We start from the raw sequence: 144179 nt of genomic DNA, 5'->3' as shown, positions 1-144179 counted from the left end.
GACTTAACTGTGCCCTAGAACTTACAACTACTTAAACCTAACTAACCTAAGGACATCACAAACATTCATGCCCGAGACAGGATTCGAACCTGCGACCGTAGCGATCGCGCGGTTCCAGACTGTAGCGCCTAGAACCGCTCGGCCATTACGGTGGGCCCAGAGACGAACAGAAATGACTTATTCAAAGAAAATAATTTCCCTGATGGCACCCAGATGTATGACAGTCTTCTCGACATTAAAAAAGTAGAACATGGTTTTTAGCGAGGTGTGTGATCATCAGGGCTGGCAGTGTATGTTCCGCAACGTGCCGTCGCGTTGGCCACAGGGCAGGTAATGTCTTCTTGTGGCAGGGTGGTCACTTCCTCGAAGAGCGCTGTTGCGCTGTTGGCAGATGCTGGAAGGTCTTTAGTGTTCCTAGACGTGCTTTAGTACGTCTCCTCAACGTATCCCACACGAGTACCATTGGATTTATGTCGAAGGAACGAGCAGGCCGAATATACTCTCGTGCCCAGTTCTATGCGGTCGTGCCTCGTGATTTATAAAAACGAAGTCAGGGGCGAATACACGCCGGAAAAGCCGCATATAGGGATCCATTACAGCGTCACAATAACACTGAGAAGTGAATGTACTGTGTTCAAAGATTGGGAGGTCAGTAAGAACATGCAACAATCCACACCATAAAACCTGGACCACCATAACGAAAGTTTTCCAAGAAAGGCTCCCATACCCTCATGCGCCGAGAGGTGGGAACAAGTAATGCACCAGGGTACATTGTCGAATATGATCGTTTTAGTTCTATGGCGTGAAGAGGCATATTTGCGTGGGTGTACTGACATCCAAATCTTCGACCACGGTACACTCAGCGGTCAGTGTCAATGTGATGCTGTACTCTGTCCCCATATGCATCGTTTCAGAAGTGCATTAGGCCTGCCTTCATTCTTATGGAATGCACGACCACATCGAATCGCGTAGGTGGAGGACTTCTTCGAACGAGTGGATATTCGGCGAGTGGACTGTCCTGCCACGTCCCCCTCACTTAAATCCCACAGAGCATGTGTGGGACGCATTGAGGGGACGAACTGCAGCCCGTACACATGCACCAAGGACCATCCAGCAGTTGTCAACTGCCCTGGTAGAGAAATGGAAGGCTCTAACACAAGAAGCCCTTACCAACCTTGTGGCCATCATGGGTCTACGTTGCAGAGTATAGGATGCTGGGAAGTACAATTTTATGCAGAACACTTGCGAGCTATCAAGTTAGTAAACAATACCGAATTGCGCTATAAAAACTGTCCTAGCAATAGCGGAAGGACTGATATAGCATATAGAAAACAAGAAGCAACCTTCGGTGAAATTAAAAGCAAGGGTGGTAACATTCAGAGTGCAACGGGAATTCCTCTGTTAATGCAGAGGAGAAGGCGGATAGGTGGAAAAAGTACATTGAAGGCCTCTAGGAAGGGGAAGTTTTGTCTGATGTCATAGAGGAAGGAACAGGAGTCGATTTAGAAGAGACTTGGGACCCAGTAATAGAATCGGAGTTTAAGAGAGCTTTGGAGGACTTTACATCAAATAAGGCAGAAGAGGTAGGTAACATTCCATCAGAATTGCTAAAATCAATGGCGGAAGTGGCGTTGTTGGGCAGATTGCATGAGTCTGACAATATACCGTCTCCTTTTGGAAAAATGTCATCCACACTATTCCGAAGACTCCAAGAGCTGACATGTGGAAGAAGTATCGCACAATCAGCTTAACAGCTCATGCATCCAAGTTACTTACAAGCATAATATACAGAATAATGGAAAAGAAAATTGAGGATGTGTTACATCATGATCAGTATGGCTTTAGGAGAGGTAAAGGCACCAGAGAGATAATTCTGACATTGCTGTTGGTAACGGAAGCAAGATTAAAGAAAAATCAAGACACTTTCGTAGGTATTGTCGACCTGGAAATAGTTTTCGACAATGGCGCAAGAAAAATATGAGAAAAATATGGGTAAGCTATATGGAGAGACGGATAATATAGAATAGTAACGAGAGAAAAGAAGGAATAATAAGAGTAGAAGACCAAGAACGAAGTGCTCCTATTAAAAAGTGTGTAAGATAGGCATGTAGTCTTTCGCCCCTACTGTTCAATCTGTACATCGAAGAAGCAATGATGGAAAAGATTCAGAAGTGGAATAAAAATTCAGGTTAAAAGGATATGAATGACACGATTCACTGACGACACTGATATCCTGTGTGAAAACGAAGTAAAATTTCATGATTTTCTGAATTTAATGAACAGTCTAATGACTACAGAGTATGGTTTGAGAGAAAATCTAAGAAAGATAAAAGTAATGAGAAGTAGCCGAAATGAGAACGGCGAGAAAATTAAAATCAGGATTGATGGTCATGAAGTGGATAAAGTTAAGGAATTCTGCTACCTAGGCAGCAGAGTAACCACTGACGGGCGTATTAAGGAGGACATCAAAAACAGACTTTCACTGTCAAAAAGCACATTCTTGGTCAAGAGAAGTCTACTAGTATCATACATAGGCTTTGATTTGGGGAAGAAATTTCAGGAAATATACGTGTGGATCACATCATTGCGTGGTAGTGAAACATGGACTAAGGGAAATCCGCAACAGAAGAGAATCGAAGCTTTTGAAATGTTGTGCTACAGACGAATGTTGAAAATTAGTTGGACTGAGGAATGAGAGGATTCTGCGCAGAATCAGAGAGGAAAGTGCGACCGAACCGCCGAATCTTTCCATCAGTAAATGGGGTATGTCCTCAACTGACTCGGTTGTTTTAACCCCCTCCACTGACGGAATGACCCGCTTCCTAATTCCGTATGTATAAAACCAATACGGACTTGTAGCTGTCACGCCTTTGCGCTTACTGCTACGTATTTTAACTGTAAGTAGCTCAGTCCTAATGGTAAGAGGTAGTAGTGAATTCATGTTGTTAATATTTGAATACAGCACAGCTGCCACAAGCTCAGCTCACTTTTACTCCACTCCTACCCTCGCCATTGCACCACATTAACTAGGTGCTACGTGGACCTTGCTAAATTCACTTGCGTATACATTTTTGACCGTTACTCGCCAGTATTTACCTAATGATTAGTACACTCCTAACCGGACTATTTCCCTAAGAGCTGTGATGATTGAACGGGTTCGATTCACGGCCTACAGTGCCCTACAGTTCATACGGTAACACTGCCTACCTGACCCACTTAACTTGGTAGTGAGCTTATGTATCCAATCACCACTGCTAGCAGCAGTGGATAATCCTATCAGCACGACGAGAGCAGCAGACTTACCGTCGAATCCTCCTGAAAATACTTATAACTACGGTCGCCAGCTCTGAAGGAGCAAAAGAATAAATCAATTTTTGGCTCGTTTCAAAGTGAAATGGCTTGAGTTGAATTTAAACTTAATTCTGAATATTACTATTTCTGATCATTCTAGGTGATTCTACAAAGCAAATACTCTCTCAATTTCTGTGAGTTGGCTTGGTAATTACTACCAAGACAATTTATGCAACTTGGGTTAACAAAATTCTATCCTTCAACTTATTTAATTATTTTGGATATTACTCTTTGGACAATTGATACAGAATTAGTTAAGTGACTTTACTTGAAAGGTTACTCAGAAAAATTTAAGTAACTATAAATAGGCGACACATTCTGGTGTGACCATTGCTCTTTTCAACATTCTTATACGCTAAAGTATTCTACAACCAAAAGAATGGTAAATGAAAGAGGCGATAGTGGCCTCAGTCTGATTTCACTATACTATGTTTGAGGTTACTACACTTTACAATGAACAACATGCGTCGTAATTTTACTCATTACTATATTCTGTCCTCTGCACTTGCATAAAAGAAAACTGGTATTCTCCTTTTACACGTATACAAAGTTCGACTTAACAATTGCAAGCAGTCTTGCCTTGGGTAGACGTGTCGGTGCTGGTAGTGAGATGCATGTGGCTAACGCAGCTCTTCACGCCTCATGCCCTTAATGGCGGCTGGAACTACGAGCTGTAGCACTCGTATAAGCTACTGCACGTCCGCCATAAAATCTGGGCGCAGGAACTCTTACAATCAGCCCCAGTGGCATAGAGACGGCTTCAACAACCATTCGTGGCGTTTCACTCCAAAAATGGCGCTGATATTCGCCTCTTCTCCGTTGCACAATCACTTTTGTGTGAGCACAGTTACGCACGTCCGATCACGTCAACACTCCCCAGGCCATTCCATTGTTCAGTCCCTGTGTCTCCAGCTACCCCTAGCTACACTCGTATCACCAAGAGTGGGGGCGTTCCCCTACCACCTTTTTACCGAAATCATTTAGTATTTAAGAATATTTATATTTATTACTCTGGAGTTCATACCAGTCATAATGATTTACTACTAGCGCTTTACAACATTAAATTATACGGTAATAACTTATAATTACCAAGAAAAAGAATACATTTGACTCCGAGAGCTTAGTGCATTGTCTGACAGGTAGCCCTAATTCCCAGTTTCGGCAATAGATGGCATCAGAGTGCACTCCCTGGCAGTCTCACACAAGCGCGCCCGTTTCCGACGCGCGGGCTCCAAATTACTGTCAGCCCACCATCATATGGAAAACGCTGACAGTGATATGACGTCAGGAAATGACATCTATGGTAATAGAGGCTGCTGTAGAGGGAAAAACAGTGGTGGAAGACAGAGACGGAATACATCCTAAAAGTAATTTTGGACGTAAGTAGCAAGTGCTACTCTGAAATTAAGATGGCGCAGGAGAGAAATTAGTAGCGGACCGCATTAAAACAGAAGACTGATGATTCCAAAAAACATAAAGCAAACACAAAGAAAGCAACAGCGCATACGCGTCTAGCGAGATTTTCAATATTCTCACGCACTCTTCGCGTACATCTCCATCTAAATTTATAAGCTTACTCAGCAAGACAATTAAGTGTCTGGCAGAACGTTCATGAAACCACCTTCAAGCTACTTCACCATTTTACTCGTGAACAACGCACCGGGAAAACGTCCACTCAAATCTTTGGGTGAGAGCTGTCTCTTATTTTATTATGATGGTCATTTATCATTATATTGGTGTGCGCCAAGGAACTATTTTCACACTCTAAGGAGAAAGTTCGTATATGAAATTTCATGAGAAGTTCCTGCTTGAGCGAAAAACGCTTTGGTTTAATGACTGCTATCCCAACTCGTTCACCATGTTCGTGGCAGTCTCTCCCCTGTTTCGCGATAACACAAACAAGTTGCCCTTCTTCGAACATCTTCGATGTCATCCTCAGTCCTGTGTGATGTGGATCCCACACCGCATAGCAATACTCCAAAATACCGCAGACAAGCGTAAACTTAGACTTGCTGAAATTTCTAAGTGCTCTACTAATAAATAGCAGTTTTTGGTTTGCTTTCCTCACAACATTATCTATATGGTCATTCCAATTAACGTTATTAGTATATTAGTTTAGTTTAAAATATCTAGTACAAATGGTTCCGATGGCTCTAAGGACTATGGGACTTAACATCTGAAGTCATCAGTCCCCTAGACTTAGAAGTACTTAGACCTAAATGACCTAAGGACATCACACACATCCATTCCCGATGCAGGATTCGAACCTGCGACCGTAGCAGCAGCGCGGTTCCGGACTGAAGCCCTGAGAACCGCTCGGCCACAGCGGAAGGCCAACATCTACGATCTTGTGATTTATCGTGTTACGTTAATTTAGTGGTATCTTTTAAGGGCTGATGTGTATGGCTTCACACTTTTCATGATTTACAATTAATATTGCTCTTTTTGTATAATACATATATCTTGTCTAAGTCTTTCTGCATTTCGCTTAGATTATTTGATGAATCATATGACGGTAAATGACAGCATCATCGGCAGACAATCTACGAGGATGTTGAGATTTTGTCCTAAAACTTTAATGTGAATCAGGAACGACAGAGTTCTCTATAACACTTCTTTGGGGAACGTCAAATATTAGTTCCGTTTCATTCAGTGACTACGTGTCATTTATTACGAAATGTGACATTTCTGACATGAAATCATGAATCAGATCTCACAACTGAGACGATATTCCATAGGCACGCTACTTAACTAGACGTCGCTTGTGACGAACGGTGTCAAAAGTCTTCTGGAAATAAAAAAATATGAAATTGATTTGACACCTCTTGTCGATAGCACTGGCTACTTCGTGAGAATAACGAGCTAGTTGTTTTTCGCAAGACTGATAGTTTCTGAATCCATGTTAACTTGTCAATAAATAGTTTTCTTCGAAGTGATTCATAATGTTCCATCACAGTATAAGTTCCTGACTAAGCACATCCACCTCTACTGTAAATCGAATTTAGTGGAACTGTAATTCATCGGATTACTACTATTTTCTTCCTTGGTTACTGATGTGACTTGTACAACTTCCCAGACTTTGGGTACGGATCTTTCTACGAGCTTAAACTAATAGTCTTAGACAAATATGATTGGGACAAATGGTTCAAATGGCTCTGAGCACTATGGGACTTGACATCTGAGGTCATCAGTCCCCTAGACTTAGAACTAATTAAACCTAACTAACCTAAGGACATCACACACATCTATGCCCGGGCAGGATTCAAACCTGCGACCCCAGCAACAGCGCGGTTCCGGAGTGAAGCGCCTAGAACCGCTTGGCCACAGCGGCCGGCAATTTTTTTCTTTTTTTGTTCTCAAAGGAAAACCAAAAACTTAAGTAAATTTTTGTAGGTTACAAGATAACAGTTCATAAATTAACCTATAATGTACTGTTGCGTACCTTGCATGCCCTATAAAACCAAAGAAAGACAAATGCAGTGTCGTTGTATAGAGTGTGCCGATTTTTGCGGTACTATATACGGTACCTATTGTAAAATTTACGTTACAAATCAATATAAATACTATTCGCATTCACTCCAAGTGTCGCGTTCTGTCTGCTCTGAGCGCTGCTGTCGCATTATATAACAAAAGTGAGGAGGAGTGTCGTATCCGCGTATGTTAGACTACGCTTTAACCCTGTCTGACGAGCTGAGTGACTCAGATGTGCCGCCATCTACTAGCGAACACCGGGACTTTAGCGCGACGCCCTCTGCGTGTAGGTTTGCACGGCCAGCATGCTCCATTCTGCTGTCAGACACGTCACGCGCATTGTGTGGTCTCTCTCTGAAACTTCTCGCTTGCAGCCGTATATGGCTGCTATCTCGCACACCGAGTGTCACCTCAAACTGTTCTTCTATGCTGAATGTCCAATGCAATGACTGACGAGAATGTAGGGGCAAGTGAAAATTCGTGCAAGAATGGGACTCAATCAGGATTTTCTGGTCATCATGTGCGGGCAACTTAATGATATGGATATCTGAAACCGTCTCGAGGCCTGTCACAAGCCCTCATTGCCTTTAATGTTTTCGCTTGTGATTTAGGAACAGTGGTGCGTATAAAAAATGTATTTATAACTACTTATTTCACCTCGTAGTCACATACTTCTTTTTTAAAGCGGAAGCAACTTACCAGAATACTGATGCGGACGGTGATCGTGTATTAAGCAACTGCTCCTTGTAAAAGAAAAAAACGTCTTACGTACGTACAGTAACGTAATAATCTTCGCTGTTTCATACTGTGAGAGATAAGTACTTACATGACACTAGTGTTACATATACTGAGATAACAAAAGATATGGGATACCTCGTAATATCGTGTCGGGCCTCAGTTTGTCCGAAATAGTACAGCACCTTGACGAGACATGAACTCAACAAGCCCTTTCAGACATACTGAACCATGCTGCCTCTACAACCGTCCATAAGTGCCTAAGTGTTGCCAGTGATGAATTTCGTCCCCGAACTGACCTGTCGATTACGTCTCATAAATACTCGATAGCGTACACGTCGAGCGATCTGGCTGGTCAAATCATTCACTCGAACTGTCCAAGATGTTCTTGAACCCAGTCTCGAAAAGCTGTGGCCCGGTGAAACGACACGGTTGTTTGGGAACATGAAATTCGTGAATGGCTGCAAATGGTCTACAACTAGCGCCGAACTTAAACATTTCCAGTCAATGATTGTATCCGTTGGAACAGAGGACCTAGTCTATTCCACGCAAACACAGCCCACACCATTGTGGAACCACCACCAATTTGCACAGTGCCTTGTTAACCACTTGGGTCTGTGGAGTAAGCGCCACACTCGAACTCTACCACTAGCTCTAACCAACTAAAATCGGGACGCATCAGACCCAAGTTCTCGTCTAGCTCCCAACCGATATGGTCACGAGTCCAGGAGGCGCGCTTCTGTTGGCACTGCTGCCGTAACCCATTAATGCTAAATTTCGCTGCACTGTCCTAGCGGATAGGTCCGTCGTACGCCCCACATTGACCTCTTCGGTTATTTAGCGTAGTGTTGCTTGGCTGTTAGCACTGATAGCTCTACCCAAACGTCACTGCGCTCGGTCGTTAAGTGAAGGCCGTCGGCCACTGTGTTCTCCGTGATGAGGGGTAACCCCTGAAATTTGCTATTCTCGGCACACTCTTGACACTGTGGATTTCTGAAAATTAAATTTCACAACGACTTCCGGAATGACATCTCCCATGCGTCTAGCTCCAACGACCATGCCGCGTTGAAAGTCTGTTGATTGGCGTCGTCTGGTCATAATCACATCGGAAATCTTTTCGCATGAATCACTTAAGTACACACGGGTGCTCTACCAATGCATAGCCCTTCTGTATCTTGTATACGCGGTACTATCGTCATTTGAATATGTGCATATACAGGGTGTTTCAAAACTGACCGGTATATTTGAAACGGCAATAAAAACTAAACGAGCAGCGATAGAAATACACCGTTTGTTGCAATATGCTTGGGACAACAGTACATTTTCAGGCGGACAAACTTTCGAAATTACAGTAGTTACAATTTTCAACAACAGATGGCGCTGCAAGTGATGCGAAAGATATAGGAGACAACGCAGTCTGTGGGTGCGCCATTCTGTACGTCGTCTTTCTGCTGTAAGCGTGTGCTGTTCACAACGTGCAAGTGTGCTGTAGACAACATGGTTTCTTCCTTAGAGCAGAGGATTTTTCTGGTGTTGGAATTCCACCGCCTAGAACACAGTGTTGTTGCAACAAGACGAAGTTTTCAACGGAGGTTTAATGTAACCAAAGGACCGAAAAGCGATACAATAAAGGATCTGTTTGAAAAATTTCAACGGACTGGGAACGTGACGGATGAACGTGCTGGAAAGGTAGGGCGACCGCGTACGGCAACCACAGAGGGCAACGCGCAGCTAGTGCAGCAGGTGATCTAACAGCAGCTTCGGGTTTCCGTTCGACGTGTTGCAGCTGCGGTCCAAATGACGCCAACGTCCACGTATCGTCTCATGCGCCAGATTTTACACCTCTATCCATACAAAATTCAAACGCGGCAACCCCTCAGCGCCGCTACCATTGCTGCACGAGAGACATTCGCTAACGATATAGTGTACAGGATTGATGACGGCGATATGCATGTGGGCAGCATTTGGTTTACTGACGAAGCTTATTTTTACCTGGACGGCTTCGTCAATAAACAGAACTGGCGCATATGGGGAACCGAAAAGCCCCATGTTGCAGTCCCATCGTCCCTGCATCCTCAAAAAGTACTGGTCTGGGCCGCCATTTCATCCAAAGGAATCATTGGCCCATTTTTCAGATCCGAAACGATTACTGCATCACGCTATCTGGACATTCTTCGTGAATTTGTGGCGGTACAAACTGCCTTAGACGACACTGCGAACACCTCGTGGCTTATGCAAGATGGTGCCCGGCCACATCGCACGGCCGACGTCTTTAATTTCCTGAATGAATATTTCGATGATCGTGTGATTGCTTTGGGCTATCCGAAACATACAGGAGGCGGCGTGGATTGGCCTCCCTATTCGCCAGACATGAACCCCTGTGACTTCTTTCTGTGGAGACACTTGAAAGACCAGGTGTACCGCCAGAATCCAGAAACAATTGAACAGCTGAAGCAGTACATCTCATCTGCATGTGAAGCCATTCCGCCAGACACGTTGTCAATGGTTTCGGGTAATTTCATTCAGAGACTACGCCATATTATTGCTACGCATGGTGGATATGTGGAAAATATCGTACTATAGAGTTTCCCAGACCGCAGCGCCATCTGTTGTTGAAAATTGTAGCTACTGTAATTTCGAAAGTTTGTCTGCCTGAAAATGTACTGTTGTCCCAAGCATATTACAACGAACGGTGTATTTCTATCGCTGCTCGTTTAGGTTTTATTGCCGTTTCAAATATACCGGTCATTTTTGAAACACCCTGTAGCTATCCCACGACTTTTTGTCACCTCATTACAAGTATATATTTTCCTGTCGACATGTATATGGGTGTTGGTAGTTTTTCGACACCTAATAAAGAGACACCGAATTTGTGTGCTGCCCAAAGCGTGGATGCAATGGCATGTCTGTGATAAATTCAGCTAAGATGCGGAAAAGCAGTAATATAAACAATAAAGGGAAGTGAGTGCATAATATTTTGAATCTGAACCCAAGCCCGGAAACGTACCCTTTGCGTTCTACGCCCGTTTCATTTCATACGTGAAACGCGTCCACATCTGCTGTAGGAAAGAGCAATGTGTCAGATTTGCTTGTCCTGGTATGCAATAGGGAGATACAGGGTGACCCTTTGCGTTCTACGCCCGTTTCATTTCATACGTGAAACACGTCCACGTCTGCTGTAGGAAAGAGCTATGTGTCAGATTTGCTTGTCCTGGTATGCAATAGGGAGATACAGGGTGACGTGTACTGTGTCGTATGCAAAGTTTAACTTACGAGACACCTGTAGACAGAGGAAGATGTACGGGAATGGGTTCTGTCAGCTACACCAGGCGGGATAGAGAGTATGTACCAGGACATGCTTCTAAGGTACGATGTCTGTAACAAAAATGGTGATCGGCACTGTTGAGATGCATCAGTTCTCTTCTGTACTTACATCATGCTGAGTCCTTTTTCGTTTTGGAATAATGTAAACAAGTAATATTTGAGTGTTAAAACTAACAAATGCACTTAAGTGGTAAATGGATGTTTCGTTCGTTTCTTTCAAAGTGTTACCTATTAATTGTACTGCCTCATGCCTAATTCAACTCCTGAAGCAGAAGTGGGTGTGTTAAATACATGAACTGAAACGTTCGCAGAACGGAAACGGTGAGGTTTAGGGTGTGGGTGCCTATTCAAACTACTGTGTAGTCACTCCAAGTCCTTCAAATGCGTAATGGGCATTTCCGAACATCCTGTATGTCAGTGAGGAAACGACTTCCATACATCAATTTGACTGAAAAGTTATTAGTTATTTAAAATGGGACCATCAATTATACCTATCTTCTTCTGAAGACAAAGCGCTGGCGTCTTATTCAGTTTATTTTCCCATAGGATTTTCGGACAGTCCCTGAATTTATTTCCTCGTATTGTCTTACGCAGTTACTTTTCGTTGGATGTACAGGGTGAAGCGAAATTCGCGCACTCGGGCTTCGCAGCGTGACTCCTCACATGCCAGCAATATATATATATATATATATATATATATATATATATATATATATATATATATATATCCCAAAATTTCGTCTGAGGAGCACATCGTGCAGAAAAAGGAGGTTAAAGAGTGGCAATCTGGCAACGCTGTAACCGCATGTACGGGGACTGCTTATGTCTGCAGATGTTCGTAATACTGTGCAGTTGGTGCAGTGTATAAAGTTTTCTTAGCATGCAGGAGGTCGAGGTTTGGATCCTCGGTCGGGGAGCATTTTTTTTTTTTTTGCTGATTTCGTTCTGACATTTTATTCTGTAGTATACACTATTTCTTAGGTCCCACGTATCCTAAATTTACAACATTTTGTAACGCTGATCATAACAAATACGTGGTTAGACGAATAGACAATAGACGGCTGAAACAAATGACCTGTCATAGGACAGAATAACTACAAAAGCAATATCGATTTCGGAATGCTAAAGATGACAGCACAGTACAATAACACAACATCTACTTGTCTTTTGTACTACATGTAATACGAGCGCTCAGACGTCGCACATTAGCGACCAGTGACAATATCAATGTCCATATTAATGACAGCATGCCCTTCACAATAGATTACGTTGTCCTCAGAACAACAGATGCTGAAAGTGACCTCCCTGCACGTCTAACATTACGCAACTGGCCGGACCATACAGCTCTGATCCCTTCCCACGAAAGGTGCATCCACAGTAACAAGAGCAGCATGACCACGCGCTACCAATTCTTCGCCATTCGCCTGTGGAGTAGAGAACATGCGCTCTTTCAGGTGTCCCCACAGGGAGAAATCCAGGTGATCTAGGTCAGGTGAAAGCGGTGGCCATACAGCTGGACCTCCACGTCCGAGCCATTTCCCTGGAAATGTTCTGTCCAAATACTGTCCCACATTAATTCCATACTGTGGAGGTGCACCACCACGTTGGAACCATATCCGCTGCCGAACATGTAGTGGAAAATCTTCCAGCGCATCAGGCAGATAGTTCGAGAGGAATGCATGACACCTTCGTGTGGTCAACCGGTCAGGCAACATGCAAGGCCTGTCACCCAGTATTTCGGCCCAGACGTTGATACCAAAGTGAATTCGGTATCCACGGTCGTGGGTGATGTGTGGGTTAACCTCACGCCAATGGTGGGCGTTGTGCGTACTGAAGACACCCTCTCGAGTTAATACTGGTTCATCTAACCATACTACGGTGTTCACAAAGTCATCGTTGGCTTCCTGTTGTTGTTGGAACCATTCACAGAATCGCATTCTCTGATGGCGATGTGCAGGATGCAGGTGTTGCGTGAAAGCAGCCCAAGCTCGTGCAGCATGTTAACGACCGTGCTTTGCAAGACACGCAGCTGCCTTGCTGCGCTAAGTGTACTTCGCTGAGGTTCCTGGTGTACGACCTCCAGAATAGCTTCCTCAGTACCTGGGGTACAGCGAGTCCGTGGGCGACCTCTGTCACGCGATGGTGGAAGGAGACCATCTGACTCCCAAAGGTGCAGCTGCAGATGAAAAAACACATTTTTTTCTGGGTGGCGTCTACAAGAATATCGAGCAGCATATTCACGAGTGCCAACACGAGACCAGTTATCAGATGCACCAAGGACCAGAAGCATATCCACATATACGTCGTTTGTCTACGCCCTATGCCTGCCACACTGATTTAGAGATTTACAATGAGAAAATTCGATACGTTTATGCATGTACATTGGAGTCTGTCACGGGTGCGTTACTCCGCTCGCCACTTGACCCTGCCTGGTGGACAACACATGCAGTATAAACACGCTGTCAGTCCTGTGTGCTGTTCCACCTAATGCACATTACCCTTCTGACAGATATTGTTTTGCATGATTCATTCCGACACCGCTAACTGAGAGATGTTCGGTTTCGAATTACACAGTTTCCCTAACGGTAACATACGTGATGTTTCCACACTCTAGCGACAGAGTGATAATAATAATAATAGTAATAATAATAATAGTGCATTGAGGTACGTACCAAACAGCATGCGGTTACCAGAAGGGGGTAATTAATGGGACCATGGTGACAACACCAATGAATAGTAACCGAGTTTGGACATTATTCACAAAGCACGTTGCTATCCTACTGGTAATGTAAGGACCTAACGAAATGTAATGGACCTGAATGAGTCAAGAATAATTTTTGGTAGTAATTTTTGGAGGAAGGTACGAAGAAAACAGGTTTCGCATCTACTAGATGAAGTGATGCGAATAAATTCACACCCACGATTTGGAAAGGGCTGCTTCCAAGGCTGACCAGTGTTCCATTTCCTCGATTGTAGTATGTAAGTGCAAATGTTTTCTAGAGGGCCCACTGCAATCGCTGTTGACGATTAAGATGCCAGATACCGTACCACCTGGACTATTTTCACCTAGTACAAAACGTATGTCTCAACCCAGGATCGAACACTCGACCTCCTGCATGCTAAACCAAAACTTGATACACTGCACCGACTGCACAGTACAAGCATTGTGTGCTGACCGAGGTAGTCACTATACATGTGGTTACAGTGTTGCCATATTGCCACTCTTTAACGTTCTTTTTCTGCCGAATGTACTCGTCAGACGAAATTTTGGGACAGACACTTCTTTATCGCTGGCATGTGAGATGTCGCGCTGCGAAGCCCGAGTGCGCGTATTTCGCTTCACCCTGTATATCACGAAGGAACAGAGTCAAGAAAAGAACGAAAACAGATCTGCAAAGAGAGCTTCCTAAATTCTGGTGATAAAAAACCTTACACAATGGCTACGACCAAGCATTTCAATTAGTGGGGCGTACTCGCTTAATGCGGAATGTCGCTGGCGATCGTCGTCTGTTAAGCTGTGTAAAACTGACAAAGTCTGCGCTTTTCCCCAGTGGAACAATAACTAAAATAAAATAAAAATAAATCTGTCTACAACAAATGTAGTAGAAATTTATCTCTTTAATCAGTTGTTCTCTGAAAAATTAAAGCTTCCTTTCACAGAAATTATAATTGAGCTTGGCAATGTAATCTCAGCCACTTGCAAAATAAGGTAGATGGAGACAGCCAATTGAATTAAAGGATCGAGAAACGGGGATCAGGGATTAAATAACAATGGATGTGCCGAATGAGTTCGGTTTAATGAACGGAATTAATTAACCACGTAATATCCCCAGCTAATTTAAAACGAATACTTAACGTATTATCTCAACCGAGCACTACTCCGAGAATATCTCTGCGATATTATTCTACCTCGGTTAATAATAAGGGAAAAGGATGAATGAGCTGATGAGTACAGGAAGTAAAGCAGTTTACAACTTTATTTTCTCCAATAAGGACAGCTTTGTGTATACTTGGTCATTAAGTATCTGCTTCACTTGTTTCGTTAATTACACTTCGATCCAGTGAAAGCAACCCGAAAATAAACTTGTTGTAGCTGGGACTCACAGTCATAAAAAATGTTGAAGGACGTCATCCTCATTCCAGTGAATGTAATAAGTTTTTATTTAACTATTGCAATTTCGGCACTTGATAATGGCTTAGCCGACTGCTGTGGCCGAGCTGTTCTAAGCGCTCCAGTCCGGAACCGCGCAGCTGCTACGGTCGCAGGTTCGAATCCTGCCTCGGGCATGGATGTGTGTCATGTTCTTAAGTTAGTTAGGTTTAAGCAGTTCTAAGTCTAGGGGACTAATGACCTCAGATGTTAAGTCCCATAGTGCTTAGAGCCATTTGAACCATTTTTTGATAATGGCCTAAGGCCGAAATTGTAATTGTGGAATAAAAACTTTTAACAGTGACTGGCGTGAAGATGATGTCCTTCAAAGCAACCCGTATTTACCTCGTATGTTCGGCGCAAACACACCTTGGCCGTTCATGATCTGAGTGCACTGTTTGAAAATACATATGTTATTAATTCTCCAAAAATCTATAATGAAGAATCGGTTTGTTTATAGTTTTTTTCCCCGTTATTTGAATAAATGTCAAACCTGGGTTGGAAATCGATATTTTATATGTCGTTGTCTAAAGATAGTGATATTTATATTGAAGACACCTTAATGTTGTCAGTCAGTTTCATAAACATGGGCATCGAATGCTTTGCCCTAATGTAATTTTTTATTGCATGTGCAGCATGCAGCTAAGGAAGTGATTACTGAGCGGAAGAAGCGAGCTAAAGACATGTCTGTGAACAGCGAACTTTAATCCGCGAACTGTTAGCGAATACGGTTAGAGGCGTCCCATTATTAACCTCAGAGATCGGTGTTGCCAAACCACGGAGTTGCGCTCCTTACCTTCAAGATTTTGTCTAGAAAAAGAACCTCACCTACCAAGGGTTAGCACGCTTTATATGACATATAAACTGACTGAACCTATCTCTGTTCCAGTTAAGACCATTTTGGTGTACAACGGTGGCTATTGGTGATAAAGTGATGTAGATCACCCCTTACCAATATCCGTTACTTCTCATTGTGTATGATTCAGGGCTGCAATCATAAAATGGGACCGCGAGTCAAATCGTTGCAAATTATAGCTCTTTGGAGTAGTAATTGGTACATAATGTTGACAATGGTGTTTCCAGGCAAGTCTTCGCTGGCCATTGCGACTCAGTTCGAAGCGGACCTCATCACTGGAGACAACTATATTCCAGTCAATTGGATTCCAGACCGAAGACAAATCTTGTCACGCCCCAGACAGTGGTGGGACACCAAACTCTTACCCACCATACAGCCGGATAAGCTGGAGTGATGATTTGGTGTCCTATTTCATTTCATAGCTGGTCCCCTCTGGTAGTCATTTGCGGCATCGTTCCAGCAAAAGTGGTATGTCAACGATATTCTAGGCCTTGTTCGGTAGCCCTTCATCGCAAGCCATCCTGGGCTTAAATTTCAGCAATACAATGCCCGGCTGCTCGTGACAAGACTCTCTACAGCTTGTCTTCGTGTTTGTCAAATTCTACCTCTGCTAGTGAAGTCGCCGGATCTCTCTCCAACTGAGATCATTTCGAGCTTTATGTGCAGGTCCCTCCGATCAGCTCGTGAGTTTGGCGATCTAACGCGCCAGTTGGACAAAATTTGGCACGATATACCTCAGGGTGTCTATCATTCGATGCCAAGCCGAATAACTGGTTTTATAAAGACCAGATGTGGACCAGCGCGCTAATGACTTGATCATTTTATGAAGCTCATTGTGTTGAATAAATCATCCAGTTCTTCTGAAATTGTAATCGTTTATTCGCCTACACTTATACATCACGTCTATCGATTTCTGTCATATTCTTTCAATTCCTTCATGGTGCGTCGTTTTTCTCGCCGTAGAATGTAATCTCTTGTGGTCGCGTTTAACATTTGACAGCCAAAAACTTTTTAAGGCTTAATTTGTCACAATTTTTTAATGTTAATCTTTCTTTCCTTCAACATTCACTAGTAAACTACAAGACTTCAAAGCTCGGAGTTCCACACAGGCGTCATAGTGACTGGAATAGGCTGGAAGTGATGCAGCTCGTGTTGTCTAGAATTTTTGGTGCCATCAGATGATTTGCAGTTGCTGCGGAGCCCAGATGGAGATCTGTTTTCTGAGGGACTTGATAATGGTATAGGCAAAAACAACTGATTATTCACAAGTGAACGGTAAAATAAAGAACATTGATTCTAAGACTTTTGTAACCCTCAAAGAGTTTACAAAGAAAGTGAATGACTCCAGCCTATGCTCGCCAGACGCAATAAAGTAGAAAATAAATTAAAGACTAAAGCACTATGTAGTCGTGAAAATACATAACAATAGCGTGCCATACTTGTATGAGTTCTCGTATTACATAGTTTTCAGGACTGTATATAAAACGTCGTGGATTGTATTACTGAAAGGGCTAGGCAGTCATTATAGGAAGAACCATCCGCAACCTCCTTCTAACCCATGATTCACAACCGTCCTGTCTAGTTAGTTAACACACTGGAATATCTTGAACTATCTGTCAACCTACAACTGACGCGAAAAACTCACCTACTAACCATCCAATAGAAGGACCACAATGGACTAAAACTACTATCCTGCCGACCTTTTGGATTACAGGTTTTCACTATCTTCCACACAAACAAGACTTTCATCCTTTCCTATGTAGCATGGATATCCGCTCAGGCAAAGTTCTGTCTGTCTCTGCAACTGCTTGGCGTCACGTCTCTGCATTGTTTTTCTCATCTGTTTATTTTCCCGTCGTGGATGCACTGCCGTCTGACCAAGTTACCACTTCTCCTCAGTCACAACGAACACCCCTGCATATCCAGTGGTGTGCGTAAACTTGAGTCCAATATCCCCACTGTTGTTCCTCAGATCACCAATCCAGGTATGCTGCCAAGGCTTTAAAAACACATCCCAACATTCCTACATCTGCATGCACCCCGTATCCTCCCTGACCCAACTTCAACCGACTCCCTTTCCCATTCAACGCGGTCCGCTTCGATGCTTATCGTTCCTACCAGCTGTAACTCTTTCAATTTATACCACTTCACTGCAGAGCTACAATGTCGTTCTTGCCTCCTTGTCTATACCCATGCCTTCTCCTCTTGATATCACGGCCCTGCCACCTATCAAATTCATCCTCGTTTCCCGTCTTTCCGCTTTCCACCCTGACACTTGCATTCATTTCCATAGATAACATTCAATATGGTTTATATTTACACCCGCGACCTATCACCTCCTTTTTCCTCTAAACAAAATCCTTTTCTCGAAGTGCAGGTCTTTCAGCTTATTAGTCAAAGTGTAGCTCCCTTTTTAATTATCATTTCCGTCCTTTAACATGCATTGGATATCTGGTTTACAATTTTGTCATTACCGGTTAATTTCTACAATTACAATTTACAACAGTCCGCAGCTCATGGTCGTGCGGTAGCGTTCTCGCTTCCCGCGCCCGGGTTCCCGGCTTCGATTCCCGGCGGGGTCAGGGATTTTCTCTGCCTCGTGATGACTGGGTGTTGTCTGATGTCCTTAGGTTAGTTAGGTTTAAGTAGTTCTAAGTTCTAGGGGACTGATGACCATAGATGTTAAGTCCCATAGTGCCCAGAGCCATTTCAACCATTTAGCCAATTTACAACAAAAAATGAAGAAATGAAGACTGTATGTCTTGTAAATAGCTTCGTACTATGATCTTCTCATAGACTTTAAACTTCTACATTTACTCTCAAAAATTTTCTTTGTAATATCTTCTTTTATACTGCAAAAGCTTTTGGCTGCAGAGCGGAATGTTATACTACCGGCAGCCCATCCATCGCATGTCACCGAATGAAGTAGCGCAGTGTTTGGCACACACTCATTCGGGTTGACGACGGTTCAAACCCGCGTCAAGCCATTCAGATTTAGGTTTTTCGTGCTTTCCCTAAATGACTTAAGACAAAAGCCGGGATGGTTGCTTTTAAAGGGCACGGCCGATTGCCTTATCTTGTGCTTCTCAAATCCGAGCTTCTGCGTCAACTCTAATGATCCCGTGGTCGACGGGACTTTAAACAACAATCTGCTCCTCCTCCGTCGCATGTTGTTGATGCCACTGTTGAAAATGGTTCAAACGGCTCTGAGCACTATGGGACTTAACTTCTGTGGTCATCAGTCCCCTAGAACATAGTACTACTTAAAACTAACTAACATAAGGACATCACACACATCCATGCCCGAGGCAGGATTCGAACCTGCGACCGTAGCAGTCGCGCGGTTCCGGACTGAGCGCCTGAACCACTAGACCACCGCGCCCGGTGATGCCACTGTCATAGGATGGATTGTTCAGTGACATGGATATTTCATCTATGGGTTATTCAGCAAATTTGGGGCATTCTGGAAATAAATAATTTATTTACGTGTGTGGTGTCACCGCCAGATACCACACTTGCTAGGTGGTAGCCTTTAAATCGGCCGCGGTCCGTAAGTATACGTCGGACCCGCGTGTCGCCACTATCAGTGATAGCAGACCGAGTGCCGCCACACGGCAGGTCTAGAGACACTTCCTAGCACTCGCCCCAGTTGTACAGCCGACTTTGCTAGCAATAATTCACTGACAAAATACGCTCTCATTTGTCGAGACGATACTTAGCATAGCCTTCAGCTACGTCATTTGCTACGACCTAGTAAGGCGCCATTACCAGTTGCTATTGATGCTGTAAAACATGTACCGTCAAGAGCGATGTTCACCATTTATGGATTAAAGTTAAGTATTCCACAGCAACGTCCTTTTTTGCTAGTCTAATTTCATTGACCTGTTCCAGACCTCACGCCAGCCTGCGTGAGCTAAAACGCTTGCCTTTCGGCTTCCTCTCAAAACCGGTGTTGGCTCTCCTGCCAACCCAAAACAACGTGTTATATTGTAAGCTGTTACCTCTATTCATTCGTCTTAGTTTATTATTATCAACAGTCAGTTATGTTTTTTCCTATTCCTTGGCGTCTAATGATATAAAATGCGATAATACAAAACCTAACGCAGTACTACTCCTGCTAATAATGAAGATTACATCTATATACCGAGCGAGGTGACGCAGTGGCTAGACAATGGACTCGCATTCGGGAGGACGACGGTTCAATCCCGCGTCCGGCCATCCTGATTTAGGTTTTCCGTGATTTCCCTAAATCGCTCCAGGAAAATGCCGGGATGGTTCCTTTCAAAGGGCACGGCCGACTTCCTTCCCCGTCCTTCCCTAATCCGATGAGACCGATGACCTCGCTGTCTGGTCTCCTTCCCCGAAACAACCAACCAACCAACTATATTACATCTACACTGACGAAAAAAAATCGCAACCCCAAGAAGGAGTTACGCAGTATACACGAATTTTGGTAGGCGCATTTCTACATTTGAAAGGTGATGTCTATCATAACTTCACGCACGTTGCATGAGAGCGGCGCTCGTAGTGACTATAATACGATGAAAATCAGGTTATTTTCAAATACACACTGTAACGGTTATGAGCATTAGTTACCATTGAGATTACCTTTGAGGTTGCAATTCATGTTAGTCAAAATAGCTTTAACGCGACAAAGACGCCATTACTAACACCTCACTGAGTTAGGGCGATGATCGTGCAATAGGGTTACAAGAAGTTGGATGTTGCTTCTGCGATACTGCAGGAAAACGTGGCAGGAATGTATCCAGTGTACAGGACTGCTGACACTGGTGGTCACGTGAATGTACCGTCGCAGGAACGCCGGGCTCCAGACGGCAATACCCAGAAGGAAGATCATGGTGTTTGTTGTATAGCTCTGGTGCATCATATAGCATCTGTAACAGCAACGAACTGTTACAAATCTGAGGCTGGCATCCACGGGGCCCCGAGCTGAGTCCTGGCATTGCTTCCACTTACTTATGTCAGGCTCCTCACGATTTTTTTCCTATCTGGCCACCCTCGGCCAGCTCTTGTTCTTTTCCGACCCTGACGCTATTAGGTTTCGAGGGCTAGGGGTCTTTCATTTTCCAACTTATACTTCTCATGCAGCGTCTGACCCGGAGCGGGCGGCTGCAAAAGTCGTCTCTATCCCATGTTAGGGGCGGCCTCCAGAACTGCGGAAGGCAACGGAATACCACGTAGATTATCTTCCCTGCATAATGCAGTCGCCATTTTATGCACAAAAATCGCTTACTCTCACGTTAAATCAGTATCCGGTGGTAAAATAGTCCCCCATTCGGATCTCCGGGGGGGCGGGGGGGGGGGGGGTGGAGGCACAACTTGAAAGGAGGCAAACGATCAAAACGAGAATTTGTACTTGGAATGTTAGAACTCTGCTAGAAGCAGGAAAACTATAAAACCATAAAAGAGAGATGGAAAAAAGTCATATAGACCGCGTAGGAGTTGCTGTGGTAAGATGGAATGGACGTGGAGAGTTGCAGTCAGATGAATATGTATTGTACTACTCAGGAGGAGAAGTAAAAGGAATGAATGGAGTAGGAATGATTATGACAAAGGAATTGGCTAAATGTGTGGAATATGTAGACTATGCAAATGAATGGGTTATTTGTGTAAGGCTGAAAGAAGCACAAAAAGATTTACTGATTGTCCAGGTGTATATGCCAACTTCAAAACATGATGACCAAATTGTAGAGGAAAAGTACAATGTAATGGTGATAATAATGGACGAAAATAAAAAATGTTACAAAATAGTAATGAGAGACTGAAGCGCCATTGTGGGAAAAGGGAAGGCAGGAAACATAGTAGGCAGTCATGGTCTTGGAAAGAGAAATAATAGAGGTGAATGGCCAGTTGACTTCTGCAGGGAAAGGCAGCTGTTAGCGGCAAACACATGGTTCAAGAACCACAAGAGGAGGCTCTACACTTCTAAATCACCAGGGGATAAATACAGAAACCAAATCGATTTTATACTGGTAGAAGAAAGATATAGGAATGGAATCAAAAAGGTGCACACATTACCAGGTGCAGATATTAATAGCGGCCACAACTTACTTACGGCAGAAATAAAAATAAGAATGAAAAAACTGAAGGAGGCGACCATGTTGAAGAAGTGGGATCTAGAGAAGATAAGATCCAACAAAGAACAAATTACGGAAATGATGTCACGGGAGTTTCTAAACACATTACATGACAAAGAACCATCTGATAATGCCAGAGAGTACTGGAATATGTTGAAGTAAGGAATCATTAAAGGAGGACAGCAAAATATAGGATATGTAAAAGGGATAAGGTCAAAAAAACCATGGGAATAAGAGAAGTATTGAGGTTATGTAATAAAATATATGACAGTGGTGAATCACCTGAGGACTTTCTGACAACAGTAATGATTCCATTAACGAAAAAAAACATGGAACCAAGAAATGCAGCGAGCACAGGACAATCAGCCATATTTCACATGCAGCCAAGGTGACGTTAGGAATAATTAATAAAAGACTTGAAAAGGTAATGGAGGAGAATCTTGGCGAGGAGCAGTTTGGCTTTAGACGGAATACGAGCATCAGAGATGCAATAGGGCTCCTACGAATCTTGGGAGAAAGATTTATTGAAAAAGGAAGAGAGCTATGTATGTGCTTCATCGATATAGAAAAGGCAGTTGACAATGTGGCTTGGGACAAGCTCGCGACTATAATGAGGGAAAAGAGAGTGGACTGGAAAACCAGAAGGTTGTAAACTCGTTATATCTTAATCAAAGAGCCTCATATAAAGTGAGAGGAGAAAGTACAAACTGGATCGGACTAGGAAAAGAAGTAAGAGAAGAATGCTGTCTATCACCTACTGTTTTCAACTTGAAAATATGATTGACCAATGCTCGTTAGATGACAAAGGAGTTGAAATTGGAGGAAGAAGAGTAGGGTGTTTGAGGTTTGCTGATGACATGGTCCTTCTAAACACAAGGGAAAAAGAATTACAGTATTTGGTGGACACCATTGAAACTAACGGAAAAAAATATGGAATGAAAGTTAACAGAAATAAAACAAAAGTATTGGCACTAGGAGGAAATAAGGAAATAAAAATTATGCTGAATGGAGAAATACTAGGACAGGTGTAAAATTTTAAATATCTTGGAAGTAGGATAGATACCGACTGGAAGTGCAGCACAGAAATTATAACAAGGATAGCAATGGCAAAAGAAGCGTTTTATAAGAAAAGGAAAATTTTCTGCAGCGGTCTGGACAGAGAAGTCAGGAAGAGGCTCATAAAATGTATGGAGTGTTCTGCTATATGGCGATGAAACATGGACTTTGAGGAAGAAAGATAGAGAAAGGCTGGAGGTTTTTGAGATCTGAACATGGCGGAGGATGGAAAGAATAAGTTGGATGGACAGAGTAAGAAATTAAGAGGTACTGAGAAGAGTGGGAGAGAAAATACAGTTACTACATGTAATAAAGAGAAGAATAAGAAACTGGATTGGGTATATATTAAGAAAGAATGACGGGCTGATAAAAACAGTTTTAGAAGGTTATGTAGAAGGGAAAAGGAAGCGAGGAAGGAAGAGATTCCCGATACTGGATGACATGATGGACGGTACAACATACAGCAGCCTTAAGGAGGAAGCAATGGATCGCAGAAAATGAAGAGGCAAAGGACCTGCTAATATAGCTGATAACTGATGAAGACTTCGAGGACAGCTTCGAGCCACACGCCCTGTAGCGTGAATTCCACTGACTGAAAAACACCGCCACTTCAGGGGCGTCAAGCGAGAGCTCGTTGGAGAGCAGGGCGGAGGTCTGATGTGTTTTCTGATGAAAGCTGGTTCTGCCTCGGTACCAATTATTACCGTGTGTAGGAGACCAGACGAGGGCCTGAAATCATTACTCTGACACCTGGAGTTATGTTCTGGAGTGCGATTTCGTGTAACGCAAAGTGATTGCAAATCTGTACATTAGTGTGTTGAGTCGACCTGTTGTGCCACCATTCGTGAATAGAATTATATGGCTCGTTTTCCAGCTGAAAAGCGATCGTCCACAACCCATTGTTTCAAACCAACGTGCTCTACAGAGTGTCGACATGTTTCCTTGGCCTGCTCGGTCTCCAGACCCATCTCCGATCGTGAACATAGGCGATATCATCGGAAGACAACTCCAGTGACATTCACAACCGCATTAACCGTCCCTATCCTGACGAACCAAGAGCAATAGGGACAGAACCCCATCCCACAAACTGACCTCTGTCACCTGTACAACAAAATGCTGTCACGGTTTCTTGCTTGGATTCAACATTCTGGCGTTGACACCAGATGTTAACGTACCAGCATTCCACACTTTCAATAGCTTATCTCGCGCTTACATTAACATGTGACCTTGCAATGCTAATCAATTAAATATATTATCTACACAAATGTATTCCTGAAATCTCATTACGCTTCATTAATCATGTTTTGGTGTTGCAATTTTTTCCGTTAGCGTATTACCATTCTTCAAAACCGTTCCACTGAAACTCTACGCACATCATCACTGGCACTTCTGTATAGTGTAGCGGAATATTGCGCACCCGTCTGGGCCCGCAGTAGGCATGTCAGATATATTGATGTGCAACTTAACGAGACAATGAGGCTCATAACAGGAACAGTAAGACCCACCCCGAAACCTTGGCTGCCCGTCCTTGCCAATATCGAACCACCCTCGATTAGACGTGAAAGAGCAATCCAGAGGTACAAAGAAAAGTTCAGGGACCTACCTCCTCCCCCTGACAGATTGATGTCAAGAAATCCCTTCTGGAAAGAACTCAAACAACAGATTGATATCGATAACCTGTGGAAACAGCAATGGCAGGAAAGCAAAGTGAATAACAGTTTCCTCATTGAGGACCCATCTCAACGAGTTCCAGGCTTCCAACTCCAACGTAGAGTGTGGGTAACTCTAAATCGTCTGCGGACAGGTGTTGGTCGGTGCGGATATTTGTTGAAAAAGTGGGGTTTCTCCCAGGACCCCAATTGTGAGTGCGGAGAGAGTCAAACCATGCAGCATATAGTTGAGTGCGACGTACACGGACTTAAGGGAGGAAATCTGATGGACATACATGTGATAAGTGACCAAGCACTTTTGTGGCTGGAAACCCTGAAAATTTTATTGTAAATCATTGTTAATGTTAATTTAAATTTTTATGTTGATGTTTGTAAGTGTATCACGCTTTGCCTGTAGCTGAACGAGAAATAAATAAATAAAACCGTTGTCCTACAACCTGTTTTCCTGATGTCTATAAGTAGTGAACACCGTAATTTAAATAGATTATGAGAAATTTTTGCTGTCTGCCGCATTCTACAAGGCACTTCATCGCTCTCCTGTCCATAGTCACACCTTGCGAGTTTCTTGGGCGCTGCGAAGGGTTTTGTGGTTGGGTCTACCTCTTCCGTTCACAGTCGGCTCCCTGGTTGCAGAGGACCACTTTCCTGTTCCAAGGGAGCATCGTTGCTACCTGTGAGGAGCGCAGTGACACTTCGGCCCAGAACACCACGATTCCAATATTGACAATGGAGCATGGTCCAGGTACCGCCTATGCGCTTGCCTGATTTCAACTTTGGATCATCTTCAACACTTATGTTAAGCTTCCAGCTTCATTTTACAATGTAATACGTCGCTGGTAGATCTGGAAGGGAATACGTCTTACTTCTGCCCACATGTATCAGCGATGTGTTACAGTCTAAAATGTAGCTGGAAGCTTAAGATACGTGCTTGAAAACGAACCAAGGTTGAAAATGGCCGGTCACACATACAATGAAAAGAATGGAGCCTATGAGGACCATGTTTTCGCTCTCAGAATCTCATAATAGGTTGAGGCAGTCACTAAATCTGTCTCCAAATCTGTTTCCAATCTATGACACAGGGGCCCCCCCACCACGACCAAAAAAAGAAAAAAGGCTGTGTTTCAATTGTGGCCCCGTCGTTATGGTCGGGTTGCATTCGCTGTTGGCTATTCTGTGTAGTAACAGGGAATTTTCTTTAATCGTTGAAAGCTACAGAAAAGACACCAATCAGCATACGCTGTTAGTGTTTCATTGAGTATTTGCCAGAAAGATTCCCCTCAATCCTTAGAGATTTTCCACTGCTTTAACGTTAAATAACACAATCTTAGGAGGGAAAGAAAGCCATATTTTCCTTAACCATATACAAAAAAAATTTCACTCACTGTATAGATTAACACAGATTAGACAATTGATCTGCATATTTTAATTTGTTACGATCTACCATTTTAGGTCAATAAATTTTTCCGAACCTGAAACAAAAATTTTGGTGTTGATATCATCTATATCAAAACAAAAGAAAAATTCGGAGTAACAATTAAAATCCATGCATAAGACATTAAAACTTGGAGGTTTGCCGATGACATTGTAATTATGTCAGAGACAGCAAAGGACCCGGAAGAGCAGTTGAACGGAATTGACAGTGTCTTGAAAGGAGAAGATAAGATGAACATCAACAAAAGCAAAACGAAGATAATGGAATGTAGTCGAATTAAAGCGGGCGATGCTGAGTGAATTAGGAAACGCGACACTTAAAGTAGTAGATGAGTTTTGCTATTTGGCGAGCAAAATATCTGATGTTGGTCGAAGTAGAGAGGCTATAAAACGTAGTCTGGCAATGGCAAGGAAAGCTTTTGTAAAGAAGGGAGATTTGTTAACATCGAGTACAGATTTAAGTGTCAGGATTTCGTTTCTGAAAGTATCTGTAGGGAATGTAGCCATGTATGCAAGTGAGGTATGAACAATAAATAGTTCAGACAAAAAGAGAACAGAAACTTTCGAAATGTGGTGCTACAGATGAGTGCTGAAGATTAGATGGGTAAATCACATAACTAATGAAGAGGTACTGAATAGAATTGAGAAGAAGAGAAATTTGTGGCACAACTTGACTAGAAGAAGGGATAGGTTGGTAGGACAGGTTCTGAGGCATCAGGCATTAAGGACTCACCAATGTAGTATTGGAGGGCAGCGTGGAGGGTAAAAATCATAGAGGGAGAGCAAGAGATGAATACACTAAGTAGATACAGAAGGATGTGGCTAGCAGTAGGTACTGGGAGATGAAGAAGCTTGCAGTCTCTGGGCTCAAGACCACAACAAAATCATCTGTATCTTGAGGTCTGCCACGATAAAAAAAATTACTGAAGAATTACGATACAAAGCTGTCGCTCGAAAAAAAAAACTTTCGCTGGAAAAAAACAATTTTCCAACACTTCCTGTTTTCCCCTCCAGACGGACTTCAGATTCCGGCGACTGTTCCTTCCTTTCACCACTCAAGAGTCCGACGCCAGGGAGTGCGCTGGACGCGCGGCGGGACGATGGCTTCCATTATACACCGAGCGAGCACCAGAACTCTGTGAGATCTGCCTTCGCCAGTTGACATGCTGGCGACTGTGTACTGGCGAACATGTGCAGGAACACCGCAAACTGGTTACAAAGCGCCTCCAAGCGTCTGGAGAACACACCCTCGCGAATATTTTTCCAGCAGTTGAATCGAGATGGGTATGATTAAAATCATATTTACCGGACACAGTGTCGTTTCGTTTTAGGCGAGAGTGTTGTACCTTGGAACACGTTTCAGATTCCCGGCCTTGGTCATCTCTTTAATAGAAGTTTCATATATTTTACTATTCCATTTTGGATCGACAGCATTCACTTTATGTGTGATTCAGTATTCTTCCGCAATTACAACAATTACTCCTAAATAATAAGGTTTTTCGAAATGTCTTGAATAGAAACACAGCTGCAGTTGTATGGTTACTCTGCGTCAGTCACGGCGCCTTCCTGTACTCAGTGCGCTGGGCTCACTAGAACATGATTCCGGCTATCTACGTCAGTTTATCGTCTGATGATACATGTTTCTGAAAATGGAGTAAAATTCTAGGAACGGGGGAAAAGTTTATTATAAAATATTCTCGAACATCGTATTCTAATTTACTTCCCCTGATGATTTGTTTGAAATAATGTAACTATACAGCTGCAGTGGCGTTCATTCCACATAAAGTTTTCTAGCTTTGGATGTGCATTGCATAAACTTCTGCGCTTACGAATCGTGTGAAACTGTTCCAAGTTACAACGTGATCTGGTATCCAGGAGCAAATGTTCATTTCTAATTCAGTACAGCATTTTTATATTCTGTGTGTTTCATTGTCACTCCACTAAGTACCAGGAATTAGTAAGTGGAGTCAAATTAAGAACAAGTATCATCAAAATATTTCCATACTGAAACCATTTTGAAACAGCAGTTATTGGCAACTAACAAATATTTCGATTTTCGATACAGGAGAAATTTCAAGACATTAAACAAACCCAGTTCATCAGGACAGAGTTCGAAGTTAAAGGGACCCTCCGCTTAAAGGTGAAAGACGATGTATGACCCAAAAAGAATGGCTTAAACACCGACACGTAAAGTAAAAATTTTAACGATATACGGATTTTTAACCACTTGTATGAACATCAAGAGCTCAGATGGAAACCCAGTTCTAAGCAAAGAAGGGAAAGCAGAAAGGTGGAAGGAGTATATAGAGGGTCTATACAAGGGCGATGCACTTGAGGACTATTTTATGGAAATGGAAGAGGATGTAGATGAAGATGAAATGGGAGATACGATACTGCGTGAAGAGTTTGACAGAGCACTGAAAGACCTGAGTCGAAACAAGGCCCCCGGAGTAGACAACATTCCATTGGAACTACTGACGGCCTTGGGAGAGCCAGTCCTGACAAAACTCTACCATCTGGTGAGCAAGATGTATGAAACAGGCGAAATACCCTCAGACTTCAAGAAGAATATAATAATTCCAATCCCAAAGAAAGCAGGTGTTGACAGATGTGAAAATTACCGAACTATCAGTTTAATAAGTCACAGCTGCAAAATACTAACACGAATTCTTTACAGACGAGTGGAAAAACTAGTAGAAGCCGACCTCGGGGAAGATCAGTTTGGATTCCGTAGAAATATCGGAACACGTGAGGCAATACTGACCTTACGACTTATCTTAGAATAAAGATTAGGAAAAGGCAAACCTACGTTTCTAGCATTTGTAGACTTAGTGAAAGCTTTTGACAATGTTGACTGGAATACTCTCAAGTTCTAAACGTGGCAGGGGTAAAATGCAGGGAGCGAAAGGCTATTTACAATTTGTACAGAAACCAGATGGCAGTTATAAGAATCGAAGGACATGAAAGAGAAGCAGTGGTTGGGAAGGGAGTGAGACAGGGTTGTAGCCTATCCCCGATGCTATTCAATCTGTATATTGAGCAAGCAGTGAAGGAAACAAAAGAAAAATTTGGAGTAGGAATTAAAATCCATGGAGAAGAAATAAAAACTTTGAGGTTCGCCGATGACATTGTAATTCTGTCAGAGACAGCAAAGGACTTGGAAGAGCAGTTGAACGGAATGGATGGTGTCTTGAAGGGCGGATATAAGATGAACATCAACAAAAGCAAAACGAGGATAGTGGAATGTAGTCGAAATAAGTCGGGTGATGTTGAGGGTATTAGATTAGGAAATGAGACACTTAAAGTAGTAAAGGAGTTTTGCTATTTGGGGAGCAAAATAACTGATGATGGTAGAAGTAGAGAGGATATAAAATGTAGACTGGCAATGGCACGGAAAGCGTTTCTGAGGAAGAGAAATTTGTTAACATCGAGTATAGATTTAAGTGTCAGGAAGTCATTTCTGAAAGTATTTGTATGGAGTGTAGCCATGTATGGAAGTGGAACATGGACGGTAAATAGTTTGGACAAGAAGAGAATAGAAGCTTTTGAAATGTGGTGCTACAGAAGAATGCTGAAGATTAGATGGGTAGATCACGTAACTAATGAGGAGGTATTGAATAGGATTGGGGAGAAGAGAAGTTTGTGGCACAACTTGACCAGAAGAAGGGATCGGTTGGTAGGATATGTTCTGAGGCATCAAGGGATCACCAATTTAGTATTGGAGGGCAGCGTGGAGGATAAAAATCGTAGGGGGAGACCAAGAGATGAATACACTAAGCAGATTCAGAAGGATGTAGGTTGCAGTAGGTACTGGGAGATGAAGAAGCTTGCACAGTATAGAGTAGCATGGAGAGCTGCATCAAACCAGTCTCAGGACTGAAGACCACAACAGCAACAGCTGAATTTTACTCACCATAACACTTTGTAGAAGACTTAACAATATATTTAAAATAGCTTTAATCTATTATCCAGCACTTAAACACGTACAACTCCTAATAGTAACAAACGCTGCACATAACGCAACCTCATGTCTCACAGCAACGAAAACAGTAGAAACTGCCAAAAACTGCTGATCGCGGTCTCTGCTGCTCCTTACTTCAATTGATCCTAAAATCGCGCTCTACATTGAAACACTAACTAGGTATATTACCTTGCAAAGTTCTATACTGTCCCCAACTGACTTAGCACGTCCCATCTACATCTGCATCTACATGGATACTCTGCAAATCACATTTAAGTGCCTGGCAGAGGGTTCATCGAACCACTTTCACAATTCACTATTATTCCAATCTCGTACAGCGTGCGGAAAGGATCAACACATTTGTCTTTCCGTACGAGCTCTGATTTCCCTTATTTTATAGTGGTGATTGTCGCTCCCTGTGTAGGTCGGTGTCTTCAAAATTGATTGGAATTTCGTAAGAAGGTTTCGTCGCAACGAAAAAAGCCTTTCTTTTAATGATGTCCAGCCCAGATCCTGTATCATTTCAGTGACACTATCTCCTACATTTCGCAATAATACAAAACGTGCTTCCGTTCTTTCAATTTTTTCGATGTACTCCATCTGTCCAATATGGTATTCTAAAATAAGACAGACAGGCGTAGTGTAGGCAGTCTCTTTAGTAGATCTGTTTCATTTTCCAAGTGTCCTGCCAATAAAACGCAGTCCTTGGTTAGCCTTCCCCACAACCTTTTTCTGTGTGTTCCTTCCAATTTAAGTTGTTCGCAATTGTAATACCTAGGTATTTAGATGAATTTACGGCTATTAGATTGGACTGATTTATCGTGTAACTGAAGTTTAACGAATTCATTTTAGCGCTCATGTGGATGACCTCACACTTTTCCTTTTTTAGGGTCAACTGTCAATTTTCGGACCATTCAGATATCTCTTCTAAATCGTTTTGAAATTTGTTTTGATCTTCTGATGACTTCATTAGTCGTTAAACGACAGCGTCATCTGCAAACAACCTAAGACGGGTGCCTAGATTGTCTCGCAAATCGTTTATATAGGCAAGGAACAGCGACGGGCCTATAACACTACCTTGGGGAACACCAGAAACCCCTTCTGTTTTACTCGATGACTTTCCGTTAGTCACTATGAACTGTGACCTCACTGACAGAATATCACAAATCCAGTCACATAACTGAGATGGTATTCCATAAGCACGCAATTTCACTACGAGCCCCTTGTGTGGTACACTGTCAAAGGCCTTCTGGAAATTCACAAGTATGGAATCAATCTGAAATCCCTTGTTAATAGCACTCAGCACTTCATGTGAATAAAGAGCAAGTTGTGTTTCACAAGAACGATGTTTTCTAAACCCATGGTGACTGTGTGTCAATAGACAGTTTTCTTCGAGTTAATTGGTAATGTTTGAACACAATATATGTTCCAGAATCCTGCTGCATGTCGACGTAACCATATGGGCCTGTAATGTAGTGGATTACTCCTACTACCTTTCCAGAATATTTGTGTGACCTCTGCAACTTTCCAGTCATTGGATACGGATCTTTCGTCGAGCGGACGGTTGTTATGATCATTATGTATGGAGCTAATGCATCAGCATACTCCGAAAGGAACCTAACTGGTATACAGTCTGGACCAGAAGAGTTGCTTTTATTAAGTGATTTAAGTTGCTTCACTATTCCAAGGATATTTACTTCTACGTTACTTATGCTGGCAGCTGATCTCGATGAGAATTGTGCAATATTTACTTCTCCTTTTGTGAAGGCATGTCGGAAGGCTGTGTTTTGTGACTGCTTTGGCAGCACTGTCTTCGATAGTATCTCCATTGCTATTGCGCAGAGAATGCATTGATTGTTTCTTGCCGCTAATCATACGACCAGAATATCTTTGGATTTTCTGTCAGGTTTCGAGACAAAATTTCGTTGTGGAAATTGTTATATGCATCTCGCATTGAAACCCGCAATAAATTTCGAGCTTCTGTAAAAGATCGCCAATCTTGGGGATTTTGAGTCTGTTTATATTTGGCATGTTTGTTCCATTGTTCCAGTGTTCTAACCCGTTTTGTGTTCCAAGGAGGATCAGCTCCGTCGTTTGTTAATTTATTCGGTATAAATCTTTCAAATGCTGCCGATACTAATTCTTTGAATTCAAACCACATCTGGTCTATCATTATTTTAGAATGAGTGGAGATTGTCTCTCAGGAAGGCGTCAAGTGAATTTTTATCCGTTTTTTTTAATAGGAATATTTTGAGAGTTCTTTTGCCTACCCTTGCAAATTATCGCAGTATCTAAGAGGTTGCTGCTGTTTTATATAGCTAGGTGAACACTCACGTTCCTTTATTTTTTTGTTCCCACTTCCTTCTTGTTCATGTCAGAGAACACAAATGGTTGAGTTACATTTCGTGGATATTACCTAACAGGAAACAGTATTAATATGACAACTAGTATTAAAATTATTTGAGTGTCCGAAGAGATGCAGCTGTTACTGGCAGTACTTGTACTACTGCAGCTGCTGCCAATAAGAGTGATAATAATAATAGTAATAATAATAATGATAATATATCAATAATAATGACAATATCGATAATAGCAGGTGTAAGAATAGTTTATATGTGTAAAAATAGTAGATGTTTTCTGATATAGTGAGTTGTGGCGAACGAAAATTTAAGAAGACTACTTCAGCTAAGAATATTTGGTATTGAGGAAGATCAGGTTGAAATCGTAGTCCTTATTGTTACTTTAGTAGATATGTCATTAACTGTCTTCTGAAGCTAGATATGTTATTCAATTCTCAAATGTTCCTGCTGCTGAGAATGTGGCTGAACGATGGAGTGGGACACAAAGGGTTTTGCTGTGATGGGGACGCGTGTTTGGTCCATGTCGTTCAGACAAGAGCGTTAACGTCGAGAAGTGATATCTATATCTACACTTACATCTACATGGACACTCTGCAAATCACATTTACATGCCTCGCAGAGGGTTCGTCGAACCACCAGTGTTGATTGGTAAGACAGTAGTGAAGACAGAGGGTACAGGAATCTCTGCCCTTGTCTGCACGCAGCCAGGATAGTTGTGCATTTGATGGTGAAATGTGAGCAAAGAGCCAAACATCTCATATATAGCGAACACAGGCATTTATAATCAGTTCCGAGCGCAGTGAGCTATCCCGAGAAAAGCAATGCATCGATAATAGTGCTCTAATCAATAATTCCAAGTAAAAGTGTTTGTACAAGTTCGTTTTCCATGTCAAGAGAGAAGAGCTTTTTCTATTTTTGTTGAGCAATGAGAGATTCTGATGCTTTTTTGCACTGCAGTTACTTAACCAGTCCAATTTAGATTTTCCTCTATTATTACTCCTAGATTCTTTGCTGAAGGAGTGAAGTTGATATTTGTCACATTTAGTGTTAAAGATTGCAGGGATTCCCGATACTTTGGGCTAATAGCCTCGAATGACCAACCAGTACCACTTGGGTTTTGGGTGGACCGATGATTATCCCAGTATCGTGTGCTAATTTTGGTAGTGCTCACAGGTACATATTGAGATACGACTGGAGATCATAGGCGTGCATGTGGTATTTGCAGCAGGAAAATGTAAAAATCAAGTACCGAACCATGGGGGATTCCAGACACTGCCTGCCTTCACTGCGACTTTATGATGGAACTTACGCACTGCTTGCATGACGTCACACATTGTACTGTACCGGGCTGTTAATTTAGGCTGCTAAGTTTGTGAAGTCTTGCGGGAAAATGGAATCAATGTGCTCTGCTTCGAAACGCTCTAAGAAGAAGTTTGCCACCACTGGACTAAGAGGATTACCCCTGGCGACGCCTTCCAGCTGTTCGTAGGAATTGCCATTCCACGTGAAATAGCTCATGATGAGACATGCAAGGAAGAGCAAGACATCACAAAGTTCTTACATGCACGTCTCACCACGAGCTATTTCACGTGGAATGGCAATATCTACGAACAGCTGGAAGGCATCGCCATGCGTAGTCCTCTTAGTCCAGTGGTGGCCGCCTTCTTCATGGAACATTTCGAAGCTCAGGCACTGGACTTGGCGAGTTGCAAACCTAAAGTGTGGTACAGATACGTCGATGATACTTTCGTTGTGTGGAGCCATGGTGAGGAACGGCTCGGTGACATCCTAAGACACTTGAACTGCCTCCATGCCAACATAAAATTTACCATGGAAGTAGAAAAGGACAAAAAGCTGCAATTTCTAGATGTTCTGGTCACAAGGGGTTGCGAAAACCTGGGACACAGCGTGTATCGAAAACCGTCACACACAGACCGCTACCTGCACAAACTATCAAACCACCATCCGAGCCAGAAAAGAGGAATACGTAATACGCTCGTAATGCGAGCAGGACGAATATGTGATACGCAGCCCGTCAAAGGCGAAATGCAATACCTGGAAAGTGTTCTGAGGAGCAATGGGTACTCCATAAATTACAGGGTGTTACAAAATGGTACGGCCAAACTTTCAGGAAACATTCCTCACACACAAAGAAAGAAAATATGTTTTGTCGACATGTGTCCTGAAACGCTTACTTTCCACGTTAGAACTCATTTTATTACTTCTCTTCAAACCACATTAGTCATGGAATGGAAACACACAGCAACAGAACGTGCCAGCGTGACTTCAAACACTTTGTTACAGGAAATGTTCAAAATGTCCTCCGCTAGCGAGGATACATGCATCCACCCTCCGTCGCATGGAATCCCTGATGCGCTGATGCAGCTCTGGAGAATGTCGTATTGTATCACAGCCGTCCACAATACGAGCACGAAGAGTCTCTACATTTGGTACCGGGATTGCGTAGACAGGAGTTTTCAAATGCCCCCATAAATGAAAGTCAAGAGGGTTGAGGTCAGGAGAGCGTGGAAGCCATAGAATTGGTCCGCCTCTACCAATACATCGGCCACCGAATCTATTGTTGAGAAGCGTACGAACACTTCGACTGAAATGTGCAGGAGCTCCATCGTGCATGAAGCACATGTTGTGTCGTACTTGTGAAGGCACATGTTCTAGCAGCACAGGTAGAATATCCCGTATGAAATCATGATAACAAGCTCCATTGAGCGTAGATGGAAGAACATGGGGCCCAATGAAGACATCACCAACAATGCCTGCCAAAACGAACACAGAAAATCTGTGTTGATGACGTGATTGCACAATTTCAACGTTACCTTCCTTCAATTGGGCCAGCTGGCGGTGAATCGAGGAAGTAGAGTACATACTAACATGGAAATTAAGCGTTTCCGGACACATGTCCACATAACACCTTTTCTTTATTTGTGTGTGACGAATGTTTCCTGAAAGTTTGGCCATACCTTTTTGTAACACCCTGTATATTAGAGGTGTAACAGAGCCAAACACAAGGCGAAGTAAGGAATCAGGAAAAGAAATGTCGGGTACGGCCTTTCTGTCATACATTCCCAGCGTGACGGACAGAATCGGTCATATATTGCGCAAACACGGCGTAAAGACGATTTTCAAGACGAGGAAGGTCAAAGAGTGTCTTAGATCGGCAAAGGAGAAAAGGGACCCACTTGCAGTGTCAGGAATACCGTATAATATGCTCATCTGGAAAAGTTTATGTCGGAATGACTGGACGATCAATCAGCACCAGAATCAAAGAACATAAGCGACATTGTAGGTTGGGGCAAGTGGAGAAATCGGCCGTGGCAGAGCACGCGCTGAGTGAGACCGACCACATAATAAACTTCGCCGATATGGAAGCTCAGGATGTAGAGAAGCAGTATCACACCCGCTTGTTCACAGAAGCTGTAGAAATACAAAAACACGCGAACAGTTTCAACTAGAAAGAGGAAAGCCTTAAGGTAAACGGATCCTGGCTTCCCATACTGCAGCGAACGACCGTCGCAGGTAGCAAGAAGAGAACCGCACCGGAAATGACTGCGGGTTAGCCCTCGGACGTTGGCGGGCAGGTACATATAGTCTGCGACCGCTAGCTCGGCTCCAGTTGACCACCGGCAATGGAGTGTGAAGCTTTCACAATGCCAGCCACTCGTGCTGGCGAAACGTCAGTAAAATCATCAGATGAACGTCGGCCGAAGAACCCGAGACAGAAGCCAATAGGCAGTTTGTCAGCACCCTTAATGTTGCCATCCTAGGTCTTAATTTCACCGATGGTTGTTTTGACTTTTTCTGCTGAGTTATTCCTTCCGACAATCATTCCTTTCTCAATTTCTTCGCATTTTTCTTGCAGCCAATTCGCATTAGCTTCCCTGCACTTCATGTGTACTTCATTCCTAAGTTACTTTTTATTTGTGTGTTCCTCTTTCCTCTGAACGTTTTCTGTATTTCATTCTTTTTCCCCGACCAGTCAAGTATTTCTTCTGTTAGACATTGTTTCTTCGCAGTTACCTTCTTTGTACCTACATTTTTCTTTCCAGCTTCTGTGCCGGCCTAAGCGGCCTAGCGGTTCTAGGCGCTACAGTCTGGAACCGCGCGACCGCTACGGTCGCAGGTTCGAATCCTGCCACGGGCATGAATGTGTGTGATGTCCTTAGGTTAGTTGGGTTTAAGTAGTTCTAAGTTCTAGGGGACTGATGGCCTGAGCAGTTAAGTCCCATAGTGCTCAGAGCCATTTTTGAACCAGCTACTGTGACAGCCGTTTTCAGATATGTCCACTTTAACTGAACTGCGTACTGAGCTATTCCTTATCACAGTACATATAGCCTCAGCGAATTACAATCTTATCTCCTCATTCCTTAGTACTTCCGCGTCATACTTCTTTGCGCATTGATTACTCCTGACAGGTCTCTTGAGTTTCAGTCTACTTTTCACTTTTCATCACTATCAGATTGTGAACTGAGGCTATATCTGTTCCTGGGTACGCCTTACAATTAAGTAACTCATTTCAGGATCTCTCCTTACCATGACGTTATCTAATTGAAATCCTCCCATATCTTCCACCTTTCCCAACTATACCTCGTACTCTTATGGTTCTTTGCCAGACTATTCGCTATTACTAGCTGAAATTTATTTCAGAACTCAATTAGCCTTTCTTCCCTCTCATTTCTAGTACCAAGTCTACATACTCCTGCAACGCTTTCTTCTAGTTATTCTCCTGCAACCGTATTCCCATAGTCCAAGATTGTTTAATTTTCAGTTACTGAATTATCCGTATGGTATCATAATACACTTTCTCTCTCTCTTCATCTTCGATATGTGACATCGGCATATATACGTGAACTATCGCCAACGGCATCTGTTTGCTGTTGATTGTGATGAGAACAACACTATCACTGAACTGTTCACAGTAACCCACTCCCTGTGCTACCTTCCTATTCATAATGACTCCTAATCCCGTTATACCATTTTCAGTTGCTGTTGACATTGCCCTATACTCATCTCATCAGAAATCCTAGTCTGCTTTCATTTCACTTCTATGACGCCACTATTTACAGATTGAGCATCAGCATGCCCATTTTTTCTGATTCCTCTACCACGTTCAGACTTCAGACATTCCACCCCACGGCTCGAAGAGCTTCATTATTGAAAGAGCAGATAGACATGGAACAGTCCTGAGAGTAGAAAATTTGCAACCTTGTGAAAGTACAGAATCCGGTTTACGGAATCACGAATGCGCGGGCCAGACAAACAAGCAAACAACACACACACACACACACACATACACATGCACTCACACAGCCTTCAGTAAAAGCACAGAAAATATCAAATAACATCTTCAAAGAATGTACCATTTACCTCCATGCATCAAAAGATTTCCATAGTTATTTATCCCACAGGAAAGCTTTAAAGACAAAATTCGTATGAATGAGGGAGCCCTACAAGTTATCACTATCCCCTTTCTGTCAGGCTGAATGGTTCTCAGCGAAACAGAAGCCAGCAACATATTTGTGGCCACGATTCTAGATTTTTAACCACATAACTACTGAAAAGTGGTGAGTGCCATCTTGTAGACTGCTTTTACTTACGCAGAACTGGTCTGCACTGATCCCTTGAGTGATACGTGGTTGACGAGATTGATTGATTTTTCTTCAGAGAGCCCATCATCAACATCGTAAATGAGATATGCGTCTACACACATTGGTTCAAAAATCTAACTAACATTTCAGACCAACAAAACTATCTCCGAAATTAAAATATACAATGAGAATTTTAACAAAATACCTCTCAGTACATAGATAATCCAGAACAAAAGACAGCTCTAAATTATACATTCGATAAAAGTCGACTTTCAATAAAGGTAACTAAATGAAATCAAGACTATGATTCTGAACAACATTAGACTGTTTCGTAGTTTCTTCGTAAATATGACAATCAGTACAGTGTTACAGTATATAAATAACATTAAAAACCCTCAAAATGTAACTAAATAGTACCCATTAAACCAAAAAAATCTATATTTACTCATTGCCGTATTTATAATAGCTTGATTTTAAAGACGTGCCGCTGGAAAACGAGTCACGCACCAAACTAGTAGCGGAAAAATAAAATAACATAAAAAGGATAAATTGCAAGTTTAGTGGAACGCACATATAGAGAAGCATGGTATATTATTTTAAACCTTTACTGATATTAGGTACAAACTGTTAAGGCATATGCTAGTTCATATGCATGTAAATGTCGAAACATGGCGAATTTTAAACGATTCTTCCTAGTTACTATTATTTTTAATTCATTCATTGTTTTGTAAGTATTTATAAATAGCACAAAAATCTTCTTGTTCTAAATGTGCTCTTCTACAGCAATTTTTGTTTTTCATTTCCTGGTTTAGTATCCATACTTTCCAGCCGCGATGCAACTATCGTATTTCAAAGGAAGCAACAATCAAAATGAGAGAAAGATTTCACTTAACAGAGCCGTGGAAGCTGTGGATCCTGGTAAAAGTGTAGATACCAAAGTATTACTGAACATATAATTAAATTTCATTTGATTTGCGAAGGCTACTCGAGGATAATCGAATTTTTTGTCCAGAACGGGATCTTCACCTTCACAAATGTACCTTTGTGATTTTACTTAATTTGCTAAGAGCGTTCTACTGTGAAGCAAAATATTTTACCGTTGGTGAGCTTTATGGACGTAGATTTCTTACTGCAGAAAATCTGTGACGTTGCAGGATCTAAATCTGGCACTAAGAAACAAGTCCAAAAGAATCTAGATATATTTCACCATGCGGAAATTTTCCACGTAGCATTTTCCATGTATCAGATGATCTATCCAGGAGCTGTTTTACAGCATTCCATTTCCTCCGACCCATTCACGTGTCTGCGGAGAACGATCGTAAATCCGTGTGAGGAAACATTTATTGTTTTATTGTTAACGTCGTGGGGATATACGATAGGGCTTTGCTGGCCGCTGACGCCGTCCCATGCAGTCGTTATTGCCTCCGGAACAATAGGCTTCTACTGCAGGCGTTTCCGCCGCGAAATTATGACTCGCTCGACTCTTCTTAGCTTCCATTCATTCTAACCAGTGTGTTTTGCACTGCGACTATTTTCTCTCCATCTTTCTCTCTCGCGCACATTTCCTTTTGTCTCCTCTTTCTCTTCTGTCATGAATACTCTCTCTCTCCCTCTCTCTCTTTCTGTGTGCGTGTGTGTCTGAGTGTGTGTGTGTGTGTGTGTGTGTGCTGGTTAGAAAATGAGGCGAGGAAAATTATAGACGTAATAAGTCAGGCGTGCGTAACATTCGTGGAAATTTATTGAAATGAACTTGCCGCATAGGGCTGAAAGTTCTCCGCCGTTCCAGCAAAGGTTACAGTCAAAATAGATTCATAAAATTTAGATTCTCGGTTAGAGATCCAATCCACTTTCTCCTCGCGAAAAATTTACATCGAAAGTTATTCCACACATTCGAATCTGCAAGACGTATACTGAAATCAGCTTTTTAAGCTCTATATACGTAATTTTTTCTGAAACTACTGCATGCAGCTCATGTATATGATGTAAATTTTTTCTTATATGGAGTCGGAAACTAATAAATAACGAAAGTCATCGAACGAAAGAAAGCCAATTATTTCTCGAAATAGTAAATTTTCTGAACGATAAAATAACGACTGAAGGATCGAAAAAAATGAAAAAGTAATTTCAGACTTCATAAAATAATTTATGTCTGCTTTATAGAAAACCTTGGATGAGCGAACCGTAGCAAAACTTTTCCACGTAATGTGCCATACACACGTTTGTGGTAGAGACGGAATAATAATGTCAAAGGTTCCTATTCCACAAAGGTCTGGATGGACAAGCTGAACACTACAGAATCATAAGTTTAATAAAACATGGTTCAAAAATACTGATTCAAAGTGCTCAGTAAGGAATGGCAATAAGGGTTGAAGACGGCCTGATGAAAGATACTTTTAGGTTGTGGAGACGTGTAAGAGCATTCGAAGTAGTACTGAACCTAGAAAGAAGAAAAGCAAACATACATTCATCATGAATCACAAAATCTGCTACAGTTGTAAGAATTATTTACTGCTAAAAAGGAGAACCCAGTCCAGTTTCACAACATGTATCCCATCTTCAGGAGCATCTGGAAAGCTATAAATCAATAATATTGGCTGTCCACGTGGTTAAGATAGTCAATGCTGCTCAGAACCAACAGAAATTCTTAGAAAGAAGCAAGCCTAACTGAGTTGCAATAGGTCAAATTACGTAATAACAGCATGAAGACAGCATGAAGCCACTGACACGTCAAAAACGCCTACAAGCCTACAGACTACGAGCAAATATAGCAGAATCAGCTAAGAAGCTCGGTATAAACAAACCGAAAAAATATAGGACGTAAATATAAACGTAAGATATAGGGACCTCCTATATTCATAGCATTTGTTGATATACACACTTCAAACAAGTCTTGCATCACACCACTTCTCAGAATTCCTGAAGATAGACGTTGATTGTGGAAATTGTATCACAGACATAGTCCCTTTGAATGTTCAGAGATGTCACTAAGATTACCTAAACAGCCGATCAGTTTCAGTCATTCCACCAGGAATGAGGTTCACGGCTCGTGTTATCTGTAGTTTAACCATGCCTAGACTGTCAATACCGCGGTTCGATCGCGTCCGCATTGTTACTATGCGCCACGAAGGGATCTCAATAAGGGAACTGTACAGGAGTCTTGGAGTGAACCAAAGCGCGGTTGTTGGGACATGGAGGAGATACAGTGGAACAGGAACTATCGACGACATGCCTTGCTCAGGCCGCCCAAGGGCTACTACTGCAGTGGATGACCGTTACCTACGGATTTTGGCTCGGAGGAACCCAGACTGCAACGCCACCGTGTTGAATAATGCTATTCGTGCAGCCACAGGACGTCGTATTACGACTCAAACTGTGCGCAATAGGCTGCATGATGCCCAACTTTACTCCCGATGTCCATGGCGAGGTCTATCTTTGCAACCACGATACCATGCAGCGCGTTAACATGGGCCCATAAACATGCCGAATGGACCGCCTAGGATTCCCATCACGTTCTCTTCACCGATGAGTGTCGCATATGCTTTCATCCAGACAATCGTCGGAGTCGTGTTTTGAGGCAACACGGTCATGATGAACGCCTTAGTCACACTGTCCAGCGAGTGCAGCAACGTGGAGTCTCCCTGCTGTTTTGGGGTGGCATTATGTGGGGCCGACGTACGCCGCTGGTGGTCATGGAAGGCGCCCTAACGGCTGTACCATACGTGAATGCCATCCTCCGACCGGTAGCGCCACCATGTCGGCAGCATATTGGAGAGGCATTCGTTTTCACGGACGACAGTTCGCTTCCCCATCGTGAACATCTTGTGAATGACTTCCCTCAGGATAACGACATTGCTCGACTAGAGTTTCCAGCATGTTTTCCAGACATGAACTCTATCGGACATGCCTGGGATAGACTGAGACGGGCTGTTTATGGACGACCTGACCCACCTACCACTCTGCGGGATCTGCGCTGAATCGCCGTTGAGGAGTGGGACAATCTGGACCAACAGTGCCTTGATGAACTTGTGGATAGTATGAAACGACGAATACAGGCAAGCACCAATGCAAGAAGATGTGCTACTGGGTATTAGAGGTACCGGTATGTACAGCTATCTGGACCACCACATACGAATGTCTCGCTGTATGGTGGAACAACATGCAATGTGTGGTTTTCCTGAGCAATAACAAGGGCGAAAATGATGTTTATGTTGATCTCTATTCGAATATTCTGTACAGGTTCCGGAACTCTCGGAACCGAGGTGATGCAAAACCTTTTTTTGATGTGGGTATAAGCATCTTTCGACACTGTAGAACGGAGTATAGTATTTGAAATACTAAACGTATTTCTCTACAACTTGTACAACGACAAACAGCAGTCGTAAGAGTCGAAGGACATGAAAGGGAAGTAGATAGTTTATAAGGCAGTGTAAGCGGTCTTCAGCCAGTGCGCAATGTTAATATTAAGGAAATTATGAGGGAAGCCACTGAGAAATTCGGAAACAAAATCAAACTTTAGGTCCAATAAATTAAAACTTTGAGGTTTGCTGCTGACATTGTTGCCTCGACAAGGATAGTAAGGGATTGGGAAGAGCAGTTCAGTAGGATAGATAATGTCTTGAAAATACGTAGTAAGAGGAACATCATCCGTAGTAAAGCAAAGATAATGTAATGTGGCTGAATTAAATCAATTTTTGCTGATAGAATTAGAATAAAAAACTGTAACAGTTGGGAGCCATTTGGGGAATCGTAAGTAAGGTACTTGCATTAGGAAAGTACATACACTTGAACCAATTAAATCCAAATCTCATCCCATCATTGAATGAGAATCTTATAATTCACGAGTCCAAGACGGTAATAACAAAAATAAACATAAAACATTTTAGTTCAAATACCAAGTGTTTCTCTCGGTCACGGACACTAACCTGGAAGTGTAACAGATAGGCTTCCTCTCTCCTACCTTTTCTTGGAGGAATACTGCCACAACACCGGAATGGGAGGCATCTGAATGCAAGAGAAGCTCTCCGACAAAATCTGGTACGGCTAGGACGAACGCACAAGCACTGCCGCCTTCAGTGCATCTAATGACGATCGGTGTGTGTCACCCCACAGAAAAGGCTCACCATTACTCCGCAGAAGATTGATCGGGTCATCCAGCTACCCAGTTGCGTATGTACGCAGCTCGTGGTCTAGTGGCTAGCGTTGCTGCCTGTGGATCATGGGGTCCCAGATTTGATGCCCGGCCGGGTTGTGAGTTTTCTGTGCCCTGAGACTGGATTTTTGTGCTGTCCTCATCATTTCATCATCATCATCATCATTCTTCACTGTGGTCAGATTGGATTGTGTAAAAAACTGTACTGTACGGGCGCTGATAACCACTCAGTTGAGCGCCCCACAAACTTAACATCATCGTCATCAAAGTTGCGAATGAATTTACGAAAAAATTTACAGCCCATTGAATCAGACTATATAATTTTTATCCTTAGGCCTGGAGAACAGCTGAACAGCAGTAGTTCGATCACGGTCCACCCTCGGACCTCCACTGGACACAAGATCACCTCTGAGCTAGATCTCTTTTTGGTCCAGATTGATAGCAGGTTTTACTGTCAGTCCGACTTCTCGGAGATGTTCAGGGGTTCGGCCTATAGGATCCAGGTGCTGACTGAACGTTTTGCAGTAAGTAACCACGTCGTCCACATACCTGTAGACATGCTTAAATTTTAAGTTACCCAGAACTGGATCTAATAAGCGCGACAATCAGTCTGCTCCGGTAGCCACCCCAAATAGAAAGTATTATTAAAAGAGTTCCCATCACAAATCACTAACAGCCTTGGACTTCTCCTCGAGAGGTACCTGGTGGCAGGCCTGATTCCGATCAAGTACGGTAAGATAGTGTGCACCTGAAAACCCAGTGAAACAGTTTTAAAAATTGGGCTGTTGAACTAATGTATGAATCACCTTTTGATTCAGTGCCGTATAATCCATAACCAGTAGGTACTCGTACCGACTGGGTTTAAGACAAATTACAGGTAAGTAGCAGCCGGCCAAGTAAACAGAAGGAATCAGATAAGCCCGATGGGCAGAAATGGCAAACAAGTGAATCACAAGAAAATCGTTACACAAGCGACAAGCTCAGAAAACAGCTAATAATAAGTAATGCGCATTTACTAGACTCAACTGGTCACCTGACTTACAAGAGTACACAGATTACATAGATGTATGGCGAATTTACATCGTAAACTGATTTGATGAATGCTAGAAGACTAAGCAAAGCACAAGGTGACGCTCCTTTTTGAGTTCGCTCCTGAATTCTATAAATAAGGGCTTAAATAATGGCCGATCTCTGTTGTAACACACGTAAGCTGAATTAAATACCACTCTACTAATATACAATACATCAACGAAGAAAACGACCGTGGAGAGCACCGAATAAGTGATACGCCAGACAAGTAGTTTGTGGCTGACTTTAGACACAAATTAGAAAACGCGGGGTTGCGAACACAAACAACCCGAGTCAAATTATAACGCAAGGTCGTCACGAATCGAGAATAAACGTCCAGAGAATTGGCTAAACGCAGCCTGGTAATAATAAAAAAAAAAAAAAATATCAGCTATAACCGAAAGGTACGAGGATGCAGTGAGTCAGACATCAGTTAAGAATAAAGTTACTGTCCGTTATAAAAGGTCTCACTATGTTGTTGTTGTTGTGGTCTTCAGTCCTGAGACTGGTTTGATGCAGCTCTCCATGCTACTCTATCCTGTGCAAGCTTCTTCATCTCCCAGTACCTACTGCAACCTACATCCTTCTGAATCTGCTTAGTGTATTCATCTCTTGGTCTCCCCCTATGATTTTTACCCTCCACGCTGCCCTCCAATACTAAATTGGTGATTCCTTGATGCCTCAGAACATGTCCCACCAACCGATCCCTTCTTCTGGTCAAGTTGTGCCACAAACTTCTCTTCTCCCCAATCCTATTCAATACTTCCTCATTAGTTATGTGATCTACCCATCTAATCTTCAGCATTCATCTGTAGCACCACATTTCAAAAGCTTCTATTCTCTTCTTGTCCAAACTATTTACCGTCCATGTTTCACTTCCATACATGGCTACACTCCATACAAATACTTTCAGAAATACCTTCCTGACACTTAAATCTATACTCGATGTTAACAAATTTCTCTTCTTCAGAAACGCTTTCCCTGCCATTGCCAGTCTACATTTTATATCCTCTCTACTTCGTCCATCATCAGTTATTTTGCTCCCCAAATAGCAAAACTCCTTTACTACTTTAAGTGTCTCATTTCCTAATCTAATACCCTCAGCATCACCCGACTTAATTCGACTACATTCCATTATCCTCGTTTTGCTTTTGTTGATGTTCATCTTATATCCTCCCTTCAAGACACCATCCATTCCGTTCAACTGCTCTTCCAAGTCCTTTGCTGTCTCTGACAGAATTACAATGTCATCGGCGAACCTCAAAGTTTTTATTTCTTCTCCGTGGATTTTAATACCTACTCCAAATTTTTCTTATGTTTCCTTTACTGCTTGCTCAATATAGAGATTGAATAACATCGGGGAGAGGCTACAACCCTGTCTTACTCCCTTCCCAACCACTGCTTCCCTTTCATGTCCCTCGACTCTTATAACTGCCATCTGGTTTCTGTACAAGTTGTAAATAGCCTTTCGCTCCCTGTATTTTACCCCTGCCACCTTTAGAATTTGAAAGAGATTATTCCAGTCAACATTGTCAAAAGCTTTCTCTAAGTGTACAAATACTAGAAACGTAGGTTTGCCTTTCCTTAATCTTTCTTCTAAGATAAGTCGTAAGGTCAGTATTGCCTCACGTGTTCCAGTATTTCTACGGAATCCAAACTGATCGTCCCCGAGGTCGGCTTCTACTAGTTTTTCCATTCGTCTGTAAAGAATTCGTGTTAGTACTTTGCAGCTGTGGCTTATTAAACTGATTGTTCGGTAATTTTCACATTACTATATAGTACACAAAGCGGGCAGGTAATATTTTCTCGAGGTGGCTCGCTTCCTCAAGTACTAGAGCAGCTGACAGTTAAATACCAACCGGCGTGATGGCGCCTGTCACATTTCAAAGGACAGGTCGCCGCCTTCCAGATATGTTTGGCCCGACAAAGCGCTCTCACGTCCTAGGCAAAAACCGGACCACGAACCCTCCACGCTGCCACCATTAAGCAACTTCATCCTTGCTTGCTGCGCATGCGCCGGTGTCACTGTGTCCGACACTCCTCGAACGCCCTCTTGCAGGCCGGCGTTCTCCGGTACTCACAAGGGAACCTCCCCATCGCACCCCTCTCAGATTTAGTTATAAGTTGTTGGCACAGTGGGTAGGCCTTGAAAAACTGAATGTAGATGAATCGAGAAAACAGGAAGAAGTTGTGTGGAACTATGAAAAAATAAGCAAAATATACGAACTGAGTAGTCCATGTGTAAGATAAGCAACATCAAGAACTGCTTGAGCTCAGCACTGCTGTGGGCCCGTGGTTAGCGTGAGCAGCTGCGGAATGAGAGGTCCTTGGTTGAAGCCTTCCTTCAAACGAAAAGTTTAATTTTTTATTTTCAGACAATTATCAAAGTTCAGGCACTCACATAATCAACTTCGCTCTCCAAAATTCCGGGACATGTTCAGATCTGCTTGGACATATGCAGGATTTGACGCTCAACATACGGAAAAATTTGAAAACGTTAAAAACATATGTTTTGACAGAGCACAGGGAAAACTGTGTGACTGTGAAACTATTGCATTCATTTGTTGCAGTTTATGTGACAAACTCTTATGTTTTCATCACTTTTTTGGGAGTGATTATCACATCCACAAGAAAACCTAAATCGGGCAAAGTTGAAGAATCTTTTTACCCTTTCGCCAAGTATACAAGATAGGTGGGTCGATAACATATTCCTTTCATGTGACGCATATGCCGTCACCAGTGTCGTATAGAATAAATCAGACGTGTTTTTCTGTGGACGAATCGGTTGACCTACGACCATGCGACCAAATGTTTTCGGCTCCCATTGGAGAGGGACGTCCTTTCGTCTACTAATCGCACGGTTTTGCGGTGCGGTTGCAAAACACAGACACTAAACTTATTACAGTGAACAGAGACGTCAATGAAGAACAGACAGATCGTAAGTTTGCGAAAATAAAGTCAATAAATTCATAGCTCGCGGGAGGATTTGAACCAAGGAACGCTCGTTTCGCAGCTCCTCACGCTAACCACGGGACCACGGCACTCCTACACTTGCACCTTCCTGGATGTTGCCTATGTTGCGCATGGACTACTCAGTTTGTATATTTTGCTTATTTTTATCATAGATCCACACCACTGCTTCCTGTTTTCTCGATTGATCTGTGTTCAGTTTTTCAAGGTCTATCCACTGTGCCTAATTATAACTAAATCTGAGGGGGGTGCGATGGGGAGGTTCCCCTGTGAGAGCCAAGGTTGTTGCGTGCACACAGCGCAAAATGAGACATTAAGAGCAGTTGAAGACTTTTTCTACTTCAGCAGCAAAAAACCTCATGTTGGACAAATTAACCTGAGTATAAAATTCAGAATGATAAAAGCAAGATAATTGTTTGTGACAAAGATAAATTTACAAACATCGATTGCGAATTTAAGTGTTAAGAAATTTTTCTGCTGATATTTCTATGGAGTGTACACTTGAATGCATGAGAAACGTGGGTGATAATCCAGATACTAAGGAAATAGAAGCTGTCAGAATTTGATGCTACAAAAAATTATAAAGACTAGGTGGATAGGCCGAATTACTGTTGAACACGGACTGTGTCGAATTGGGGAAAAAGAAATTTACTCTACTTGGTTAAAAAGAAGGGCTCAGATAATAGACGATCGGGAGCAAGGTATCGTCAATTTTAAAAAGGGAGCAAATATGAGGGACAGAAATTGTAAGAGACCGTGTCTTGAGTGCAATGAGCAGGTCACGTGACTGTAGGTTACTGTCATTATACAGAGATAAAAGACTTGCATGTAATAAATTAATATTGAAAGTTGCATAAAATGAATCTTAAAGGAGAAAAGATCACGAGAGAAACGGTTGAAAAATCTGTTTGTCCTAGCGAAAACGGTTTGCCATTACTGTATAGGTCTACTGGTACATATGTTTTGTGGTATTATACTGCTTTGTATCGTAATGAAACTGGTGAATTGCACCGTTCGTTTATTCATCTTTATAGCCGTTGAATCCATAAACTGACATCACTGTGTCACACGCGTTACGTAACCAATATGTAAAAAGTACTCTCTTAAATTAAGTAGTTAATATACCACGCAGCTGTAATAAAACACTTTCGTAGACCATATGCTTTCCGCTTTATTTCAAGTCATCTTCAGTGGTAACTGTAATAAAATCTGTTTACCATGATGGTAAACAGCTTTCATGGTTTAAATTACTTCTATGAAACAATATTAAATAAAGATAATTACTCACCATGTATTACTTTTTACTTTTCTCTTAGTGTACTAATACAAATAGATGTTCGATTCTAGTGCAGTTCACTTTACTACCAAACAATATACCTTCTTGTCTGGATCCACAGATAGATGATGTACTTTGTTTTAATATTGAAGTAAGCGATCAGTTTATGGAACTGTCTGCTATTTGCAATAAAAAGAAATGTTGCCCGTCTGTCTCCTGTTAAAATATGGTGTAGTGAATGAGGTAACATATACGGAAGGGAAGGGTGGGATGTACGGTACTGTTGTGAGTACTCATCAGTAGGTATGTCGAATGGATTAGGTGCTACCACTTTTGCAGTAGGTTGGGGCGTTATTTATCTAAAATACGTTTTATGAGTTTAAATAACGTCTGGTTGCAAATGTTTGATCATTTATTATGCTTTTCTTTCGTCGGATCGCCTTTTTCATGCGTAAGTTTTCTTGTGGTGTTAGGTGATGATCTTTGTTACTGAATCTGCTTATGTTAATGTCTGTTTTTACTTTGGTAAATTGCTCGTTTTCTTGTTGGGATGTTCTCCAAATGTTGGGTGGCTGGTTCCAAACTACTCAGCAGTTCAAAATGATTTAAATGGCTCTGAGCACTATGGGACGCGAATTCTGAGGTAATCCGTGCCCTAGAACTTAGAACTACTTAAACCTAACTAACGTAAGGACATCACACACATCCATGGCCAAGGCAGGATTCGAACCTACGACCGTAGCGGTCGCGCGGTTCCAGACTGTAGCGCCTAGAACCGCTCGGTCACTACGGCCGGCACTCAGCAGTCATTGGAGGCTTTTGTGGACACCATTTCTGTGTCATTCTATCTCAAACCCACCCACCTGTGCCAAAGTATTTGATACATATCTTTGCACTGTTGTGCTTTTTTAAATTATAGTGGTTCTGACATTCAGTTATTAGAGCCATTAAATGACTCTAGCAATAAATAGTATTGTTGTAGTGAGATTTAATGTCATTTAGTAGGTTGATGGAAACCATTACCAATATTTCTTTGTGAGTTGTGGTACACGGATTTCAACATATTTCATGCTCAATTGGGCCGGCCCTGTTTAACGCTAATTATCTGTCGTGCGACTTTGGTTTTTTGTTTCGCGGGATCTCATAGGAATCAATTGCTTAACCGTATACGTCACCGTTTTACATTATCGCAGCATCTCAGGGGTATTCAGAATACTCAGCTGACACCTCACAATCGGTCGTGTTCGGGGACACATGAATCGTTCAAATGGTTCAAATGGCTCTGAGCACTATGGGACTTCTAAAGTCATCAGTCCCCAGGAACTTAGAAGTACTTAAACCAAACTAACCTAAGGACACCACACAAGCCGGCCGCGGTGGTCTAGTGGTTCTAGGCGCGCAGTCCGGAACCGCGGGACTGCTACGGTCGCAGGTTCGAATCCAGCCTCGGGCATGGATGTGTGTGATGTCCTTAGGTTAGTTAGGTTTAAGTAGTTCTAAGTTCTAGAGGACTGATGACCACAGAAGTTAAGTCCCATAGTGCTCAGAGCCATTGGACACCACACACGTCCATGCTCGAGGCAAGATTCGAACCTGCGACCGTAGCGGTCGCGAGGTTCCGGATTGTAGCGCCTAGAACCGCTCGGCCACTCCGGCCGGCTACATGAATCGTGCAGGATTTCTTGTTAGCAGGAGATGCGGTCAGCCTGTGAAAGGGCAACCGTGCCTGGCTGCACTGTTGCCCGCAGTCGGTCAGGCTGTTGGCTGATCTATGTGGATTAGCAACTGGAAACGATGCTGTTAGACATTGCTTATAACTGCCCAATTTTTTTCTCACTGTTTCCTAGAAACACAGGTTCCAATCTATTTTATTGTTCAAAATTTCGCGGATAAAAGTGAAGTTGTAAACGATATCAGTGAATCGGTCTAAGGAAGGTGAGCACCCACATGAACTCCGCCTAACTAGCTTGGGTCCACTTAAGCGCAGAATTATGTATGTTTCTGACTACGAAAATCAGTGTTGAGAGAAACTGCAACTATGGTGATCGCATAAATTGGCAATTCTCAAATAATGTCTATCCCTTCGTAAGAGCAAATAAACTGAAAGTTCGTGGCAGATTAAAAGTGTGTGCGAGACTGAGCCTCGAACTCAGAACCTTCATCTTTCACTGCCAACAGCCCGAACGACTTTTATTATTCCTTCCATTTTTTTCGTTATTGTTGGTTGCGTTTGGCCTTGACGGACGTCACATAATACTCTTTGAAGTTCATCGTTGATCCCTTCGCTCAGTTATTTTTTATTACAGAGAACAGCCAGCTCTCTGACAGAACACGCCGTGCTTCCGTGTAGTCCGGCAGACCAGTCAAAGCTTCAGTTCCACCACTACATCGTTTCGTATCTTTCTAACTACACACAAGTTCACCTGCGAAACTTGCAAGACTAGCTCTACTAGAAGAAATGATATTGCGGGGTCATGGCTTACACACAAAAACTGGAAGATGGTTCAAGAATAAAATTTTCACTCTTCAGCATAGTGTGCACTGATATGAAACTTCGGGCAGATTAAAACATTGTGCCGGACATATCTTCAATCTGCCAGAAAGTTTCATATCAACCCTCGCTCCGCTGCAGAGTGGAACGTTCATCCCAGTAAATAAACTGTCTCTTCTTAGTAAGGACTGTAAATCACATATTAAATAAAATTAGTCAGCCCTAAAACTTCCACACAGGATCCACAGAAATCAAGTCATTTCAGTACAGGCAGTACACCAAGACTGAAACTACAAAATGTGAAACGATGACGTTTATTATTCTAATCCCATACATGCATAGCGCCATTTGGCTCCATGACTGTTACTAAATCACGTAAACACATTCTAAAGCGCTGTTAATGTCATGTACAAACATTAGATTTTGAACGCGATCACTAAAATATAGTTGCCGTTAACTGAACCGAATGTAATTTTGTTAATTTCTATTTATTGATTGTAAAGCAAGGCTTGAGAGAATTTCGACTGTTGCCGTGAGGGGCCAAGATAAAACTTACTGAACTCATGGAATCTGTATAATTTAAAACATGAACGTTGACGTTAAATTAATTATCTGTTGCAATATAGAAAGGTTCTTACAACGAAATCTCTCGAATTTACAATTACTGTTGTTGTTGTTGTGGTCTTCAGTCCTGAGACTGGTTTGATGCAGCTCTCCATGCCACTCTATCCTGTGCAAGCTTCTTCATCTCCCAGTACCTACTGCAACCTACATCCTTCAGAATCTCCTTAGTGTATTCATCTCTTGGTCTCCTTCTACTATTTTTACGCTCCATGCTGCCCTCCAATGCTAAATTTGTGATCCCTTGATGCCTCAGAACATGTCCTACCAACCGATCCCTTCTTCTGGTCAAGTTGTGCCACAAACTTCTCTTCTCCCCAATCCTATTCAATACTTCCTCATTAGTTATGTGATCTACCCATCTAATCTTCAGCATTCTTCTGTAGCACCACATTTGGAGAGCTTCTATTCTCTTCTTGTCCAAACTATTTAACGTTCATGTTTCACTTCCATACGCATAATAGCCGACCAGTGGCTGCATCGGAAGATGAGCTTCCCGCAGCGCAAATTACTGAAAAAATGCTTATTAAAAATAATTAGCCGCTGCGGCCATTTGAGGTGGCAACTATTACAAAGAAATTCATTTTGTGATAACAATAATTAGTTTATTTCAGCAGAATACAGAACAACCTACATAAAATATATGTAGCCGCTCAATGGCTGCTTTCCGCATCGCGAAACAAAAGAGTGTGGGTACCATAAAGTACGTCAGTCTTCCTCGGCCGTACATTCGCGTCTCTTAGCGATCCTTTTTTATTTTCATGGACATGTTTTAAATAAAGATGGTACTTTTAAATTATCGCTGCATATCAGTGTTTTTCAAGAACATTAACTGTATCTTTTATACTAATTATGTTCATAAAATACAGGGCGTTTCAAAAAGAAAGAGCAGATTTCAAACATTTATTTCTCAAAAACTACAAATGATAGAAACACAATTCAAACGTTTCTTGTCAGAGAAAGGTTCAAAGTTTTTCAATGGTCCGCGCAGAAGTTCCATGCAAATCCGCAGTGGCGCTGGCGTTTGTTTGTAGGAAAATGGCGACGACACCACAGGAACGATCATTTTGTGTGCTGCAATTTGCAAAGTTAGAGTCCATTGTTGGTGTGCAACGTGCATTCCGCCGTCAATTCAACAAACAGCCGCCTCGTCATAAGCAAATTTATGAGTGGCATCACAGATTCGTAGAAGATGGTTGCATCTGCAAGCGAAAAAGCACGGGTCGTCCACGCACATCGGATGAAAATGTCGAGCGTGTCCGTGCAGCTTACGAAAGGAGCCCTAGAAAATCCACGACACGGGCAAGTCACGAACTAAACATGTCTAAAACAACGGTATGGCGCGTTCTGAGTAACCGTCTGCACATGAAGCCGTACAAACTGCAGTTATTGCAAGCATTGCGTCCTGACGACCACAACAAAAGGTTCGAATTTTCAACTGCAATTCTACAGGACATGGAAGAGGACAATTTTGCCGAACGATTAATTTTTTCAGATGAATCAACGTTTCACATTTCTGGTAAAGTTAATCGGCATAACGTACGAATTTGGGCGAGTGAAACTCCGAGGGACGTTATTCAACATGAAAGAGACTCACCAAAGGTTAACGTCTTTTGTGCAATTTCGGTAAACAAAGTTTATGGACCTTTCTTTTTCATGGAGAAAACTATCACAGGAACCATTTACCTGGACATGTTAGAAAACTGGCTATTTCCTCAACTTCAGGAAGATTCAAATCACTTCATCTTCATGCAAGATGGCGCCCCACCACACTTCTCTGAACCTGTACGACGGTACCTAAATAACACCATTCCAGGACGGTGGATTGGAAGAGCAGGAGCACAAGATCAATGTCATCGTCTGTGGCCTCCCAGGTCACCAGACCTTACTCCCTGCGATTTTTATTTGTGGGGGTACATAAAGGACTGTGTTTATGTCCCACCTATGCCCGCTACTCTTCAAGAGGTACGACATCGAATTGTTGCGGCCGTGAATTCGGTAACTAAAGACCAGTTGCGTCGTGTGTGGCAAGAAATGAGATACCGGTTTGATATTTGTCGTGTAACAAATGGTGCTCATATTGAGGTACAGTTTTGATATTTGTTGTGTAACATTTGGTACTCATATTGAGTGAAGGACCGTTGGAATTGTGTTTCTATCATTTGTAGTTTTTGAGAAATAAATGTTTGAAATCTGCTCTTTCTTTTTGAAACGCCCTGTACATTAAGTGTTTACAAATAATTTTTACTTCACTGTTAACACTTCACAATATTGTTCACTCCTTACAACCAATAAAAATGTAAATATTTATGTGACGTATCGTCACATCTGGCTAGGCACCTAGTAGTTCACAGAACAACAGATGATACAGGGCTATTAATTAACAGTATAATTATATTCTTACCATATGCACCCGAATTATCGCCGTGCAGTCGGCTCTTCGCTTCCAGCAGCCGGCTACTGTCAGTGCACCGTTCGTATCGGTAGCAGTAGATCTTAACCAGTTAGAGCATTCTGTAGCGTTTTCAACTCGGTCCTTGAGCCCGGCAGGTTTTTTATCTCTGAGCAGATGCAGATGTTTCATTCAACATAACCCTGGAACAACAGTAGATCGAGAGGTTAGCAATCAGAAATAAATCAGGACATTACGAGTTTCTACTAAAAAAAAAATGGAAAAAGATACGGCATACTGTACGTTGTGTTGTTGTGGTCTTCAGTCCTGAGACTGGTTTGATGCAGCTCTCCATGCCACTCTACCTTGTGCAAGCTTCTTCATCTCCCAGTACCTACTGCAGCCGACATCCTTCTGAATCTGCTTAGTGTATTCATCTCTTGGTCTCCCTCTACGAGTTGTACCCTCCACGCTGCCCTCCAATAATAAATTGGTGATGCCTTGATGCCTCAGAACATGTCCTACCAACCGGTCGCTTCTTCTAGTCAAGTTGTGCCACAAACTCCTCTTCTCCCCAATTCTGTTTAGTACCTCCTCATTAGTTATGTGATCTACTCATCTAATCTTCAGCATTCTTCTGTAGCAACACATTTTGAAAGCTTCTATTCTCTTCTTGTCCAAACTATTTGTCGGCCATGTTTCACTTCCATACATGGCTACTCTCCATACAAATACTTTCAGAAACGACTTCCTGTCACTTAAATCAATACTCGACGTTAACAAATTCCTCTTCTTCAGAAACGCTTTCTTTGCCATTGCGAGTCTACATTTTATATCGTCTCTACTTCGTCCATCATCAGTTATTTTGCACCCAAATAGTAAACTCCTTCACTACTTTGAGTGTCTCATTTCCTAATCTAATATCCTGAGCATCACCCGATTTAATTCGACTACATTCCATTATCCTCGTTTTGCTTTTGTTGATGTTCATCTTGTACCCTCCTCTCAAGACACTGTCCATTCTGTTCAACTGCTCTTCCAAGTCCTTTGCTGTCTCTGACAGAATTACAATGTCATCGGCAGACCTCAAAGTTTTAATACTTACTCCGAAGTTTCCTTTTGTTTACTTTTCTGGTTGCTGAATGTATTGATTGAATAGCATCGGGGTGTGGCTAGAACCCTCTCTCACTCCCTTCCCAACCACTGCTTCCCTTTCACGTCCCTCGACTCTTATAACAACCATCTGGTTTCTGTACAAATTGTAAATAGCCTTTCGCTCCTTGTATTTTACCCCTGCCACCTTCAGTATTTGAAAGAGAATATTCCAGTCAACATTGTCAAAAGCTTTCTCTCAGGCTACAAATGCTAGAAACGTAGGTTTGCCTTTCCTTAATCTTTCTTCTAAGATAAATCGTAGGGTCAGTATTGTCTCACGTGTTCCAACATTTCTACGGAATCCCAACTGATCTTCCCCGAGGTCAGCTTCTACTAGTTTTTCCATTCGTCTGTAAAGAATTTGCGTTATTATTTTGGAGCTGTGACTTATTAAACTGATAGTCCGGTAATTTTCACATCTGTCAACATCTGCTTTCTTTGGGATTAGAATGTACAGAACGTAATTTTAAGTGTTGATACAGACGTACTTAGGTGCTAAATGAACGTTTCGTTGTGTTTCCTTTCGAACTGTTACCTAATAGTTGTAATGCGTCACGCATAGTTCAGTTCTGTAAGCGGAAGAGGATCAATCAAACATCTGACTGAAAAGCGTCGCAGAACGAAACAGTACGTTTTTAGATATGGGTTCATATTCAACATACTATATACTCACGCCCCTCTACAATTTGCAGAAGTTTGTTACGGGAATTTCTGTACGTATAGCCTACATCTCGATTCTTCAGTTCCCTTTCGGCACCATTCGATCGATCATCGGCGCTTTGAAAAGCATTTGTCGCAGCAGAGTCAACACCTCAGAGGTACAGCTGTGACGCGGAGTACGGCGCCGGGGACAGATGTCGGCGGGCCGGCGAGCTAGCCGGCTGCAGCCGCGGGCTCCCGCCATGTTTTCTGGGTGGGTGGAGGCGCGTCAGCTAACCGAGGCGAGAGACGCACACAAAGGCGGTGCGCATTAACCACGGCAGGCACGTAGCGCCGCCTCCAGGGGCCCACAATGGTTGCACCGCCGCCCCCGCCCCCGCCCCCCATCCCCAACCAAGGGGACGGGATGAGCCACGGGGGAAGGAGCAAGCGCTGCACAGCGCGGGGAAGATTTTTATCCATTCAGACGTCTGCCGAGGCTGAGATCCATCTATATCGGCTGAAGGCGTCCTCCAACTCTCGGCTGCGGAGTTGTCGCCGCGAGAGGAAGGGCAGGGGCTCCGCGAAAGCTGGGGACGCGAGGGCGGAATGTGGGCGCACAATGGCGCCTGAGTTGTAGACACGCATAGCTCAGCCGCCAACGACGCTCATCTTTCGCCGAACAATGGTGCGCCGGCAGTATTCGTCACGTCACTTCTTTTACTTCCTTCCCTCCTCTGCCATTTCTTAGTGCTTATCCTCCCCTCCCCTCCAACCACCCACCGTATATACTCGTGAACTGTGAATGCCTCTCGACACAAGCTACGTGTAAGTCACCCATCTCACGTTCGCTAGCTGTTCCCGAGAAGAGGGATTCTAGAAGGTGCAATGCACGATGGAATATGATACTCTTTGAACCGAGGCTACTTCTAGTATACCTTTCCCGAATGTAGCTTCCTGAACACTACAAAATTAACTCATGTGTGTAGAGGAGTTGAATATTCTTTTATACTGTGGGCACTTCACCAAAACCTCTAGCACCTTCCGTACAGTCTCTCAGGAATATCTATCGAACATTTTTCGCTCCATTTTCGAAAGGTTATTCGTCAATTGCGCTACAAATAAATGTTTGTTATGACAAAGCTGAATTCATCAACGTAAATGTGATACAAACCATAGAAACCTTTCTTCTTCTGTGTAATATGCTTTATTTTCGAGTAAAACTATTATTACGTCACTGAACGCAAGACCTATTGGCATTAACGTCTGGCGGACCTAGTGATTCGAAGCACACTAAGTCGTCCATCTACGATCACAAATTATCACAGTAACAACGACAGAGGTTCAATGAGGTCTGAAAAGTAAACATAAAATCATGGTATCTAGATTATACCAAGTTAGACATACGCATTAAAATAAGAAGAGCAGTGCCGTTCCAGCTTGCTCTACCTGAATGTTCGCATCTACTATTGCAGTTACCTGTTTGCAGAATGAGATTTTCACTCTGCAGCGGAGTGTGCGCTGATATGAAACTTCCTGGCAGATTAAAACTATGTGCCGGACCGAGACTCGAACTCGGGACCTTTGCCTTTCGTGGGCAAGTGCTCTACCGATTTTTTTGTTTTTTTATTTTTTTCGGGCAAATGCTCTTCCAACTTTTTTAAATTTTTTTGCGGGCTAGTGCTCTACGAACTTTTTTTACTTTTTTTAACTTGCAGGTAAGTAGAAAACAAATAAAAACCTCTTGTGTATGAAAATAAAAGAAGACGTTCGTCATAAAATAACGTAATATCCTTTGAAAACGTAAAACGTGAAAGGTAGCTATATTTCCGCAACGGCCTTCTTTTTTTATTTTTTATTTTATTTTATTCTTTTATTAACGTAATGAGTATAGAGTCTCACCATCAGCAGCCACCCAAATTCTTTTTTTTTTTTGGGGGGGGGGGGGGGTTCATGGTATGGGTTCCTGTAATCATGTCCTAGTTCATGAACCACGGGCAACGTATGAGTGGCCAATTAAGTGGTCCCGACAGTCGGGATACCAGTTACTTTGGAATAAGGCTGGGCATCTCGGACATATTCTGAGTCGTGGTCACCTTTGTGCTCATACGGCGAAGACTACCAAATCCACCGGTTAGTCCCTCAGCCTTTAGGGGTAAAACCCAATCGGACTCGGGGCAAGTAAGGCTAGCAACCTGCTTCCCTGGTACTTTAAATATGATGCTGGCTACAATCAGAGCAAAATGCCTCGGACCTTTGGAGGTGACGGAGTCCCACCTCTAACTGACAAACCATGGGCCTCCTAAGATACGACTTGGCAAACAAATGGTAATGAGATGGGGAGCTGTTAATATCAATGGGGGCTACTCTGGGAAGAAGGTAGAGCTGGCGGAGGCTGCAAGTAAAATGGGGCTGGACGTTTTAGCTGTTAGTGACATTCGGGTAAGGGGAGAGAAAGAAGAGGAAGTGGGAGATTACAAGGTCTACCTGTCAGGAGTCAATGAAGGAATAGCACAATGGGGTGTAGGGCTTTACATCAGGAAAGAAATGGAACCCAGCGTAGTTGCAATAAGGTAAGTAAACGAACGACTGATGTGGATAGATTTGACAGTGTCTAGCAAGAAAATTAGGATTGTGTCAGTAGAGTCGCATTGTGAAGGGACAGATCAAGATAAGATGGATAGTTTTTATGAGGTAGTGATGTAGTTGTTAGAGTAAAGGACAAGGACAGTGTTCTGCTCATGGGTGATTTTAACGCCAGGATTGGAAATCGAACAGAAGGGTGTGAAAAGGTTATGTGTAAATTTGGAGAGGATATGGAGGCCAACAGGAACGGGAAACAACTCTTGGATTTCTGTGCCAGTATGGGCTTAGTAATCACAAACTCCTTTTTTAAACATAAGAACATTCACCGGTATACTTGGGAAGGCAGGGGAACCAGATCTGTCATTGACTATATAATAACAGATCAGGAATTCAGGAAGGCTGTGAGGGACACACGTGTACTCAGGGGATTCTTTGATGACACTGATCGTGGTTTTATACACTGTATGTTTAGAACGGCGACGAAGTCTCCTATAAGGCATCGTGGCGGCGTTCAATGCAGTTGCCTGTGCAGCAGCAGCAGCGCGACTGAGCCTCTGCTCGGCTCTCGCTCGCTTATATAGTATATGCAGTACGCTGGACTTACAAAATTTCACAGTGCCAGCGGATCGTTATCCCGGACGCGCGCACTAGTCGCTTTAGGTGCGCGCATCCGCTGGCGCGCCCCCACGATTGCGTAAGGCGGCCGCGGACGAGGGAGGTCAACAAGGTCAAGTGATAAGAGTGATGTAAACAAAACTGTTGCATCCTTGAGCCCCCGTTTCGTGATGTACTCCTTGGAATTAATGGCTAACGCTACAGATAACTTTGCATAAAACATAACACGGCCCTACCGGAGATATCGACCTCGTCGTCGCACAACAGTGTACAAATATATAGAAAATATCGAACTAACAACAACAGGCGACAAGAAGAACCGCATCCCAGTGAAGAGTGTCGCCGCCACCGCTCTCGTTGATGGACCATGTGTGTTTTTTGGATGTACCCGTAATTTTAGTTTGGACATAAACGATACCTTCTCTCATCGTAATGGATGGTTGACAGTTGCCATTGTAAGAGGAGGTAGTGGAGTTCCAAGTGTACCTGGACTTGAAAGTTTTAATGATAGAGATATAATTTCCTTTCGTACTTACCATATGTTTGAAATTGCTAATAAAGACTTTGGTAAATCTGGTTACGACTCTACGTGAAATCTGCAGTGAAATTGGGATTGTGACATCGAGAGTGCAGGAGGTCAGGTCCATATGTAAGAGGATAAGAGTGGAGAAACTTCAGGATATCAGGCACAAGTACATAACAGCGATCTCAGAAAGGTACCAGTTAGTTGAATGTAGTCAATTACAGTCATTGGAAAAGGAATGGACAAGGTACAGGGACACAGTACTAGAAGTGGCTGAAGAATGTCTTGGAACAGTAGTGTGTAAAAGTAGGAGGAAGCAAACAGCTTGGTGGAATGACACAGTCAAGGCAGCCTGCAAAAGGAAAAAGAAGGCGTATCAGAAATGGCTACATACTAGAACTCAGGTAGACAGAGAAAGTTATGTTGAGGAAAGAAACAAAGCCAAACAGATAATTACAGCATCCAAGAAGAAATATTGGGAAGACTTTGGAAACAGGTTGGAGACTATGGGTCAAGCTGTTGGAAAACCATTCTGGAGTGTAATTAGCAGTCTTCGAAAGGGAGGTAAGAAGGAAATGACAAGTATTCTGGACAGTTCAGGAAAACTGCTGGTGAATCCTGTGGATGCCTTGGGCAGGTGGAGGGAATATTTTGAAGAGCTGCTCAATGTAGGTGAAAAAGCGATCAGTAATGTTTCAGATTTCGAGGTAGAATGGGATAAGAATGATGGAAATAGGATCACATTTGGGGAAGTGGGTAAGATGGTCAATAGATTGCAGTGCTATAAAGCAGCTGGGGTGGATGAAATTAAGTCAGAACCCATCAAATACAGTGAAATGTCAGGTCTTAAATGGCTACACAGGGTAACTGAAATGGCCTGGAAGTCTGGAAAGGTTCCATCAGACTGGACGGAAGCAGTAATCACACCAATCTTTAAACATGGAAACAGAAAAGATTGTAACAACTACCGAGGTAACTCTTTAATTAGCGTTGTGGGTAAAATATTCTGAGGTATTGTTGAAAGGAAAGTGCGAGTATTAGTTGAGGACCAATTGGATGAAAATCAGTGTGGGTTTAGGCCTCTTAGAGGTTGTCAGGACCAGATCTTTAGCTTACGGCAAATAATGGAGAAGTGTTATGAGTGGAACAGGGAATTGTATCTATGCTTTATAGATCTAGAAAAGGCATATGACCGGGTTCCTAGGAGGAAGTTATTGTCTGTTCTACAAGATTATGGAATAGGAGGCAAACTTTTGCAAGCAATTAAAGGTCTTTACATGGATAGTCTGGCAGCAGTTAGAGTTGACGATAAATTGAGTTCATGATTCAGAGTAGTTTCAGGGGTAAGACAAGGCTGCAACCTGTCTCCACTGTTGTTCATATTATTTATGAATCATATGTTGAAAACAATAGACTGGCTGGGTGAGATTAAGATATGTAAACACAAAATAAGCAGTCTTGCATACGCGGATGACTTAGTTGTGATGGCAGATTCGATTGAAAGTTTGCAAAGTAATATTTCAGAGCTAGATCACAAATGTAAGGACTATGGTATAAAGATTATCATCTCCAAAACGAAAGTAATGTCAGTGGGAAAGAAATATAAACGGATTGAGTGCCAAATAGGAGGAACAAAGTTAGAACAGGTGGACGGTTTCAAGTACTTAGGATGCATATTCTCATAGGATGGCAACATAGTGAAAGAACTGGAAGCGAGGTGTACCAAAACTAATGCAGTGAGCGCTCAGCTACGATCTACTCTCTTCTGCAAGAAGGAAGTCAGTACCAAGACTAAGTTATCTGTGCACCGTTCAATCTTTCGACCAACTTTGTTGTATGGGAGCGAAAGCTGGGTGGATTCAGGTTACCTTATCAACATGGTTGAGGTTACGGATATGAAAGTAGCTAGGATGATTGCAGTTACTAGTAGATGGGAACAATGGCAGGAGGGTGTCCACAATGAGGAAATCAAAGAAAAATTGGGAATAAACTCTATAGATGTAGCAGTCAGGGAGAACAGGCTTAGATGGTGGGGTCATGTTACACGCATGGGTGAAGCAAGGCTACCCAAGAGACTCATGGGTTCAGCAGTAGAGGGTAGGAGGAGTCGGGGCAGACAAAGGAGAAGGTAGCTGGATTCGGTTAAGAATGATTTTGAAGTAATAGGTTTAACATCAGAAGAGGCACCAATGTTAGCACTGAATAGGTGATCATGGAGGAATTTTATAAGGGGGGCTATGCTCCAGACTGAACGCTGAAAGGCATAATCAGTCTTAAATGATGATGATGATGATGATGATGATGATTTTGGTGGGGGGGGGGGGGAACACAGGATAAATGGAACAAATAGGCCGCAGATAGAGTTCAAAAATGGTTCAAATGGCTCTGAGCACTATGGGACCTAACATCTATGGCCATCAGCCCCCTAGAACTTAGAACTACTTAAACCTAACTAACCTAAGGACATCACACAACAGCCAGTCGTCACGAGGCAGAGATTATCCCTGACCCCGCTGGGAATCGAACCCGGGAACCTGGGCGCTGGAAGCGAGAATGCTACCGCACGACCACTACCAGCGGACCCCAGATAGAGGGCTATGCGTGAAAAGGATAAACATGTGTAAGGAAAAAAAATTAGAAGAGGAGGAGAAAAGAGAAGTGAAATAAAATAGGAACACTTTCGGCGCCATGCTCCACTTTGGCGCGCCATCAGAACAATTTGCATTCTATCATTGTCCATTAAAGGGGAACGTGGGATCGTTCAGTCTTGGCTGGCAGGGGTCGTTGAGATTCCAGCTTTGAGGCGGGTCGGTGGAAATACTCTGTAAATACACTCCTGGAAATGGAAAAAAGAACACATTGACACCGGTGTGTCAGACCCACCATACTTGCTCCGGACACTGCGAGAGGGCTGTACAAGCAATGATCACACGCACGGCACAGCGGACACACCAGGAACCGCGGTGTTGGCCGTCGAATGGCGCTATCTGCGCAGCATTTGTGCACCGCCGCCGTCAGTGTCAGCCAGTTTGCCGTGGCATACGGAGCTCCATCGCAGTCTTTAACACTGGTAGCATGCCGCGACAGCGTGGACGTGAACCGTATGTGCAGTTGACGGACTTTCAGCGAGGGCGTATAGTGGGCATGCGGGAGGCCGGGTGGACGTACCGCTGAATTGCTCCACACGTGGGGCGTGAGGTCTCCACAGTACATCGATGTTGTCGCCAGTGGTCGGCGGAAGGTGCACGTGCCCGTCGACCTGGGACCGGACCGCAGCGACGCACGGATGCACGCCAAGACCGTAGGATCCTACGCAGTGCCGTAGGGGACCGCACCGCCACTTCCCAGCAAATTAGGGACACTGTTGCTCCTGGGGTATCGGCGAGGACCATTCGCAACCGTCTTCATGAATCTGGGCTACGGTCCCGCACACCGTTAGGCCGTCTTCCGCTCACGCCCCAACATCGTGCAGCCCGCCTCCAGTGGTGTCGCGACAGGCGTGAATGGAGGGACGAATGGAGACGTGTCGTCTTCAGCGATGAGAGTCGCTTCTGCCTTGGTGCCAATGATGGTCGTATGCGTGTTTGGCGCCGTGCAGGTGAGCGCCACAATCAGGACTGCATACGACCGAGGCACACAGGGCCAACACCTGGCATCATGGTGTGGGGAGCGATCTCCTACACTGGCCGTACACCACTGGTGATCGTCGAGGGGACACTGAATAGTGCACGGTACATCCAAACCGTCATCGAACCCATCGTTCTACCATTCCTAGACCGGCAAGGGAACTTGCTGTTCCAACAGGACAATGCACGTCCGCATGTATCCCGTGCCACCCAACGTGCTCTAGAAGGTGTAAGTCAACTACCCTGGCCAGCAAGATCTCCGGATCTGTCCCCCATTGAGCATGTTTGGGACTGGATGAAGCGTCGTCGCACGCGGTCTGCACGTCCAGCACGAACGCTGGTCCAACTGAGGCGCCAGGTGGAAATGGCATGGCAAGCCGTTCCACAGGACTACATCCAGCATCTCTACGATCGTCTCCATGGGAGAATAGCAGCCTGCATTGCTGCGAAAGGTGGATATACACTGTACTAGTGCCGACATTGTGCATGCTCTGTTGCCTGTGTCTATGTGCCTGTGGTTCTGTCAGTGTGATCATGTGATGTATCTGACCCCAGGAATGTGTCAATAAAGTTTCCCCTTCCTGGGACAATGAATTCACGGTGATCTTATTTCAATTTCTAGGAGTGTAGTTCGCGAAAGTGGCCCGATAGTTTCGATGTCGGCGAAGGGTGTCGTGATGTAGTTGGAGGCGTGTCCAAAAGTCCGCCGGATCGACGATGTCGTCCCGGAAGAGGTAGTTGACAGCCATGCCACTGATCCATGTGAAGGCGTGCCACTTAGCCGATGGAAAGTAGGTCGTGTCGGGATGTATCATCATGATAGGAGGATCGTGATGTGGTGGTACTCGGAGGTAGAAAGCCACAATCTTCTGTACGAAGATCCAGACCGCTGCTGCTGGCCCACACTCAAAACGATGTAAATCTGTATCTTCGACATTTCACTTGAGGCACAGGGGTGAGTTCACCAGTGCGATGCGATGCAGTATCTCTCTTGTAGTATACTTGCCGTATATAATAATCTGTAAATAGTGGCCCGAAAGTGGCCCGATAGTGTCGATGTCGGCGAAGGGTGTGGTGATGTACTTGGAGGCGTGTCCAAAAGTCCGCCGGATCGACGATGTCGTCCTGGAAGAGGTAGTTGACAGCCATGCCACTCATCCATGTGATGGCCTGCCACTTAGGCGATAGAAAGTTGGTCGTGTCGGGATGTATCAACATGATAGGAGAAACGTCATTTGGTGGTACTCGGTGGTAGAAAGCCACAATCTTCTGTACGAGGGTCCAGACAGCTGCTGCTGGCCCACACTCAAAACGATGTAAATCTGTATCTTCGACATTGCACATGAGGCACAGGGGTGAGTTCACCAGTGCGATGCGATGCAGTTTCTGTCTTGTAGTATACTTGCCGTTGACGAGAAGGTACCACATAGAGGTGGTGTCAGTGGTGTAATATGGTTGGTAGATCGTTTTCTAAACTGTAGCCCATGAAACCTGGGGGTGACGTGTTTCGACGGGGTTGCGGGGTTGAAACTTTCGGAGAAGGCAATAGAGGTCGCGGGTGGTCGTCTTCCTGGTCCTACCGACTGAGCTACCCAAGCACGATTCACGCCCCCTCCTCACAGCTTTACTTCTGCCAGTACCTGTCTCCTGCCTTCCAAACTTAACAGAAGCTCTCCTGCGAACCTTGCAGAACTAGCACTCCTGAGAGAAAGGATATTGCAGAGACATGGCTTAGCCACAGCCTGGGGGATGTTTCCAGAATGAGATTTCCACTCAGCAGCGGAGTGTGCGCTGATATGAAACTTCCTGGCAGATTAAAACTGTGTGCCGGACCGAGACTCGCACTCGGGACCCGTGTCGGGATGTATCAATCTGCCAAGAAGTTTCGTAGTTACATGTTTCCTGAAAAATCGTGTTACTTATAAAACAGTACACATTCCAGAGACGACCAAAAGTGTCGATCAACAACAGCTCCACAACGTAAGGAGTGGTTCAAACATTACGTCTAAGTAAGCGCGTATGTCTCTGCTCCTGTTGCCCTGCTAACACAATATGCTTCATTCTAATATGTAACGGCTACGATTTACTACCGGAAACACTACAGATCAATAAGCAGAGGTAAGCCAGTTTGGTTTTCAATAAGCAAACTCCTACTTATTTCCCTCACTGTTCAATTCCGATGTGTTGAAGCATATACTAGATTTTAAAAATTGTTAACGATTGTGTCGTTTTAGTCTTGCACATAAACTGCACTTAACACTAATTTCATAGGATAAAATACCCTACATTCTCCAGAGCCTAATGCTTCTGCCTGTTCTGTGGTTATTTCACTTTCTGCACCGATACACGCCGATAGTATCCTAAAATGCCGTAAACCAGTTCGTGAACGAATACAAGTCGTTGATGAACATCAACGGTGTTTTTCTGTCTTTTAGTTAAAGAACTATCCTGAGGAACAGACTTACACTTGAGATGTGGTATAGTATATTGAGAAGTGTTTCTACTGAATGCCTGTCCTAGAACAGTTTTTCGTCAGTATGAAGAAGACAAGGTAAAATACTTAAGGTTTACTAAATCAGTCTACCATTCACTTCTTTTTTGGCTCCGGATTATAGAACATTAAAACTCCGTCCGAACAGGCCTTGAAGGCCCAATGTCATCGACCTCAATCCTAAGGCGTCAATGCATGGGGATACAGAGGAGCATATGGTCAGCACACCGCTCTCCAGACCGTTGTTTGTCTTCGTGAGCGGAGCCGCTACTTGTCACTGAAGTAGCTGCTCAGTTGGACTCACAAGGGCTGAGTGAAGCTCGCTTACCAACTGCACTCGGCAGACCGGGACGGTTACACACCCAAGTAGTAGCCAGGTGCGACGGCGCTTAGCTTCGGTTACCTGACGGGAATCAGTGTTACCACTGTGACAAAGCGATTGGGAACAATGGAACATAACTGCTGGTTATTTCACAGAACGATTTGGAGACTACGCGTTCTAACATCAAAGGCCAACTTTGTTATTAAATTAATTAGGGACACGGTAATTGCGCAGATATTCTCTTCCTCTCTTGCTGCCCATGAAGTTGGTTATATATTGTACGTTCTCTATCTCTTGCACCTATCTGACGTATATTTCTCATCGCTAGACTTGATCTCAGACTTCCCCATTATGTCTCCAACACTTCATTTGAGAGGTGGATGAAACTGAAGGCCATAAATGAGCAGGAGGATTTCAAGACAATTACTCTTTGTACAAAGAATTTTTGATCATTAGACCGACTATTTAGAAAAGAATTATACAGAACATCTATGAACAGTTCTGGCCCAAACCAGAAATGTGACAGAACTGTGCCACCTTTGAATTATTACGACTTACGTATTACACCAACGTATCACCATGTGTCACCTGTATTTTGAAGACAGAAAGTAATCCTTTCCTCGACATGCTAATTCCAAGTACATTTACATCATCGAGCAGAATCCAAACAGATGATCTTGATTTGCATGTGGCCAAATAAATAAACACTTGTAGATGACTCACAACGAGACAGATGTCACATATACGTACCTTCAGAACGGGCCGACAGTCTATATGAACCACGTACTCTGCCGCTGCTGGGGTGGCTTGTGTGACTCAGCAAGGCAGATAGCTGTACCGTGTGTCTAGGGGTAGCGTCTTTGCTTCATAATCAAAACATTTCTTGATCCCTGGTTCCAATTCCGCCGCTGCTTAATATTTGATTAATAATCAGCATTGGCGGCTGAAGACTTCAGGCAAAAGAAGTCTCCCTCATTCTGCCAACGGCCTTGTCAAAGAGGGCGGAGGAAGCGGAGAGGGACCCGAGTTTTAATCTGCCAGGAAGTTTCGTAGTCACATGTTTCCTGGAAAATTGTGTTACTTATAAAACAGTACACATTCCAGAGATGACCAGAAATGTCGATCAACAACAGCTCCACAACGTAAGGAGTGGTTCAAACATTACGTCTAAGTGAGCGCGTATGTCTCTGCCCCTGTTGCCCTGCTAATACAATATGCTTCATTCTAATATGTAACGGCTACGATTTCACTACCGGAAACACTACAGATCAGTAAGCAGAGGTAAGCCAGTTTTGTTTTCAATAAACTAACTCCTACTTCTTTCCCTCACTGTTCAATTCCGATGTGTTTAAGCATATACTAGATTTTAAAAATTGTTAACGATTGTGTGGTTTTAGTCTTGCACATAAACTGCACTTAACACTAATTTCATAGGATAAAATACCCTAAATTCTTCAGAGCCTAATGCTTCTGCCTGTTCTGTGGTTATTTCACTTTCTGCACCGATACACGCCGATAGTATCCTAAAATGCCGTAAACTAGTTCGTGAACGAATACAAGTCGTTGATGAACATCAACGGTGTTTTTCTGTCTTTTAGTTAAAGAACTATCCTGAGGAACAGACTTATACTTGAGATGTGGTATAGTATATTGAGAAGTGCCTGTCCTAGATTAGTTTCTCGTCAGTATGAAGAAGACAAGGTTAAATATTTGAGGTTTACTAAATCTGTCTACCATTCACTTCTTTTGTGGCTCCGGATTATAGAACATCAACACTACGTCCGAACAGGCCTTGAAGGCCCAATGTCATCGACCTCAATCCAAAGGCGTCAATGTATGGGGATACAGAGGAGCATATGGCCAGCACACCGCTCTCCCGAACGTTGTTTGTCTTCGTGAGCGGAGCCGCTACTTGTCACTGAAGTAGCTGCTCAGTTGGACTCACAAGGGCTGAGTGAAGCTCGCTTACCAACTGCACTCGGCAGACCGGGACGGTTACACACGCAAGTGGTCGCCAGGTCCGACGGCGCTTAGCTTCGGTTACCTGACGGGAGTCAGTGTTACCACTGTGACAAAGCGATTGGGAACAATGGAACATAACTGCTGGTTATTTCACAGAACGATTTGGAGACTACGCGTTCTAACATCAAAAACAAACTTTGTAATTAAATTAATTAGGGACACGGTAATTGCGCAGATATTCTCTTCCTCTCTTGCTGCCCATGAAGTTGGTTATCCATTGTACGTTCTCTATCTCTTGCACCTATCTGACGTATATTTCTCATCGCTAGACTTGATCTCAGACTTCCCCATTATGTCACCAACACTTCATTTGAGAGGTGGATGAAACCGAAGGCCTTAAATGAGCAGGGGGATTTCAGGATAATTACTCTTTGTACAAAGAATTTTTGAACATTATATCGACTATTTAGAAAAAAATTATACAGAACATCTATGAACAGTTCTGTCACAAAACCAGATATGTTACAGATTTTGCCACCTTTGAATTATTACGACTTACGTATTACACCAACGTATCACCATGTGTCACCTGTATTTTGAAGACAGAAAATAATCCGTTCCTCTACATGCTAATTCCAAGTACATTTACATCATCGAGCAGAATCCAAACAGATGATCTTGATTTGCATCTGGCCAAATAAACAAACACTTGTAGATGTCTCACAACGAGACAAATGTCACATATACGTACCTTCAGAACGGGCCGTCAGTCTATATGAACCACTTATTCTGCCGTTGCTGGGGTGGCTTGTGTGACTCAGCAACGCAGGTAGCTGTAGCGTATGTCTAGGGGTAGCTTCTTTGATTCAATAATCAAAACATTTCTCGATCCCTGGTTCCATTTCCACCGCTGCTTAATATTTGATTAATAATCGGCATTGACGGCCGAAGACTTCCGGCAAAAGAAGTCTCCCTCATTCTGCCAACGGCCTTGTCAAAGAGTGCGGAGGAAGCGGACAGAGGATCAGGGCTCTCTCTTGCCCTTGGGGTGGAAAACTTCCCGTAAAAGGTGGAAGAATCAGCAGTGATCAACGTGATCAACGGCGTGAGGGTGCATAAGCAATGGAAACTACTGCATTACGAGGTGCATTCAAGTTCTAAGGCCTCCGAATTTTTTTCTCCGGACTGGAAAGAGATAGAAACATGCGCACTGCTTTAAAATGACGCCGCGTTCATTGTCAATACGTCCCAGAGATGGCAGCACCGTACGGCAGAGGGAATTTTACCGCCAGCGGCGAGAATGAGAACTGTTTTAGGTACTTAAAAGGGCGACGTTTTCCTTACTTGAACAGCGCGCAATCATTCGTTTTCTGAATTTGCGTGGTGTGAAACCAACTGAAATTCATCAACAGTTGAAGAAGACATGTGGTGATGGAGTTATGGATGTGTCCGAAGTACGTTCGTGGGTGCGACAGTTTAATGAAGGCTGAACATCGTGTGACAACAAACCGAAACAACCTCGGGCTCGCACAAGCCTGTCTGACGACATGATCGAGAAAGTGGAGAGAATTGTTTTGGGGGATCGCCGAATGATTGTTGAACAGATCGCCTCCAGAGTTGGAGTTTCTGTGGGTTCTGTGCACACAATCTTGTATGACGACCTGAAAATGCGAACAGTGTCATCCAGGTGGGTGCCACGAATGCTGACGGATGACCACATGGCGGCCCGTGTGGCATTTGCCAAGCAATGTTGACGTGCAACGACAGCATGAATGGGACTTCCTTTTCGTCGGTTGTGACAATGATGAGACGTGGATGCCATTTTTCAATCCAGAAACAAAGCGCCAGTCAGCTCAATGAAAAAACACAGATTCACCGCCACCAAAAAAATTTCGGGTAACCGCCAATGCTCAAAAAATGATGGTGTCAATGTTCTGGGACAGCGAGGGCGTAATCCTTACCCATTGCGTTCCAAAGGGCACTACGGTAACAGGTGCATCCTACGAAAATGTTTTGAAGAACAAATTCCTTCCTGCACTGCAACAAAAACGTCCGGGAAGGGCTTCGCGTGTGCTGTTTCACCAAGACAACGCACTCGCACATCGAGCTAACGTTACGCAACAGTTTCTTCGTGATAACAACTTTGAAGTGATTACTCTTGCTCCCTACTCACTTCACCTGGCTCCTAGTGACTTTTGGCTTTTTCAAACAATGAAAAACACTCTCTGTGGCCGCACATTCACCAGCCGTGCTGCTATTGAATCAGCGATTTTCCAGTGGTCAAAACAAACCCCTAAAGAAGTCTTCGCCGCTGCCATGGATTCATGGCGTCAGCGGGTGAAAAATGTATACGTCTGCAGGGCGAATACGTCGAGAAGTAACGCCAGTTTCATCGATTTCGGGTGAGTAGTTAATTAGAAAAAAAATCGGAGGCCTTAGAACTTGAATGCACCTCGTAGAGACACGTAGCGAGTATCCACAGGACATGTGGCCTGTTTTCGAAGATGTGTCATGATGATCTCTCCATTGGCAAAGTATTTCGGAATAGTCCCCCTTTCGGACCTCTGGGAAGCGACTGCGAAGAGGGAGGTTGCCATGAGGAAAAGATTCAACGGAAGGATAACATTCTACGAGTCGGGGCCTGGAATGTCAGATGCTTGAACATGGTAGGAAAACTAGAAAATCTGAAAAGGGAAATGCAAAAGCTCAATCTAAATATAGTAGGGGTCAGTGAGCTGAAGTGGAAAGAAGACAAGGATTTCTGAACAGATCAGTATAGGGTAATATCAAAAGTAGCAGAAAATGGAATAACAGGAGTAGGATTCGTTATTAATTGGGAGGTAGGGCAGGGAGTGTTACTATGAACAGTTCAGTGACAGGGTCGTTCCTATCATAATAGACAGCAAACCAACACCGACAACGATAGTTCAGGTCTACATTCCGTCGCCGCAAGTTGAAGATGAGGAGATAGAGAAAGCGTGTGAAGATATTGAAAGGGAAATACAGTATTAATGGGGGGCTGGAATGTATTTGTAGGGGAAAGAGCACAACAAAAGGTTACAGGAGAGTATGGGCTTTGGACAAGGAATATGAGAGGAGAAATGTTAATTGAGTTCTCTAACAGGTTTCAGAAAGTCATAGCGAATACTCTGTTCAAGACACACAAGAGGAGGAGGTACACTTGAAGAAGGCCGGTTGATACGGGAAGATTTAAGTTAAATTACATCATCGTCAGACAGAGACTCCGAAATCAGATACTGTGTTGTAAGGCGTACCCAGGAGCAGACATACACTCAGATCACAATATGGTAGTGATGAAGAGTAGGCTGAAGTTCAGGACATTAGTGAGGAAGAATCAATAATCAAAGAAGTGGGTTACGGAAGTACTAAGGAACGGCGAGATACTGTTGATTTTCTCTAAGGATATAGATACGGCAGTGAGGATTAGCTCAGTAGGCAGTACATTTTAAGAGGAATGGTCATTTTAAAAAAGGGCCATCACAGAAGTTGGGAAGGAAAATAGGCACAAAGAAGATAACAGCGAAGAAACCATGGGTAACAGAAGAAAACTTCAATTGATCGATGAACGGAGGAAGTACAAAAACGTTCCGGGAAACTCAGGAATACAGAAATACAAGTCGCTATGGAATGAAATAAATAGGAATTGCAGGAAAGTTAAGACGAAATGGCTGCTGGAAAAATGTGAAGATATCGAAAAAGAATAACTGTCGGAAGGACAGACTCAGCATACAGAAAAGTCAAAACAACCTTCGGTGACATTAAAGGCAAGGGTGATAACATTAAGAGTGCAATGGGAATTCCTCTGTAAAATGCCGAAGAGAGAGCGGATAAGTGGAAAGAATTTATTGAAAGACTCTAGGAGGGGGCAGATTTGTTGTTTTATGTGATTGAAAAACAAACAGGAGTCGCTTTAGAAGAGATAGGTGATCCAGTATTAGAATCAGATTTAAAAGTGCTTTGGAGGACTCAAGATCAAATAAGGCTGAAGGGATCGATAACATTCCATCAGAATTTCTACAATCATAGGGGGAAGTAGCAACAAAACGACTATTCACGTTGGTGTGTATAATGTATGAGTCTGGCAACATCATCTGACTTTCGGAAAAGCATCATTTACACAATTCCGAAGACGTCAAGAGCTGATAAGTGCGAGAATTACCGCAGAATCAGCTTAACAGCTCATGTATCCAAGTTGATTACAAGAATATAATACAGAAGAATGGAAATGAAAATTAGGATGCGCCAGATGACGATTAGGTTGGCTTAAGGAAGTTTAAAGGCTCGAGAGAGGCAATTCCGATGTTGCGGTTAATAATGGAAGCAAGACCAAAGAAAAATCAAGACACTTTCATAGCATTTGTCGACCTGGAAAAAGCGTTCGACAATGTAATATGAGACAAGATCTTCGAAATTCTGAGATAAGTAGGGGTATGCTGTAGGCTGAGACGGGTCACAGAAAATATGTACAACAAGGAGGAGGGAATAATAAGAGTGGACGACCAAAACTGAAGTGCTCGTGTTGAAAAGGGTGTAAGACAAGGACGTAGCCTTACGACCCTACTGTGCAATATGTACATTAAGGAAGCAATGATGGAAACAAAAGAAAGGTTCAGTAGCATAACTAAAATTCATGGTGAAAGGATATCAATGATACGATTCGCTAATGACATTTATGACATTTCTGTCCTGACTGAAAGTGAAGAAGAATTATATGATCTGCTGAACGGACTAAAAAGTTTTTTGAGTACAGCATATGGATTGAAAGTAGATCGAAGAAAGATGAAGGCAATGAGAAGTAGTAGAAACGAGAACAGCTAGAAACTTAACATCACGATTGATGGTCACAATGTAGATGACAGTAAGGTATCCTTCTACCTGGGCAGTAAAATAAACAAGGACAGACGGAACAAAGAGGACATCACAAGCAGACTAGCAATGGCAAGAGGGGCATTCCTGGCCAAGAGAAGTCTACTAATATCAAATACCGGCCTTAATTTGAGGAAGAAATTTCTGAGGATGTACGTCTGGAGTACAGCATTGTATGGTAGTGAAACATGGACTGTGGGAAAACCGAATGTTGAAAATTAGGTGGAATGATAAGGTAAGGAATGAGGAGGTTCTACGCAGAATCGGAGAGGAAAGGAGTATGTGGAAAACACTGATAAGGAGAAGGGACAGGATGATAGAACATCTGCTAAGACATGAGGGAATGACTTCCATGGTACTAGAGGGAGCTGTTGAGGGCAAAAACTGTAGGGGAAGACAGAGGTTGGATTACACCCAGCAAATAATGGAGGACGTAGGTTGCAAGTGCTACTCTCAGTAGAGGTTAGCACAGGAGAGGAAATCGTGGCGGGCCGTATCAAACCAGTCACAAGATTGATGACCAAAAGAAAAAAAATGTTTAGTTCCACACTGGTTAAAAAAATGCCTCTGAGCACTATGGGACTTCACATCTGAGGTCATCAGTCCTCCTAGAACTTAGAACTATTTAAACCTAATTAACCTAAGTACATCACACACATCCATGCCCGAGGCAGGATTCCAACCTGCGACCGTAGCGGTCACGCGGATCCAGACTGAAGCGCCTACAACCGCTGGGCCACACCTGCCGGTTGGTTTGATGCACCTCTCCCTGCTACTCTCGAGTAATTACGGCAACTTATATCCTTCTGAATCTGCGTACAGTATTCATCTCTCCGTCTCTCTTTACAATTTCCACCGCCCACTTCCCCTCAATACTAAATTGGTGATCTCTTGATGTCTCAGAATGTGTTTTACCAACCGATCCATTCTTCTGCTCAGGTTCCTTCCTAATTGTATCAGTGCCTCCTCATCATTTACCTGATCTAACCACCCAATCTTCAGCACTCTTCTATTGTAATACACTCATTGTGGGGCTTCCACAAGTGTTGCTGAACTTTTTCATGTTGAATAAATCCGATCCAGTTGTACGTGACTAATCATTTAGTCGGATAAAATCGCAGACGCGACCTGCATTTTAGAATGTAAATCTTATCTTCAGGCGCTACAAAAAGAAGAAAATAAGGAGAACTAAGAGAGATTCCTCAGTTTGGTGTGGTTGTGGTCTTCAGTATGACGACTGGTTTGATGCACCTGTCCATGCTTCTCTCACGTGTAAGGCGCTATTCATCCCTGAGTACTACTGCAACCTGCATCCTTCTGAATCTCCTAACTGTATTCATGTATTCGTCTGCCACTATGGTTTATACCGTCGCACTTACCTCCAATAGTAAATAGATGATCCCTTGACATTTCATAATGTGTACTGTCAACCGATCCCTTCTTTTGGTCAAGATATGCCACAAATTTCTTGTCTCCCCATTTATGTTCAGTACCTCCTCATTAATTGCGTGCTCGACCCATCTCATTTCAAAATTCTTCTGTAGCGCCGTATTTAGTTTAAACTGTTTTTCTTCTGTGTTTCACCTCCTGAAAAGACTTCCTAACACAAAAATCTTTATTTGATGTTAATAAGCTTCTATTTTTCGGAAATCCTTTTCTTTACGTTACCAGTCTGTATATGATGTCCTGTCTACTCGGTCAACAGTTATTTCATTGCCTAAATAGCAGAACTCATCTGCTGCTCTGAGTGTCTCGTTTCCCAATGTAATTCCCTTAGCGCCACCTGAATTAATTTGACAACATTCATGGACAATTCTGGGATGTTCATCTTATATTCTCCTTCCGAGACAATGTCTTTCCGTTCAGCTGCTCTTCCATGTCCTTTGCTGTCTAACAGAATTACGTTATCAGCAAACCTCAAAGTTTTTATTTCTTCTCCTTCAACTTTAATTTCTAGTACACATTTTTGTTTGGTTTCCTTTACGGCTTGTTCAGTGTACAGCTTTCCAGTCAATATCGTCAAAACCTTTTACATAAAATTATTTGGCATTAAAAGGGCCCTTAAAGAGGTGAACATGAAGTTATACCTTAACTGCGTTCGAGAAAGACATACCGGTCATGTAAAGCTCCAAGAAACTTAGCAAGTTGCAAGCCAGATCCCATGTAGGGAGGCATAAAAAGTTCTCTTAGTCAACAATTACCACAGGGGGTAAACGAGACCTAGCCAGAAAGATATGAAAGTAGCAACAAATAATTTCACATTGCCACCCTCATGTAACCTGTGAACCAACTGTGAACCACTACATGTGTGCCATGGGTATAAGAAATTAAAATGAAGGCGTGTAAGCCATAAAAGGCCAATTTGTGAATCACGGAAGTCGCTCACTATACAAGTGTCTAATCGTTCGCCGGCCGGAGTGACCGAGCGGTTGTAGGCGCCACAGTCTGAAACCGCGCGACCGCTACGGTTGCAGGTTCGAATGCTGCCTCGGGCATGGCTGTGTGTGATGTCCTTAGGTTAGTTAGGTTTAAGTAGTTCTAAGTTCTAGGGGACTGATGACCTCAGAAGATAAGTCCCATAGCGCTCGGAGACATTTTTTTTCTAATCGTTCGCAGTTGGATCATAGATTACATTAGTCTTTCAATGTGTGCTTATTTGTTTTACATTCACGTTTTTCTCGGTCTGGCCCGTTTACGCAGTGTGTGGTACTGGTTGATGCAGAGAACCTTTTGATACGTCAACCACAAGCGATCTCGCTTGTTACTTGATAAATCTGCTGGATTTTTTTTACGTGACTGGCATCATTTTCTCGTACACAATCAAGGTGTAACCCAATGATCACATTTTTATGGTCCCTTGCAATATTAATTAATTTTACGAAGAATGCTTCTTTGTTTTCCTTGGTTTATTTATTTATTTATTACGACTTGAATATGGGATTTACATTAAGAAACTAGGGTCTTGTGTACGATTTCTTCCAAATTAAGGTTGGGTGAAGTACAACTGGATCAGATTTATTCATCATGAAAAATTATTCTGTGACATCACATTTAAAAAGCTTCTATTCCCTTCTTGTCTAAACTGTTTACTGTCCAATTAACGCTTCCACACACGGCTATAATTCATACAAATAATTGCAGAAAGAGGTTCTTAACATTTAAACCTGTATTTGATGGTATAAATTTCTTTTCTTCACACACGTCTTTGTTGCCATTGCCAGTTCACATATTGTAACCTCTCTACTTCGGCCACCACCAGTTATTCTGCTGTCCAAATAACCAAACTCATCTACTACTTGTAGCTTGGCGTTTATTAATTAATTCTCCAGGTATCTCCTGATTTAATTCCACTACATTCTATTACCCTTGTTTTGCGTATGTTGATGTTCGTCTTATATCCTCCTTTCGAGACACTGTGCATTCCGTTCAACTGCCCTTCCGAGTCCTTTACTGACTCTGACAGAATTATCGTATTTTATGAATTATAAAAGGCACATCTTCCTTGGAGACATTGCCTGCTAAATTCAGTTGCGTCTTCTACTTGAAATTAATATAAAAATGTCTATTGTTTCATTTACAACCCTCGTCGGTCTGATAAACGGACATATATTTGACGCCGCGGGAAACCTATCTCTATCTGGCAACATTGGATTCAACTACCAGCAGCAGTGCCCCGATGCGACGAACATGAGTTGTGGGGATTCACAATCTTGAAACGTCCCCTTAGAAAAATTATAAATGACTGTGCTTAAACTGACACACAATATTTTTAGCGCAACGCAATCTGCCTTTCAATAATCCCTACAAAAGAATGGCCCTGACTATCAATAACTTATACCTTTCATGAATCACTTAACTCACAAAAATCTTCGTTACACGAACTACTGCAATACAGCCAGCGCCACTACTGCCAGCTAAATAAAAGATTATAACTACTATATATATATATATATATATATATATATATATATATATATATATATATATATATATATATATATATATATATTACTGTCTCTGATGGACACACGTCCAGATCGTCCGCTGTCAAAACTCCGCCATCTCTCTCCCCACATCCACCACTGCTGGCGGCTCACCTCCAACTGCGCAACGCTACGCACTGTTAACAGCCAACTGCCCAACACTACAATAGCAAATTCCAACAATGAATACCCGCCACAGGCTGCACACAGCAGTCAGTGATTTTCATATAAAGCGCTACCAACATAAAAACCTAAACGGCCTACTTACAAACTTACTAATACTGTCTCTGTCCCGGCCGGCCATCACAAACTCAGAATGGTGTCTAGCCTATGATGCGTCATTGGAGTCTTCGGTGCCAGTGGAATTGAACTGAAAGTGATTTGAGCTATCGGTAAGAGAACTTGAAATGAAAGTGATTTGTGTTATTGGTAACAGTGCAGTTTCTTTGTTAGTAGCTAGTTCCGGAATGGAAAAAAAGATAGGTTTTCATATCATGAATTTGAAAGTTATAGCATGTGAAGAAGAACACACAAAAAGAGCAGTTTAGTGGCATTTCGGCCCTCTACCGACAGAAAAAGCCATTCGCTATTTCCAGGCTAGTAAAGAAGAACTGAAAAAAACTGAAGAAAACTAAATGTGCATGTAGGGGACCAAAAGCAAAATGGCCAAAAGTAGGTGACGACGGTTTGAAATGGTTTGTAGGACATCGTCAAAAAGGTGTTGGAATTAATACAAGAATGATTCAAATACTCGCTCATAAGCGAGCGCTACGGTCGAACTTAACAGACTTCAAGGTTGGAGTCCGTTGGTGCTACAGGTTTATAAAGTGTCATGGATCTAGCATTCAAACCAGAATTAAAATACCTCAGAAAATGCCAAAAGAAAATATTATCTTTCCATAGATATATTATTCAACATGAAAAGAAAACCAGTGGCCGGCCGCTGTGACTGAGCGGTTCCAGGCGCTTCAGTCTGGAACCACGCGACCGCTACGGTCGTAGGTGTAAATCCTGCCTCGGGCATGGACAGCCTCGTGGAATTATCAAAATCCAATGACAACGATCAGTATCGATGTTATTATACATTATTTTCTGATTTATACTACTGAAAGACCTAAGTCGAAACAAGGCCCCAGGAGTAGATAACATTCCATTAGAACTACTGACTACCTTGGGGGAGCCAGTCCTGACAAAACTCTACAATCTGGTGAGCAAGATGTATGAGAGAGGCGTAATTCCCTCAGACTTCAAGAAGAATATAATAATTCCAATTCCAAAGAATGTAGGTGTGGACAGATGTGAAAATTACCGAAATATCAGTTAAATAAGTCACAGCTGCAAAATACTAACGCGAATTCCTTACAGACGAATGGAAAAACTGGTAGAAGCCGACCTCGGGGAAGATCAGCTTGGATTCCGTAGAAATGTTGGAACACGTGAGGCAATACTCACCCTACGAATTATCTTAGAAGAAAAATTAAGGGAAAGTAAACCTACGTTTCTAGCATTTGTAGACTTGGAGAAAGCTTTTGACAATGTTGACTGGAATACTCTCTTTGAAATTCTGAGGGTGACAGGGGTAAAACACAGTGAGCGAAAGGGCATTTACAATTTGTACAGAGAGCAGATGGCAGTTATAAGTGTCGAGGGACATGAAGGGGAATCAGCCGTTGGGAAGGGAGTGAGAAAGGGTTGTAGCCTCTCCCCGATGTTATTCAATCTGCATATTGAGCAAGCAGTAAAGGAAACAAAAGAAAAGTTCGGAGCAGGTATTAAAATCCATGGAGAAGAACTAAAAACTTTGAGGTTTACCGCTGATATTGTAATTCTGTCAGAGACAGCAAAGGACTCGGAAGAGCACTTGAAGGGAATGGAAAGTGTCTTGAAAGGCGGGTATGAGATGAACATCAACAAAAGCAAAACAGGGATGATGGAATGTAGTCGAATTAAGTCGGTTGAAGCTGAGGGAATTAGATTAGGAAATGAGACACTTAAAGTAGTAAAGCAGTTTTGCTATTTGGGGAGCAAAATAACTGATGATGGTTGAAGTAGAGAGGATATAAAATGTAGACTGGCAATGGCAAGGAAAGCGTTTCTGAAGAGGAGAAATTTTTTAACATCGAGTATTGATATAAGAGTTAGGAAGTCGCGTCTGTAAGTATTTGTGTGAAGTGTAGGCATGTAAGGAAGTGAAACATGGACGATAAATAGTTTAGACAAGAAGAGAAAAGAAGCTTTCGAAATGTGGTGCTACAGAAGAAAGCTGAAGATTAGATGGGTAGATCACGTTACTAATGAGGACGTATTGAATAGAATTGGGGAGAAGAGGAGTTTGTGGCACATCTTGACCAGAAGAAGGTTCAAAATGGTTCAAATGGCTCTGAGCACTATGGGACTCAACTGCTGAGGTCATTAGTCCCCTAGAACTTAGAACTAGTTAAACCTAACTAGCCTAAGGACATCACACACATCCATGCCCGAGGCAGGATTCGAACCTGCGAGCGTAGCGGTCTCGCGGTTCCAGACTGCAGCGCCAGAACCGCGCGGCCACTTCGGCCGGCCCAGAAGAAGGGATCGGTTGGTAGGACATGTTCTGAGGCATCAAGGGATCACCAATTTAGTGCTGTAGGGCAGCGTGGAGGGTAAATATCGTAGAGGGAGGCCAAGAGATGAATACACCAAGCAGATTCAAAAGGATGTAGGATGCAGTAGGTGCTGGGAGATGAAGAAGCTTGCACAGGACAGAGTAGCATGAAGAGCTGCATCCAACCAGTCTCAGGACTGAAGACCACAACAACAACAGTTACCGTAAAAAGACTTCCACTTCAGTTATTGCCTTGGCACGTGTCCTAGAATAAGCAAAATCCAGTGTGAACGCTCCGCGGTAGATAGCCCATCCTGGTAGCAGCGACCCACGCGCAGAAGTGCTTAGATGTCTGCCTAGAGGCGCGCCGCCCCACCCACAGTCACACCACTCACCCAATGACGTCATAGTCATGCGATAAGTAATGACGGCCGGCGGCAGCAGAAGTGCTTAGATGTCTGCCTAGAGGCGCGCCGCCCCACCCCCAGTCTCACCACTCACTCAATGACGTCATAGTCGCGCGATAAGTAATGACGGCCGGCGGCAGCGAGAGGCCGAGGCGGCGCGGACTGCGGCATATGCGCCGATAATTGAATGAGGCCGCGCCGAGCGTCCGAGCGACCACACCGCCTGATCGATCGCCCCCGGCCGCCGGTCGCGCAGCCACCCATTAGATTCGGCGTAACGGAGGCGCCGCAGTAGTCGCCACCCAGCTGCACGGTAGGGGGGGGGGGGGGTGCCGGTCTGTCAGCCACAAGTAGCGCGAGAAACCAGCGAACGCTTTGTTGCATGGCCGAAATGGGTGTAACAGCATCCGTTGTATCTAACCTGTTTCTACGGGCTATTACGTTAAGATTAGGTTCGCCATCGATTCTGACCAAACAGCTAATCAAAGGTTTGGCCGAGCCGGAAAATGAATTAATTTGATGACAGTCCAAAAACTCATAAAAATGCATACGTTGTGATATTGGTCATAGGGGATGCGATGTAATTAATAGTATTGTCCGTGCACTGTTCAGGAGAATCGAACATTTAAAAGAAAATAGAAAACGCATGAACACTGTGCATAAGATCAGCTCCCAGCAACACACCTGTAAATAAGACTTAATCTAAAGCATCTGTTTTAAAATAAAAGGGGGAACTAATCACTGGACCTGTGCGTAAGGAAGCGCATTGGATGTGCTAACGGGAAAGCTACGAGGTGAGTGGCTTAGGTGCAAAAACGTAACCTCGGAATACAAGAGAAAATTGTGGATAAAGTCATTTATTCCAAAGATATGGATGTGAGGCATGTACACGTTTCCTGATAACATTAATTCGTAAAACATTAAAGAAAAGCATCGATACATTTATAGTTATAATGTACATATAAAATCAATGGTGTAAGTCATTCATACAATTGCTGTTGCCTGATGACTGATCGCAGTAACTCGTGAAACGGTACACCTTTCGCAGTACACCTGCGTGCCCACGTGATGTGTGGAGAAGCAGTTTCTCGGTATCGTGGCCTAATTGCAACAATATCACATCAGGCAATCATGAACAGTTAACATTCATTAAAAAAAACGTGAGATCGGACAGTTAGTTAGCACAACAAACTAATGTTCAACCACGTGGTTAGCTCCCCACGGACGAAAGATAAATAAAGCAAGGAAAATTTACGAGAACGCAAAGCTAATAATAATTAGAAAAATGAAAGCTTATACAGGCACAGCTGAAGCCAAAAAGACATTCATACAGAAGCGAGTGCTCACTTCTTAGCGACACCTTTGTGTGGCGCTCTTCCAGCGGATCCAAGTCTGCTATACAAGTTTACTAAAAGAAAAATCTGCCAAAGTTTTGAATTCCTTGCTGCGACAAGGTGAAGCAGTCTTTCAGAGTTGAAAAGCGAGACCAAAAGCTAACACCTCTCCTCTCGCCAAGTAACAATGCGCCACGCGGTCAGTCTAACTCACCCTTCTTCAACTGGAGGACAGCTGTGGACGCTTCCTGTACCGGTGGTAGACTGCCTCCTTCTCCAGCCTCTTCCACGCTCCGCGTGTCCCAGAAAACCCAAAGATCCCATTTCCACCACCAACCTAACGCACGTGTATTTCTCACAAGTAACCTCTTTGCCTACTTGAAAACTACGAGAGTCGGCTATTCTGTACAACTGTTGCTGAATCTGTACGACTATCACAGATTTTCTGCAGCACACTACGCCACCGTCTAGCAACATCACACATAACCACATTCATTTAGTCACACCATTATGAGAGTTATGAGAATAGAGAAACAAGGAAAAGAAAGAGAAATGCTAGTGAAAAATGGCTGCCGGACTAATGAAATGTGGCTACAGGACCCTTTCACCGTCACCAAAGGATCTTGGTGAGAACCAGATAAAATTCTGGTCCTGCGTAAAAACAAGGGAGTCGAAGGTTTATATACAATCGCTCGTCGACCAGTCTCGGGTGACACAAGAAGACACCAAAAGGGAAGTTTAAATTTTAGATTTCGTTTTTAAAACTTCGTTCACGCAGCAGATTCGTACACGCATACAATCGTTTGACTGTCACACAGCCTCCCGTCTACAGAACATAAATAGGTATTCCTGGCGTTCATAAGCAACAGAAATAGTTGATAACAAGTAAGTCGCCAGGTCCAGTTGCGATCCCAATTCGATAGTACAGAGAGTACTCTTCGTCATAATCTGCTGACACAGACTTCAGAATCTCTCGCCCAATACTAACTCCCACACGATTTCAAAGAAGCTTAGGTGACTCCTGTGTATAAGAAGGTAAAACAACGGATCCGCAGAATTACATACCAAAATCCTTAAAGTCGGGTTGCGGCAGAATTCATGGACCTCTTTTAAGCTGGAATGAAATAAATTTTCTTGAGACAGATACGCTTATCTCCACAAATCAACAGAATCATCAATGAAAAAGTGATAGGCGGATTCAGTATTTCCGAATTTCCGGAAAGCATTTGTTTGCCACATTCGTGACCGTCAACGAAAGTACGATCATACGGTATAGGTTTCCATATATGTGAGTGGTTCGAAGACTTCTTGAGTAACAGAGACCAGTACGTTGTCCTGGGCTGCTGGTGTTCATCACAGGCAAGGGAATCCGCAAGAGTGTTCCAGGAACGTGTAGTAGTACCGCTGATGTTCTTTCTACACACTAAACTGTCAAAGACACTGGTATAGGCATGTGTATTCAAATACAGAGATAAAAACACAGGCAGAATATAGCGCTGCGGTCGGCAACGCCTTTATAAGACAGAAAGAATCTGGCGCATTTGTTAGATCCGTTACTGCTGCTACAATGGCAGGTTATCAAGATTTACGTGAGTTTGAACGTGGTGTTATAGTCCCCGACCGAGCGATGGAACATAGCATCTCCCAGGTACCGCCGAAGTGGGGATTTTCACGTACGACCATTTCACGAGTGTACCGTGAATATCAGGAATCCGGTGAAACATCAAATCTCCGACATCGCTAGGGGCGGAAAATGATCCTGCTAGAACTGGACCAACGTGACAGGGGTGGAACCCTTTCTCAAATTGCTGCAGATCTCACTGCTGAGCCACTAACGTCACCGTGCAAACCATTCAACGAAACATCATCGATATGGGATTTTGGAGCCGAAGGCCTTCTCCTATACCCTGCATGACTGCACGACACAAATCTTTACGCCTCGCATTGGACTAATGATGACTGGAAGCATGTTGCCTGGTCAGACGAGTCACGTTTAAAACTGTATCGAGCGGATGGACGTCTACGAGCATGGAGACAACCTCATGAATCCATGGGCCCTGCATGTCAGCAGGGGACTCTTTAAGCTGGTGGAGGCTCTGTTGTAATCGTGTGGGATTCATGCAGTTGGAGTGATATGGGACCCTGATACGTCTGGACGGTACTCTGACAGGTGGCAAGTAAGTCTCCTGTCTGATCATGTTCACTGTGCATTTCGAAGGACTTGTCAATTCCAGCATGACAATGCACCACCCCCACACCTCCTGAATTGCTATTGAGTGGCTCCAGGAACACTCTTCTGAGTTTAAACACTTCCGCTGACCCCAAATTCCCCCGACATGAACATTATTGAGATAGCGTGGGATGCCCTGCAACGTGCTGTTCGGAAGAGATCTCCACCCCGTTGTACTCTTACGCTTTTGAGGACAGTCCTGCAGGATTCGTGGTGTCAGTTCCCTCCAACACTTCTTCAGACATTAGTCGAGTCCAGTACGTGCCACGTTAAACGTTGCGGCACTTCTGTGTGCTAGCGGGGGCCCTACACGGTATTAAGCTGGTGTACCAGTCTCTTTGGTTCTTCAATGTAAATAAATGATGTGGAAGATGCAAATAAATAGTCGTCCGTATCCTTGTTGATTATGCAGTACTGTAGGGGCAAGTTTCGTCTTTGAGTGGCTTTAGGACCATACGGTATGATATAGACTGAATTTCTATCTCGTGTGATGAATGTAAGTAACCATGAATCTAGAAAAATGTAATTTAATACAGGTGAGCAGGGAAAAGAACCTTGAAAATTCGAACACACGAATGGTGGACTGTTTGACACAGTTACGATAATTAAATAGGTGTAACTGTAAAACGATATGAAATGTAAAGAGCACGTAAGGTCAGTAGTGGTGAAGAAGAATTCTATACTTCGGTGTGTTGCGAGAATGTTAGAAAAGAGTAGCTGATCTATAAAGAAGATTGCATATGCAACACTAAGGCTCCAGTTCTTCGGTATTGGTCGAGAGTTTTGTACCCTTACTTGGTCCGATTTAAGAAAGACACTGAAGCAAATCACAGACTTGCTGCTATTGGCTTCTTGGTTCAAATGGCTCTAAGCACTATGGGACTTTACTTCTGAGGTCATCAGTCCCTTAGAACTCAGATCTACTTAAACCTAACTAACCTAAGGACATCACACACATCCATGCCCGAGGCAGGATTCGAACTGCGACCGTAGCGGTCGCGCTGTTCCAGACTGTAGCTATCGGCTTCGTCGATCAACACAGGAGAGTTACGGAGATGCTTCATGAACTCGAATAGGAATCCCTGGAGGGAAGTAGGTGTTATTTTCGGGAAAGTCTATTGAGGAAATTTAGAGAACCATTGTTAGAGAACCATGCATGAGCAGCGCCTATTAGGCGGAGGGGTTTGACAGCCGACCAGTTCCAGTCATTCCACTAGGAAGCAGGTACACGGAGCGTGTTGTCACTAGTTCAACCATGCCTAGACGGTCAATACCGCGGTTTGATCGAGTCCTCCTTGTTACTTCGTGCGAGGACGGGCTCTTAACAAGGGAAGTGTTGATTGTTGTCATATCTTTCATTATTTCTATTATCATTATCAGTAGCAGCAGCTGCATTAGTACAAGTACCGCCAGTATTAACTTCATTAGTTCCTAGTCAGTATTATTTACTCACACTGCTATTTCAGACAATAAAATCATTTAAATACTAGCTGTCATGTTAAAACAGTAATTTCTTAGGTAACTGTGAGGTAATACATTCTGTATGTTTGAAATCCTGCTTCGCTGTCAGTGAGGGCCTAATTCGCTCCAGTCAGAACAGGTTAAATAAATAAATAATAGTTCACACTACATAGGGTGTGAAAAAAAGAAGCATACAAAAAAGAAGACAGCACTTCCGTCAGTATCTTCTGCGTTCCTGACCACTATGAAGATGGATTAAAACATTGGGATGCGCATTCCATATGACCTACTTCGGGCGCTGATATCCTCGTTGTTGTGCGCCCTAAAACACTAATCATCATCATCATGACCTACTCGGCAGGTTGAAGACTAGCACCCTCATCTTCCTCAGATGTGCTATCATGACCACACGTCTCGCCTGCAACAACCCGCGCAACCCCCGCCCTCTTCGCTGATTCTCTGCTTAAGCGTTTGGGTTTATCTCGACAGAAGAGGCAGAGCTCTCCGTCCGAGATGATAGCCTTCGATTTTCTATAAGCGGGTCTCCTGTAGCTGAACAGATTTCCACTTTCGACCCACCTCCCTATCATCTTTCTTCGGGAATCAGTTCTTTAGTGACTTCTTCTCTAGGTGAGATAAGCGTAAAGTGATCTGAAGCTTATTCGATAAACTCTCTGGCGGCAGTCATTTAATTATCTATAAACAGATAAAAACAACGTTGTAAAACCTGAATGGTTTTCGGTACCTGTCATTAACTGCGTCATTATATTGCCAAAATTACGGGGTATTTAGCTCGTTATTTTCGCTGCTTACACTTAAGTTTTCAATGAATTGTAAGTGGTCTAATGAAATGGTTTATTTACTACACAGATGTTTACTGTCAACGACGTTACGTGTGTTTGATTTTAGAAATGTCCCAAGCTCATATTTCATAAGCCTCGGGTCTGTTTAATCTCTTCTGGGTTTAAGATCACATCAGGGGATCTTTGTCGCTTTGAAGACAGCATGGCTATTGTATATTATGTCACTTTGTATGCAAAGAACAGTGCTTCGCTGCAGTTACAATTTATTAATGTTATATATTTCATAAACCTCGGGTCTGTTTAATCTCTTCTGGGTTTCAGATCACATCATGGGATCTTTGTCGCTTTCAGAAGACAGCATGGCTGTTGTATATTATTTCACTTTGTATACAAGGAACAGTGCATCGCAGCAGTTACAATTTATTAATGTTACAAGCGTGAGTTCGTAGCTGACATTCCATTGCGTTGTCAGCGGTGTATTATCGTAAACACTGCTGCGTGTATTTTGATCTGAAGATCACGGTCAAGTCAGTATACAAAGAAAGCAAGTTTTCTTTGTTGTGTAATTACACGTGGTGCTGGCGAGAGTCTCCCATAATTTAGGTCAGTTAAATCATCCCAACACATTCCTCCTTAAAAGTCAATTACTGCAGTGATGCTTTCTAGCTGACTTAGTGAAATCGGTCTGTAATTTCCTGCAGTGAACTGTACTTTCTTTATGATGGGTTGTATGTGGTATTAGACAGCATTTCAAGTCGCCGTAGACAGACCCACCGCTTTTCTGCTTACTGATATTGATGGGAACTCCAGTTCAAAATTGTCTCTTCGTGCATTATTTTAAATCTTACTGAAGTTATTTTGAATTATTTTGTCGACTGGCACACGTGATAGAAGGTAGATTTGTATAACACGACAGTTGCAGATACCGAATCGTTACTTTCGATCCCTTTCCTGTTCCTGTTGGGGCTGTGAGCGATCGCTCGCGATCAGTCAGGGTTACGAATTCGTGCAATTTTTATGCTGTTCGGTTTATTTGGCCATAGTTAAATACTGATAACCAACTGATTGCTAGCAGTGTGCTGTTAATCTGTCCTGCATGTCACCACCTCCTGCAGAACGGCCAGTGTATATTTTTATATGAAAACATGTGAGTAATCCCACATTACATCGATCCTTATGCCATCTGCAACCCTTTAGCCCGTATGTCAAAAATTACTAACCGTATTTCTGCTTGTTCAATGAGTGGGGGTTTGGAGGTTACGATACTACAAATGAGATTCTGCATATGCAGCCTTCACCTGAACAAATGTTAAATTATTTGGACTCCCATACTTCCTTTAAATTAGAGATAGCGTTCCGACTTCCCTTGGTTGGATAAGTAAATTGATCACGTACAGACTCTTTACTCTGGTTGAACAGACCCTATGCACTTAACAGATTCTTTGTAGTTACGCACTGGAGTTGCGGTAAGCGTACTGATTATCTAACAATGTAACCAGTATAATGTACTCGTACGTAATGGCGACACGACCAACCTTTCAAAATATGGTAGTTCTTACTAACTGAAACTATAATATTAGGTACTGTAAGTTAGATTATTACTTTTTAATTTTTACGTTTCGGTACCTAGATTTTTTCGGCCAGTTTTCATTGTTGATTTTACTTACTGAATGTGCGCGTTCCTGCGCGACCCAATGCAGATATAAAATGTTCTGATAACTTTGCTTGCGAATTATCTTCTAAATAAACTATTTTGTTCTTCTTCTTGCTACGTAAGAGAACGCACCTTTAAGCTATTTATTGATTCTTGCTATGCGCAAATGACGCCGTTTATTTTCTTCACTTTTGCTGTCAAGGCTTTTCAATGCTCAGAAATTTGCGCAAAGATACTCCCCTACATCTACATCTACATCTACACGATTACTCTGTAAATCTCATTTAAGTGCTTGGCAGAGGGTTCGTCGAACCACAATCATACTATCTCTCTACCATTCCACTCCCGACAGCGCGGGGAAAAACGAACACCTAAACCTTTCTGTTCGAGCTCTGATTTCTCTTATTTTATTTTGATGATCATTCCTACCTATGTAGGTTGTGCTCAACAAAATATTTTCGCATTCGGAAGGGAAAGTTGATGACTGAAATTTCGTAAATAGATCCCGCCGCGACGAAAAACGTCTTTGCTTTAATGACTTCCATCCCAACTCGCGTATCATTTCTGCCACACTCTCTCCCCTATTATGCGATAATACAAAACAAGCTGCCCTTTTTTGCGCCCTTTCGATGTCCTCGGTGAATTCCACCTGGTACGGATCCCACACCGCGCAGCAATATTCTAACAGAGGACGGACGAGTATAGTGTAAGCTGTCTCTTTAGTGGACTTGTTGCATCTTCTAAGTGTCCTGCCAATGAAACGCAACCTTTGGCTCGCCTTCCTCACAATATTATCTATGTCGTCTTTCCTACTGAAGTTGTTCGTAATTTTTACACCCAGGTACTTAGTTGAATTGACAGTCTTGAGAATTGTACTATTTATCGAGTAATCGAATTCAAACGGATTTCTTTTGGAACTCATGTCGATCACCTCGCACTTATCGTTATTTAGCGTCAACTGCCACCTGCCACACCATACAGCAACCTTTTCTAAATCGCTTTGCAACTGATACTGGTCTCCGGATGACCTTACTAGACGGTATATTACAGCATCATCTGCGAAAAACCTAAGAGAACTGCTCAGATTGTCACCCAGGTCATTTATATAGATCAGGAACAGCAAAGGTCCCAGGACGCTTCCCTGGGCCACACCTGATATCGCTTCAGTTTTACTTGATGATTTACCGTCTATTACTACGAACTGCGACCTTCCTGGCAGGAATCACGAATCCAGTCGCACAACTGAGACGATACCCCATAGGCCCGCAGCTTGATTTGAATTCGCTTGTGAGGAACGGTGTCAAAAGCTTACCGGAAATCTATAAATACGGAATCAACTTGTGATCCCCTGTCGATAGCGGCCATTACTTCGTGCGAATAAAGTGCACACGGTGACTTGGGAAGTGATGCTTCAAAATATGCTTTCAGTGATTTTCCTATAATAGCGTAAGGCGTTTCTTGATTTTACGGTAACACACGTAGACATGACCGTTACTCTTATACGACAGATTCACTGAATCAAGGATCTTCTCTGTAAACTATGAATAACAGTGGAGCAGTATATCAAGGAACATCCAATTGTTGATCAGCAGTTGGCCGCAACATTCGATATATAAATAGACGGTCGTGATCATTTAGTACCCTGAAAAAACACACAAACCAATTTAATCAATTCGCTAAATTATATAAGGTAATAAATCATTCATTATCGCAATTGACTAACAATACACATTCTGCCATTCTTTGTACCTCATGCATGAGCTGCTCTATATTCATAATCTGTTTGCATAATCTCATCAACTTTAGCCACTAGGAACCACACTAACTTCACTCTGCCTCCATTCACCTTTTTTACTAACCGTTATGCCACGAGTCGTTCAAATTATTTTGAGACGTTCTATGCTCTTAAAGAACTGACACCATGACTCTCTACTCGTTGTCCTTCAACTCTCCGTCCTCTGATGTTACAAAGCTATTAATTCCTCTGGGGTAGCACTTATACAACAGAAAATATACAAGTACAAACCTTCCACATACAGATTTACATACACTCCTGGAAATGGAAAAAATAACACATTGACACCGGTGTGTCAGACCCACCATACTTGCTCCGGACACTGCGAGAGGGCTGTACAAGCAATGATCACACGCACGGCACAGCGGACACACCAGGAACCGCAGTGTTGGCCGTCGAATGGCGCTAGATGCGCAGCATTTGTGCACCGCCGTCGTCAGTGTCAGCCAGTTTGCCGTGGCATACGGAGCTCCATCGCAGTCTTTAACACTGGTAACATGCCGCGACAGCGTGGACGTGAACCGTATGTGCGGTTGACGGACTTTGAGCGAGGGCGTATAGTGGGCATGCGGGAGGCCGGGTGGACGTACCGCCGAATTGCTCAACACGTGGGGCGTGAGGTCTCCACAGTACATCGATGTTGTCGCCAGTGGTCGGCGGAAGGTGCACGTGCCCGTCGACCTGGGACCGGACCGCAGCGACGCACGGATGCACGCCAAGACCGTAGGATCCTACGCAGTGCCGTAGGGGACCGCACCGCCACTTCCCAGAAAATTAGGGACACTGTTGCTCCTGGGGTATCGGCGAGGACCATTCGCAACCGTCTCCATGAAGCTGGGCTACGGTCCCGCACACCGTTAGGCCGTCTTCCGCTCACGCCCCAACATCGTGCAGCCCGCCTCCAGTGGTGTCGCGACAGGCGTGAATGGAGGGACGAATGGAGACGTGTCGTCTTCAGTGATGAGAGTCGCTTCTGCCTTGGTGCCAATGATGGTCGTATGCGTGTTTGGCGCCGTGCAGGTGAGCGCCACAATCAGGACTGCATACGACCGAGGCACACAGGGCCAACACCCGGCATCATGGTGTGGGGAGCGATCTCCTACACTGCCCGTACACCACTGGTGATCGTCGAGGGGACACTGAATAGTGCACGGTACATCCAAACCGTCATCGAACCCATCGTTCTACCATTCCTAGACCGGCAAGGGAACTTGCTGTTCCAACAGGACAATGCACGTCCGCATGTATCCTGTGCCACCCAACGTGTTCTAGAAGGTGTAAGTCAACTAACCTGGCCACCAAGATCTCCGGATCTGTCCCCCATTGAGCATGTTTGGGACTGGATGAAGCGTCGTCTCACGCGGTCTGCACGTCCAGCACAAACGCTGGTCCAACTGAGGCGCCAGGTGGAAATGGCATGGCAAGCCGTTCCACAGGACTACATCCAGCATGTCTACGATCGTCTCCATGGGAGAATAGCAGCCTGCATTGCTGCGAAAGGTGGATATACACTGTACTAGTGCCGACATTGTGCATGCTCTGTTGCCTGTGTCTATGTGCCTGTGGTTCTGACAGTGTGATCATGTGATGTATCTGACCCCAGGAATGTGTCAATAAAGTTTCCCCTTCCTGGGACAATGAATTCACGGTGTTCTTATTTCAATTTCCAGGAGTGTATAAATAGACGGTCGTGATCATTTAGTACCCTGAAAAAACACATAAACCAATTTAATCAACCATGCCTTCGCAAAATTATATAAGGTAATAAATCATTCATTATCGCAATTGATTAAAAATCCACATTCTTCCATTCTTTGTAGCTCATGCATGAGCTGTTCTATATTCATAATTTGTTTGCATAATCTCGTCAACTTTAGCCACTAGGAACCACACTATCTTCACTCTGCCTCCATACAGCTTTTTTTACTAACCGTTATGCCACGAGTCGTTCAAATTATTTTGAGACGTTCTATGGTCTTAAAGAAATGACACCAACACTCTCTATTCGTTTCCCTTCAACTGTCCGTCCACTGATGTTGCAAAGCTATTAATTTCTCTGGCGTAGCACTTATACATCAGAACATATACAAGTACAAACCTTCCACATACAGATTTACATATTTGAGGTACCATGAACAAAGAAGGAGGCTGGAAATCGTCGTGACACTCTACACAGATGCACCTTAACTTTGAACCATTATTTTTTGGAAAATTTCAGAATTCCCTCATTCATGCTAAAATTAATACAAAAGATTTCTCAAAAACCCAACTTCCTTTACATTCACTTAAAAAAGAGTCTCAAAGAAGAAAGTTGATAACAGTAAACTTTTATGATGTATCATTATGAAAAATTAACAATAAATCTTTTTGATACACTACATGTAAAAAATAAATATGCTGTTCCGAGCAACTGGCGAGGTCTTTCATCTGCCTGGATGCGAAATGCACAGTTCGCAGTTGTTTTATGATCGCTTAAAGGCTTTTATTATTGAATCCTCTACTTTGTTGCGTACCTGTCACAGAACGCTGCAACGCTTACTAAGCTATCAGGCAGATGAACACATCTACAGTTTGCACAAATCTCGCAAAATAAGAGAAAAAAGTAATGGCTGTTTTCACGTTCAGTGAGCGAGGGCTGCGCGGCCGGCAAGCTTCCGCTTCATCCAAACGTGAATAGCAGCAAAACACATTAGTTACCGTGGGATGGCTTTGAAAGCTGAAAGCCGGATGCTAGCACGCAGAAGTTAAAGCAGCGCATTCACAAGCTTGCAGAGTCATTTACTTTTTTCGGTTGTTAAATATCCAGCCAGGGCCCCGGAAACAAAACTCAGTTCCTATGTCACCATAAAAAACACAAATTTTTGCAACAGGAAATAGAAAAAGTACTGTTCAGAGGTCTCTCCTAGTCCTGTTGAAGCTGGCCGTGGTTAATGGAGATTTGTTTATCAAATTTAGTACCAAATCACAGTATAAAAATTTCTCATCGTGTTCTTTCCAGAAATCATTTATATTAAACAACATGATATTACACACTAAGCTGAAACGATTACTTAGCATTTTTGCAAAGCACTGCCGATTTTATTTAATCGTGGGGCCTAGACAAGTTTGATGTTTCCCTCTCGACTTGCATCTAAAAACGTCCATTACACTTAATATTCTGTGTTATTTGCTGTCCATGTCATAGCCTTTGTCTCCCCATTTCATTTCCGACGTCTGGATTTGAGTTTTCATTGTTCAACTGAGACTTCATCACTCACCATACGTTACAAGCCTTAAATAGTATATTGTACCCATATGGTAATTTCTTTCTTGCTGTAGATCCTGCCACTTTCTTCGAAAAACTTAATTTTCTATGATACTGATGTTTTACACAGAACTTGTTTTTCTCATACTTAACAGATAGAACGCAAAGAGATATGCTGAATAACTGATCGTATTGGAAGGACAGAAAATTTTAATGACTGGGAAGAAATCTCAAAGAGAGTCCCACATGTTCAATACTAGATCCACTCCTGTTACATGTATAAGTGACTTCCACTGAACATACATCAAGCATAATTTTTAGTTCTTGCAGAAGATACTACTGCTATCATATACCCCATTAGGAAAATAATACAACAGACGAAACAATATTGCGTGGGTGGTTTTCTGGAAATGGACTCTCCCAAAATTCTGAGAGAACATATTATGTTCATTTTTGTATTTGTCTTATCAGCTATTAACGGAGCGTATAGACAGGAGTCGGCGAAGAGGGTAGATTTCTCCCTATTCTTGTGTGTGTATATTGATGAAAACTTAAAATGAAATAAACACGTTACGAATCTGTTCAAATGAGTTACTTTTGCTCTTCGTATCACGGCTCATCTTGGAAAGAAACTTATCAGACTCTTGAGATATATTTTCCCTTTTGCCACTCTTCCTGAATAACAGACTAATTTTCTTAGGTAATTCTTCACTTAAAAATAAAGTATTGATCGCATAAATTCTAGCAGCTCATCCACAGTCGTCACATAGGAACCTCTTCATGGAGTTTGTCATTTTAACTTTGTTGTCACGATACATACGTTCGCTAAAGAAATTAGGCATAAATAATACATTGGAATTTGAAAAACCATTGTGACGTCCATATCTACAAAACTAAACTGTTAACACTATGTGGACAGAATAAGAAAAAAATTCCTTAGCAACAAGTACTTTGTCGTTCTCAATTGAGAGATAAGATATCGATGAAAAAATGTCTTGCACTGTGAGGTGAAAATGTTTAACTAAAGCAGATAACATACATAGCAAACGTTTTTTCCTTACATGAACACTATACTTGTTTCACATATTCACAGATACATAGGAAGGTAACACCAAAGGGCAGACTCAGCGAGTAAATAAAGTGATCAGTTTCTCCACTTATCTCGGTACAAACGCGAAGTGCATTTAAGTTCAGAATCAAGGAACACCAGAGCTGAAATTTTTCCCTTCACTGACAACAAAGTCATGATCAGAGTAACTAAAGTAGTAACTGTTCCATGATCTACCGTCAGCTGTGTTGCACTAGTCCAAGTCTGATGATAAGCCAGGCAGTAAGACAAAGTGGTGAACCCACGTTATAGTACTGTTCGTACAGTGGGGTACCTGATATACTGATCCAAGTACTTGTTCCTCCAGTGAAGCAAAAGAGGACTTTCACTCTTAATACCAAAGATGTGAGAGTTCCACTCAATGTAATGCGCTTCTGCAGCTCGTTCTTTTAGCAGTAATTGCTTGTCCATAAAGCATGTAATGTAAGTAAATAATAATTAGACATTCCTTCAAGTTCATTTACATTCCATGTTGAAATACGAGAAAAATGGGACATAAATGCACATTTAGATAAGTGTACTGAGAATCAGCTGTCTTATATGATAGAATTTTCTTATAATACGTTGAAGTTTTGTACCTATTCCATAAGTCTGGACATAGCCTATGTATTATGAAATGTCCACAGCGATTAGCAACTTGCTTTAAAACTATTCTGTATCCGTATAGAGTAATGTGATCAATGCATACTTGTAGGCTACAATACTAAGTACAACACGCAGAGCTTTCAGTTTTTAAATAATAATTAAACAGCAGTGGAAAACAAACTGCAGGATACCCCGTATGCATCTGCTTAAAAAGAAATACTAAAGCATCAAATTACAGTACATGTGACACAAGGTTATGGAAAAGGACTTTGGTAACCACTGGGTCCCTATCATAAGGATGAATCTAACAGTTATTGAATAATTCAAATAACCAGTTGTAACTTAATGCTATCTTACTGCTCAATTACAGTACTAGCTTGTCATACCATAAGAAATGCTATAAACTATAAGTGTTCTATTTGAGTGACAAAGCAATGGCCATTTTCAAAGGCAATCTGACTCTTAATTTTGAAAATTTGAGGTCTAATATTGACCATAACAGTAAAGCTATATTTTATCTATCATAACTTACTGTTGTCTCATTGCACGTACCAGACCAATCTTTGATTTATTTAGTTACTCACGAAAATCTCTCTTTCTACCTCCAAGATTCAACACACTCTTTTTATTGTTATTTCTCATCCCTACCACTTGAATATTAGGAAGTATTTTACCTTATTCTTCTTAAAATATATTTTCCTTTCTGACTTCATTATCTACTCCCCACCATTTCATTATATCGTATGTCTCATGACATGTCCTCATACTATTTATCTTCAGTGCACAGTGTAAATTCATCTTATCACTTTTGTATATGCCTAAGCAGGTTTTATCTCGTAACTTCTTTACCTGAAAGAAAATTTTCTCTTCAAGTCATTACTTTATCACTTTACCTTTTAAATTCCTATCCATTTGCATTGAATGAAATGAGCTGAATTAAACTTCTCTCATCTTCATAAGTTTTCATCTCATTGTCACCTCAATACAGCCAAAGTATCTTTAAAATTATGAAAATATATTCGCTCAATGAACATATATGTAGCTTAGCGCACTGCATATATTACATGTACTGTTTTCGTTTTTTGAAACAGTAACAAAAGTTAGAAAGTATTCTAAAGACAACTGTCATCCTTGTATATAAAAAAATTAAAAACTTATTCATCCACTACCACACAAGCCTGACCAATAATCTAACAAGAAAAATGCTGTAGCATAAGCATACTATGCTAATAGTACCACCAGGAGATAGTTATTGTTGGTTATACCATACTTCTGGATACATGTTCCCAAATGCTATATTATCTTGAACCAATTGATACTGTATTACTTATTATGTAATAAGTAATACGAACTGGATTGAAATGTTTTTATGAAATATCTGCTACTGTTACCTTAATATAGAAATAGGCAAAGAAAAGACGAAGAATCATAAATAAAGTTTCACTCAGCTGGGAGTATTCAGTTCCTCACTATGAAATACTAACAAAAAAAGAAGTCAGCACCCTACACAATGTTTTTCTTCAAGATTCTTCCAATTCCCAGGCAACTCTTTTTGTTTCGTAATACTCTCATCACATTTATCATCACTCTAATCGACCATTTTCATTATGTTTTTGTTATATTCTTCGTTCAATTAACATTATCTTCCTAATCACAATCTTCATCATTTAATTCTCTTACCACATCGATGCGCTCTTCTGTGCCGTGAAAGACCAAAATATTCTCCCCTTCCTGTTCACCAATCTCATTTTCGGTTTCCCCTATCTCTTCATTACACTCTCCCTTAACTAACAGTAGTACGCACATCTCACATATCACTGTCCTCATCTTCTAACTCCAAGTTCCCTTTATTGCCCTCTTCCCTATCGTAAACACCAGTGTTAATGTGCTGCCAATTAAAATTACCTATTTCTTGTTCTTCGCCACTCTTATGAAGATTTCGATTATTTTATGTCATCTTTTACCAGTAGCACCCTCGTAGTTTGTCTACTAATTCTGCCATACAAACTGTATCGGATCCATTTCATTTCATCATTTACCTCTGTGACGTTAATCCAGTGATACCCATAGTTACATCACTAATCCTATTGCGTTGGCTTACAATATCTTTCCTTAACTCACTCTTTTCCTTCCTGCGTCTTCCTTTACTTTTAGCGTTATTTCAGCTACCTTCAATTTTGTATACATATCTCGATTCATCATTTGCCACCTTTCACGTTTACATTTCTGAAATCTACGCACAAACTAAGTGCCTTTTTAAGGTTACAGGGATAGTTACTCCTTGATTATGAATATTTGTACCTTACACGTAGCGGCCTAGCGCAGCAGTAATGCCGCAAGGGTAACTATTAGTGATGAAGATCAATTTGGCGCCAACCGTGACGGGTGGCGCGGAGGCCAAAGAGTGGTGGAGAGTCGCAGCTGGATATCGGATGTGGCTGGATGATGCAGGCCTGCGAACCGTGAAAAGATCAACAAATCCGTTACATCACGCAGTATTCTTGCACGGAATTGAGAGTTCATCACCACTGAAAGCGAGTCGTTAGCAAAGATCGGTAGAAGCAACAGTTACCTCTGAAAAGTAAAAACAAGCTGAAATATGAGTGAACGGTGTGCTTAGAAACGATACGAACGTGTACCGTTACTTGTACTGTAGACAGTAACCCACTTGTGTGAAGTCTGTGTCTCCATTCGGAACCTTTTCGGTCTGTTAGAACTGTGTGTGAAGATTTTCAATGGCAAGTGTGGTAATTTTCATAGGTTACGTGGCAGTAGGCATACGGTCCGATTACTAGTCTTCAGGCGCATGTTCCTTGGGAGTAAGATGCCTGCTTCAAGATGTGTAGTACAAAAATCGGTCCGATCGCCTTGGTTATATCAACACAGCCGCTTTCAGTGAGAATCTTAACTGTGATAAATATGAATATCGGAGTGCGTATCTTACACGTTTCCTCTGTGACTTAACAGTCTCACTTATAGTAGAAAAAGTATTTTGATTATTGTCATTCTCCTCTGGCAAAGTACTACAGGTGATGTCTGAAAGTACTATATTTATTGTTTCCTTCCCGCCCGGTAGGCTGACTGCAGTTTCCTAAACGTGGCCGGCCGGTGTGGCCGTGTAGTTATAGGCGCTACAGTCTGGAACCGCGTGGCCGCTACGGTCGCAGGTTCGAATCCTGCCTCGGGCATGCATGTGTGTGACGTCCTTAGGTTAGTTAGGTTTAAGTCGTTCTAAGTTCTAGGGGACTGATGACCACAGTAGTTAAGTCCCACAGTGCTCAGAGCCATTTGAACCATCCTAAACGTGTTATATTTATGCTGGTGGTTGTAACGTTTTCCTTAGCGACAAAGTTATTGTTTGCCGGCTCCCGACGCCAGTCATTCTCAGACCGACCGCCTCTTATTGTAAGTGGGCCGGGTAACCGAATTTCAACAATTTCTGCATACCGCTCTGGGTTAAACCTCATTTGATCTCGACTGTTCTTTCTCACTGTTGTCCTGGTAGAAGTGATTATCGTTTCCGTAATTACTTCCGTTGCACCTGGTGCTTTCCCCGACTTTGCTTTGGTGACCTCCGCCATTCTGAAAGCCACCTCTAGTACACCAACATTTCTCAATACTTTGTATTTTCCAAAAGTGAGAAAATACCTGTAGTCGATCCGTCATTATTGTGTAAGCGTGGATTTTCTGTCACGCCACAAGATATTTCCCACCTATTTTGACTTCTAAAGGAGTCACATTCGCGAGTAAGCATACCACGTGTCAGTTCGCTCTTCAGAATTTGAGAAATGAACACTATTTCGCTGCTTGTTTGCGTCTGAATGATTAAATCTGTTTTCAACATGCGAAAGATGTCTGCGAATTTTCTTTACCTCCTGTTTGTGTTGCATGTTGACATTTGACCTTCTCTAAAATGTTGGGACAATTGAAATGATTCGGAATCAGTAAAAGAACTAACTTAACCACAACAGAAGTTTTTGCAAGATTTGTTGACAAATGTGCCACACTTGTATTGAGTTCCTCAACTTCTTTAGTGGCGGTACTCAAATACTGATTAATATCGAAAGACACCATTTCCAATATTGTTGTATGCACATGTCGTGCTAACTCCCCTGCTCGTCCAGATGAACAATTGCGACACCATCTAACTGTTGAAGTTTGGAGTCGAAGTCTTTCAGATTTCAAATCTTCATTAACTACTTTCCTAAGCTGCACTGATAACTCGCGAAAATTTACCAGCAGTCTATTTCTAAGTATCCTGTTATTCTCTTCTAACCTCTTCTCAATATTCTCATCATGTTTCTTTGCTATATCCTTCTTATATGTTAATAATACCTTCTTCCTGCTTTTTGGAGTTGAATTCCTAAGCATACCTACTTTCTGTAATTTAATATTGTTAAGGCTTTCGTGGCCACTAGTTGACAAACTACCTATTGGCTTCTGTCTCGGGTTCTTCGGCCGACGTTCATCTAATGATTTTTCTGACGTTTCCTGTTATTCTCTTCTAACCTCTTCTCAATATTCTCATCTTGTTTCTTTGCTATATCCTTCTTATATGTTCTGGCTGTAGAGAAGCACTATCACACGCGCTTGTTCAGAGAAGCTGTAGAAATCCAAAAACACGCGAACAGTTTCAACAAGAAAGAGGAAAGCCTTAAGGTAAACGGATCCTGGCTTCCTGTACTGCAGCGAATGACCGTCGCAGGTAGCAAGAGGAGAACCGCACCGGAAATGACCGCGGAGAAGACCTCGGACGTTGGCGCGCCAGGTACATATAGTCTGCGGCCGCGAGCTCGCCTCCAGTTCACCACCGGCAATGGAGGGTGAAGCTTTGACAATGCCAGCCACTCGTGCTGGCGATACTTCAGAAAAATCATTAGATGATCGTCGGCCGAGGCAGTTTGTCAACAAGTGGCCACGAAAGCCTTAACAATTTTGTATTACGCCTCTACGGGGAGGAGATTTGCAGATTGTACCGACGCCTTGACCAACGACGGAAGAAGAAAGCGCGACTGATGTCCTCTCTCGCCTTTCTGTCACGGTGCCGAGATGAATGTGCTACACCGAAGTTCTTGAGATGCAAGCGCCTATTCACCACCGCCCAAGCACATCGTATCTACGACAGAATGGAACGACCTTTTCTTCGTGAGCGAATACATACAACACGGAGAGACTTGACAAGATCAGGAACTTCTGGACATTTTCTATCAACTAAGTAGCAGAATGCATCGAGACGACTGGGACAAGATCGACAGCATCACTCACAGGAGCATGCAGAACGAACTCGAGCGCTGCACCGAGCGGCAAAAGGAAAAGTTTGAAAGATGCCGGAAGCAGACCGACAAGGCGATTCCTGACTACTCACACACAGTGGTCAACCTCACTGAACGACAATTGACCGAAGAGGAAGTGTCTGTTCTTCAAAAAGGAGGGAATTTCGCTATCATCCCGAGAACTATACCTATGGAGGACATCATTGCCAACACCGAAGCAGCCATTCGGACCCTTCCTTGTGAAGGGGCAGAGGAAATACGCACTGAAACAGCCAGGATACTGCGCCGAGCAAAACAATCAGCTTGCAACCTGAAGAAAGAAGAGGTACAAGCCATTATGAATCTCAACGCCGACAAGAGTATATTGGTACTGCCTGCCGATAAGGGGAATGCGACCGTCGTAATGAAGACCGAAGATTATGAGCAAAAGATCCGAGACCTATTAGATCCGACGACGTACCGAAAACTAAGCGCAGATCCGACGCAGCGTATCACTCGGAATACGAATCGATTAATCAAGGCGTCTTCTCTGCCGGCGGACATACAGAGAAGCCTGCGCAACACAGAAGCCCTACCACCTCGGCTGTATGGATTACCCAAGATCCATAAGAACAACGTTCCACTGAGGCCGATCGTTAGCGCTCCTGGCTCACCAACGTATAAACTGGCGAAACACTTGGCCTCTCTGCTCCAGCCACACGTGGGAACGACCGACACATACATTAAGGACTCAGGACATTTCATGGAGAAGCTGAAGAAACTGAAACTTGCGCCAAACGACATCCTGGTCAGTTTTGATGATGTTTCGTTATTTACGAAAGTGCCACTCAGCGACGCTCTGGAGCACATCGGTTCCATGTTCCCGCAAGACATCAAAAAGCTCTTCCATGCGTGTCTCACCACGAGCTATTTCACGTGGAATGGCGATTTCTACGAACAGCTGGAAGGCGTCGCCATAGGTAGTCCTCTCAGTCCAGTGGTGGCCAACTTCTTCATGGAACAATTCGAAGCACAGGCACTGGACTCGGCGACTTGCAAACCTAAGGTGTGGTACAGGTACGTCGATGATACATTCGTGGTGTGGAGCCATGGTGAAGAACAGCTCGGTGAATTCCTGAGACACTTGAACAGCCTCCATGCCAACATAACATTTACCATGGAAGTAGAAAAGGACAAGAAACTGCCATTTCTAGATGTGCTGGTCACAAGGGACGGCGAAAACCTGGGACACAGCGTGTATCGAAAACCGACACACACGGACCGATACCTGCACAAACTGTCAAACCACCACCCGAGCCAGAAAAGGGGCATGATTAGTACGCTCGTAACGAGAGCAGGACGAATATGTGAGCCTCAACACCTCAAACGAGAAATTCAACACCTGGAAACTGTTCTGAGGAGTAATGGGTACTCCACAAATTACATTAGAAGTGTAACAGAGCCAAACACTCGGCGAAGTAAGGAACCAGAAAAAGAAATGTCAGGTACGGCCTTTCTGCCATACATTCCCAGAGTGACGGACAGAATCGGCCGTATATTGCGCAAACACGGCGTAAAGACGATTTTCAAACCGACAAGGAAGATCAAAGAGTGTCTTAGATTGGCGAAGGAGAAAAGAGACCCACTTGCAATGTCGGGAATATACCGTATACCTTGCACATGCGGAAAAGTTTATGTCGGAATGACTGGACGATCCATTAACACCAGGATCAAAGAGCATAAGCGACATTGCAGGTTGGGGCAGGTGGAGAAATCGGCCGTGGCAGAGCACACACTGAATGAGACCGACCACGTAATAAAATTCGCCGACACGGAAGTTCTGGCTGTACAGAAGCACTATCACACGTGCTTGTTCAGAGAAGTTGTAGAAATCCCAAAACACGCGAACAGTTTCAACAAGAAAGAGGAAAGCCTTAAGGTAAACGGATCCTGGCTTCCCGTACTGCAGCGAACGACCGTCACAGGTAGCAAGAGGAGAACTGCACCGGAAATGACCGCGGAGAAGCCCTCGGACATTGGCGCGCCAGGTACATATAGTCTGCGGCCGCGAGCTCGCCTCCAATTCACCACCGGCAATGGAGGGTGAAGCTTTGACAATGCCAGCCACTCGTGCTGGCGAAACGTCAGAAAAATCATAGATGAACGTCGGCCGAAGAACCCGAGACAGAAGCCAATAGGCAGTTTGTTTCTGTAATTTCTTTAAACGTGCCTGGCATATTTCGCATAATATTCCCACTCCCTACTGATGGAGTCACATTTGTCTGTCTGAATTGCAACAGAATCTTCCTACCAAGTTCTATATTATTTCTGCAAGATAGTACACTTGCATGAGTTTGCATTAGTGTTACAGTGGCAAGATCTTAATCTTCGAACACTAAACTTACATGCTGTCACAAATCACACAATACATACATATTTTCATACGCGAAATCTCCTACCATATTGTCGCGTTCATGCCTAACTACAGATATTTTACTACTCCCATCCTGTCTGTCATAATCGCACCTAGGTTATTTGCATTGATATTTAATCTGAGAAGCCCGTCGTTTGCTCGTTGTTTCTGCATCTAATGGCTCATTAGAAGCTGCGTCTGATGGTTGTCGACACATTAACAGAATTGTAGAAGATCACAAATTAAAAAAAATCACAAATCTTCAAATACAGTCAACGAATAACAACAATACATAGATAACTCGTTAATTGAAAAAAAAATATCATGCAGCAGGTAGGCACGTTGTTACTACAAAGTGGAATACAAGAAAATAATCAAAACACATCAGTTAATGTAGACTGTAGACGCTGTTGCAGAGCATAACGTGTTCAGTCAGTCACGAAACCAAAAACAGCAGAAGACCGTAATCTGAGCAGTAAAGTTGACAGTAAGTTAGTATGTTGTTCGCTGAAACTATGTAACTGAATTTTCGCTAACAATGTGAAAACTTGATAATTTCTAAATTCTTATTAGATACTCAGATCTAGAATTCACTTAGCTACCCTACTTTTGAACATGAACTCATTTATCTAAATTATCTCTTTAAATGTGTGATTCTAATTATTCTGAAATGCGTCTTACTTCCTGTTAAGTAGACTGTGTAGAAGAATGATTCATAAAAACACTCAGAATGACTAACTGTTACATAACTGAAATGTGCAGTATTAAAAATATTTTGATTTTACATGAAATTTCAATGACTGTAAATCGTCCCCAATATTCCGTCAAAAATATTCATTTACGTGCTACAACTAATACTTACCCTGCAGTGAATAACTTGACCCTGCTCTGGCTGCACGGATGCTCTGCTTGATGAGCTGCAATAATTCACTGTGCAACAGTATGGCTTCTTATTCTTATCCCTTTCAAGTTGCTGTGTCAACAAGTTATTTTATATTCTTTTTTCAAAATTATTAATTATTGTCCACATAAAAGCGAAAGGTCCGAAAATGCAAACTTTACCAAACATTGCTCCTTGAACAGTGAGGATATGAAATATTTATAAATGACAAAATTAAGTATTTTGGAATTATATTCCATCCTTTTACTGACACAAACGGAAACACAAACGAATATTAACAATCAACACTGCTTAATGATTTTGTTAGCATGGTGATTTTTACAAAAAGCTATTAAAAACAGTTACTTTTGATTTCTCCATGTTAATCTTAACCCAATTTAATTGACGAGAATCTTCCGCCAGACGCATTTCACTTTTATTTATGAATCATCTGCAGTGGTCATTCTGCAAAATGGTTACATATGTTTGTACAAGCACAAATGCCGTAAGTGAATTGCACACCAACTTTATAAACAAAATGCTGCTTTCTACTGATAATAACCAAAAATGTATAAACATATGTATCCAATCGGCAGAATGGCCACAGGCGATGCTTGATAAACAAGAGCGAAATGCGTCTTGCGTAAAATTCTCTTTAATTAAATTACAGTAAGCGTAAGATGGAGAGCTTAATAATAGATCCGGCTTACACATCATGGAACACCTCAAACAGTAATCTCCGTGCGGCACATCTGCTACCCAAGCTGCTTATACAGTCATGATATACCACCCTCTCTCCTCTGTTCAACAACTTCTACTGCCCAAGGCTGCGACTAGACTCGACTGTTACCTACTTGCTCGCCTGTGCTCTACTCAGCAGTGCAACCTCTGGAAAATCGAAACAGTGCATCGCTCATGTGTGCAGCATGTTCATATGTTTAAGAGACAACTTTCCGAATGAACTGATAATCTTCATTGTATTTTTATTGAAACATGTGTCAAGTGATAACATAGCAAAGTGTCATTTAGTACCTTTACATTTAACGTATAAACTTTTAGAATTTTCAACTTAACCTTCATTATTTCAGACTATTTTCCAAACAAAATCTTCATCACCAATTCTAAAAACAGACATTTCTCAGTTTTATATTTTCTGCGACCATCAGTCTGTTCCTCTCTGTATGCATTACCTGATACAGTATTACCCAAAGCTTCTGCGTTTCATGATTCGTTGCCCCTTTGACTGACAGTTACTAGGGAGCGTTTCATCCCTCCCGTTTTTGAATCGTTCCGTGTTTTAGATGCCGAGATTCATTTTTAGATCCTCCCAAAACTGAATGACGAATTCGCTCGTTCAGTACAGGGAAAACTATGGAGTAACACAATAAGTAATAACATTCGTAGTGGAATACTTCACTAAAACTTCACTCCGTTGTATTTCATAGTTGGAAGAAATTTAAAACTTCGTTCAAAAGTCCTTCGTTCTCGCACTGCACTCAATAGTAGCTCCAATAGTAGCAACACTGCATATAAAAATTAACTACAATGTGGAAGTTGCTAGATATATGTGAACGGTGAACTCTAATAGAACAGAAAATCAAAATAACGGAAAGAGCAAAGCCCCAAGTTGTTAGAACATCTGCAAGTTGCCAGTCATCGCAACATAGAGCAAGAAATGAAAACATTGAACTCTCTGTGCTAATGATGTCAAAAAGAAAAAAATAGAGCAAGCGTGCAAGAAAAGCAGAGCAAGAGAACAAATGTGACAGTGGAGCAACAGATTTAGGAAGTAGTAAATAAGCTGTTAATTTACTCATTGGAGGACCAACTACATTAGACTGCAAAATTATGAGTTGTTTACTATTTCGAAACAGTAAGCACTAATCAAAGAAGTTTGATTACTTCTCTCTCTCATTACACTTATGTATACAGGGAACGCCATCGTATACTGTTCGCTGCGTAACACTGTAGCAAATTGGTTCCGATACGGAATTGTGTGCGGAAGCGCGACTATAAAGCTGACCGGGGATCTTTCCCAGTGATCTATGAATGATATGCCAAATCTGTTCAGTGAGCCGACGAGTTTTATATACAAGTAATTTACAAGATTTAAGTAATGTCTAATTTCAGCATTTTAGTTCTGTTTTTCAGTAGCTTGTGTTCACAATAAAAAAAGAAAGTCTTTCGTGAGCAACGGTATGACGTCAGTTACTTGAAGCGTGACTCACAGCATTTGCTCTGAGATGACGAGTATTTGTTTTTCAATTGAAACAAAGTAAGTGGAGAAAATTTTCCGCTTATTATTTCGGTATTTAATGTAGCAGCAGCGTAAGGGAAGGTAAGCGTACCATTCTTTATGTTAGAAGATCAGATCAGTTCAGGAAGCTGTACACGTTCAACTACAGTTATGATACGCCGCAGTACAGTGCGAATACGGTTCTGTATCGCTGCAGATCTGACATTTGCTGTTCTAGTGATATAGCATACAAACTGGGCCTGCAAATCAATCTACATAACATTTGCTCGAAAAGGCACATAACCGTTGTTTACGAGGGCAAACTGTATGCATATTAACGTGGACTGGTTGATTGAGATCCTTCGGTCATATGAATTCGATATTGCTTGCAGCTGACGATATCATTTGCAGCTAACAGAAATCCGGATAACACACATTATGAGTTTCAGATTAAAATGCTGGTAGATCTAATGGGATCTGAAGTAAGTAGGGAAACTAAGGTGGTTTAAAAGTTTTACTCTACTTTTTCCTTTAATCTGTTTCTGTGTCAGTTCAATGATATGATAAAAACGGTTTCAGACTCTTCAAGTCTTTATAATAAAACACTTTCCCTTGTCATTTGTCCGTATTATTTAGTCATAATGCTTCATATCAAAATCAGAAAGGCGTCGGGCATATATAAACAATAGCTGGCCAAAAAGGGTGGAGAGCTACTTTAGATATCATCCAAAGGCAAAGTACACACAATGTCAATTGAGAAACGAAGAGGTCAATTACAATGAGATGCAAATCAGAGCTAAATATATTATAGTTCCTTGCCAAGTTGTTTAAAGTAGTGGTATCATTTGAATACTAGTTACGACCTATCTGAGTTTGAATGTCCTTTTTTGTCTCTTAACAACACTGCACATAGTAAGCCAAATACTTGTCATAACCAGTTTAGATACATCATCTGATGTAATTCAAGTATTAATTCAATGAATATGCCGACAAAGTAGTTAATGCAATTTAAAGTGCCAACACAACCCGATTATTCATCTACAAGAGGTTAATAAAACTAAAACTAAAAGCTGGTCAACATAATTGCCTCAACAGTCAGTGTATTCAGAGGACAATCGTTCCATATATGCGTGTGTAAGACTAAAATCGAGGAGTGTTTCCTCTAGAAAGGCACTAGTATTTGCACTTAAAACATGGATTAAAGAGGAAATGAAATGTTTTTACAGCATTCTTGATAAAGTGAGTACACGCCTATAATTAACGCATTTTCTGCCGTTTTATAGCCAGTGGTGTTCGATATATTGGACAGTGAAGGAAGACAGGAAGGTAATGACGTCGTGCATACCATGTTCGAGAAACAGAAGGCTAAAATTAGTAAACAATTCTGCGATAGACAACTTTCAAAACCAAATCAAAGGTTAAAGGTGGCAGGTCGTGTAACTAATCTCTCGAACTTAAACACGACCGACAAAGAACTCAGTGTACAGGGAAAAGGCTTCAATCTCCACGACAAAAAGTTGCCGTAAAGCAACCGGAATTAATAAAACTAGATCTAGAATGTGCTTTAGGTGATCAAATCTCCATTAAACACCTCATAGCCCACGAACTGGAAATATCTAACCTTGATTGTAGTGCCCCAACGCTAAGGAACAACTAGTATTAAGCAATTTCAAGAAGAAAATGAATGACAATAATGTTATAGCAATCCGGTCAGACGAAAGAAATGTTGTTGTCTTGATAAATGTGACAATGTTCAAAAAACTAGGTTATCTAAAGGCCACCAATATCCTGTACATACAGAAAGACACAACATAATCTTTTAATGATAAAGTTAAGTGTTATCAAATTGTGTAAATGTATGATGTCAGACTCTGGTGCCTACTTTCTCACCAACGTAAATCCTTTAGCTCCCAAACTTTATGGCTTCCCTAAACTCCATAAAGATAATGTCCCAATCCGTCCTGTGGTGTTTCCATTCACAGCTCTATGTTACAAATTAGCCAGACTGTTAAACGACTTCATTGAGATGAAAACCAAGTTTAAATCTAGCATTGAAACCTTAATTCGCTTGATTTTGATTAAGTTAAGGGTATGCAAACACTCCCTCCAGCATCAAGCTAGTTTAGTTTCATATTAGCAACTTATTCACTAATATACGTGTTCAGGAGTGCTTAAGCAGTCCCGTAGCCTTACTAAATTAATCAGGAGTTAACACCGATAATATCAGGTTAGTTACATAAACCGGACTACCACAAAATTATTTATGTTTCAATGGCAGGCGATACAACCAATAGATGGTCTAGCTATCGGTTCGCTCCTCAGAGCACTCCTTGCTGAAAACTTCATGGACAATTCTGAAACACAGTTTTTGGAAAATAATATTTTGTCTTACAAGGGTGGATACTGGTTTAGGTGTGTTGATAATGTGCTGTACTTATGGACAGATACTACCAGATAACTTCAAAAATTCCTCAAGCAACTAAATTTTAAACACGACAGTATAATATGCACAGGAAGTTTGGGGGTAGATGTATAAATTATTTGGATCTGACAGGAAGTGTCAGTGACTGTATTCACACTTTCAAGATTTATAGGAAACCTACCACATTTGCAGAGCACCCGCTTAAATATGACCACAGTTATAAGGTGAAACACGAAGTATTACATTACATCAATAAACGATGGAAGAAGAACTATCTCGAAATAATGGAAATTAATAAACGTATGTCCACCTACACAAACTTAGTACTCTTCAGACACAGCTTCCTTACTCGCCACTTCTTACTGCAGATACCATTCATGTCATTCAGGCAATGTTATAAATTACCCCTCTTACTTACATGCAACATTTTCCTTTATTTCAACCACTGTGATTTCTGTTGTTGCGTTAAAACGTATAATCACAGCTGCTTTATTACGCTGCTTAGTATCACTGTTATGACTTATATTGTTCAAGCACACCTTTGGGATAAGTCGCCAAACTTTATTATTCAGTTTATTTTCTTCAATGAACAAATATTATAATTTGCACGTAGTTTATTAGTTAATCTCACAAATATTTTACCTTAGTTAAATAATCTTATATCGCTCTTAGACTGAAAAGAACTCGCATGTCTTATTCGTAAATCTATCATTAACATCTGTCCTCTTTAGATGCACTAGTTTAAAATGTTTGAGCTAAGAAAATTTCACTGCAGCAGATTTTTATATTAGTACTTGATGCTGGCTTAGCCACCGAAGACTGTTTCATGAAATAAATAGTAAATATTGTAGACCATTATACCCGTGCCATGTGTGTTTTGATCCATAATGAATGTACCATGCTTCTTATCTCAGTTGAGCATGAAAACTTTTTCACATATAACTTGTCCAAAGGTTCGATAGGTAATACCCATTATCTTGACATTCACAGCATAATATCAGATTTCATGGTGTGTAATGAACTTATCTAAGTTAAAAGAAGCCTTTGGCTGTTGAATGTTTCATCCACAACCGCTGAAGACAACTTAGGCCGGCTGCGGTGGCCGTGAGGTTCTAGGCGCTCAGTCCGGAACAGTGAGACTGCTGCGATCGCAGGTTCGACTCCTGCCTCGGGCATGGCTGTGTGTGATGTCCGTAGGTTAGTTATGTTTAAGTAGTTCTAAGTTCTAGGGGACTGATGACCACAGATGTTAAGTCCCATAGTGCTCAGAGCCATTTGAACCTTTTTTTTTTTAAGACAACTTCAGAGTGTTTCGGTAGCCTCTCGGCTTTCCCCATATCTTATGGATTTGTAGCAAGTATGTGCTTCAGTGAGCATGGAGGTATCCGTCTGCTATTACTTTCAACATGTGACCACACAGTTAAGTTTTGATACTAACTGACGGTTCGGTCGTTCAACCCTGCTGACAATCACATGGAATAGTGGCGAAAACGTTAGTCGGTATCACATTTGTATTTAGGGAAACTTCGCTGACTCAGCCTAATTGGGTCGAATCGCAGTCAAAAATATTGAAAATTTTTGCAATAGAAGTGTTTTCTAAAATATTGATCTGAAGCTATAATTATGAATATAACACACACAGTACGTTGTTGTTCACTAAGAACTAGATGAACAATAATATTATGTGATGTAGGAAAATAGCACACAGTGTATATTGAGGTTAACTAAGATCTAAAAGAACAATAATATTATTTGATTTACAGTACAGTATATTTAACGGAAAAACGACTATTTTGATGGCATCACAATAATGAGCTGTTGATCAAACAAATTAAATGTATAATTCATATTCAAACCTTACACCAAACATACAAAATATGAAGACTGTTGCAAAAATAAATTACTGTTTTTATTGGTAAATGAAAGCGTATCAGTTCTGTAAATTTATATGCTAGTTTTAATGTATTTAATCAGTTATTTTCTGCTTCCATTTCGATCTAGAATGATGTTATCCACGACAGAAAAAGAGACATTAATACCTGATGTTAATGCCTTGCTAAACGTTCATCCACAATGTCTGTTGATAATGGTTTAAAAGGGAACTTGCGTTGTGTTGAGACTCTTTGGTGGAGTACTGTTTTCTCACTTATTGTCGCAGATCATTTAGTGTAACGTAATACGTTTGGTAGTGCCATTTAATTTCAGTGAAGTTATTTGAATCCAAAACTGCAATTACGTTAGCCTGATTAAACACAATTAACTGGGTAAGGTTTCGAGGACAGAACAACAGCTGTGTAAGCTGTAAACATTTTTGGTTTAATGTTGGAATCAAATCACAGAAATACAGTGTCACACAAATTTCTCCTCTGAGTCATACGCAGTATTATGCGCCCCGTTCTGCACTTGACGCCAATTCAGAGAAGTGTCCCAGAAAGTTTCGCTCATGTCTTTCTCAAAGCCGAACTGTCTCCCCACCTAGGTTCTTTTGTTCTCCACATCGGACGTTTTGTGCCCGCTTCAGACGCCTAAAAGTTACATGTGTACATCACATATGTACCACTCGCTGTCCACGTGATCAACTGCATCACTGGTTTTGTTTGTATCCGTTTGGAAATCCGAAACGCAGTTTTCTAAAGCTTCTTTTGTCCTACTTCTGGTGGTCCATTACTTGGTCTCTAGTACGTGTCACATGTCCTGTCGCTGACTTCCGCCGCTGGACGCCCCATAAGAGGTTATCGTTGTGCCTCCCATGGTGTGGCCTCAGCTTCTGCCTGCGCCTGCTATCACACAAAATGTTTTCTCTCGCTGCTTGTTTCACGTTCCACTCATTGACATGCATTATATAGGAGAGGTGTGATAATAGTTTCGATTGAGTGTCATCCGTTTTGCATTACATATTTATAGACAAATCTGCTCATTATCACCAAAGTAAGTTAGGTGTCATATTCTCCTCCCTGGTACGATGTATAAAACTCTTAAGTAAGGTGCGAAATCGACTATTTATTCTGACACCTTACACCTGGACAGTCACTGAGACGACTGACTTCCAAGGAAGTGCTTGTGACTTGTCCATTATTCCATCCTAAGTCAGGATTCGGTTACCAAAATCATTTTCGTGTGTATGCAACCAGTCACGAAAATCTTTCATGATTGTACCTCCAATTCAATTCTCAGTCATCTATCCATCCTACAGCAAACTCTGATTCCATGATTTTTCAGTTTTATCTTCATTTCTGTTGCTTGTCAAGTTGGAAAAAGCACTCGTGAAATTATTTCGTTTACAGTAGAGTCTGTTTCTCCTATACTGTCTGGACTTACATGGGTGTAAATGTATGAAGAACAAGCGGGAGGGTGGTATGGGCGGGTGTGTGGGCGTCAGATGATAAGGGAAGAAGACTATACGTTCACCATGTTCCTATTCGGGTAGAGAAGATTTTTCCACACAAATGACTTATCTTTTGACCCCCCCCCTCCCGTACCACCACCCCGCTTGTCCTTCGTACATGTACACCTATGTGAGTTTTCGCTACTAATTGTAATATGCACTGTATGAAAAACCCTGCACCCAGCATCACTCTGAGCTGAGCCCCCCAAGCAGCCACTAATAGCTGTGACTGCATCGAAAGGGTGGAAAAAGGGGCAGCTCGTTTTGTCTTATCACGTAATAGGGGAGAGAGTGTGGCAGATATGACACGCGAGTTGGGATGGAAGTCATTAAAGCAAAGACTTTTTCGTCGCGGCGAGATTTATTTACGAAATGTCAGTCACCAACTTTCTCTTCCGAATGCGAAAATATTTTGTTGAGCCCAACCTACATAGGTAGAATTGATCATCAAAATAAAATAAGAGAAATCAGAGTTCGAACAGAAAGGTTTAGGTGTTCGTTTTTCCCGCACACTGTTCGTGAGTGGAATGGTAGGGAGATGATGTGATTGTGGTTCGATGAACCCTCTTCCAAGCACTTAAATGTGAATTGCAGAGTAACCATGTAGATGTAGATGTAGATGACACGTCCCGTGTAAATATCCCAGGCTCAATTCACACGGAAATGGCGCGGCACGAACGTCTGGCGAGGTTGTGGCGCTGTTTCCAGCCACTCCATGTTAACAAATGAAGCAATGCACACAGACTCGGAGTGCCACATACGTCTGCAGAGGACCTGGTGCTGTATCATGCCACCTCCGTGTTAAAAAATAAAGCAACGCATACAGAGGTGGCTTGACAGACAAAATTTGTTGCGTCGTCTGCGCCATGTCCGTATTCAGCTACAAATGGCGCAGTCAACGGTCTTGACAAGTTGGTAAATGCAGTTCCAGCGCTGTCACCGAAGCTAAGCAACGTAGGACCCGGTTAGGGTGGCCGTTAATAGACCACCAAGTGCTGTTGGTTTTCAGGAGGTGCTGGTCGCCGAAGTGGCGTCGAATCGTAGGATGTGCCACATGACATTTATTTCTTAGTGGCCCACATAAATGGTGCATGGCGGAGACGTTCAAGTGATACGCTACCGTTTTCTTAACTTGAAGTGACGTAATGCGAAATACTTTAGAGTTGAAATAAAATTTTGTGCAGTAGTATAAAAGTACCCTAAATTATAGGATCATAACTTCGCAGACTAATGCAATCCCAGTCGACATAACATCGCTGGAGAACCAAATGAAACGTGTATTCAAATAAATCGGATCATTAACAATACTATAATCATGATACGTAACTGAATAGGCCACCCAAACAACGCTGTGACAAGCGAAAACCAGATTTACAGGAGGGAAAGAAAACTGTTTTATACTCACCTAGTTTGGCTTTCTTGAAGCAGGAATCGTATAAAAGGTAAAACGCAATACTGATTAATTTTTTAACAGTTATTACACTATTGCTTGCGTTTTCTCTGAAGCATCAGTAGGAGACGAGATACTGGCAGAAGTGAAGCTGTGAGGAGCGGGCGTGAGTCATGCTTTGGTAGTTCAGTTGGTAGAGCACTTGCCCGCGAAAGGTAAACGTCCCGAATTCGAGTCTCCGTCGGGCACACAGTTTTAATCTGCCAGGAAGTTCACATCAGTACTACATTTTTTTTTATTTTCCTACACAAAAATTCTATTGAACAGTTACAGTGCTGTAATGGTGAAACTCTACATTACTAATTGCAGAAATAGAAAGCTGATTCTGAGTGATATTCCTGAAAGGAGAATTTTCTTCGTCTCTTTAGCGGCAAAATCTCCATTGTGTTATAGGAAAAGGTGCACTGTAAAGAATAAGTTCTGCTTTAGAGCAGTCAAATATTTATGGACGATCAGAGATTGGAAATAAGTCCTAATATTTTGAACGTCTCTGATATATTGTCACAGAAGAAGCTGAGTAGCACCGTGGTGTACTGGTTATGATACTAAACTGTTGCATGGAGGGTCGTAAATGCAAAACTCACATGGACTGTACATTTTTAGTTTCTATATTCGGTTCGAGTACATTCTAGAGGTAGCCACAATTGTACTGTAATGTTGGAGGCAGTTCGCTCCGCGCTCTTAATTTGTGCAGGTGCTGAATAAACCTTCGTTATGTGAAGTTAGTATTCGTCATCATTTTATTACACCTTCTTCTACGTGACAATATTCTGTGATACTTACGTTTAGGTTCTAATGAATATCATGTCAACTACACTGATGGGAAGAAAGTCCCTACACAAAGAAGTAATTAAAATTGAATAGTGAAATTTTGGGAATAAGTTTATCTAGGTAACATATTTAAGTGTCCAATATTGCAAGATGACAGGTAAACACGAGACAAGCCATTGCCAATGTGAAATTCTGGTACATTTATAACAGGTGTAACCACAAGAATGTTGAATGCTAGGATGCAAATGTGCATGCATATGTTGTAGCGGTGCCAGATGGCAGCCAGAGGCAAGGAGTGTCATGCCTTTAGCACTTGATGTGTCAATAGAGGGACAGTTATTGCTGGTTGTGGATGACGGTGGAGTTTTTGTCTGACGATGTGACATATCTGGCTTGAATGCAGACATCTGGTGATCGAGCAGGCAAAAGGAACATGTCGACACTCTGCAGAGCATGTTGGGTTACAACAGCAACAGGTGGGTGAGCGCTATCCTGGTGGAAAATACACCCTGGAATGCTGTTCATCACTGCTAGCACAACAGTCCGGATCTCAATATTGATGCACGGTTTTGCAGTCAGTGTGCGTCGGATAACCACAAGAGTGCTTGCTCATACAAAATCGCACTGGAGACCAGGACACGAAGTATACGTTCACTGTGTCTAGCACGAGTACGTGTTGGCTGTGGACACTCAACTGGCCTAACCAACACACGGCCGTCACTGGCTGCGTGGGAGAACCAACGTTCATCAGAAAACATAACAGACGTCCACCGTGCCCTCTACTGAGCTCTAGTTTGACACCACTGAAGACGCAAATGGCGGTGGTTTGAGGTCAGGGTGCCTGGATCGTAGATTTTTTGAGGTAACCATTTGTAACAGTTCTTTGTGTAACTGTAGAATTTACTTCTGCTTAAATTGCTGCTGCAGATGCAGTACGACGCGCCGGAGCCACACGCAAAATACGATGACCTTTCCTCTCGATATTGGCACGTGGCTGTCCGTAGCCTGGTCTTCTTGCGACCGTACAGTTAGTTAGTTAGTTAGTTACGTTTTCCATTGATCAATAGCACCGAAAAATCGTTATGATGTGAAACGTGTCAAATGCACAAGAAATGCGCACAGGAAACAAGTTTTTTTCTTTTCTTTTTCTTGTTTGCACTATAGTGTTATACCTAAATATTTCTATTATCTATCCCATTCCCTCAATTGGCAGAAAATGCATATGTTATATCTCCAGATTTATTTACTCATATTGAAGAATTCATCTATGGTATAGATGGAGTTGTCAAGGAGTTATTTTCAATTTGTTTTTGAAACTATTACTGCTGTCTGTCAGATATTTTATTTCATCTGGTAATTTATCAAAAAGTTTTATAGCAGCATATTTTACCCCTTTCTGTGCCAAAGATAGGTTAAGTAAAGGATAGTGTAGGTCATTCTTTTTTCTGGTATTGTAATCATGAATGTCGCTGTTTATTTTAAACTGGTCCATGTTGTTGAGAGACAGTTTCATTACTGAGTAAATGTACCGTGAAACAGTTGTAAGAATTCCTAACCTTTTAAACAGATGCCTACAAGATGTGCGACTACGAACCCCACACATTATTCTAACTACTTTATTTTGATCAGTGAATACCTTTCGCCCGAGTGTTGAGTTGCCCCAGAATATTATTGCCTATGACATCAGAGAATGGAAGTGTGCAAAGCATTTTAGTTTATTAATTTCTACGTCCTCAAAATTGGCGATTATTCTGACTGCAAAAGTTGTTGAACCTAGTCGCTTAACGAGATCCAGAATATGAATTTTCCAATTAAGATTCTCATCTATATGTACACCCAAAAACTTAGTATGCTCTACCCTGGCTACTGATTTCTTTTGATGTGTTATGTTTATTGAAGGAATTATACTTTTTGCAGCAGAAAATTGGATGTACTGTGTTTTTCTCGTCTGTACTGTGTTTTCCTCGTCACCACCACTGGACGCAGTCACGTACAGTGGCTACATTTGCTGCTAAGTCTTCTTGGAGTATAGTAGAAGGAGTATCCATCATCTCATAGTCCTCTTAAACGACCTTGCCCAAACTCCTTAAAAGCATCCTTGACATACATCAACCCACAACTAAAAATGGTTCAAATGGCTCTGGGCACTGTGGGGCTTAACTGCAGTGGTCATCAGTCCCCTAGAACTTAGAACTACTTGAACCTAACTAACCTAAGGACATCACACACATCCATACCCGAGGCAGGATTCGAACCTGCGACCGTAGTGGTCGCGCGGTTCGAGACTGTAGCGCCTAGAACCGCTCGGCCACTGCGGCCGGCCAACCCACAACTATCAAACTTAAAGATAACTAACGTTGACAACCATTTCAGCGTGTATCTAAAGCAATTCTGATTTGCTTCCTCATAGTGGAGCTACGAGCGCCATTGTTAGGTGAATTGCGCGAAATTTGAACAGAGATCATCTTTCAGATATTGAAACACGTCGACCAAAATTCGTTGGTATCGCACGACTCCAGCGTATTGCAAAATTTTGCTTTCCGTCAGGAAGACTAATGTATACATACACTTTTCTGGCTACGTGCGTCATGAGGAAACATTTTCTTTTTTTTTCCATTATGTTGCTAGTGCACTTGTGCGTGTGCGTATCACGTCAGGGCAGTAATGGGGAGAGAGATGTTTGTATGTGTGAACTCACAACCATAGTGCTGCCCGTCAACTAACGAACGGGAACAGAGCAATTCCACGGCCAATTGAAACGCGTGGCGCCAAATTTCCGTAGTTTAAAAATGGAGCGTTGTCGACCTACACAACGTCAGTAATTTTGGTTACTACTGGCATCAGCTATCCAGAGTTAACATTACGTGACACAGTTTTTCTCCACCCTGTATAAGGGCATCCACTATACCTCAGTGGGTTGCCATTATTGTACTTCCTCTCACAAAAGTTAACTATGTGTTTCCTTACTGTATTCGAGCGCTCTCCTAACCCACTTGTTCGACACAACAAAGAGTTTTGTGGCTCTACAACTATGGCACGACTGTCCTGTGTCTCACTTTCATCGCCAACTCAGTGCGCATTGTTCACGTCGTGCTGCCAAGCCACCTGCCTGCCACGCTGCCACCCAGGCGTCCGCGCCGCACCACTTCACTGTGTATTGAGCTTTGCAGAATTGGTGCCTATTACGCTCCCCACACTTTGGAGCCCTAGCTTTATCTTGTGTCGCTTGGGCTTGTAAACGGGTCCTGTTGTGGATGTGTATTAGAGGCGCTTACAATTAACTGTCACTCTTCAAACCATAGGCTAGATAAGCAAAGTAGTGTCTGCTGGGAGAAACTTACACTTAGTCCACTATCACTCACAGATCGAGGGGATCAGCTGGAGCCTTCTCTAAAATCACAGACCTGTCACGTGGCCTTCAGCAAGCTAACTGAGAGGAGTTTGTATTCGTGACTTACTGTAGGGCACAGGTGAAACGAATGGTAAAAGAGGGTATGCGTTCAACATAGCACAATGAGCTTGGTGCTACTATAGTCCGGTATAGGAGGACAGCTTTTGGCTTCGCGACACAAATTCATTCCGAATTACCATGAATTCCGAAGTCCGAAATTTACTGTATCTGTATCATTTTTCATTGAAACTAACATATCTTACCTTGTTAGAGTTGAACATTTCTTGTTGGAAGCAGTCAGAAGATACAGACAGTCGTCCATTTGTTAGTTTGCAGAAAGGTGTTTGAACTGCTACGAGTTATACAACCATTAAACTTCGTTATAATTTTTCTTTCCGTCTTATTTTTTTTGCGTTATTCAGAAGGGTAATTTATTAAAAACTATTCAACTGAATGTAGGTTTTCGTGTTCTGTCTCTGTAAAAATCAAATTCTCCTGGGTCCCAATTCGTGCTGCATTATAGGCGAGTTTTATCAAATGCTGTGGTTTCTATTGGAAGGACCATTGTTAATGTTCCAAGAGGGGCGAGGAAGCCATTAAGGATGGTCGCTGCACAGGTTGCGACGTGACCCATATGATAATACAATAGTGCGATGCTGCCAAGTTGACTTCGTGCAGTCTTCAGCTCAGGCAGATGTCTGCAGCTAATGGTGGTAATGTCTGGCCACGACACTGCCTGCATCATCTTGAACTGTAAACGGTCCTCTTCTCACTGTTCCCAACTGATGTGGCTGTGTCACTGGGCATACTGTGCATACCTCGATGCTACTGAGCACAATTTGACAATTTGGATCTGATAGGAGTGATATACTAGGGTTATCTGAAAAGAAAGCTTCGGTCGGTTACGAAATGGAAACCACTGTGAAGATCAAGGAAGTTTCATTACAAACAGTTACCTATACCTTTCAGCTACTTCACCGCTCCAACCTAGACCTCTTTCTTAGAGTTGTGCCAACTTTCCAATACTCTCGTCATAGAGGTCAGTCGCCTGTGCTTTTCGCTAATTCTGTACGATGGTATACAGCTCGTTGTCTGTGCTAAAATGTTGTCTTCATAGCCAGCGATTCATGTGAGCCGAGATGACAGGGGGAGCCTATTATGGTATGTATTGTGGGTGATCAAACACTTCCCATCTTCATTCTCCTTCAAGAGTGCTACCGAGAATAACTTTCACGTAGAACACAACACATTGCAGTTATGTTACGTGGGCTGCATGACATCAGGCGAAATTTCTAACCTGGCCCTCGTTCTGGCGGGAGGCACTATTGATCTAGGCATCTTTACATGAGCATTGTGTGCTCAGACCTGAAAAGAGCGACGTGACACGATCAGTGGGTGTACCAGAGACTCCTCTCAATACATCTGTGCAAAGCTTCGTCGGATTTTCTCTGCGGTTTCCACTTCGCGTCTGATCGGCCTTTACTGGTGATCCAGCTCGCCACCGGGCGTTGCCACTGACCAACGGTGACATCATCTGTCCCTGTTTTGTCACTTCCTTCAGACGCCTTGCCAAGGCTGTAATATGCCACAAGTTCGGTTTTCAGAGGCGCTGACAGACTTCTGCTTCGTCAGCATCCTGAAAGCATATTCTTTTGTCGTGAATACGTGCTGTAGCTCTACAGCGCCTGGTCGTCAAACTAACTGGCATTTCTCTCCCAGTGAAGTCGTTTTGCTGATTGAGACAGGTGCATTTCATTGCCCACAGTGAAGCCATGGTGCAACATAGCACAACGTATTTCGTAACCAAGAAAATCAGTTTCTTCTTGGTGTGTGATCAGTTCTGTATTACGACGCGTGATATTAACAGAAAAATAAACTGTTATTATCAGACTATCTTTAGCGTTCTTAGGTGGCCAATTCTTTCATGTGTGATTGATTTCGGCTTTGAAAACAACCTACCTGCATATGTACATTTCTTAGTAAGTAACTTGTCAGCTAATGTGCTAAGTACATTCACATGCCAGAAATTCATTTGCAAACATTTTATTTTCACGAATGAAATCACTCTGTTTTATTTCTTTTTCATAAATTTGGGCTTTGGGTTCGAATCCTGAAAGTCTACACTGATATTTTAATTAAAGCAAAGTACTTTCTAGTTTGGTATGCATTCCAACTAGTATGAAGTCTGTATTCATTTGTTACTTTTGTACTCTAACTGTCGTGATGTATGAGGAATACATCCCAATTCAACTTGACTACCAAACATTACATTTCGTCCTGAGGCATTATACAAATGTGTAAAGTAAATGTTGTTTAGATACCAGACTGACAAGTAGCAGCATGATTGCCTTTCTTATAACTTTGTTCATTACAAATATAGGAACACTAGTATACCGTTTTTGAATAACTCCCTATATTTGTTTATTCTTCAGACCACTTACCCTTCTCAAGACCCGTTCAAACAAATACAAAGGTTCACCATCCACGTAACCATGAAATTATTAAAATGTAACAGAAAACAGATTTCGAATCTCCTCTACTATAACACTATTTTCGTATTGGGAAGAGGAATTCCGCCTTATGCAAGACACCATTTTTCTGTTTTGTTTCACCCAGACACGTTTCAGCACATTTTGTGCTATCTTCAGTGCGTTATGTTTTATTTCCTGATTTTAAAACTGTTGTTACATGTTAACATTTACCTAAGCTTTTGGTACATAATATTTACAATTGTGAATGAATAATTTTTGTAAAATATAATACACCATTTGTTCATGGTTCACAGATGAGATATTTATTAACGACCAGATGCACTATGCGTTGTTCATAACATTGTGTCAATCTTTTAATTGCAGCTAATTGGCAAAAAGAGTGGATGTATGCATTAGTCTTCATACCTTACATGATACCAATGGACATTTATTTTGATAGCTATTCCGCTACACAATCTGCAAAAACAGCAAAACGTAATTTTTTATTTTTCTGTTTATTATGCAAAGGAAATGAATGTATATCACGCTTTTCATGTGTAACTTACGGTTTTGATATTGTGGTGCTTTCTCATATGTTGTTGGCGAAGTGAATACCCATATTTCGTGACCTATGGTCGCTTAACACTGCACTTTTTCGTCCACCCACAAATACAGTTCACCATTGAAACACAGACCGTATAAATCTTAAATTTATTAGGTCTCACCATACACAAAGGAAACAAAACATGATTTCACAATCTACAGAAATCCCACAATCACCAGCACCAGTATTCATAACCGATCCAGTCACCCCATAACTCACAAAGAAGCCAGATATTTACTACACAGACTGAACAAAATACCCATGAGCAAACACGATTACACACAAGAACTGAACACAGTCAAACAAATTGCACAGGAGAACGGATATGATGCTAACAGAGTAGACGCCGGCCGCGGTGGTCTAGCGGTTCTAGGCGCTCAGTCCGGAACCGCGCGACTGCTACGGTGGCAGGTTCGAATCCTGCCTCGGGCATGGATGTGTGTGATGTCCTTAGGTTAGTTAGGTTTAAGTAGTTCTAAGTTCTAGGGGACTGATGCCCACAGATGTTAAGTCCCATAGTGCTCAGAGCCATTTGAACCATTTGAACAGAGTAGACAAAATAGACCACAAAATACAATAACAAACAACATATAACCATGAAACACACACACACACAAACAAGCACAACACAACACACAAGAAATCAGCAGACAGCAAGCTACAAATGACACATAATGACTTACAACAACAAAGTCACGTGCAGAGTCGGTAGTATACTACATAAACAAGGACTCCACCTAGCATACAGAACCAACAACACAATAAGAAGCAGACTTGGAAGAAATACCACCAACACTGACAAATAAAGCTAGTCGGGTATATACGAACTTACTTGCAACTACTGTCAAACTGTATATGTGGGCCAAATATGCAGAAATTTCAGAACCAGGTACACAGAACGCCTCAGAGCACTGGAAAGCAATAGCTCACACTCAACATTTGCAAACCACCTGATAGCACACAATCCCCACCCAACAAACGTTGAAACTAACTTACAAATCCTTAAAACTAGTTACAGCTTATACCAAAACATAAACTATAGAAGAAAACTATCACATCCAGAAATTAATAGCCCAAGGAAAGAAAGTACTCAATGAATACACATCGCTGTATAACACGCACACCAAAACTACTCATCAGAAGGGGAAAAAAAATTATTTTCCCCCTCTCTCCCTCTCCTTCTCTTTCTCCTTCTCCCTCTCTCCCTCTCTCTCTGTCTCTCTCTCTCTCTCTCTCTCTACCTCTATCTCTCCCTCTTCCCTAGTCCTGAACACCTCCCCCCCCCCCCCCCCACACACACACACTCAAACAAACCAAACGTCACAGATGCCAAATACACTTCAAACTCGTGCGCTTCACCCAGCCAAATCCGCTACGAAGTAAATGAATACTACACAGCCACAACAACAAGTAAACTCTGCCTATGTTTTGAGCAATAAATATACAACAATGCCTACCATACTCGTTAATATCCCCTTCGTAGCTTTACAACATTTACTTGATACACATTTTGGACAACAAGTTTCTTGGGATGATCAAGAGAAATAAGTCATTAAACTACTGACCATTTTTCAAGTCTGCTGTACTTTATTCCTCGTATCCGCCATAATTTATGTCATCTGACAGTGTAGAAAAATATGAACCCTAATAAAGCTCATAAGGATTCTGTTCATTCCTTTAATTTATCGCATTTCAGACCCTGTGACTGTTATTGTTCTTTTTTAGGTTCACCTGCTTCCGTTTAGTACAGCATAATGCTTGTGTTTTCGTATTCAAAAGAAAATGGTCTTCAGTAATAGTCCCCACTGACTTGACAGGAAACCTTACATACATTTCCGTAATCAACTACAATGAACTGGTTATACATATTTTTTCTCATATTATTACTATGCTACAGCTTAACAAGAGTAGTTTGATTGCCTGTGAGCAATTAGTTTCACTATTTTACCTACGTGTACTCTCGTCTACAAAGCCAAGGATGCTGGACAGTCTAGTGTGGCAGTTCCATTACGAGAGCCATCTGGATGGAATTCTGTTGAAGGAGGAAATTTTTATCATCATTTTTGGCCGTTAAGTGGAGGACAGTTAATGACGTAAAGCATTTTATCATCAAATCACACGCGTACATCTTGTGAGAAATCCGTTTTTACGTCTGTCTCCGGGAATCATACAGGTGGAGGTGGCACATTCTTCGGTTTGTGACAGGAGGTTTTATGCCTGCACTGGTCGAGAAGGCTGTGTTCTGGTACCAAGTATCATTCTACACTGCCGTATCAGTCTTAACTAGAGTTACGCTCTATAAAAACTACGGTTAGGTAGTAAATGCAAGGATTATAAGTAGTATTGGTAGGCGTGGTAAGGGAAGAAACATAAACGAATGTGTGACAAAGAAACTGGTAGCCGACGGCTTCTCATTCTTGTTTGTTTGTTTGCTACTTTTGTACATAGTTAAAACCGCTTATCTTTCAGTGTTAGCCTGCGGAGTATTGTATATTCTTACAAAATATCAATTGTATTTTTTAAGAAATTAAAATTAATTGATAGCGTGACTTCTAAGCTTTTAGGTGACCAAAGCAGGTACTTGTGATGCAAGTACAGTTTACATCCGCAAATGTAAAAGATCTACATAATTATTGTTGTTATTTTGTACTCAACTGCACATTAAATGTATTCGCAGTTGGGAATACGAACAACCATCAGCGGCATAAGGGTACGACAGCAGTGAAAATTTGTGCCGGGCCTGGAATCGAACCCGGATTTCCATTTTTACGAGATAGTCGCTATAACCGCTTCTTTTTAAATCTCATTTTGTTCGCAATTGTTCGTTCTGATAGTTCAGGGTGGGCGTCCCATGACGCTTGTTCAAGTTGATCGTTTATACAATAATGCAGTTTTTTTATTTTATTTTATTTACTTTTTTATTACAGAGGGCAGCTAACCTCTGAACGAACACGCTGAGGTACCGCGCCGGCGACCGCTTTGGCCATTCCTGCATGACTCACGACGAGACCCAAACTTCCACGTGATGTCGTCGTTCCTTCGCCACACACCACACTCGTGCACATATTGCGTCTTTCCCATTCAGGGGAGGACACTTCTCATTGAAAGTCGTTGCCTGCTATCGGCGACATGCATACATGCACACATGTTCGGAGGAATATTGCATCATCTTTCATAACACAATGGGCACTGCAATATCGAATTTAGCCACCATAGGCAGTATGTATAAAGTAGCGGAGGGCAACAAAATACTAGGTTTAAAATTCAGTTGCTCCGCCACCTCGTCTCGACAACAACTTAATACTGAACAGACAATTAATTGTATACCTAGTGAAAGAGTAGTTAAATGTTTCTCACCGTCACTGTTCCGTAAGCGCAAAACGTTATTAACATTACGGTCCGGGTTTTCCAGAGTTCGAATCATACTTAAAGTGGTCAGCATATTTAGTGGAAATACATATAGCAATGACAGTTACAGCAGTGTTGACAATTACGACAGTCAGTAGGGAACCCGAGAGAAAAATAGTGACAAGAATGTGCTCGTTCCGTAATGAATGTTTAGTGAGCAAATAGCTCAAAAGTTGGTTAGCTAAAGGTGATGATGAAGGGATGAGAAAATGTACCTGCTTCCTTTAAATAAAATGGAGTGTATTAGCGCCGTAGAAAAGCAATTATCAAGAGGTAAGTATAAATATTCTCTTGCATCTACTTCCAAAAGTAAACCGATTACTATTTTTAGTGCAAAATGTCTTCTAATGACACCGAAGTTTTAGCAGCCAAACAATCCCTTGTACACCATCGAGTTATGCAAACCATACTTATGTTTCTAGTGATTGTTTTATTAAGGTAGGAAGTATAGTTTTCAAAATTAAATTTTGGGCATGTAAAATGTGAGATGGAATATTGTGCTCCCTTTCGTCAGATTCCTCCAATAACGGTAATAATAAATGGTGTGAAAAAAATATTTTTCTGAGATATGTGTCATGAAGAAGAACTTACTAATTCTCAATGGCGGTAAAAATGAAACAGCCGACGCTATTTTCCGAAAACATAAATTTACTTCAGATGAAAACAATATGGATGTTTCTAATACATCAAGATTCGATGCGGACAGTGCGACAGTGAACTTTGGAAAACAGCGCAGCTTTTTTAAACTTTAAATCTTTTAAGAGCAATATAGTTGAAGCTAATTGTAACCATCGTGTTGTTCATAATATGGCCGGAAACGCATGCAAAATGATTAAATTGGACGTCGAGAGTCTAATACTGGAAGTATGAAACGCGTCCTCACCTTCTTGAAAGAAACTCATTTACCGAAAATAACGTTTGACTTTGTTGGGCCAGAATATTCAACAGTTTTACGAAATATTCGTGTATGGTGGTTGTCCTTGTTGCCGGCTCTTGAGCGTTTTCTAAGGCACTGGCGAGCTACTCTATCCTGCTATCCCTCTCAGAGCGAATCAGAGACCAACACTTTAATATCGAATTTGATGAAAGGGGTGGATAAAGAAGATGAATGGTTAGCTACATTTATTTTGTATGCTGTTCATACGTAACTACACGAGTTTTGTAACATCAACAATTTTACAGCTTGAAAATCGGAAAACACAGCCTACAGACCCTAACGAAATTTAAGAGTTCTAGAAGAAAAAGCTCGAATCTAGACGAACAGGTGTTATTTAGTATTCCGTACCTTAGTCGGTGACAGCGGAACCCTTAAGGTGCCATTATGTTGTCAGTCGGTCTGTCTGTTAGTCTGTCTGTCCAAGTGTTAAGATCCTTTATTCTTAGAAACGCACAGACGTATCACATACTGAGGTATGCGGTCCCTTTCGGAGTAAAGAAATGTAAGCTTCCAAGTTCATGGAATCAAAACGAAAGGCGATTTACGTCACATAGTTTGATATTCGCAAACTCACTCATCAAAACCTATGGAGTACGTTAACACGGAATCACGAAATTTGGCCCAAAGCAACGTTTTACAGTGCAAGTGAAAGAAAAATTAAAAAATTGTTAATTTATAATCAAGTTCGTGGAAAAAAATACTTTTTTTCGTTTTCTACTGACTGTATGTCCGTCTGTTAAGTAACGTAATAGATAACAGGCAAAAATCGTTTTGGATGGCCAAATCTCTGGATGAGTGAAATATCTATAAAGGGGTAATCACTTAAATTTGTAAAGAACACTTATAGAGAGCGTCCTACTCACATTTGGGAAATTTTTATTTTGGTTTTATTGTCAGTCGAAATTTGAAGAGATTAAGCAGATCAGACTGGGATAAATTTGGAAAGGTACTGCTAAAGTTTGTTGGAGAAGCCTAAACTATCTAAATAAATGTTTATTCTCGAAGCCTCGCCTTTTAATAAGTTCTCTGTGCTGAGTATGAAAAATGAAGTTACCTTAGAGTGACTTATAGATGTTGTAAACGTTCCATGTACAAAAACAGACGGTGACGAAGTGTGTAATGAATTCGCAGCGTTAAGAAATATCACTAGAATATTTGAAACTTCAGATCTACTAAGACCAAAAATGGGTCCATCTCTTTAATAAAACTGCAGCCGCAAACTTTTTTAAAGGTCGTGAGCAGTGCACATGCAGAACAGATGTTTTCCCAACTGCTGAGCGAAATAAATTTAAGGGGAATTTTGTGGAACTTGAACTTCTTGTTAAAAAAAATGATGAGTTCATTACAGTTCTGTCCCCAATTTCCACTTGAGAATAAACTTCTAATAGCCGATACGTAGGACAAGTACGTCTGTAAGTTACAGCCCCATCTCCACTGATTTCCAGCAATGTGTAAGGTAAACACTGTTAACTTTTAAATATTTTAAGTTTCTTATATGGTGTTTAAGTTTAGTTTTAGTACGAGGATAAAAACTGACAAAAAACCGCACAGTTAATATATTAAGTGATTCCTTTTATTTGAAATGCCCCGACTTTTGACTTGCCAAAGATGGCACTATCCCAACTTTTAACTTGCCAAGGTGGCAAACCTAAGGTCATTTCTCTGACGTCTAGTGACAAAGGTGAGACTGACTTGCACTTATGATAATGAGTAATTAACTTCCCCCCTTCATATTACTGCGAAATGTAACGGCTTTCTCGTTTTTGACTGATAAGTTTCGTATTTCCTATGTTGTTGGCAGCTGTTTTCACAAGAAATCAGTATTATAATTTGTAATTTTATTTCTTCAGTCGTGTTCAACTTGTTTACTCAACGGTTCTCACCAATTTTTCGCCAATACACCATCAGATGACTGCTGAGGAATGACAGAACGGACTTCTCTCGGCTGTAACTACTGCCAAAGCTGCACCTCCCATGCTCACCCCCTACCTCTCCTTCGGTAAAGGCTCCTTTCTGCTATTTTTCGCTATTTTTCCTAAACATATTTAGCAAATTGTATTATTTGTTAAGGCAGGCATAACTAAAACGTACCTTTATCGAAAAAACATTATTTAAATTAATTACTGATGAAAAAGTTGCCCACAACAAATTAAATGTATCATTGCATTAAGTAAATTACAGGTCTTACATTAGTGGTCCACAGTATTATTGCACCTAGCAGTGAGGAGGGGTATTTCGGCTTATGTGAATCAGCGCATTACCAGGGTTGACAGTGTACGCACAGCTGACCTGAACTCATTGACAGTGTGAATATATTCCCTTAGTCATCACTGTACTTGTTTAACGTAACGTCGCCGACTTCTTTCAATACCGGCCAAATGCAATAATCTCGAGGTGTAGTAGTATTTTTTACGAAACATTGTAAGTACGCAAGGTACTTGGAAGGACAAACAAATAAAAAGAAGTACGCAAGGTCAATAGACACTCATTCTCATAAATTAAGGATAATGCTGATACGTGATGAATCAACTCTCTGGTTGGCGGTTTGCGGGTTTAAATTAACTCGGGTATGAGCATGCGGTGCATTTGATCTGTTGTCGTCGAACGGTGGCGCTGGCTGCAGTCTACATATGCAGAGATGTGTTCGTGCATGTCAGAGTACGGTGCAGTGAGTAAGTGTGCAGACGTTTTCAGACGATCTGATGGTGACTGTGTGTTGAAAATGGCTCAAAGAACACATATTGATGACGTTATGAGGGGTAGAATATTAGGGCGACTGGAGGGTGGCCAAACACAGCAGGTCGTAGCACGGGTCCTCCGTATGCCACAAAGTATTATCTCAAGACTATGGCAACGATTCCACCAGACAGGAAATGTAACTAGGCGCCACAGTATGGGACGCCCACAGAGTACAACACCACAAATGACCGATATCTCACCATCAGTGCCCGCAGACGGCCACGGAGTACTGCAGGTAGCCTTGTTCAGGACCTTACCGCAACCACTAGAACAGTTTTCTCCAGACATACTGTCTACAGACGACTGAACAGACTTGGTTTAATAGCCCGGAGACCTGCAAGGTGCATTCCACTGACCCCTGGTCACAGGAGAGACCGTAAAGCCTCGTCAAGAACACAGTATATGGTCATTGGAACAGTGTTCCCAGGTTAAATTCACGGAAGATTCCAGGTGTAGTCTGAACGGTGATTCTCGCGGGTTTACCATCTGGCGTGAACCAGGAACCAGATACCAACCTCTTAATGTCCTTGAAAGGGACCTGTATAGAGGTCGTGGTTTAATGGCGTGGGGTGGGATTATGATTGGTGCACGTACACCCCTGCATGTCTTTGACAGAGGAATTGTAACAGGTCAGGTGTATCGGAACGTCCTTTTGCACCACCTTTTCAGGTGTGCAGTGGGTCCCAACTTTCTCCTGATGGATGATAACGCACGGCCCCTACTGAGCTGCCATCGTGGAGGAGTACCTTAAAACAGAAGATTTCAGGCGAATGTAGTTGCCTGCCTCTTCTCCACACCTAAACCCCATCGAGCACGTCTGGAATGTTCTGTCGACGTATCGCTGCACGTCTTCAAACCCCTAGGACACATCAGGACCTCCGACAGGCAGTGGTGCAAGAATGGGAGGCTATATCCCAGCAGCTGGTAGACCACTTGATCCAGAGTATGCCAACACGTTGTGCGGCCTGTGTACGTGTGCGTGGTGATCGTATCCTATGTTGATGTCGGGGTACATGCGCAGGAAACAGTGGCTTTTGTTGCACATGTGTTTCGGGACGTTTTTCTCAACTTATCACCAGTACCGAGGACTTACAGATCTGTGTATTTTAGTGTCCCATGTAACCTTACAGATTTCGTTGGTTTAATCGATATTGAGCCAAAGAAATCTCCTTCTTCCAATTCATGTAATCATCACAGGAAAAGTGATTTTAGATAAAGGTATTTGTTTTGGTGTTCAATGCAACCGCCCAGAGTATGTCGGTGTAAACAATTTCGGTTGTTAACGTAATCTGGTATTGAGGATAAAGAGGAGCGGTGGTAGAAGTCGAGTTTGCTTGGTTTTTTTTTTACTATCGGAGTATATAGAAGACCTTCATTTGTGTTTCTTTTATTTCTTGCCACTGTTGGAAGTGGGTGAATAAGAAAAGTGCGGCAGTTGTGACGTAGCGCTGTTAACTTGGTGTCTAGTACTGGCAGAGTAGTGCGAGTACTCTGTGTATCTGCGGCCCCTGTGGCCACCCGCGCGAGTGTGTATGTGTGTGTGTGTGTGTGTGTGTGTGTGTGTGTGTTGCAATGCGAAAGCTGTGGTCCCTTAGCGCTGTTACTGATGGTACCCAAGACGCTGGAAGTCTGTACCCTTCTGCAACTTTACTGGCGGGTCGCTTAGCTATTAGTTTCTGGAGGGCACCATACGTAATGACTTGCGAGGGAACCGTCAATGAGCGGTGGGCTATGACGAGGCGTAACAAATATTGCCACACACTAAATGGCTACATGTCTGATCGCAATCAATTTCGAAACGTTAACCGCAATCACCGAGAGCAAAGTAGCGGACGTAATTAGCCGCAGCTGAGAAGAGAGAAAGAGAGAGAGAGAGCGCTGAAATTGGGAACTGCGATCGGACCAGCGGACCGCGGGGCAGATGGCTGCCACGGACAGATGACAGTCGCGTAACAGATGGCGCGCACAGGCGTCACCTGCGGCGTGTCCCGAAACAATTGAATTACCGTCGACGCTCCGCCGCGCTGCGGTCGGTGGGTCTGCGGCCCCGCGCTCGATACGGGGGCGTCAGGGCGGGCCGATGTGTGACGGACGCGGCCAGCGCGTCATACGTGCGGCAGGCGGCCAGCGCTTTAAATAACGCGCGCCAACACGTGGCCGCCATTGAACGACGGCCGGTTGGGGGACGTGTTTGAATTGTGAAGCGGCCACCGTGCCATGTAAAAGGCGCCCGTGTAAACCACCCACCGCTCGTGTCATTCTGCAGGCAAAGGCATTTCCGACAATGTGATCGGCCTCTAAACGGCTGACTACCTGCCGCACCGCGTTACGCAAACTGTCGAGGCCTTCCCTTCTCCGTTAAAGTCATCAAAAAGTTATATTTCTGGTGTATTAGAGCATTTTATCATTGATATTTTATCCCCTCAGAAATTTTCCCATCGGTCGTAAGGAGAACAAAATGTTGCCTGCAAACGTGTAACAAAGTATGTTCAAAAATAATTTGTCGCAAGACTTTTGCATAGAAATACGCTACTGGCCATTAAAATTGCTACACCACGAAGATGACGTGCTACAGACGCAAAATTTAATCGAAGGAAGAAGATGCTGCGATATGCAAATGATTAGCTTTTCAGAGCATTCACACAAGGTTGGCGCCGGTGATGACATCTGCAGTTGACCGTCGTTGCCTGGTGAAACGTTGTGATGCCTCGTGTAAGGAGGAGAAATGCGTACCATCACGTTTCTGACTTCGATAAAGGTCGGATCGTAGATTATCCCGATGGCGACTTAACGTATCGCGACATTGCTGCTCGCGTTGGTCGAGATCAAATGACTGTTAGCAGAATATGGAATCGGTGGGTTCAGGAGGGTGATACGGAACGCCGTGCTGAATCCGAACGGCCTCGGATCACTAGCAGTCAAGATTACAGCATCTTATCCGCCTAGCTGTTAAGGATCGTGCAGCCACGTCTCGATCCCTGATTCAACAGATGGGGACGATTGAAAGACAACAACCTTCTGCACGAACAGTTCGACGACGTTTGCAGCAGCATGGACTATCAGCTCGGAGACCATGGATGCGGTTACCCTTGACGCTGCATCACAGACAGGACAACCTGCAATGGTGTACTCAATGACGAACCTGGGTGCACGAATGGCAAAACGTCATTTTTTCGGATGAATACAGGTTCTGTTTACAGCAGCATGATGGTCGCATCCGTGTTTGGCGACATCGCGGTGAACGCACGCTGGAAGCGTGTATTCGTCATCGCCATACTGGCGTATCAGCTGGCGTGATGGTATGAGGTGCCATCGGTTACACGTCTCGGTCACCTCTTGTTCGCACTGACGGCACTTTGAACAGTGGATGTTACATTTCAGATGTGTTACGACCAGTGGCTCTACCCTTCATTCCATCCCTGCGAAACCCTGCATTTCAGCAGGATAATGCACGACCGCATGTTGCAGGTCATGTACAGGCCTTCCTGGATACAGAAAATGATCAAGTGCTGCCCTGGCCAGCACACTCTCCAGATCTCTCACTAATTGAAAACGTCTGGTCAATGGTGGCCGAGCAACTGGCTCGTCATAATACATCAGTCACTACTCTTGATGAACTGTGGTATCGTGTTGAAGCTGCATGGGCAGCTGTACCTGTGCAAGGCATCCAAGCTCTGTTTGACTCAATGACCAGGCGTATTAAGGCCGTTATTACGGCCAGAGGTGGTTGTTCTGGGCACTGATTTCTCAGGATCTATGCACCCAAATTGCGTGAAAATGTAGTCACATGTCAGTTCTAGTATAATATAGTTGGCCAATAAATACCCGTTTATCATCTGGTGTAGCAATTTAATGGCCAGTAGTGTATATAGAGTTTTACAAAAAGGTACGGCCAAACTTTCAGGAAACATTCCTAACACACAAATAAAGAAAAGACGTTATGTGGACATGTGTCCGGAAACGCTTAATTTCCATGTTAGAGCTCATTTTAGTTTCGTCAGTAGGTACTGTACTTCCTCGATTCACCGCCAGATGGCCCAATTGAAGGAAGGTGCTTGTGTTGGCATGCGACTCATTGCTCTACAGTACTAGCATCAAGCACATCAGTACGTAGCATCAACAGGTTAGTGTTCATCACGAACGTGGTTTTGCAGTCAGTGCAATGTTTACAAATGCGAAGTTGGCAGATCCCCATTTGATGTATGGATTAGCACGGGGCAATAGCCGTGGCGCGGTACGTTTGTATCGAGACAGACTTCCAGAACGAAGGTGTCCCGACAGGAAGACATTCGAAGCAATTGATCGGCGTCTTAGGGAGCACGGAACATTTCAGCCTATGACTCGCGACTGGGGAAGACCTAGAACGACGAGGACACCTGCAATGGACGAGGCAATTCTTCCTGCAGTTGACGATAACCCTAATGTCAGCGTCAGAGAAGTTGCTGCTGTACAAGGTAACGTTGACCGCGTCACTGTATGGAGAGTGCTACGGGAGAACCAGTTGTTTCTGTACCATGTACAGCGTGTGCAGGCCCTATCAGCAGCTGATTGGCCTCCACGGGTACACTTCTGCGAATGGTTCATCCAACAATGTGTCAATCCTCATTTCAGGGCAAATGTTCTCTTTACGGATGAGGCTTCATACCAACGTGATCAAATTGTAAATTTTCACAATCAACAATTGAGCAATCACGTTATCAACACAGATTTTCTGTGAAATTTTTGGCAGGCATTGTTGGTGATGTCTTGATTGGGCCCCATTTCTTCCACCTACGCTCAATGGAGCACGTTATCATGATTTCATACGGGATACTCTACCTGTGCTGCTAGAACATGTGCCTTTACAAGTACGACACAACATGTGGTTCATGCACGATGGAGCTCCTGCACATTTCAGTCGAAGTGTTCTTACGCTTCTCAACAACAGATTCGGTGACCGATGGATTAGTAGAGTCGGACCAATTCCATGGCCTCCACGCTCTTCTGACCTCAACCCTCTTGACTTTCATTTATGGGGGCATTTGAAAGCTCTTGTCTACGCAACCGCGGTGCCAAATGTAGATACTCTTCGTGCTCGTATTGTGGACGGCTGTGATACAATACGCCATTCTCCAGGGCTGCATCAGCGCATCAGGGATTCCATGCAACGGAGGGTGGGTGCATGTATCCTCGCTAACGGAGGACATTTTGAACATTTTCTGTAACCAAGTGTTTGAAGTCACGCTGGTACGTTCTGTTGCTGTGTGTTTCCATTCCATGATTAATGTGATTTAAAGAGAAGTAATAAAGTGAGATCTAACATGGAATGTAAGCGTTTCCAGACACATGTCCACATAATATATTTTCTTTCTTTGTGTGTGAGGAATGTTTCCTGAATGTTTGGCCGTATCTTTTTGTAACCCCCTGTATAGCACCGCGAGCTTTTACCTAGAGCTGTCCTGTCAAACGTTGCGTTTATCGCCGCAGTCCACTTCCTTACGTATCACAGCTCTTGTCGCCAGCAGCGCCAATCATACTGCTTGTTAGTTTTGAAATAATTTCACTACAGAGACACGTAAATATCCTAAACGTATCAGCTCTTCATTTCACTTTCTCTTTCGATGCCATACATAAAATTTCTACTTGAATTCGGTACTGTAAGTTCCAACTTTTGGATTTAGTTCTGAGTAACGGTCCTGAATAAACACACTAATCCCAGACCGTTCTCTAAATCTCAAACTTGACTATAGCGTTATTACTACTGAAAGGATGAAATTTGTATAACTACACCAAATTAAACCAGTTAACGTAACCGAAAGTATAAAGCGAAAGCACGGTGTGTTCTAATCCTTGGTGTGCTTCTAAACTTAAAAATAAAAGAAGTACCGACAGTAACTTGAAAACTTTATTAATGTAGAAGATATATGACATTTATCTCACATACCGCAACACCGAGCGGGGTGGCGCAGTGGTTAGACACTGGACTCGCATTCGGGAGGACGACGGTTCAATCCCGCGTCCGGCCATTCTGATTTAGTTTTTCCGTGATTTCCCTAAATCACTCCAGGCAAATGCCGGGATGGTTCCTCTGAAAGGGCACGGCCGACTTCCTTCCCTAATCCGATGAGACCGATGACCACGCTGTCTGGTCTCCTTCCCCAAAACCAACCAACCAGCCAATCATATACCGCAAAACAAATGGCTCTGAGCACTATGGGACTTAACCTTTGAGGTCATCAGTCCCCTAGAACTTAGAATTACTTAAACCTAGCTAACCTAAGGACATCATACACATCCATGCCCGAGGCAGGATTCGAACCTGCGACCGTAGCGGTCACGCGGTTCCAGACTGTAGCGCCTAGAACCGTTCGGCTACGCCGGCCGGCTATACCGCAAAAAAGTTTCATTGCAGCATGTAAGTTTAGGTGAATACAGTCTACCAGATTTCAGCAAGCAACAAAAGAAATTTCCAGTTGTATTGGCGGTGAACGACATACATCGATTTATTAAAAGCACTCGATGTATAGAATTGCACCAAATATTAATAATTTTCAAAATATTCGATGTATCCACGGATCTTTATAAGATGCAATGAATGAGAGAAACTACGTTCGTACTTGTTTTGTTGCGTTAAATTAGTTTCATCAGCTGAGAGGGGGACAGAAGCGGCACACGGACGTTCATTCATTTCGTGATTCAGAACGTAATCATTCCTCCACTCAAACCAAACCAGTGTCCGATCTTTATGCACCAGGCTGAAATAATACCAAGGCACTGAACTGAGAAGGTAATATGCGTGCTGAATGTCGATGCTACTTTCCCTCACTTCTGATTCTTTTAACTTCGCTGACAAGTACTAACTATGCTGCATGAGCACGTTGTTGATTCTTGTTTAGTTCCAAGTATTTCCGTTTGAAAAGTTCATTGCAAGCCTAACGTTGCTCTAAATTTTACAGTGTATATGCTTCCACGCTAGCTGTTACGTGACTGGATACAACTTTTCGCGCAACTCCGAGACGTTGTTAACCACGCCGTATCGTCTACAGCAGTAGCTGTCAAACTGCGACCCACGAGTCCCATACGGGCTCATTAAAGTAATCATGTGACAAGCAGTGAACATAATAATATGTATCTTGCGACTAACAGCCAAATGTAGAAACCTCAACTACCGTTAAGGGCTTCTTCTTTGGTGAGTAGTTTTCTTGCTTAGCAACAAACAAAAATACACAAAGACAGTAATATTTTACAATGTAATATCTTACAATGTGCCTAATTTTAATTCATGCTTTTGAGGTCTGTGCGCAAGCTAATTAATTGTTGGACACTAATTAAAGTTGGACACTTATTTCAGTGTTCAAAAGGGTTCAGCACCATGGCAACTGCAGGGTTAGAGGATGTCAGAGGAGGAATATTTTATTGTATGCCTTCCAGTACCGACAAATCACGGGCATTCGTGACACCTACCGATCAGTAGACTTGGTATTATTTTTCATACAGAGGTAACATGAATTCGTCAATGAACGTTACAGAGACGCTCATCCTCAAACGCTGTACTTATTTGTAGCAGCCCACTTTAAATTAATTAAGACTGTTGTAATATAACGTAGTGTTTGGTAGAAAATTAGCATTTCATTCATTTATCAAACTTCTGTAGTTGTGTCTCATGATCAGTAGTGGATTAATGTAAGTACAGATACTATTATTAATAAAAGTAAAACCAATAACACTTCACAACGTAACTGAAGTGTCATAACTCCTAAATCGCTTATGGTGGCAGCACTCAAACCGGGAACAGTCGAAACGAAGTGCTCCAAACGGTGCTGACTTCTAACGATCAGAGCTTGGGGACCAGAGGCCACTTTATCGCACCCTCACTGTAGCTGGTCTATTAGTGTCTCACAACATACTAAGTTATTTAGGTCACCAATTAATAAGAAAATCTGCACATATGGTGCGTGAGATGCCGCCCCACAACGGCTGTATTGGCTCTTTAGATGAGAAGTTTCACGACCACTGGTCTATAGTCACGAGCATTTATAACACCAAAACGACGTGCGACCGAACCGCTGAATCTTTCCATCAGTAAATGGGGTATGTTCTCCACTGACTCGGTTGTTTTAACCCCCTCCACTGACGGAATGACCCACTTCCCAATTCCGTATGTATAAAACCAATACGGACTTGTAGCTGTCACGCCTTTGCGCTTACTGCTACGTATTTTAACTGTAAATAGCTCAGTCCCAATGGTAAGAGGCAGTAGTGAATTCACGTAGTTAATATTTGAATCCAGCACAGCTGCCACAAGCTCAGCTCACTTTTACTCCACTTCTACCCTCGCCATTGCACCACATTAACTAGGTGCTACGTGGACCTTGCTAAATTCACTTGCGTATACATTTTTGACCGTTACTCGCCAGTATTTACCTAATGATTAGCACACTCCTAACCGGACTATTTCCCTAAGAGCTGTGATGATTGAACGGGTTCGATCCACGGCCTACAGTGCCCTACAGTTCACACGGTAACACTGCCTACCTGACCCACTTAACTTGGTAGTGAGCTTATGTATCCAATCACCACAGCTAGCAGCAGTGGGTAATCCTATCAGCACGACGAGAGCAGCAGACTTACCGTCGAATCCTCCTGAAAATACTTATAACTACGGTCGCCAGCTCTGAAGGAGCAAAAGAATAAATCAATTTTTGGGCTCGTTTCAAAGTGAAATGGCTTGAGTTGAATTTAAACTTAATTCTGAATATTACTATTTCTGATCATTCTAGATGATTCTACAAAGCAAATACTCTCTCAATATCTGTGAGTTGGCTTGGTAATTACTACCAAGACAGGTTATGCAACTTCGGTTAACAAAATTCTATCCTTCAACTTATTTAATGATTTTGGATATTACTCTTTGGGCCATTGATACAGAAATAGTTAAGTGACTTTACTTGAAAGGTTGCTCAGAAAAATTTAAGTAACTGTAAATAGGCGACTCATTCTGGTGTGACCATTGCTCTTTTCAACATTCTTAAACGCTAAAGTATTCTACAACCAAAAGAATTGTAAATGAAAGAGGCGATGGTGGCCTCAGTCTGATTTCACTATACTATGTTTGAGGTTACTACACTTTACAATGAACAACATGCGTCGTAATTTTACTCATTACTATATTCTGTCTTCTGCACTTGCATAAAAGAAAACTGGTATTCTCCTTTTACATGTATACAAAGTTCGACTTAACAATTGCAAGCAGTCTTGCCTTGGGTAGACGTGTCGGTGCTGGTGGTGAGACTGACAGAACCACAGGCACAGAGACACAGGCATCAGAGCATGCACAATGTCGGCACTAGTACAGTGTATATCCACCTTTCGCAGCAATGCAGGCTGCTATTCTCCCATGGAGACGATCGTAGAGATGCTGGATGTAGTCCTGTGGAATGGCTTGCCATGCCATTTCCACCTGGCGCCTCAGTTGGACCAGCGTTCGTGCTGGATGTGCAGACCGCGTGAGACGACGCTTCATCAAGTCCCAAACATGCTCAATGGGGGACAGATCCGGAGATCTTGCTGGCCAGGGTAGTTGGCTTACACCTTCTAGAGCACGTTGGGTGGCACGGGATACATGCGGACGTGCATTGTCCTGTTGGAACAGCAAGTTCCCTTGCCGGTCTAGGAATGGTAGAACGATGGGTTCGATGACGGTTTGGATGTACCGTGCACTATTCAGTGTCCCCTCGACGATCACCAGTGGTGTATGGCCAGTGTAGGAGATCGCTCCCCACACCATGATGCCGGGTGTTGGCCCTGTGTGCCTCGGTCGTATGCAGTCCTGATTGTGGCGCTCACCTGCACAGCGCCAAACACGCATACGACCATCATTGGCACCAAGGCAGAAGCGACTCTCATCGCTGAAGACGACACGTCTCCATTCGTCCCTCCATTCACGCCTGTCGCGACACCACTGGAGGCGGGCTGCACGATGTTAGGTCGTGAGCGGAAGACGGCCTAACGGTGTGCGGGACCGTATCCCAGCTTCATGGAGACGGTTGCGAATGGTCCTCGCAGATACCCCAGGAGCAACAGTGTCCCTAATTTGCTGGGAAGTGGCGGTGCGGTCCCCTACGGCACTGCGTAGGATCCTACGGTCTTGGTGTGCATCCGTGCGTCGCTGCGGTCCGGTCCCAGGTCGATGGGCACGTGCACCTTCCGCCGACCACTGGCGACAACATCGATGTACTGTGGAGACCTCACGCCCCACGCGTTGAGCAATTCGGCGGTACTTCCACCCGGCCTCCCGCATGCCCACTATACGCCCTCGCTCAAAGTCCGTCAACTGCACATACGGTTCACGTCCAGGCTGTCGCGGCTTGCTACCAGTGTTAAAGACTGCGATGGAGCTCCGTATGCCACGGCAAACTGGCTGACTCTGACGGCGGCGGTGCACAAATGCTGCGCAGCTAGCGCCATTCGACGGCCAACATCGCGGTTCCTGGTGTGTCCGCTGTGCCGTGCGTGTGATCATTGCTTGTACAGCCCTCTCGCAGTGTCCAGAGCAAGTATGGTGGGTCTGACACACCGGTGTCAATGTGTTCTTTTTTCCATTTCCAGGAGTGTATGAGCTGTAGCACTCGTATAAGCTACTGCATGTCCGCCATAAAATCTGGGCACAGGAACTCTTACAATCAGCCCCAGTGGCATAAAGGCGGCTTCAACAACCATTCGTCGCGTTTTACTCCAAAAACGGCGACGATATTCGCCTCTTCGCTGTTGCACAATCACTTTTGCGTGAGCACAGTTATGCACGTCCGATCACATCAACACTCCCCAGGCCATTCCATTGTGCAGTCCCTGTGTCTCCTGCTACCCCTAGCTACGCTCGTATCACCAAGAGTGGGGGCGTTCCCCTACCACCTTTTTACCGAAATCATTTAGTATTTAAGAATATTTATATTTACTACCCTGGAGTCCATACCAGTCATAATAATTTACTACTAGCGCTTTACAACATTAAATTATACAGTGATAACTTATAATTACCAAGAAAAAGAATACATTTGACTCCGAGAGCTTAGTGAGTTGTCTGACAGGCAGCGCTAATTCCCAGTTTCGCCAATAGATGGGATCAGGGTGCACTCCCTGGCAGTCTCACACAAGCGCGCCCGTTTCCGACATGCGGGCTCCAAATTACTGTCAGCCCACCATCATTTCAGTTCCGTTAAAGACGTCTCAAATTTTTGTGTAACTCGAAAAGAATTATGTACGACACACCAATAATGGATCTTCAGAAACCCGACAGTATTGTTTATAAGGTGAAGAATGTGTGACAGAGATTCATAAATACATTGCCAAGTCATCGAACGCAAATACATGGTATTGCTGAGAAAAAGCATAACAAAAAGCCTGGCGTAAGTAATTGATACTCGTGTCCAAAAGGGTGTCCATTTTACACCAGCGTTAAGGTAAAGCTGCCATCAGTCAGATGGTGCTGTGCTTACATCGGCATGGTCCTAAAGTAGCCGAATGCGGTTGACGTCCTACGCCCTTTGGATACAGTGACCTTGTTAGTAATTGTGGATATACACATATCAGCCAGAATATTTGGAACACCTACGTAATAACCGGCACGTCCACCTTTGGCACTGATAACAGCGGTGATGCGTTGTGGCACGGAAGTAATAAGGCCTTGGTAAGTCACTCGAGAGTTTTGGGGCCACATCTGCACACACATGTCTTCTAATTACCATAGATTCCGGGGAGGGAGCGATGAGCCCTGACGGCATGTTCAGTCACATCCCAGATGTATTAGATTGGGATCAGATATAGCGATTTGGAGGAGGCGCCACATGAACTCATCACTGTGTTTCTCAAACCACTCCATCTCACTCCTGGCCTTGTGACTGGGCTCATTATGTGTTGACAAATGCCTCTGACGTCGGCAAAAATGGTGGTCATGAAGGGGTGTAAGTGGTCTACAACCAGTGAATGACAGACCTTGGCCGTTGATGGTGCCTTGCACTAGCTCCACTGGACCCTTAGATGCCCTCTGAATGTTCCCCAGAGTATAATGGGGCAGCCGCCGCCTTGTCTCCGTGCCGCAGTGCAGGTGTCTAGGAGCTGTTCTGGAAGACGACGGATTCGCGCCCTCCCATCTGCATGTTGGAAAAGGTACCGGGGTTCATCAGACCATTTAACACTGCGCCGGCGCTAACGTCCTGTGACAATGGTCACGTGCCCATATCTGTCGTAGTTGGCCACGTCATAGTGTTAATATTGGCACAAGCATGGTTCATCGGCTACGGAGGCCCATCTTTAGGAGTCTTCGGTATACTGCGTGTTTAGACAAACTTGTACTCTTCCCAGGATTAAAGTCTGATGTTAATTCCGCCACAGTTCGCCGCCTGTCTTGTTTTACCAGTCTGTCCAGCCTACGACGTCCGACATCTGTAATAAGGCAAGGCCGCCCAACTGCAAGACGTCTGGGCGTGGTTACATCTTGGTTTCACCACGTGCTGAAAACACTCACCAGCGCACTTCTCGAACACCCAACAAGTCGCGTGCAGTTTCCGAAATGTTAATACGAGCCTCTAGGCCGTCACCCTCTGCCCTCGATCAAAGACAGATCGCGCACCTTCCCCGTTTTTACACGGGCAGTACGCTCACTGATACTACATGCTCTGTGCGTGTGTCTGACCAGTAGCCATTCCTCGCCAACTGACGCTGCTATGGGCGGACGGCTTTTTATCGACAGTTGGTCATCGATCACAATGTTCTGGCTGAAAGCTTAACCATTAAGCAACTCGCCATCGACATCACAAGAGGCGACAGAAGGGACAAGTATGAAGGTTGCACCTCACATTTACAACTTTCACTACTAAATTATTTCGCATGTTGTTAACTCACAAATTAATGGAAACAATACATTCCACACTAAACAATAGATTCTTGTCTTCGCATGTGTGTAAGGTGGGTGTAAGAATACTCTGAATATGAGGCCTATGAGCCAGTGATGCGCTTTCCCGTCTCGTGCTACACTGTGGAATGGTGGGTCTGCAAGACACAACAGCGTGTCGAGTATCGTCTGGAGCAATTTTTTGCTTCCGTTGGTCGCTGAATAGTGCACTGCGATGTTGGTAAGATGGCGCATGGCTGAGCGAAGTCTGGACGCTTTAGCGATCCGAGCTCGTTGGCCATTCAGAGATCTTGTGTAGTTAATATGTACCGATGTTTCTGATTGGTATGGCGAGGTTTAACTTGGAGAATTTGAAGGAGTTTTTCGTGACTTAAAAAAAATTGCGTTTGTGCGGAGAGTAGCATTCGTCGCACATACTGTGTCGGTCTCCTGTCAGTCTATTTGAATAGGCATTATCTCGGCCACGAGCTTTTTGCAGTATCTAGCCTTTCTTTAGCTTCAAAGTATCATGTGTTGTAACCTCTTGGGCAATGTGTCCTGAGCACCAACAATTTTTGTGATATTGTGGGTCAACTACATTTTGGAAGCAATTACATGTTGTTGTATTCAGATATTTTCGAACTCAGATTAATTTCCTTGCCATCTGTTTCCTACAACTACGAAATTACGCGGAGTTGTAGTTTTCACTCGTCATAGGGTGGACTTTGCCATCAGCAAAAATAATACCTTCTGGCTTAAACTGTCTCACGAGGACTTTCAAACTGTTCATCAGTAACTGGTTGTTAAGTATCATTACTTCATAGCGGTGCTTTCCAGAAGTGACGGAGCAGCCTGAGGTGGTACGTACCAGTTCATGATACAATATAAAGTGTGGGTGTTTTGATTCTAGTATTTGTGAGTTACATTAATAGTCCCTGTAAACAAATTCCCATTGCCCATAATGGAGGTATAAGCACCGTTGCTTGCCCGTTTTTCAAGTAAATTTTGATGTTTCGTATAACTAATCGGCTTCACGTGAAAAATTTGCTGTTCACTATGCCCATTATAAAATCGTTCTACATCATATTTTCTAAATATTGCTGTTTGATGGCGTAACTTCAAAAATATATGGTCTAAACCTTGTACATGAGAGTGCAGTTCATCTTGGAATTGTTTTCGTAGGTTGTCAGTTTCGAAGACTAGACTGGCAGCTTGCAAGTCCTGTAATTCACCGAGGTTCAGTCCCGAAACCTCTGGAACCATATTCTAGCACTTCGTCATGCAGTCAAGCTATTACTAAAGCATTAATTTTGGTACGTCTGTAAGTGTGTGTAACCACGACAGTGTTGCACGCAGTCCTTCGGCGTCTCATCAACAACATACAAGTAGACACAGTAGCGACGCGAGCAGACCTTGAAGACAGCATAGTCATGGCTGTTGATATACTTTCCGGGATGTGAGGTTGTGGTCCAAGAACTTTTCTGCTCCTTACGTTTCGTCCAGGACTGCGCTGGACTTCCTCAGAGGCGCTGCTCCGCTGAGTCATGCCGACTGACTGGTCGGGTGTCTGAGAGCGACTTATATATTGTGAGAAAGGGGGGCGTGGTTCAGGCGACACGTGATGAGCAGTGATAATCCATAGCAAAGATAAGGTTGACTATCGATTACCACCTTGTCAAAGATAAAAATTGTTAGCAATTTTGTAGAGCCACTGTCCATATATCGCTAAGTTTCATAGCCTCCTCTTTCCTATTAAAATTATCGTTATGTTTATAAATTTCGATAGCTTCTCTATAAAGCCGTGGATAGTAATTTAACGTTGTAGATAAAACTTCGGTATCCGAAAACTTCACTTGGTAGTCGCCTGGTTGAAGAGCATGTTCCGCTACAGCTAATTTTTCTATTTTTCCAAGTCGACAAAGACTTTTATGCTCTTTCAGTCGCGTGTTTACGCTTCTTTTGGCAATACCAATGTAAACTTTACCGCAGGTATATGGAATTTTATACACACCACATGTCGACAGGGGAGGGCGTTTATCCTTCACAGATCGTAGTACTTGACTTATTTTCTTTGTTGGTTTAAAGATCGGTTTTATGTTATGTTTTCGTAAAATCTTACCGATCCGATCTGTTACTTTTTTAATAAAAGGGACTAACTACTGTATTTTTCTGTCGTTGTGGTTCATTCTTATCTTTTGGGTTTCTGTTCCTTGGACGCAAAATTCTATTTATCTCTTTTCTTGAGTAGCCGTTTTTTTCAAAAGCCTGCTTCACATGTTTCACTTCAGCATCCAAATGTTCAGGTATAAATAGAGATAAATAGAATTTTGCGTCCAAGGAACAGAAACCCAAAAGACAAGAATGAAACACAACGACAGAAAAATGCAGTAGTTCTCCCTTTTATTAAAAAAGTAACAGATCCGATCGGTAAGATTTTACGAAAACATGACATAAAACCGATCTTTAAACCAACAAAGAAAATAAGTCAAGTACTACGATCTGTGAAGGATAAACGCCCTCCCCTGTCGACATGTGGTGTGTATAAAATTCCATGTACCTGCGGTAAAGTTTACATTGGTACTACCAAAAGAAGCGTAAACACGCCACTGAAAGAGCATAAAAGTCTTTGTCGACTTGGAAAAATAGAAAAGTCAGCTGTAGCGGAACATGCTCTTCAACCAGGCGACTACCAAGTGAAGTTTTCGGATACCGAAGTTTTATCTACAACGTTAAATTACTATCCACGGCTTTATAGAGAAGCTATCGAAATTTATAAACATAACGATAATTTTAATAGGAAAGAGGAGGCTATGAAACTTAGCGATATATGAACAGTGGCTCTACAAAATTGCTAACAATTTTTATCTTTGACAAGGTGGTAATCGATAGTCAACCTTATCTTTGCTATGGATTATCACTGCTCATCACGTGTCGCCTGAACCACGCCCCCCTTTCTCACAATATATAAATCGCTCTCAGACACCCGACCAGTCAGTCGGCAAGACTCAGCGGAGCAGCACCTCTGAGGAAGTCCAGCGCAGTCCTGGACGAAACGTAAGGAGCAGAAAAGTTCTTGGACCACGACCTCACATCCCGGAAAGTATATCAACAGCCATGTCAACCGGTCGTGAAAGCCTTCATTCTACAACAGCATTGTCAGCTGTCTCGAAAATTGAAACTTCTCTTGGACAATCTCTTACATGCAGATAAATAGAACAGATTAATGCATATGGTTGCCGAAATTAACTCACTGCACTGAAGTGACATATAAGCCGTATTCCCTGGCGTACTTTACTATTTTTGATAGCAAAACGATGAATTTTGGATTAGAAGTGATGTATTACAAAAATAATATAAATTCTGTGGGCCCAGCACAGGTGACAGATGTGAAATCTATTACTACGAGTATTTCCCATTCACCGTTGGGCATATGATAAAAAGAGCGTTCCACTACGATATAATTCCAAGTAAGCGAGATAAATGGGCCTCCCAAACGTATTTCAATACCGTTCGGAAGGGCGTTAGTAAGCGATACGCACTGTCATTGCGGTGGAAACAGCATGTTTTATCACCGTATTCGCTGCAGGATGTCACATCCATGTACTTCCCTGCAAGAAATTCGGGAACCACGTTGGATGGCACAAGTAACATATATCACAAGTTACTCTGGTTCAATGGCGGCAGTTACATGTCAAACGATAGGAGAACATTGTAAATAATGATGTCTGTGTTTTGCGTTGCTCGCTGTAATCAGTCTACTATGTGGATAATATTTGTTTTGCGCTAATTTCTTTCTTCACATCCCACATCCTTAATCGTATCATTCAAGTCTATTATGTCAACATAAGCAGAGGAAAGGGAATTGCCATCTAAACAAACACGTGTCTGGACTATAGTTTACAAGAACTCCGAGTTGTGTTACCTGTAGGATTCACCACGGCTTCTGTTAGAAACAATATGAAAGTTACTTTCCTCTCCTAATACAATGGCAACATGTGTTTTTCTCAGTTCAGAAGGAAGTCACATCTATTAATGATAGTCTTGTGAACAATGTGTGAATACACTTGAAACGGTGGTATCCTTGTATTCAGTACCAACACCTATCCGCTTGAATTGGTTTAGCTGACGCTCTTCAGGATTGTACTTCTTCTGCTGCCACCATATTGTGTTCAAATGTATAATTTTTGTAAATAAGCACGAACGTAACAAGGGCAACTATCGTACGCCAGATCTCGAAAACCATATCTATGATGATCGTCACTTTTCCCGTATTAATATTTGTGTAGATTACTGTCTCAGATATCTGTAGGAATACTAATGACTTCTCATACAATGCCATCGGTCATGCAAGTGTAATATTTTTTACTTAAATGTCATTGGGATTGTCTGAACATCATGAGTATAGTTTGGAAGTTTTTCAACAAAAACAGAAGTTTATGGAAATTCTCCTAACCGCCAAGGTGGCCTATCACTGTGAGATCTGGCGGGCAAACCAGTGCTACTTTCATTACAACATAGTTCTATAAATTTCCAAAGGTGATTTTCACCATTTCCTTTCTCCCAGGAATGCTGGTCAGCAACATCGTCCTGAGGTCTGGAACACCAAGTGAGAGGTTGTGGCAGAACATAATTTTCTGAACTGGGCAGTAGTCCTCTTCGGACTGCTGTGTAAAGTTAATAAACGTTTTCAGTTTCTGATATACAGGGTGTTCCAAAAGTGATGGTCAGTATTCAGGGATATGACAGGAATGATCATTCTAAACAAAAAAGTCAAGTATAAATGGGCTCCAAAACGCTTACCATAAGAGCAATGAGATAGTCTTGACCTGCAATATTGTGAAACAAATCTCTTCTACTGCAAGATATTTGCTTTCCATATTTTGGGATGTGGTAGTATGGACCAAATAAGAAAAAAATGTCCAGTA

Source organism: Schistocerca cancellata, chromosome 6 (genome assembly GCF_023864275.1).
Source record: "Schistocerca cancellata isolate TAMUIC-IGC-003103 chromosome 6, iqSchCanc2.1, whole genome shotgun sequence".
Classification (NCBI taxonomy): Eukaryota; Metazoa; Arthropoda; class Insecta; order Orthoptera; family Acrididae; genus Schistocerca; species Schistocerca cancellata.
The sequence above is the reverse complement of the archived record's forward strand: the minus strand, read 5'-3'. Positions refer to the sequence as shown.